At 35.4% G+C, this 144179-nt stretch overlaps 2 long non-coding RNA genes across 9 annotated transcripts; one reads left to right on the forward strand and one right to left on the reverse strand.

Moving 5' to 3' along the window:
- The first annotated feature begins 2728 nt into the window (after positions 1 to 2728).
- On the forward strand, positions 2729 to 57594 carry LOC106558642. Of its 5 annotated transcripts, XR_005357312.1 has the most exons (5): positions 2945 to 3056; positions 25707 to 25890; positions 28067 to 28152; positions 29659 to 29758; positions 33881 to 35497. It is a non-coding gene; the product is annotated as an uncharacterized LOC106558642 (long non-coding RNA). The 5 variants fall into 5 exon arrangements; XR_005357311.1 differs by lacking the exons at positions 2945 to 3056; positions 28067 to 28152 and adding an exon at positions 2729 to 2793; XR_005357309.1 differs by lacking the exons at positions 28067 to 28152; positions 33881 to 35497 and adding an exon at positions 57409 to 57594.
- On the reverse strand, positions 45458 to 94780 carry LOC102152399. 4 transcript variants are annotated; one of them, XR_005357305.1, is made up of 6 exons: positions 94550 to 94780; positions 93249 to 93316; positions 66018 to 66072; positions 53828 to 53986; positions 49610 to 49749; positions 45458 to 45841 (listed from the first exon to the last, which is right to left on the reverse strand). It is a non-coding gene; the product is annotated as an uncharacterized LOC102152399 (long non-coding RNA). The 4 variants fall into 4 exon arrangements; XR_005357304.1 differs by having other exon boundaries at positions 93190 to 93316; XR_005357306.1 differs by lacking the exon at positions 53828 to 53986.
- Positions 94781 to 144179: the final 49399 nt, after the last annotated feature.

Raw genomic sequence — 144179 nt, forward strand, 5'->3', positions numbered from 1 at the left:
CTCTACGAAGCCCATAAGACACACACCCTAAATGCAAAGACTTAAATAGATTGAAAGTAAAAGAATGCAAAAAAATATATATCCTGTAAACAGTAACTGAAAGAGCTGGAGTGGCTATTTTAATACCTGACAAAATAGACTTTCAGACAAGAAATACCACTAGATGAGTTAAAGAAGAAAAGAGATGGGAAATTGGAAAATAATTTGAACTCAATGAAGGTGAAAACACAACATATAAAAATTTATGGGATGTGACTAGAATATTAATTAGAGGGAAATTTATAGATTTCAACACCAATATCAGAAAATAAGTAGTCTCCAATCAATAACCTAAACTTCCATATTAAGAAACCAGAAAAAAGGAGAAAAAAAAATCCAAAGTAAGAAGGAAGAATGAAATAGTAATGATTACAGAAGAAATTGATGAAAGAGAAAATAGAAAACTATAGAAAATCAATAAAATTTAGAGTTAATTTCTCGGAAAGATCAACAAAAATGATAAACCTTTAATCATACTGACAAATAAAAAAGAAAGCAGTCACAAAATACCAAATTAAAGTGAAAGAGGAAACAGTACTAGACTCTATTGAAATGAAAAGGATTATAAGGATGTATTATAAACAATTTAAAATCAACAAAATAAACAGTTCAAGTAAAATGGAAAAATTCTAGAAAGAAGCAAATTGTCAAAATTGACTAAAGAAAAAAATAGAGAATCTGAATAGATATAAAATGAGTAAAGGAATTAAAATTTAAATTCTTCCCCTAAAGAAAGCCCAGACCAGTTGACATTTATGGTAAATTCTAGAAAACATTTGAAGAACCAACACCATTCATTCCTTTATGAAACTCTTTCAGAAAAGAATGTTATGTGGGGGGGGGGGGGAGTGATTTTTCACCTCCATTTATAATGCCAGTAACAAAGCCAAAGACAATATAAGAAAATAAAACTATAAAGCAATACTTATATCTCTCATGATCATAGGTGCAAATATCCTTAACAAAATGCTAGCAAATCAAATCCAGAAAAGAATTAAACACTGGGATTTATCCCAGAAATGCAAGATTGCTTTAGTATATAAAAATCAATTAATGAAATGACTACTTTAATAGATTAAAGAACAAAAACCACATGATTCAGTCATTAGATACAACACAAGTATTTGACAAACCTCACCACCCTTTTCCAATAAAAACTCTGACCAAACTAGGAATAGTAGGGAACTTCTACAACCTGATAAAGGTTATATGTCAGAAATTAAACCAAAACCAAATCATAACAAGCAAACAAAAAAACACAGTTAGCATTATACTTAATGGTGAAAAAATAAGTTCCTTCCCTTTAAGATGGGGAACAAGGCAAGGGTGTCTGCTCTAGCTACTTCTATGGCACAAAGCAATAGGTACAAAAGATGTATCTAGGTGTGGATTTTACACTGAGGGGAGGTATCCCCTATTTGATTTCATATCTTATGAATGCCTTGGGTTTGTATAAATTAAGAATACAATGAGATGATATTCCACATACAACAGATTGACAACAATGAAAAAGTTGCAATGACAATTGCAAGTGTTAATTGCAATGACTATTTTGAATTCTGGTGGGAAGCAATGTGCTAATGGTTTTATATATTGGAACAACCAATTTAGAAACCAGTTTGTCCTTCTCTAGTAAAATTAAAGAAATACATTTTCTATGATACCAGCAATTACAACTCCTACATATATACCCTGAAGAAACTCTTGCATATGTGTACCAAGCTATAAACATAATGTTTATAGAAGCATTGCAGGCTAAATACTGGGAATAATCCAAATGTCCATTAACACTAAAATGAATAAACAAATTGTGGTGCGGTTACACTTCAATGAAAATGAGAAAACCAAAACAAAACTGTAACACAAAGATAAATCTCACAAATATTAAGATGAGACAAGGAATCAAAACTCAAGAGTATACATGATACATGTTCAATTTACAGGTTTTAAAATAAATCATCTTGCTTTGAGATGAATACATGGATGGTGAAACTGTTACCAGTGGGAGAGTCTGCGTGTGTGAATCCAAGTGTCGGTTCTTGAATTTCCCATGAAAAGATGTACAGTGAGGATCTGAGCTCAAATAAAGACAGCCAGGAGGGAAGTAGCAAGCACAAAGCAGTGTAAACACTTAAGGTGGGACAGTGGGAAAGTTCTGTGAGGTGGAACTGACCTGAGGTTGTTTTGGGATTGGATATTTGTTGGGTCTTTATGGACTGGGGGTCCATTGGGTGGTCTCTAATGGTGACCACTTTGAATCCTTTGGGGGACTCCTCCCACAGATTGGGAGGGGGACTTGTTGACCCTATAAGACCTATATCAGAACCATCATGGCAGCCTTTTTCCATGGGTTGCCGGCTATAATCCTAATGGAAATGCATTATAATGACTCTAGGGGCTACCCTGCGGCAGAGGTGGAAGAGCAGAGTGCATCCTCTGCACTTGTGGCTCTTCCAGGATTTTGGAAGCCACAAGGTCAGGAGGTTGAGCCCTGCATACCCCTCACCCCCAGGCTTCTAATATGTAACATATTTATCACTGTCATTGCCTCCCGTTCTTGTCTAACTGCCTAGTTTTTCATTCCTCCCTAAAGAATTTTGGACTCTGCTTCAGGCCACTGTCATATCTAGCTTCCACCTAGCAACTATTTAAAGGCAAGGAATCAATTATCACAACATTCTAGAGAGTAGTTGCCTTTAAGGGGATTGCAGGATCTTCAGATCTTGAACAAGCACATGCAGGATCTTGGGAAGGGTTGGTAACATCTTACTTCTTAATTTATATTATATTATCATTTTGCTGGTGAAAATCTGTGAGTTCATGAAATTGTGTTATATGGGTATTAGCTTTATGTTAAGGCAAACACATGCATTTTTTTTGTGTTTTTAAGAATGCGAAAATGTCTGATGTAATAATGGAGCAGCACTTAAAAAAAAAAAAAGGCAGTTCTAGCAGGTGAATTTTTAAAATGATTTGAGCAAATCTCACCATCATTGAAGTTATATCTAGAACAAAAGGTAAAATATTAATAATAATGTTAAAGCTGTTGTCTTATATAATTAAGAAAATATGATCACAAACTTTAATAAGTAGAATGATACTCATTTAGTGGTATAAATTCTGTTAGGTTCAGGAAAAAAATGAAGCTTCATTTTACAGTCATACCTTATTCATGTTGACTTGATTTAAAAGGATTTTCTAGGATATGAGAAATCAGTCGTGATATTCACTCTAATGTTTCTATTGTGCTTCTATACAACGTGATCAAGATTGAAATTATCCAAACATAGGTCACTTTCATGGTATTAACTAATGTGTTAGAGAGTATATAATAAATCTGGTCTTTTGGTAAATCAACTTGTAAAGTCACCCACACACGTGTGTTCTGATGATGTTAGCATTTGAGTAAAATCTTCAGAGATTATTGAAGTTTTGAGGTTGAATACCTCCATTTTTTTTTTCTTGGAGTTAAAATGAAAAAGTCATAGTGATTTGGACACCATAATATAAATTATGTACTGGCTCCAAAAACCACATGCTTCTTTAGGAAGCTCAATGAAAAGACTCTGGCCTGGATTCTGTAAGCAACAAAAAAAGGGAGAATCCAATAAAATATAAATATTTTTCCAGATTAAAAAGAGAGGCTATCTGACAATGTTAATGGAGAAGAGCAAATAATGGGAGTAGTAACTCATTTGTCTTTTATTTTAGAATTCAAAATGAGTTTTTATGTATACCACCCACACAATAACTCTGGATAGACACATGGCTTATATCATGTCCATTTTACAGATGAGAATGTGGAAGTTCATGGAGTGTAAGCATTTAAAACAAGATTGCTCAATTACTTACCCTGTTTGTACACAAAATCAAGAATGAAGGACCAAGAGGCATATGAAAAGTCTCTGGTGTGAGGGAACTTGAAGTGTGTGTGAAGAACTTTTTATCTTATTCACTTACACAAAGATTGATATTCATAATCCATATACATATAAGTGCTAAATATCATATTCAGATTAAGTACTGAGAGAATGTTCAGAGAGAAAAAAGAACAGTTCTTCATCACCTTCCCTACTTTTGTCCTTGACATAGTTCTGTACAATAAAAATTGCTCAACATGATACTGATATTGTACTAATAACTTTCATCCAGGAATGTAATTAAACAATGGGTAGTCATATTAAAGAAATCAATCTTGACTTTTCAAGGCTGTTTTTATTATTTTCTTTTTCAAAAATTGCTGAGGATTTGGTATGATTAAATTTTAGAATGTGTTATTCTTTTGATATCTTTTCCATAATAAAGTCTAATAATAAAATTGAGCTCTATTTCATTTGCTGAAAATTAATAAGATTTGCACAGAATCCAATTGTGTTTTATATCTCTTTTTGTTGTTTCAATTGATTATAGTGATTATTTTTTATATAAAAAAATGAATTTAATTCATTTTATTATAAATTAAGGTACTAAACCATCAGTACAAAGTAAATGTTCTAGGAGATAGAAAGAGAATGCTTAAGCATGCATCAAACTTTCTGCTTCCTGGCAATGTATAGTACACTATTTTGTTGGGGAAAAAAAAGAGGAATTACTTTACTCATTGTGTTTAGACAAATTATTTCAATTAAGGGTGGGAAGATCATTAACCACAGTTAATTTTAATGCAAACTGATTATTTATAAAATAATCATAGAACCATAAAAAAGTATATATGCTTATTTGTATAGATGGATTTTTGTTAAGACTAGTAACTTTGATAATTGCTATGCTTTGAATTTCAGTTCAATAAATATTTCCCAAAGGGGATGCCTGGGTGGCTCAGCAGTTTAGTGCCTGCCTCCAGCCCAGGGCACGATCCTGGAGTCCTGGGATCAAGTGCCACGTTGGGCTCCCTGCATGGAGCCTGCTTCTCCCTCTGTCTGTGTCTCTGCCTCTCTCTCTCTCTCTCTCTCTCTCTGTGTCTCTCATGAATAAATAAATAAAATCTTGAAAAAAAATTTCCCCCCAAAACATACATATGCCCAGTTATTGTCTAGGAACAGAAGCTGAGACAGGGATTCTTGTTCAATTGTTCTTAGGGGAAAGAAATGAGGTATGAGGATAGAACAGAGAAAGAAAATTAAGACAGGAAGTAGTTTTGAAAGAGTTTAGTTTTGTTCTGATCATAGGGAAGCCCTAGAGCACCACTTGTAGCATAGACTTTGCCCCACCTTGAAGCAAGGAGGATGCTGTTTGAACCTCCGTGCCAGTCAGTCAGACTGAGGTCAGCTTTATGTGGGTGTAGAAGGTTCCTTTTGCATGATTTACTGGAAGGGGACTTGGGGCAGCTATGAGCCATCATTTACTTGGCCCTGGGTTTTATGAAAGGTATTTTAGTGTGACACCAACAACATCCACTATGTAATATGAGATAGTGCCCTCTTGATATTTACAATCTTAAAAAGATTGCCACATGTTTATATGCTGAAGATTTCACACCAAGATTATCTGACAATAAATTCAAGAAAATCTTCACAGAATTGTAGACTTAACAGAGATCATGGTTAGACTTCTCTGAGGTGAAAACATCACATAGAAAGCAGAGAAAACTAATTCAAAACTAATAATTGATAATCTGATTTATAGAATGATCACCGTTTCTTATTTGGGGTTAGAGAGCATATTTTCCAAAGGGGACTTGTTTCATCGTGGCTTTGTGCTTTGGAGTCTGGGGAGGTGGCCTCAGAAGAGAGAGTGACATTCCATCACAGTTCTTTCATATTAACCACTTAATCAACAAAAGCCATCGTAATTAAGCCTTATCCATGGGATATACCCTCATGGTTTGATGGGTATGCTCATGCTCCAGGCTTGCCTAGAACGTTCTTCCCTGCATTCTCCTGTGGACAAACTCCTACTCATTCTCTAAGACCCACCTCACATGTCACTTTTCCAGTGAACAATGCTTTTCTACATCTTCCGGAAAGAACAATCTATTGCTCAGTCTTTCATACCCCTGCACTACTTTGATCACATCTTTGTCATTACACAAAGTTCAGGTTTGAGTTTTGCTTATCAGATAAAGTCTTTCTAAGCAAAAATTGTATCTTTTTTCTTTTTATTTATTTATTTTTAATTGAAGTATAATTAACATAGTGTTATATTAGTTTCAGGTGTACAAGATAATGATTCAACAATTCTATACATTTCTCAGTGCTCATCAAAATAAGTGTTCTATTAATCCCCTTTATTTTACCCATCTCCTACCCACCTCCTCTCTGGCAACCACAAGCTTGTTTTCTATATTTGAGATTCTGGGTTTTTGTTTATTTGTTTGTTCTTTTGTTTCTTAAATTCCACATATAAGTGAAATCATATGGTATTAACCTTTCCCTGACTGCCCCTTCCTTCCTTCCTTCCTTCCTTCCTTCCTTCCTTCCTTCCTTCCTTCCTTCCTTCCTTCCTTCCTTCCTTTTTCCTTTCAGTTTAATTGTGTCCCCACAATTAATACTTTGAAATCCTAACCCCTGGGACCTCAGAATGCAACCCTGTTTGGAAATATGTTTGCAGATGTAATTAGTTAAGAAGAGGTCCTGATGGAGTATTGTGGGGCCCTCAACCGATATGACTAATATCCTCATAAAATGGGGAAATTTGGACACAGGCATTGTTTTGTGCCAGTCTCAGCCTATTTTTTACCAATGTTATGGCTGGATTGGCCTTTGTGGTTCTTATTATGACTATAAGACATCCTCAGCAATAACCATCAGAACACTTTTAAAAAAGAAAAGTTTATTATTTATAATTCCTGGAAATTACATGACTCACCTGGGGTTATACAATGAGGTCTGGGGTAGGAAAAGAGAGAGAGAGAGAGAGAGAGAGCACAAGCCTGGGGTTCTGCTTTTATTATGGTCAAGGGAGGACACTTAGAAGTGAGCTCACTCTTTATTGGTGAATCTAATACTAAAAGCAGGAATTTAAAGTGCATGGACAGTTCTCAAAATCAACCAAGATCTCTAAGATAAAGGAGTCTGGGAGCAGGGGCAGCCTGGTTCTTTCTCTAATGTATGTCTGGCAGTATGTTTATTGGAGATAGCCATCTTTGCAGTGGATGTCTCAAAAATCAAAGCTTAAGTCAGGAACTTGCATTACAAACAGAAAAACCAACTTAGACCTGCATAGAGAAAAGACAGTGAGAAAAGGCACAAGAAGACTGCCATCTATAAGCCAAAGAGAGAGGCCTGGAATAGATTCTCTTGTCATAGCCCTCAGAAGGAACCAATCCTGTTAAACCTTGATTATAGACTTGTAGCTTCCAGAACTGTGAGGCAATAAAGTTTTGTTCTTAAAGCCACCCAGTTTGTAGTATTCTGTTAAGGCAAATGAATTCTATCTATCTATCTATCTATCTATCTATCTATCTATCTAATCTATCAATCATTTATCTATTTATAGCACAGTGCCTGGAATGTCGTTAATGTTTGAGAGCTACAATAATGCCAACAACACAGGAACATAATAAGAGGGTCTCTGCACAGAATACAGTGGTTGATAAGTTATAGTCACTCTTAAGCCAAGACTTTTATTCAATTATATTGTGATGGAGAGTTTTTCCTCTTTTCCTCTTATTTGTATTTTATAATTTAATTTCTTACTGTTTTCTTATAGATAATTGATTAAAATTTGTCAGTATTTTACATGAGTTTATTTTGATGAAAATTGATTCATGATATTTTATATCCCTGATGCATATATATGGACAGAAAGGTTTAACAATTAGCCATGTATAATGACAATATCACTCCAGATGGCTTGACAACAAACATCTCATATTGAATGCTTGTGCCTTAAAATGAACATTCCAAATTTAGAGGATGATCAGCTAATGGTCTTTCTTCTTCTCCTTCTTCTTCTTCTTCTTCTTCTTCTTCTTCTTCTTCTTCTTCTTCCTTCTCCTTTTCTTTTTTTTTGGTAATTCAGTTGTGCCTTTCTCCCATACTCCCTCTCATATACATATACTTCAACACCTCTTACACATACACCACACATACACAAATAATATGAATGGCATGGGAAGAACATTGGTCATCTATTGCCATCATGACTCAGTATTCACCAATGCATTATAATAATACCACAAAACTAGAACAATATTGGAACCATATTTAGATCTTCCAGACATAAAGATTGGTTAACATTGAAACCTATTTCTTAGTTTAAGTAAAATGTGAAAAATACATCTGCTTCTCATACAACTTATGTTAAAAATGCTCTTTTGCCGTGAATGTTCTTTTCTTTTAGGTGAGATAAAGCAAAGTTGTGCAATCATATGTGTCTACCAGAATAGCTTGTGTTATGCCTAACTGTAGGAAAAGAAAATATGATGGAGGGGGCACAATGAAATTGGCCTTATGTATGTATCATTCTATAATATGCAAAAGTTCATTTAATAGTCCTTCTTCCTTGGATTCTAGAAGTGAGAAGTTAGTGATAGGAAAGAATAAAAAAATTGGTGTCAGGGAGTAAGCTCACTTTGATAATTATCCAGATCCTAAGGTAGGAACTAGGATTTGGGCAGTGAGGCAAAATGAAAATGTGGGGCTCTTTGTTTAAATAGTATTAAGAATTTTAAGGCAGCAATAGTGGAGCATTAAACTAAGCATGGTCCTTCAGAGCATGGGTACAGTTCACACACCTGTGAAACTGGCCCTGAGAACAGCCCTCAGATAAGAGCTAACACTTAGTTTTTCCCTAGAACATGATGAATAGTGCTCTAAGTAATTTATAAGAATCAACTCATTTAGTCCTCACATAATCCATGAAGCGTGGTCTTTACATATCCACATTTTAAGATTAAAAAAAAAAAAAAAACCCTGAGGCATAGAAACATTACAATAACTTGCCCAAAGTTACACAACTTTGTGCCACAGCAGTAAAATCCTGGCATTTTATTTTCAGAGTCATATTTTTAACAACTAGCTATTGTGTCCTTCTAGATAAAAACCTTTCTAAAAAAAACAGTGTCAAATAAATATATTATTTCACGCTGAAGATTCAGCACATAAAAATATTCCCTAGTCTCTATCCTTGTACTGATAACTCTACATAATGGCAGTTTGTGCTTAGAGTAGGCATATTGCCTTCTCCTAATTGGTTGTAGGTCATTAGAACCGCCATTTAAAAAGTGTTTTATGTGTACCACTGATTTTATAAAGCACTGGATCCTATTATGATTGTTTAAATGAACTGAGTTAATTTGGTTTTCTTTGATATTACTTATAATGATTCTGTACACATTTGATCTTTCTATTTTTTTAAAAGCAAAGCCGCAATTAATTTTTTTAGGTGTTATGCAATTAGTTGATTAATTTTCTATCAGTTTCTGTGCACTTACACAGTAATCCTGATCACAGCAGGTTATCATCATACAATCTGGACGTGTTATTAATCAAAAGTAGCACAGCTGGAACCCGAAGCAACAAGGGACTCAATAGCACACCCAAAGACCAATTTTAATTACAAAAGAGAATGAGCACCTCAAGTAGAGGCAGTCACAGTTCAGGCAGGCTTGAGTGCAAAGCATTCCAGCTCCTAGGCAACAAGTATTAAGTTTGACATTCTTAAGATGAGGTGACTGATGGAGGAAACTGACCTTGTTAGTGTGGCTCCAGAGAGAAAAGCCAGACAGACTAACCACATGGCCAAAGAGGTTTTCTCATTTCTGTTTTGATTTCTGAGAGTGGTAGGGGCCAAAATATCTAACCTGACAGACTCGCAGTACCTGGTGTCTGGTAGATGGTGTAGAACATTGTTCTCCTCTTGGAGAGCTGGGGTGATGGGAATGACCAAATGAGAAGGAGAGCAGCAGAAGAAGCAGCCCTAGTTTTAAATTCTGTTCTAAATTTATTTGGTAAACATTGATTTGAAATATTTATTTAAATTGTAATCCAATCAGATAAGTAATGCCCACAATTTTTAAAATGATGTATTGCTCTTTCGAGTAGAAAATATTTCTTTCTTACAAGGATGTTGTGATTAGACAGCAAACTTTATCATCAGTTGCCAACAGGATACCTCATACTATAGTGGTCATGTTGTTATTTGTTGAATGAACGCATAAATAAATGAATGACAAATCGAACGATGATTTGTTTGGGGAGGTGGGTAGGAAGGAGAAAATTTCAGGCTTATTTTGGAAAATAATAGTCTTTCCTTATGACAAAATCTGTAACTTATTTCTCAGCTAAAGTACTCTGATCATCTTCTGAACATATATTCCTGCTGTTCAACTTTCCAAATATGAAACAGCCTCTGCCTTTTATGTCTTATGCTGAAGCTTTTCCCTATCATTTTATTGAGAAATATAGATTAGTGGCCTCATAGACCTATAAAAAAGTAGATTATCAATTTGTTTTGAATAAAAGTTGCCTTTAAAAATGTCTTATTTGAGGTCAGTCTAAGAGAAGGCTTACTTCTCGCAGTTGTTTTTTTTTTTTCTATTAATCTCCTATATCTCAATCTTTACACAACTGCCTCCATAAGTTTTGTGTAAATATTAGATGTTTTGCCTTTGAACACCTATGAGAAAACATTTAGTTTGCATATTTTATAAAATCATAACTAGAGGGCTACACTTTGCTCTCATTAAATGTTCTCCAAACAATAGACCTCATGACAAATTTCTGCAAGAAAAAAAATGTTGGTGTAAATAAATATCCATACTTTTTGCTGTTGACTGCCTTGCTTCATTTTAATATAATCATTTAGTTTTGTCTATAGATGCCTTTTATTTTTTTTATTTTATTTTTTTTTTAATTTTTATTTATTTATGATAGTCACAGAGAGAGAGAGAGAGAGAGAGAGGCAGAGACATAGGCAGAGGGAGAAGCAGGCTCCACGCACTGGGAGCCCGATGTGGGATTCAATCCCAGGTCTCCAGGATCACGCCCTGGGCCAAAGGCAGGCGCCAAACCGCTGCGCCACCCAGGGATCCCTATTTTTTTAAAGATATATTTTAATCTGTATATACTTCAAATTATTTTATGAATAGGCAAGAGATCTACAATAAGGCAATTTTGATGAAAACTTGCTATTGTTTGGAATAAAGGGAGTCATGGTATAAAAAATTTATTGCACAGAATGGGATAGCTTGAGCTCCATGCTAGCTGTGTGATTTTGAGAAAGTTCCTCAGTCTGTCTTGGCTCCTGTTTTTCTTTGATAAAATGGGCATATAAATCCCAATATTCAGTAATGTGCTGAAGCTGATTGACTGCAAGAGCTGACCGGTAAATATTCATGAATTTTACAAGCCCACTTCTAAATCATTGGTAGGTTGAAATTGGCCATGGTTGGAATGTCTATGCCACAGAAATTGTCATGTACTATAAATCAGGACTTTAACAAAAAATAAAGCAGCTTATTAGTATACATACCATTGCTCACTATTATAAAGAGCAAATGAGCAAATAAGATAATGTATATAAAAGTGTTTTCCAATCTTCAATATTCTATGCTTAAAAATCAAAGTAGTGAGGCAAAGAGACTTATCATTGAATAGTGTCACATGTTTCTCAATTATTGCTTAATCCATAATTCAAAATGTCTGATTTTACTTTTAAAAAGTCTTATAAAAAACTGTTTGAAATAAAAAAAATGTTTATCTCTGAAGGAATATCAGTGGAAAGATAAGAAAGTAAAGTAATACATTTTTCTCTCTTGGAAGATATGAAACAATTCAAACAAACCCACATAAGATAAGAAAGGTAAGTGGATTGAGGTTAGCACAGAAGAAAGCATAGAGTAGTAAATCCTAAACAGAAAGGAAATTGATCAGGAAACTAATTATTGGAAAAACAGTTTATGTACAAAACCTTTTAAATTATGTAAAGACATATTTTTCAGCTTTTATTGAGGTATAATTGACAAATAAAAAATTGTATATGTTTAAGGCATACAATTTGATGTTTTCTTATACGTTGTAAAATACCACCATAATCAAGCAAATTAACATATCCATCACCACACATAGTTATCATCTCCTTGTGTGTCTGTGTGTGTGTATGGTGAGAACACTAAAGATCTATCCTTTTAGCAAATTTCAAATATACAATATGATATTCTTAATTATGGTCATATTACTGTACCTTAGATCGCCAAAACTTATTGATCTTGAGTAGTTGAAACTTTGTACTTTTTATTAATTAATTTTTTTAAGATTTTATTTATTTATTCATGAGAGACACACACAGAGAGAGAGAGAGAGAGAGAGAGAGGCAGAGACACAGGCAGAGGGAGAAGCAGGCTACATGCAGAGAGCCCAATATGAGACTCGATCCAGGGACTCAATCCAGGGACTCCAGGATCACGCCCTGAGCTAAAGGCAGACACTTAACCCCTGAGCCACCCAGGCATCCCAAAACTTTGTACTTTCTAATCAATAGCTTTCCAGATCCCCTTCCCCCAGCACCTGGCAACCACCATTCTACTCTCTGCCTCTATCATTTGGACTATTTTAGATTTCATATATAAATGAGATCATGCAGTTTGTCTTTCTGTGTCTGGCTTATTTCACTTAGCATAAGGACTTCCAGGTTCATTCATGTTGTTGAAAAGGTACAATTTTCTTATTTTTTAAGATTGAATTATCTGTTGACAAACATTTACATTTCTGTACATAAACAACAAACTACTTGAAAAGGAAGTTAAGGGCAACCCGGGTGGCTCAGCGGTTTAGCGCCCCTAATCCCACCTCAGGCTCCCTGCATGGAGCCTGCTTCTCCCTCTGCCTGTATCTTTGCCTCATTCTCTCTCTCTGTGTCTCATGAATAAATAAATAAAATCTTAAAAAAATAAATAAAAGGAAATTAAGAATCACATTTACAATAACAACGAAAATAATAAAATACTTAGGAGTAAATGTAACCAAATAGGTAGAAGACTGTACACTGAAAATGATAAAACATTGATAGAAGAAATTAAAGAAGATACAGATAAAAGGAAAGACATTTTGTGTTCATGAATTAGAAGAATTAATATTATACAATCTCCATATTACTTAAAACGATCTAAGGAGTAAATGCAATCTCTATCAAAATCTCAATGGCATTCTTTTAAGAAATGGAATAAACAATCCTGAAATTCATATTGTACCACAAAACCTCAAATAATGAAAGCAATCTTGAGCAAGAAGAATAAAACTGGAGGCATCACACTTTCTGATTTTAAAATTGCATAAAAACTTAAAACAAGATTAATCTATTTCTTATGTTATTAGAGTACGCTTGCATGCAAATGGAGTGGTTGGCTGTTCCCTATCAAAAATATTCTCCCTCTCATGTCTGTGCTTCAGAGGGACACGAGTGATGAGGAATCGCATTCTCTAGGTCTCATGCTCCTCAGCCAATAGAGTATTTTTCATTATTCTGGTGCATTTCTTCTCCAATGGCTTCCATGCTGGGTTTTGTTTCTTTTCTTTTCCTTTCTTTTATTTAAGATATAAATTTATTTATTTATTTATTTATTTATTTATTTATTTATTTATTTATGACACAGAGAGAGAAGGTCAGAGACATAGGCAGAGGAAGAAGCAGGCTCCCCGTGGAGCAGGGAGCCCCATATAGGACTCAATCCCAGGACCCCGGCATCATGACCTAAGCCAAAGGCAGACACTCAACCACTGAGCAACCCAGGTGTCCCTATCCTGAGTTTCAACCTTTCTGTTCCTTTCACAATTCTTTTTCTTTTTCTTCCCATACTTCCATCTCCATTTTCTTTTGCTCTCTTCTACTTCCCCACATCATTCATTTATTATTCTAGGATGTTAAAAAAAAACTCACTTCCTCTTTCTTTCAGACATTCCCAATTCCAAGTCTTTACTCAAGTATTCCCTCTGCAAGGGATGCCATACATCTTGGTCTGTAATAGGCTCTGAATGTCCAGACACAATCCATCCTTCATGATCCAACTCATATGTCATCTCTGTGATGGTATTATATTCATTTTCTAGGGCTATTATAACAAATTACTCTAAGCTTCAGAGCTTAAAATAACAGAAATTGTCTCTAACAATTTTGGAGGCCAGAATACAAAATTAAAATGTTGTCAGGGCGCCACTCTCTCTCTGAAGGCTCTAAGGGAGAATTCTCATTTATCCCTTCTAGTTTCTGGGACTCCAGTCTTTCTTGGTTTATGGCAGCGTAATTTAATCTTTGTTTTCTCCCTTGTGTCTCTGGGTCTCAAATCTTTCTTTTTTCTTATAAGGACACCAGTCATTGGATTAGGGCCCAAGTTAACTTTAAAATTATCTAATCTAGAGATTTTTTTTTCTTTTTTTTGCTTAATTACATCTGTAAAGGCTATAAATTCCCAAATTAAGCCACATTCACAGGTACTGAGAGTTAGGACTTGGACATATTCTTTCCAACACAGAATTCAACCTGCTGTAAAATTGAGTTCCTTCATTCTTCAGCCAAAAGTTTTATTTTTATCACCTGAATTCCCCTATGGCCTCATCTGTATTTCACCTAAGTGATTGTAAAGTTCTGTCCTGAGTTGAAATTATTTGCAAACCTATCTGATTTTCCTAATAAACTATAAATTCTTTAAGGATTGGGTTTCATTCATTTTTATCCAATCAAAGTCTGAAACAGACTTACATGAAGGAGTATCTGACTCATTGTTTGGATGCTTATAACCAAACACATTGAACTATCATTTGCATGTATTCCTTTAGTCCTAAGGGAGCTATAATTCCAAATCTTTTTGTTCATAAAATATACAATCCAAAAGCATAACCTTGGCCAGGATAATGCATAGTAAAACTATTGTAGATGAATCTACTGTGTTATTGAGCAATATTTGGAACCAAGTAGAATTTGTATCAAGGAAGAACATTCTAATTTAAAGAATTTCTCAGTGTTCATTTTTTTTTGTCAAAGTAAACTTATCCAGTGAATAAAAGCTTGTTTAAAAAAAATCCACAGCACTAAGATCTAAATTTCACGTAAATTTTTACAGTCACATGTCAAAAGCTGGTAGAAAGGCTCATTTCTGAAGACAACTGTCATCAGAAGTGACAAGCCTGTCATATAAATTTAGTGGAGATGGAATTTAGTACATTACAACTTTAAGCTGGAATTTAGTTTGACATGAACAAGAAGTCAGAGTAAGTACCCAAGTAAGGAACACGTTCCCATCCATGATAATTTAACATGCCTGCTGTACAATTTCCATAACCTTTAACAAAACGTCTCCCCCCGCCCCCCGCAGGATTTACTGATATGCAATCAAATGTAATTTTTCCCCTTCTCAATGTTTCAAGTTTATTGGTTAATATTGCTTAGTCGAATTCGATAACTGCCATTTATCATTTTGCAAATGTGCAATTTATTCACTTATTGCAGGATTTACATTTATTTCAGATCAGATTGATTGGAATTTCAAATCTCTAAAGCTTTAATTTCATCTAGTTGCAATTATGTAAAAAGCATGAGTCAATTTCCAAATAAAATCAGTCTATATTTATACTTTTACTACATCTAGTGGGAGTTGGCTTTTTTGGAACAGCTTCTGGCAAATGTTCTTGTCACTAGACATAAAGATTGTAAGAGAAAGACATTCTGCACTCTCGCCTTATGGTTAGAAAGCTTCCCAACCATTGTTCCACATTTTAAAAAAAGAAAGTCAAATGTTACAAGCTTCCGTAAGTCATAGCCAGACCAAAGTGCTGTTGTGACAGCATGTATTAAGTTGGGAAAAGACAAATTAGTGGTAATTCTTCTGTACGTGAAAGTAGAAATTTACCACTTGAAAGATTGTCATGCAAATGTCACTTGTGACAAAATACCTCTGGCATATTTGCATAAACTTCTCTTGGGGACCTTATGAATTTAAAGTAATAAAGAAAAAGCTGCAGGTAAGTTTGTCCATATGGGACCTGGCATCCTACATTCACATCTCTCTCTATGAAAAGGAAAAGTCCAGGAAGATTACTCATGACAGAAGTGTCTGGGGTCAGTGAAGGACTATGATTTGTGGCACAAGTCCTCCTACAGCTCACACAACAGCTGTTTCTCAGTTTCCACATGCCTCAATTTCACAAGCAGTTGTCTGTTCTTTAGGGTTTAGAAACATATTTTATGCTTTTTGTGTTTCCTGTACTGTTGGAGATAGGAGGCAGTGTAACTTAATGGATATTTGGAGTCATCCCAGAACTCAACAATTATTCTGGCAACAGGTAGATGGGCCATGATCCAAAGAAGCAATTGGAATTATCACTGCAGTATGGTTGGAAGTTGAAAAAGGTTTTTTTGCCCTCATGGAACTCACTTGTAAAAACAATTAAGCAAATATCATAAAGCCAGTTAAATGTTCTGACAGTAAAGTACATGTACTAGGAAAGCTCATGGCATAGGCACACAACAGGGAGGAAGAGCTATGTCAAAGAAGGTTTGGCAGACAAAGTACCTATTAATCTTTGAAGCATTGAGGAAATATGTCAAAGAAGGCTTCACAGATGAAGTATCTATTAATCTTTGAGGCACAGAGGAAGAAGGAAGAGATTAAATTCCCATGTCCAAAGGCCTAGATACAAGTGTGAACAGATATTCCCACAAATATGTGGGGAAATGTTCATTTTGTTAAGAAATAGCCATATTAATTCCACTTTACTGATGACAGATCAATAAGGGAAGGTCAACAGTCTAAAAAATGGCACCATTAAATCAATACTCACCTTTTCACTTCAAATTTAACTTTGTATAAGTGTGATTAGGACTTCTCTTTGTCAGATAATATATATTAGACACAAAACTCTTTGCCTTCATTGGCAAGTCAGTCCCAGTACTGTGTTCCAACTACTCCACTACTCCTAGTCTTAAATGTCTATGAATTAAGACCAAATATATTAGGAATAAAGAAATCACTGTAGGAATATCAATCAGAGGGAATTAAAAGCAAGGAGTTGTCTATAAAGGTATTTAAAGGAGTGAAATTGTAAAAGAGAAAGGAAAGGTGACTGCAGAAGAAAAAACTTGAGGGGCACCTGGGTGGCTCAGTGGTTGAGTGTCTGCCTTCAGCCCAGACCCCCTTCTGGGGTCCCAGAATCAAGTCCCACATTAGGCTCCCCGCAGAGAGCCTGCTTCTCCCTCTGCCTATGTCTCTGCCTCTCTCTGTGTCTCATGAGTAAATAAATAATTTTTTTTTAAAATGGATAATGTAAATTCCAAAGTTGATTATAACTATGGACTAGAGTCTAAGCACCTGCAGCCAAGTTGCCAGATACACCATCATGACCAGTTCTGGATCTGCTAAATGGGAATTACTTTGACCATGGCTGGAACTTCTCAATAGGTACTACCTCCATCCACGCTGCTGAACCAAAAATCATCCTACCTGTGCTGTAGACACTGCAATTTCCAACAACCACCACCAAGTGCCATACTATTGGATTCAAAACAAAAAGCTTTCTCTCAATCTTTTGACCTTTCACAAGTCTTCCTATTGGCAGAACATAGACTTAATAGAAATCCAGCTAGCAACAGATCATAGGAAACATAGTTGGCAGATGCCCACCCCATCAGTGCTGAGTACAGAAGAGTGGGCATGGGGCCTAAAACTCAGCTAAATCACCTCCTCAACCTATGTTCAAGACTGGAGTGAGATTCAACATGAAATCAACTAAGAGCCAAGATGGAATTTTTGCCCTGTTTTAAAAATAAGATTTAGCTGAGTAAAAGTTATACTAGAATCACACTGAGGTTTTAGTTCAATTATACAATTAATAAATATGACTTTCAACCAAATTAAGGGTAGCAAAATACCATAAGGCATTATTCAGGTGTATCTCTGAATGATATTCAAAGCTGAGAGGGAGATACTCTAACAAAACCACACTGAGCCTGTGCTTCAAAATTCTCTTACCACCTTCTCTTTTTCCACCCAACAATAGACACCTGGTGAGGGGTGGGAGGAGGAAAGTGAAGAGGTTTGTTTTCCTGGATCCTCAATCTTGGTATGTACTGGGGTTGGGATCTTTTTAATGATTCTTCCCTCCTCAGTGGTAGGGAAGGTCTAGACCCAGTACATTTTCCTGCCTCTGTCCCAGGGGTAGAGGGTATTATCGCCTACCTTCCCCCAGCTATACTGGCTCTTTACTGGTGCCCTGAAGGCAGTAGAGTTTGCTGCTCTAGCCACAGAGGTTTAAAGCTTTTGTTCTATAGGAGGGAGCAGGAAAAAGGATCCTGGGTGGCACTTAATGACTTGTTCATATCCACTGCTATCCCCTCCCCTGCATGCTCCAGGGTAGAAGCTTTCTCCTGTCTTGTACCAGCCCAAATCTTTCTTTGTAAACACTCAATGAAGTCCACTGAAGAAGTTTCTGTAAATTGCTAATTTCCCTGTATCTGTGGTTTCTAGTCTTCTATACTATCATGCTAACCAATGCTTGGCCTGTGGCAATTCATTAAAAAAGAAATTTTAGTGAATTTTTCTTACTTGCTTGTATGTCACTCAGTGTCTGTCCCAGGGAAGCAAGTACTCATATCCTTCTCTCCTTGGAAGTATCTGTCTTTACTTAGATTTTAGGTTAGTTGGTTGCTCTGCAACTTTCACCCTTGTAGGGGTTCAAGAAAAGTTGTGAATTTTTAGGTTATCCAATTTTTTTCTTGTAAATTTGTAGTGATGCTCTTTCACACTCTACATCTAAGCAGAGGCGAGAAACCCACTATATTCTTTTTTTTTTTTTACCCACTATATTCTTGATTCACACTTCATTTCTGTGATTGAAGATATTCTGCACGTTTCTCCTCCTTTTTTTTTTTTTTTAAATCTGTGTGGGAAATATCAGAAAGGGAGACAGAACATAAAGACTCCTAACTCTGGGAAACGAGAGGTGGAAGGGGAGGAGGTGGTGGAAGGGGAGGAGGGAAGGGGGTGGGGGTGAATGGGTGACGGGCACTTGACGGGATGAGCACTGGGTGTTATTCTGTATGTTGGCAAATTGAACTCCAATTAAAAATAAATTTATTATAAAAAAAAAACTGTTTCTTCATGGATAGTCTTCCTAGTTCAGTGATCCACACATCTTATTTCAATTTACTTTTCTGGTGTTTCCCCCTCCTGCAATGCAATCAATTCTCCCTCTCGCCAATACTGCTGATTAAACTTTCTTAAAGTCTTTCATGATTCATGAACAACTTCCTAAGTTTGTTGTTGGGTTTTTTTTTGGTAGTAATTTTTTTTTATTTTAATAAAGCACTACTATTCTTCATAGAACAATTTTGAATGTGTTGTGGTATCTTCTTCAATTAAATACATAATTGTGCTTAGGAACCTATTCTGGTGATCTTTTCTTTAATTATCAAATATATATATGTATATATATATATATATTTGTGTATATATATGTATACACATAAATAAACATATAAACATATACTTATATACACAGAGTCTTAAAAAACCTGAGCCCCCAAGTTGGAGGCCTGACCTGGGGTAACTCACTCAAGCTGTCTGAGCTTCACTTAGCTTCCTCAGATTTAAAATGGGGGACAATTATACTATGTACCTCCCCAGAATCCTTCCAACACGACTCTTGCTTGCCTTTCCACATCAGCCATCATCACTTTCCTTTGAGTGGCCTTTGCTCCAGACATGCCAGCCTCCCTGCCCTTCCCAAATCACAGCAATTATGTTCGTTCGTGCCTCCATGCATCTGTGCGTACTGGTGTTTTCTGCCTGAAATGGTTTTGCTTTCAATGCCCACCTGGCGAGCTCCTACCATTCTTTACGTCTCGGTTCAAGAGTTCTGTTCCTTAGGCTTTTCTTGGGTTTCCCAGGCAAAGTTAGGGATTATCTTCTTTACTGTCTCACGATACTGTCCTACTATAGTCTATTCTATTTTTAATATCTTTATGCTTTCCTTTTATATTTTCTATGGTTTCCTCCGTCTGATTTTCTAATTTACCATTTCATTTTTCTTCAAATTTATCTTGCCATTTATCTCATTATTTACTTCAGTTATATTTTTTATAGTTACATTTCCACTTGGTATCTCTTGTTCTTGCTTCATATTCCTACTATGTCATCCCATGTCTCCTGGAGGGTCTTTGGCATGGTTATTTCACATTTTTGGATTATTTGTTTCAATAAATCTGCTTTCAGTGTTAAAAAAACTATATTAATACTTTCATAAAACTATGAGACAAACATGTGCATTTATACAACTGCATGTCAGTCATGCCAGATCCCTGGGGAGGGAATTCCCAGCACGACCTCTTTCATCTGTGAAGGCACAGAGCAATCCTTATTTGGGCATACACATTCAATTACTTGTCCAGTAGGTCAGCACTCTACTTCTTGATGGTTTCCTTCTGTTATTAATGCGCATGTCCAGTTGTCTGCTTCTTAGAGCAGACATTTACCTTCCTCATCCACCAGCCATTGGAGGAGGACTAGGGCCACATAGATGATTAATTCGACCCATTCTTCTGGGAGGGTTTCCTGGTGGCCCTCTTCTATCATCATATCTGGAATCAGAGGAGTTTCCATAGCCTCTTCTCTTTTTCACATCTTGCTGAAGCAGAGTCTTAAAAAAAAGAAAGAATATTCCTCTCATGGTTTTAATTATATTTTTTTCACAAATATATAATTCAGACATTATTATTTGTGTGATGGCTACTAAAAAATGTCTATAATCTTATAATTTCAAAAACAAATGTCTTTCTTTGCCTCCCTTTAAAAAAACTATAAATACTTTTGTGCCAAACCTTCATATACTCTTACAATATACTTAATACCCTTCCATATTTAGTGTTTTATTTTTCTTAAATACTATATACTATACAGATATTTTATGACATTCTGATTGATCTTAAAATTACACTTCAATCTCATATGCTATGTTATCCATCACTAACATTGTGGTAAAAGCCTTGTTTCCAAAGCCATAGGTGACCCTAAAAAACAGCTTAGGTAAAAAGTTGAGGAATAGTTGGGAATATTGGAATTATGTGTTTTTCCTGGTTTCAGAGTATCTGAGAGCCAGATATGATCCATCTTTATAGTGATAGAAGGTCATTTAGAAGAGTAAAGACCACAGACTTTAGAATTAGGCAGACATAAATTTGAATACTGGCTCTACCTTTGGTAACTATATGACTTCAGACATGTCAATTAGCATTTTGAGCCTGTTTCCTTACCTGAAAAAGGATATAATAACGGCAACTAACTCTTAGGACTACTGTAATGATTAAATTTTAAAAATCCATATGTATATATACACACACATACAGACATGCATAGATATATGTATACATATACATATACATACACACAAAGGTCTTAGCCAAGACCCTGTATAGTAGGAGCCACTTCATGGAGGGTATAAGTGTGATATTAATGACTGGAGGCAAAAAGAAATCATGGAAAGAAGTAAAGTATTACTTAGAAGGCCTACTATGAGACAGGTACAATGCTAAGAACTTCTTTTGCATAACTTTATCTTATCCTCACAATAATCCTAGAGTGTAGGGCACTTGGGTGGCTCAGTGGTTGAGCATCTGCCTTTGGCTCAGGTCATTACCCTGGGTCTTGAGATCAAGTCTCACATGGGGCTCCCCGCAGGGAGCCTGCTATTCCCTTTGCTTATGTCTCTGCCTCTCTCTCTGTGTTTCTCATGAATAAATAAATAAAATCTTTTAAAAAAATAATCCTAGAATGTAGATGTTAGAATTTTCATTTTATATATTGGCAAATGAATAGAAGGAGGAATTAATGGGAACTGGAGGCATATAATGCTTACATCTTTCTCCCAATCTCAGATAGCCCAAAGGACAGACCAATATTCTAAGAACTTAAAATATGTATAGATTCTTCTACATTACTCTGTGTCTTTTCTGTATCAGTATCCAGCCAGTAAAAAAAGGAAACCTACTTCTTTAAAACAGATGGATTTATTACAGGGCATTGAGTATAGTCTTGTAAAAACTGAAATGCTAATTAGAGATACTGAAGCAGCAGAGACACATCAGGAAGGAGCCACTGTTTTTAGACTAGAAGATCTAGGTGAAGGGATAGCGTTGTGGCACCCAGGCACTTGGAGTCACCTGGTAAGAGCTGGAATTACAATAGAACCATCTAGAAGGATCTGGAACAAGGAAGACATCCCAGCAAATGAAAGACACTACTGTAAGCAAAGGGAAAGCAAGAAAGGTATTTGTTTTCCCTTTCCTCCCTCTGGTTTTCTGATCATCTACTGTTTCCTCCCATTGGCTAAACTAGTATAAGCTGCCTAATTAAAAACAAAAACAAAAACAAAAACAAACCAACCAACCAACAAAAAACAAGGAAAACACAACTTAGAGGATTCCGTGGTGCTGTGATACAAAAAAAGAAGCAAAAGCATGAAAAATGGACCTGAGAACAAACTGCCAAAGACAAGCACCATTCCCCCCCCCCGCCCGCCCCACTACTCCCTTCCAAAGTGACCCTGCTTTCTATAGCCTATTTTGTGAATGCCTTTGTCAAACACATTCTTTCTTTTTCCACTTGGTCAATTTTCTGTTACGTATTTGACATAGCTGTTAATTTTCTTTGTTTTTCATGTAATTTGTGTAAATCTCTTGGGACTGGGATCCTATCACTCCAATCTAATGGAAACACAGCCTGTCCTCATATTGAGAGAGGTGTTTACTAGATACTGAATGATAATGAAGATGGGTTTTGAAATGTGACAGATGAACACATCTTTGGTGTGCCATATACTTCCTGAAGTGAGTTGCAGACCAATTGTTTACATTGACTCCATGTTTAGCTGCTCCTGATAACTATGATGTTATTTATTCTCAAAATGCCTAAGTAGGACTACCGTACTTTGTTTACTAGCAAAGTTTGTGTTGGTTTTTGTACTTACGAATTCACAACTCTTATTCGTCTTAGTAGTTTTTGATGCTTTGCTGTTTAATTTTTTTGACTGGTTCCCCTGCCTAAGACATAGGTTCCATAAGGATAGAAACTTAGCATACATTTTGCAAGGCTACATGACTCAGAGTGAATACTCAATGTTTGGGATTCAGTAAATGCCTACTGTGTCTAACCAATGCTTCATCTATTATTGTATTTTTGTGATTATAAATTGTCTTCTATTATGCATTAAATGAATCTTGACAGTTAACTTTATTAGAACTTGTTGTCTTCTTAGATGTATTAGTATCTTTGCTACTATAGCAACCCTATTATGAATGTGTAGCTTTTAAGAAGAAATGAGGTAAAATTTATCTTTGCATTTTCTCTAACATTGATTTAATCTATTTAATCAATATCAGATATTTCATGTTTGCAAGTTTATGTAATACAGTATTGAAGAGAATTCTGTTTTCCCCAGTTTGAAACAATACTTTATCATGAAATAATTTAAACCTTCTTTTATTAAAAGGATCTCATGTGAATCTGATTAATTTACATAGCCCAATATTGATTTTCATAAGAATGTTGAAATATAGTCATATATTCATTGCTTAAATTATTTATGTCTGCCCTAACAAAACTCCCGGTAGTTTTTATGATGCCTATGTAACTAGCTATGTGCAATCTGAGATGAGTTGCTTATCTTCTTACAGTGTCATTATAAATATCATATAACAATCTTTCATGTCTCCTTAAATTGTACAATTCTATGATTTTAGTAGCTACGTATAATATGTTGCCATAACTACAAATAAGTATGCTATTTCCACTGATTCTAGCACACAAGATATTTGCTGAACATCCCTGCTTAGGGGTTTGGACAAAACCTACAAACTAATGCAACATAGTAAAATACAGAACAAAGATTCTGAACTAAATCGCCTAGGTTTGAATCTCAGTTCTGCTACTTACTAGTTTTGCAATCTTGGGCAAGATATTTAATCTCACAGTAAATATTCCATTCTATAAAATTGAATGATAATAATACCTACTTCAAGAGTTGCCATGAGGATTAAATGAGTTAATAACAGATGTAAAGGCATTTGGAATAATTCTTGGTAAGTGCCATATACATGTAGGCTATTATCCAGTTGTAAAAGTAATCATGTGACTTCACTGCTTTGGACCTCTCAGGAGTATCCTAATACCCTTAGAATATACCATCCCAATTCCTTATAGGTCATAACCCTATATCACCTAGCCCCTGCCTACCCTCAACTCACCTCATGCTATTCTTTCTTAGTTTATTCTAATCAGTAACTCCAGTCGTCTTCATGTTCCCAGACATGCTAACTTATCTCCCATCTCCAAGTCCTATATCTGTCAACCTGCCCCCCTGGAAGGTTCTTCACATGAATGACACATTCTCATTTCTGGGTATCAACTGAAAAATGCTTTCTCCTCAGAAAGGCTTCTCTTGCTCTCATCCTATGTAATTATTTTATCACCCTGCACTGTTCTATTTTCTATCATAGAATTCTTTATTTTCTTCCATGTCCTTATGGTAATCTTTTCATTTTGCTTTATTTTTTATTGTATCTTCCTCAGTAGAATATAAATTCCTCATGGTCAGGAAACTTCAGTGTATTGCACACTATTTTATTTCCGGTGTCTGGAATAGGGCCTAGCATAAAAGAGACATTCGATAACTATTTGTTCAATACATACGTGAGAATATTAAAGAATGAATATAATGGACTGAATGTTGTGTGTTTCAAGCTTAGAAGAGATAAAACCTTGGAAATATTGATAAATAATTATATAGCAAGAGCAATTGGGCTAGATTCTCCAGACTAGTCTTACATGTGTAGATAAATAGAGAAGGTTTCTGAGGATCCACTAATTACTTTGGCACTATTTGAGTCATGTGAAAACTTGAAAAAAAAAAAAAAGAGTCTATGAAAACTTTAGGACTTAGTGTATAATCAAGAGCTGAGCTATCAAAAAAAGACTTTCTAAGGAAAAGGAAGTTTCCCAAGTTAAGAAGCTAACTAAAGAGACTTGGTTATGGCTCATGAATGCACTTCCCAATATACTAGGACTGAGTTCTGTCTGTAATTTCCACATCATTGAAAATCCATGAGGGCTGGGATCAAATGTGCTTCAGTCCCATGTATCAAGCACATTTGGGCTCAGTCCATAGTTTTTAAATGAAGCGGGAAAAGAATTCCTATCTATTGTCCTTATCTTTGGGAAAAGAATCCAAATTATAAATTTACTCAGCAGGAATAAAATATATGGTTATTTAAAAATATGTGGTTAGAGAGGCTTTTATTAGAAATCGTTGCCATGGAAAAATGCATTACTTTATTTAAAGCTGCAAAATTCTATGAAACAGATACTCTTAATATTCCATGTTACAAATGAGATGGGTTTAGATACTCACTGAGCTACAAAATTAAGGAGCTATCGTTGAAACCCAAATTGTACTGATTCTAGAACCAAAAGTCTCAAGCCCTCACTATAATAACCTATTTCCTGTTTGTTTTAAGGATCCAAAATATTCAGGATACAGATTTTTGTGTGGAGCACAGAGCAATAATGCAAACTTTATCTAAATAAGGGTGATTGACTACTAACCGTAGGTGGGAATTGTCATATTTATTAGGGCTATGGCACGGGCATCAGAGATTTTGAGTTTTAGCCCTTTACATACCAATTGTTTCTTTAATCAATAGGAACAAATATTTACAGTAGACCCCCCTCCCCACCTTATTTGCAGTTTCACTTTCCATGGTTTCAGTTACTTGTGGTCAACTGTGGTCTGGAAACATATGATTTCCCTTCTGATGAATCCACAGGTCAATAGTAGCCTAACTGTGCATCACAGCGCCTACATCATCACCCACCGCCCTTCATCTCATCACATAGGCATTTTATCACCTCATATCATCACAAGAAGAAAGGTGAGTAAAGTACAGTAAGACATTTTGAGAAAGAGAAACCACATTCACCTAACTTTCATTACAGCATTTTGTTATAATTGTTCTATTTTATGTTATTGTTGTTAAACTCTTACTGTACCTAATTTATAAATTAAACTCTATCACAGGTATGTATGCATAGGTAAAGACCAAGTACCTATAGGGTTTGGCACTATCTGTAGTTTCTGGAATCCACTGGGGGCCTTTTCCCTCATGGACAGGTGGGGATTACTGTAATTGCAAATTCTTTCCTGAGAGGGACTGGAGTCATAACTACACCTTAACTGTGTTAAGGTTGAAGGGATGTTTCTCTGTGTCTATGTGTAAAACCTCAGGTGTTCTCACTCCAATTGTCTCTTAAATGTTAAGTTTCTCTTTTAGCTAAAAATAATCAATGTTGACCTTTCTCATCAGCCCCAATTAATTAAAATGGGGCTTATCTTATTTATTTAAATAAAATAGAACACATAAATTTTACAGCTGCATACCAGAGTTAAAGAATTGGAATTTCTCCTAAGGCTTTTGAAATTATATGGAAAACAAACTTTAACAATTAATATAACTGATATTTCTCTCAAAAAAGGTAATGACTATTTATTTACAATAATTTTTGTAGCTACACTGTAATACACACACACACACACACATAAAATCAATCAAGGAACATTAAAAGAGGTAACTCTTGTAAAGTCAGGTGAATGGCTGAAATGCAGCATCTCTTAATAACTCTAATTAAGGCATTTCTCTGCCACAAAGATTTTCTTTCTTCCACATGTCACTTAGGATTACCACAATGCCTTCCCTCCAGCTACTGTCATTTAAACATATCTATTGACTGACAGACACAGAATGATGCTAATAAAACCCCTCTCATATGAACCCCTCTCCTCAAACACTATTCAGAGACTACAGGACAGAGAATAATCAATCACTCAGGTTAGATTTCTCACCTTTGCAAATCGGGCAACAGCCTTTCTTTCTGTATATATGTACCATCACTCCCTCTCATGATGTTCTAGTCAAGATAAAATTATCTATTTCTATCCCTCTACTTTTAAGAAGAAAGTCAAGTAACTGGCAAAGTTCTTGTCCAACTGCTTTTTTGTCTCTTTATCAATTCTTGTCTCCAGGAGTAACATCACCAGGCATGTGATGCATAGAATTATTAGTTAAGACTCTACATCGATTTTCCCATTTATTGGGGTGTAGCTTTGGGCTTATGTTAAATTTAACCTTGTGGTAGACTATAAATCTTTCTGCCTGCAACAATGTGACTTTGCCATGTTTTCCCTGTATGTGGAGTATATTTCTCTTATTGTCAAGATTAACCATAAGATTTGTTTTGCCAATAGCATGAGAGTTCAATAGAAGTTTAAGAAAAACAGTGGTTCATGTCTCTCTCTCTTTCTCAGTCTCCCTTTCCCTCCCATCTTCTCTCCCTCCCTCCCTCTCTCTCACTCTCTCCCTCCCATTCTCTCTCTCTCACTTTCCAATTACCATAAGAATGACATGTTCCAAATGGATTCTGAGCTTCAACATTTTTGTTAGGAGAAAATACATAGTGTAGAATTTTAGCAGCCATTGTAAACAGAAAAATGCTTTGTTGTTTATTATTGAAAAACATCAAAATTCAGGTGTTGTCACTGTAATGCTTTTAAATAAACATTGAGACAGCAAAAGTACCTCCCTCTTACATTTTGTAAAGATTAAATGAGAGACTCCAAATGTCACATTCAGGTCAGGGCTTGGCATATACAACCTCCTACATATGAAATCAACTAAAGTTAACAACATTATTAGAATAAAGCTCTTTTTCCTACAATCAGACACTAAGTATTTTGAGTACAAAAGTGGTAAGTGCACCTTAATTTATGTGAGTACATAGAGGAAGAAAGGAACAAATATTTTTGGCAGACTTACTTTATTCCTGGCCAGGCTTTCTACATAGATTAAATTATTTCATTCCCACAACACTGAATAGTAAATGCTATTATAACCCTTAGCAAATAATAAAATTAAGCTACATAAACTTAAGAAAATTTCCTTAAGTCACATATGTAAATAAGTACTGAGCCTAAGATTTGGATATGGCCCCTAAATACATGCTTTTCTCATTGTATAAAACTATCCATGTAGTATCTTATGTGTATTCTTATAGGATTGTGCGGAGCTGATTGAAAGACTTCACAGCTTCCACAGAATCTCATAACTGACCTTGCTATAATGCTGCAGCTTTTAGATCAGGTAAATCCTTGTAGGAAATTTGTTAGCCTGAGAAGACTTAAGATGATAAAAAAGAGCTGACACATCAGAATGTACCTTACTTTGAATTCGTATTATATATTGCATATCTCTAAAATAGATGAGAAGGCCTGGCCCAGGTGAGCTGGTCCCCAACATATTTAGACTAACCTGTGTTCAGAAATGCTCCCACCTTATATATGTAGATATGGACTCAGAAGGGCCACTGAGCAACCAGTGGTTCTGAGATCACTCTTAACTCACAAATATATGTGTCCATTATTGGACACAATAATGTGTCTCTCTTTCGGGAGAGACCTGAATGCTTATATTCCACTTGAGGATGGAAAGTATCTACTGTGTACACTAATTGCACTGACTTCCCTACATAACTATTAAGTAACTAACATTTAATACATTCACTGGGCTGGAATCTATGTCTGGTTTCAATGTCAGCCTCAATATACTATTGACAATTGTCGACATTGTGGTTGTGAAATTCTCAATAAGTGAATACTGATTAATGCTTAAATTTTGAAATAGGCCTGAAAAGGAATAAAAGATCTTTTTATTCATCATTATTTCCTGTATATTTTGTTTTAAAATGAAGATCCATTTACACCTTTAACCATTCGATTTCCTGCAATATAAAGAATGTGCATATGTATACATATCTGGTTTTTTATACAACTAAGGAGATCATCTTAGGGGTACCTCTTGTATATTCTTAATTTTGAGTACATTTAAATACTTCATATAAGTATACTTTAAAGGGGAAAATACTTGTATTTAAAATTGGTCATTTTTACATTTGAAATCTCAAACTCAGCATACCTCGGTCAGCTAATTTTCCAGGAGGATGTGATAGAGGAGAGGCAGTCAAGTAGTATATGATATAGAAGTGGTCAATAAAAAGATTTCTACAGTTGAAAGAGCGAATGAAGCACCTTACTGATGCAATAAAATGATAGGGAAGAAAATTTCTCTTGTGAGCATTGCTTGTGATAGGTCAGGCATCAAAAATTCATTTGTGCTTTATCAAAACAATTTCCAAAAGTAGGCTCAAGGTCTTGAGAATAATGACCCATGTTTGAATGTCACTCTTGAGTTTTTTTTGGAAATCACCTTAAAACAGTGAAGCTTCTTCACCCTTATTCCAATTTCGTTTTTATTGGAAAACATAACAAGAGCAATAAAAAGAATGCTACAATTTCTTTTATACTCTCTCCACCCTTTGCAACACGGAAAGCAAATTCCCGTTCGTTCAAGGAATCCTAAAGGCTTTATTAGCATTCCTGTGCTCCATTTTAAGGGTGAAAAGTAACCCCCTCTTCACAGAGAATACCATGTGATTTAGTTATTGACAACCTATTTCCCATATGTGAAATGGAGATTCTATTTTCCAGCTGTGATTATTTGGTAGTCTGGAGAAATCTACTCTGCTTTGATTTTCCTTTCTCCATGTTGCTTGCTTCTCTTCTCTCACTGTTTCATTCCTCTTGTCTTTAGCAGGAGACTAGTAGCAGACAAAAGACCTGACCATTAATCCACAAAGTTGACTCATTAAGTTCCTGGCCTGGTGGGACAGGCCACAATCAACTCAGCTAAGGTATGTTGAATTATAATGCTTTCAGAACTATGAAAAGCTCTTTTCCCCCAGAGATCTTCATTCTCTTGTTAATGACACTTTCAGGCTGAAGTTTCTGATACTACTGATCTTAATTCAGGGGATATGGTGTGTGCTTTTATGTGTGTAGGCGTGTACAAATGTATGGAAGTGCTTATATTTAGAGGTGAAATTTGTAGAGCAAGAAATATTTCACAAGTTTTGTATTATAAAAGGCTGTCTTAAGGAAAAAATTTTCTACTTTTTAAAAATTTATTTAGGCATAGTCTAACATTTAAATATGTGTTAAGAGATTTCTCTAGCAAAGTTTAAAGAAGAGAGATACTGATCTTTAGAAACTCCTTTGGAAACATATGCATTCCCTGTAATTAGAAAGAGGATATCAAGTAACATTTCAAAATGGTGGCAGCTCCCAAAATGTGCATTCTTTATTCAAATTATATGGTAAATTAATATGAATACCTACTCTAAGAAAAAGGCATGATACATATTTTGCAAATAGTGTAGCTATATTGTTTATTTGTGTATAAATATAAGATAGACATGTCTGTTTATCTCTATCTATGATCTTATATTTCTAATTGCATGAGAAAATTCTCCACCTTTTCCTGAGAACCAAACATGTATATTTAGGCACAGAACCATGAAATCTTACACTGAAAGCCAAAATATAAATCACAGATCCACTTGTATCTGTTCTAGTTGAAGCAGGGAATGGAACATTTATTGGAAATCTTCACCCCGATGCCACAGAGGCAGGTCCATCTTAACATATTCATAACATGATTCATTATTCCACCCTTCCTTCCAGACATAAACATCTCTCACTTGATGAATGGCATTATCTTCATCCCTGTCCTCTAAGCGAAAATCCTCAGGCTCATTTTCCATTCCCTCATCTCCCTTTACTGACAGAATCCATCAGTCACCTAGTCTTGTTATTTCGATTTCCTCAAAAACCCTAAAATCATTCTTCTCTTCTCCACACCAAATGAAGCTGTCTTAGATTAGGATCTGTATTAGGATACTAGATAAGATTTGGTAAAAAGGGACCTCCAAATAAATGCAAGGAGGGCTGGTGGTCCAGGGAAGACAAGTTACTTTGCTTCCTGATATCATTCAAGAACCAGATTCCTCTCAACTGTTTCATTTTCACCATGCATGTGATCAGAGTGGGCTTACCCATAGTTTCCAAGTCCTAGCTGGCAGGAGGAGAAAAAGAGAGGTGAGGTAAGGCCAATAAGTATATCCAATTTAAACTTGTAAAAGTTAGTGAATTTGCAAATATCTTTTCACAGGAGCCTTTGGAAGAGGTGAATCTTTCCATTATAATGCAAAATAAGTTCATTCAATAGGTCCTTTGTCTGCATATATCAGTTCAATGACATGGGTTTATTATAATTATTTTAGAATTTCTTTTGTGTGTGTGCACATACTCAGATCCATTCCTTCCCTTCAGTGATAATAAGGTTTGGACGTCTCCTACGTTTTTAACAATTAATTCTGGTAGACAGGGCATGAGCACATTCATACTCAGGAGCAATACTAGATTCAACTCACGGCTCTGCCAATTTACTGGCTGCCTGATGTTAAGCAAGTTACTTAAGCCCTTAATTTGTTCATCAGCCAATTGAGGATAATAATAGTACCTACCTCAAAGGATTTGTATGAGGATTGTTAAAAGATAAAATGAGCCATATTAAATTTTCAAGAGTTTATTTGAGCAAAAATCAATTTGAATCAGGCAGCACACAGGAACCAGAGGATAGACTGCAATACAGAAAGTTTGGAAGCAAAGAAAGGAAATTATTTGATTGGCCATAGCTTACAGCTTATGATTATGATTGGCTGTTTTTGATTGGTTGTCTTCAGTGTTTCGACTTCATAATTTTGAGGCATTTACAGGCTTGGATTTCAATTTGTTTACATACGTTGCCAAAACATTAGAGCTATATCAACCTAATTGTCTCCCTGTTTGATTAATTTGACAGGATTAACTGAATTCAAATAATGTTTGACAAATGATAAACTCACCATAAATGTTAGTTATCTGACAGGAAGACAAGATTCATTTGGAGTTGAATATCCTCAAAACACTTTTGTCACTATTAATACATATACTCTATTATTCTATCTTTTATACCCATGATGATTCAGGACAGTCTCAAATATTTCACTAACTCCTCATACGTAATCATTTCTGGATACTCCCCTCTGCCTCTCCCCACCTGAATGGGAGGAACTTTGATAGAGTGCAATAGGAGGAGGCTATTCCTAGGGAAACTTAAGCAAGATGGTCTTCAGTTAATGGCCAAACTCTAGGCTTCCTGGCAGTCAGGAATCTTTAAGTGGCCCCCTCTAATTTCTAGACAGAATAGGTGGTATACATTTCAGATTTTGGTTACAAGCGACAGAAGCCCAACTCAAAATAACCTAAGGAAAAAAAAATATTTTGGATAATGTAACTGAAAACTCCAGTGGCCTATTTCACTTCTGACATGGTTGATCAGATGCTTAAGTGATGTCAGACACTTGACCTTTTTTAATTTTTGGCTCTGATTTTCCTTCCTGTGCCCTTTGCTCTAAGTAAGTTACATTTTTCCTCAGATGGTGGTAAGAGGGCCACCAGGAACTCTAGGTCTATATCTTGGTGGGCAGGGTCTATTTCCCAGAAGATTTGGCAAAACTGCCAGTCTGTGATTGCATCATCCTTTTCTGGCTTAAATCATTTGTCTATCCTTGAACCACATACTGTGGCAAGCAAGAAAATATTCTAATTGATTAGTTTGGGTTGGGAGCAGGCAAACGCAACAGCTGTGGAGAATGCCAATAATGCCCTGCTTCTCTTCTACAAGACCCCTATCATCTAAGAAAATATATATTCATAAATACTCTCTCCTTAGAGAAGCCTTAGGAGGGACAAGGTCTTGCAGAAAGCCTTACCATGTAAGAACTTCAAATCATCACTAGTCAGCTGATAACTGATAAGCCAAATTTGGTATAGTAGAGCCTATTCTTATGGGTCAATAAATAACTTGGAAAGAATGAGTAGCCAACAATTAGGTGCTGGTTGTTCTATTCACTCTACCCGCCCCCCCCCCCAAATCTTTTTGATATTCACAGAAGAATTTGAGGCTAGAGACATAAAAGCATAAACAGTAGGATTGAGGGTTCTAACTAAAGTGTTGAATTGTCATAAAAATATAAGGACATTCTGAATATATAAAATTATATTTTTGACACAAGAATTTTCAGGATTTCCTGCACATATGCATTCATACTTCAGTTCTATTGGACAAAGTACAAAGGGCAAAAAAGAAAAGTACATCTTACCTTGAGACACATAGGCAAAAATTTTAAATCTAGTACATTTCCCATGTATTGCCAAGCTCAGAACCCCCTTAGGGGAAGAAGTTTGAAAAAATGACATGTTTACTCACTTGCCTATTCTTATGTGTTACCATTGACTATCTTGAGACAGAAAGAGGTGAGATAGATTCCAGTATAAATACTCTATTGAATACATTAATCCTGCCTGAAGAGGGGGAGTATTTTCTTAGGCAGTAAACACAGACCTGTGATAGCTAACATTTTGGGTTTGATTTCCCAATGATTTTTTTGTGTAAAATAAATACATGAATAAATAGGATGAAATATAAAAAGTTGATACTATGTGACAAGTTCTTAACTTTATCTGTACATTGTTTGGCTCCTGTTTTCCACTATACAATCTCTACATTAGAGTCAAGCAATGTCTCATTGGACTGTACACCCATATCATATGTCTTTCCACCCAACCACCATCCCACCCTCCCTGAATATTTCATTCTTTAGTTACCTGAAGGATAAACAGGAATTAGATCATCTATATTAAAATACTATGTGGTGGCAAAAATGTAAATAAATGGTGGAAATAAAAACCCATGGTTTTCTTCATTATATGCAGTAGTCATAAAAAGAAGAATAAAATTGTGTTAATCATAATTGAAAAACCAATTTAGTTTTCAATATATTGCATTGTCAGGATAGTACACTTTTCTTCTTGTTCAACAGATTATGTATAATTAAAATCAGTTTATTGAGAAGTATACTTTCTTCTTACAGGTACTTATGGACAAAAGATCACATGTAGAAAAGCTTCATCAAATGCATTTGCGATGTCTTGAAGAAAGTAATTATTGACTAAAACCAAGGAAACATATAAAAAGCACACAAAATTTCCAAAAATCTATACTATAATCCATTTAAAAGCATATAAACTCATCCCTAGGTTCTTCCTCTGAAATTTAGTTAAAGATTTGGACGTAGAAACTTTTACTTTCATTCTTTTATCAGGTGCAATTGAGTTCACAACTATTTATTTACTCCATCCACACTGAAAAAAAAATCAAAACATCAGTCTCCACACCAAGCATTGAGAAAAATGAATGTACTTTTCCTGCCATAGTTCTTTTTTTTTCTTTTTTTTTTTTTTTCTGCCATAGTTCTTGTGGGAGTGAATATCCTGAAATACTACATCAGAGGATGTGCTTCTGTTCATCTAACTTTGACCTTGGAACAGTCACAGGCATATAAATGTCACCAAACAGGTTCTGAAGGGTCCTAGAATAGCTACCTGTGGTCTGAGAATAGCTATCTGTGGTCTGAGAAGTTCCTGCTAGATTTAGGAATTCAGGGTTTGGGAAGAATCAGCTTATATCACTTGAACTCTAGGATTTTGATCCTTGTGAATGTATTTGCCTGGTGCGAGGTGGGGCAGATGCTTTTCACTAGACTAAATATCCTACTACTTTTCCTATTATTTCTATCTTCAGCTTAAATGAATCTAAAGACAACCTAGAAGGACATGAAATATTCAAAGGATAAAACTCATATTATGGTAAATCTGAATGTCCATTTTTAAAACTCATCCTTCCATATTTTTAAAATGCTCCCTATAAATATATAATTTTTGGTTCATTCATTCTTCCAAGAAAATTTCAAGGAGCACCTAACCCCTGTATTTTGTGCCATGGGTTCAATATTACATAGAATTGACATGCCCACATGCTGGGGGATTATACTGAAATAGGACTACTGGAAGCAGCTTTCCAAGAATGTACAAACCACAACTTCGAAATACCACAGAAAAGTGGAAATAAACACAAAGTAATATGGATTAGATTCATAATTTAACACATGACTGGAATTATTATAAAAAGGGGGATCACAGAGGTCAGCCCACAGGTGGATGAAGAAGGTTTAGCAGGATTTAAATATGTTAGGTGGGATGAACTGTTTGGCACCAGAGAATGTTTAATTAAGACATAGGATGTGTTGGGCATTAGCATGAGCCTGGGTAGACTAGTGGCTAAAAGCACCATTGTTGATGTAGGTCAGTAAGTGCCAGCTATTAGTAGCAATAGAAATAGGAGGAGAAAAGAAACACAGTTTAACAATTTTCATAGACATACATTGGAGAGCAAAACAGATCAAAGTGGATTTATATTTCATCCCATAGTTCTATAGTCCTGTTGTCTCCAAAATAGAATGGGAGATGTTTCTCCTCGGCATGTTCAGGATAAGATTACTTGAACTTCCTTACACAAAGATAGAAAGAAATTAATCTTAGAGTACTTGGATGTCTCAATTGGTTAAGCATCTGACTTTAGCTAAGTCATGACCTCAGGGTCCTGGGATCAAGCCCCACATCAGCCTTTCACTCAGCAGGGAGTCTGCTTGTCCGTTAGCCCCTCTCATCACTCATATTCTCTCTTTCAAAGAAATAAAATCTTTAAAGAAGAGAAAGAAATTAATATTTTTCTGACATTTAATACAAATTGTATTAGCAGAAATTAATACAATAGTATCTGTATATAGATTATAAATAAATGAATAAATATATAATAAGCAAATAATTAAGCAAATTCATAAATGGGTATAATGGAGTGGGTGTTTATGTCTCCTTCACCCCCAAATTCATATGTTGAAATTTTAATCCCCAAGATGACAGTATTTGAAGGTGGGACCTTTGGGAAGTGATAAGGTCATGATGGTGGACCCCTCATGAATGGGATTAGTGCCCTTATAAAAAAGACCCTAAAGAGATCCCAAATCCTTTTGGACATGTGAAGACTCAGTAATAAGATGTCATCTATGAACCAGGAAGCAGGTTTTGCCAGAGACTGCTTGGTCTGCTACCCCCTTGGTCTCAGACTTCCTAGGCTACAGAACTGTGAGAAATAAATTTCTGTTCTTTATAAACTTCTCTTAAACTATGGTATTTTGTAGAAGTCCCAGGTATAAAGTCTCAGGAAGTATTGATATTTAGTTTACTGTTTAAATGATGAAGTGCACAAAGTTTAAAAAAATGAAAATGATTACCTTAATTAATAGCATAATGAATAGCATAGAAGAGTGGGGATAGAATTAAAATCTTATTTGATAATTCCCTAAGTTGAACCTAGGTAGTAGTTATTTGGTTATATACACTATTACATTAGCCTTCTTGTGTGTGTGTGTTTGTGTGTCTGTATGTCTGTGTGTCTGTGTGTAATTATATGGTGGACAGGCAGGGCTGGGCAGGGCTGGACACAATTTTTCCCAATTAATACAAAGATTAATTGCACCTATAGTCTAATATTAGCATTGTCTCAGTAACATAAATTTACTAACATACAAGATGCCTTCTTCCAAGGAAATTAATGAGAATTATCCATAGCACTGATATAGCAATTCATATTTTGAGACAAAAAGTCATTTTTAAAAATTTGAGTATAACTGACACACAATATTATATTAGTTTCAGATGTACAACTTACTGATTTGAAAAATTTATATATTATACTATGTTCACAGTTACTATCTGTCCCATTACATCACTATTACAATTTCATTGGGTGTATTCCCTATGCTCTGCTTTTTATTCTTGTGACCTACTCATTCCATAACTGGAGGCCGGTATCTTCCATTCCCTTTCTCCTATTTTGTCAACTCTCCACTCTCTTGCCCTCTGGCAACCATCAGTTTGTTCTTTGTATTTATAGTTTTGGTCAAAAATTCAATTTTGAGATACTATTCTAAGAATAAAAATAATTATGAGATAAAGAGATCCCTAGATGAGCCCATGACTTCATTCATGTACTATCATTGGTGCTTATATTTTCCCAATGTATCTTACTTCTGAAAGACATTTAAAAGACAGAGCATAATATATAAAGTAATTAAAGCCCATGTAACTACTCTCCAGAATTAGTTCTTGCTAATATTATGTTTTATTTGATTTGTCTTCCTTAAAATAAAAGAATCAAAACATTACAAATAAAGACGGTGTTTCTCATCTCAGTAACATTCCTATTCCCTTTCTCTATCAATCCAGAGTGTCCTCTTCTACCATGAATTTAATATTTGTTTAGATACATATTAAATGTATCTCTTCATCATAAATATATATTATATATATCTGTTCATCATCTATGCACACACATACAGAGGAAGTATTGCTTTGTAAAGTTTTTTAAAACCTGCATGTAATTTTATATAGCATACATATCCTGCAACTCGCTTTGTTCATTTAACATTATATTTTTGACATCTACTAATATGGACACTTAAATAGACCTGTGTCAGAAGTCTAGCATAAAAAATATTTATATGTATTTTGTTTCTCTGTTGACAGAACTTAGATTATTTACTTTAACCATTAAACATAGTTCCACAGTAAATAAGCTTCTTTACAACTCTGGGTTATAAAGTTATAAGCCTTCTTTATAACTCCAAGTTTTCTCCAGAGAGTTTATAAATACAATTTCTAGGATGAGGGTATAGATACCAGTTCTTCCAAACTTTCCATTGTGTTTGAGTCCATTGCTATTCCCAGTAGCAGTTTTGGGAAATCCAGTTTGTCTGCAGTTTTACCAGGACTTGCTATTAAACTTTTTTTTTTTTTTTTTTTTTACCAATATTATCAGTTAAATGATTCCAATTTTATTTTTTCTCAAAGATTTTATTTATTTATTCATAGAGATGCAGAGAGAGAGAGAGAGGGGTGCAGAGACACAGGCAGAGGGAGAAGCAGGCTCCACGCAGAGAGCCAGATGCGGGACTCGATCCCGGGTCTCCAGGATCATGCCCTTGGCTGCAGGCGGCACTAAACTGCTGCGCCACCAGGGCTGCCGTGATTCCAAATTTAATTGAATTTTTGATGAAATTGAAACTCCTATTTTTGATTATTAATAGTGTTCACCATCTTCTCTATTCAGTTTTTTGGTTGTATTTTTTTTCTTTTTCGTGAATTATCTGTTCCTTTAGCCTTCCTTTATTGAAATATTGTTTTATTGGATTTAGACCTTTCAGTCTTATATATTTTAGTAAAGTTATTTAATATATACAGTATAACATTATATGTTACATATACTTACTAACATATGATGTATTATATATAAATATGTATGCACAGCAAATAATACCTGCATATGTATACACAAAACAAAAGTGTATATACACATGTGGATATACATGCATATAAATACACAAACTCTCAGGATCACTCTTAATTTTGTTTGTGGCTTAACTTAATATATCCATGTACTGTTCTCTCTTTGTTCTTTCATAAGGCTTAGTTATATCATAGAGTTAGCTTTCATGTATCATGCACTCTGCATCTTGTGAATTGCTCTCTTGGGGTAAGCTGTCATATGAACACTTCCCATGGCTGATTTTATATTAGAACAAGTGTCTTGAGCCTTTTTTTATTACATTCTTACCTTGAGACCACATCTCTTTTATGTGAACATTCCATCAGGCATGACAGATAAGTGCAGGAGCCTTCCAAAGACAGTTTGGGTTAATGTCATATTCTTTTATCATAAACCCTCTTTGTTCCTGTATGTATCAGAAGCACACCCTAGCTAAGTTTCCTTGACCAAGGCAGAACTTGTTAATCTAAAATTAGGTCTAAATGTGCAAGTTTACTATTTGCCATGATACATGAAACTTCAAAATGGACCCCTTTTACATCGTAGGTCATGCCATGATACATGAAACTTCACAATGGACCCCTTAAAGGACCTCTTTCAGTGATATGTGTTGGCTCTTGGAAAAGGAAAAAGAACAACTAATTCAAATCAGAAAATTGCAATTCCATTCAAGTCTTGTAGAAAAAATTCATTCTCCAAAATTAACTGTATTTTTTCTTAAAAAATCACATTTTTCTTTGCATAATTTCAAAGAAAATTCCGGTATCCAGAGTATCATCTTCCAATAAAATAAGAATATCCTTATAGCAAATTTAATTCTAACACAAACAAGAAATCCCAGAAACTAAAATAATTTAAATTTATGGTGGATTGTAAAAGGCTTGTTAGAAGCTTTTGAAATACTCTTCCAAGAGGTGACTAATGCAGTGGACATAAATAGAATAAAGCAGTCCTATTAAGAATTTTAACAGATATAGAATTAGAAATCTAGCTCCCACAGCTGTGTGGATTATTTTTTCCTAAGTAGCACAGCTGAAATTTTAGAAATGGTCTCTAGGTGAGAGGAAGTGTCTATTAATTAATTAATTCATCCAAATATGCTTCCAATCATATCATAGCCAAGCTGGGTTAGAGGTTTAGATCATTAGCTTATCTTTTAGGGGTAGAGCAAAAAAAAAAATTGGCAATGGCCTATGGACTTGTGAATTATACTACTTTCACTGCATACCACAATTTTGATGTTATATTTTCATTTTCATTTCGTTCAAATATTTTTTCATTCCTCTTGAGGTTTCTTATTTGCTGCATGTGTTATTTGGAAGTGTGCTCTTTAATGTCCAACTATTTGGGGGGATTTTCCAGCTATATTTCTGTTATTTATTTCTAGTTTAAGTCTAATATTGTCTAAAAGCATACATTAGTGTAATTGTCTTATAGTCTGAAAGCATATGTTTCCTATTCTTTTAAATTTGTTAAGGTGTTTTCATGGCCCGGAATATGGTCTGTGTTGGTGCATGTCCAGAATTGTATTTTGGAAAATACTGCTAGATTGTTCTCATCATAACAATTTATGTCCTATACCAAGATGACTACTCTGAAACAGCATCTTTGTTTTTCAAGGAGATGTAATCTTTTTTTCCACATATATGATTTCTCTTTCCACAGATATGTGATAAGGACACATACTGCCAAGGTATTCCCCCCAAACACCAATAAAACATATTTTAACGTTAAGTTTTCTTCGGTACCCCCCTCTGTTTAAGTTTCCAACAGAGCTGTAACTGCAGTATGAAGTGCCTAAGGCAAAGCCTGTATCCTAGTCTTTATTAGAAAATCAATACCAAAGACCATGAGTAGAGAGGAGTGGAATGAGGGAAGGGAGAAGGAAGAGTCAATGTAAAGATGCGTCATCAGGCTCCTTCTTTGTATTAAGCAGGAGAGTTGGTACAATCAGATTAACCTGGATAAAACTGATTATAGAGTATTTGCTTGCCATAGTGGAGCCTCAGAGAGCTGGATCCCTTGACTTCAGGAGTTTGAGATTGGAGTATGCTTATGCCAGTGGGAAATCCACATTAGTTTCAGCATGAATGTGATAAAGCTTCAGGGCAGATCATTATTAAGTAACATTATCTAGCATGACAGCTAAGGCTTGGATTAGATATTTGACATTTACAACAAATATTTACTACTTTTTACCACATTTGTTATTTTCCATTTTATATCCTTAAAGCACAGCTCTTTATAAATTTAATTTTTTTTCTTAATATAGGAAACTTTAAAAAATGCAAAAAAAAAATCAACAGAATAATGAATTCTTACATAACTATCACCAAGTTTCAACATTGACACATGGCCAATTGTTTACAAAATTATTGTATCCCTTTCTAAGGAATAAAGAGCCAGAGCCAAAATGTAGCCAGAGGCATAATGGTTTTGATCAGGTTGACATTCAAATCAAGGCCATCAATTCAACAAGCTTATCATGATAGTTAACTATGATAGTTAACTATTTACTTGGTGTCTTATCTTACTTATTCAATCAATCACTGCATCAATCCTAAGGGAAGAATCTGCCTCTATAAGTTGTTTTTTGGAGAAATGCCTTAGTTTAGCTTTTCAGTATATTTGCTAAGTATATAAATGGTGACTAAATGGCTTTGAATAAAATCCAGTTTATAAATCTAAGCTAATGGTGACTCACAAGTAAATAACATTCAACGTCTCTGATAAATTAGTGTTTCACACCCCTAGCATTACTTAATTGAAGAGAATAAAAATCTAAATCTAGATAAGGCAATTTATTATTAAGGATACTCTGAATTTAATATCTGTGTTTTAGACCTGACCTGTGCAGGCTAGTTGTTGAATAATTAAGAAGAATGATATTCACCAGTCCAGACTCCAGGATGCTGGCTTTCACTAACCATCTGCTAATGAAACCCCTGAGAATTCCCACAGAGCAGAGAAAACAAACGTTATACAATTATGCCAAGCATTTCTCACTTCCTTTATAGTAATACACCGTCCAATTAACAACCTGGTGGGCCTAGGGATTCATAAAATTTTGAATAGAACCTTTAGGCTTTCTCAAACCAACTGCTAGAATTAAATATAAAAAGAAACAAGATCATTAGATGAAAAACTTATCTATAAATATTTAATTCCTTGTCTTGGAATAGAACACCAAGTTTTAGTTCATGGCATCAGGTTACAGATTTGGGAGGGACCTTGAAAGGTCATGCAGACCAGACCTCTGCCTCTGGGAAGGACTGTGTCCAGGACACGCTGGCAAATAGCTGGATCTCATTTCCCCAAAATCAATAGGAAGAAACAGGCATCCCATTCTTTAGCAATGTTCAAAAGACTCAGGATACAACAGCATCCAGTAGTCTCACTTATTCACAATTGACTTCAAGTCTCAGAGAAAGTCTTTGTTTCTTCTCCACTCCATGGCATACCAGTACTACTTCCCTAAGATTACCTGTTATGTGCGCTGGGAAGGAATAAACTTCAAAATGAAAGTTTAGCCAAACACAACACATGCTCTATTCATAAACAGTGTAGAGTATTGCCAGGTAGCACGATTTTATAGGCAACATATCCTTGAAATGTTTTTTCTTAAGGCCCTTTCATATTATATGGAATCTCACCAGAGAGTATAGGTAATTAACTATCTATGATATTAACAAAAGTCAGTTTACTTGATTCAAATCTATTTTGCCTCCATGAAAGCTTGGAGTAGCTAAGGGTAGTATTCCCCATCAGTTCACTAAATTCATTGTCAATTTTACAATGAAGAGGTTGATACGGAAAGAAATATCTTCAGTCATGTGTTTGTATATAGTATACTCTCAGCTAATGTTCAGATGAACAAATGATGAAGGAAGAAATGAATGTACAAAAGATTGGCGAATCAATCTTGAATAACCTGCAAGTTTAGGAACTGAATTGACTTTGCTTGATGATGTGTATTTTTCCATTCTGTTGCTTCTTTATCTTCTACCTGATTTTTTAATACTACAATTGTAATTTGCCATTTTATCTTCTGAATTTCTCTAATGGTATCTCATATATCATTTTGCTAATCTTATGCCTGCACAATGCAAAAACATAAGGCAAAGTGAGCCTCCTTTCTGACCTCCCTGCCTCTGACCTCCCTGCCTTGCTTACTCAATCTCTGTTCTTCCATTTACACGAATGTCAGTATAATCTCTTCATGAGATTGTAATGTGGGAAATATTAATGAGGACATTTCTTTCAGCATCAGTCCTTTCATTGTAAAACCGAGGATGAATTTGATGAATTGATGGGGAATGTTTAACATAGTCTCAAATAAATTTATTTAGAGGTAATTTAGCACTTTTCTTGTTATTGAAAAGCAATCAGCAAAAATACAAGCTAAAGAATTAGTGAGTTAGAAGTGAATATGATCAGCGATCTTATTAAACAATGTGTAGAAGAGAGAATTGCAAAAATCAGCATATAAGAGGTAAGAATTTTAAAATCTATTATATTTAACACTGGGAAAGAGGGGACTTTATGGAGTGATTAGATATGTCTGAGTGTTACAATAAATCAATCCATTTAGAATACTATATGAGCGTGACAAAAACCAATGAAAAGGAGTTTTTAATAACTTCGAATCTTTGTGAACAAACTCACATCATTTTGGAATTAAATTCTATCAACTCACACAATATCATGTTATTTTTCAACTTCTACAGAACAATTTCAGAGTTGAATGGAGGTGTTAATTATTTTTGTTGGAGCATCATGTCCTAACTTGTTAATATTCCTAAAAGGCTGTCCTTGAAATGAAGTATTGCTTCTCTGTAGAAATGCTTCCTGCTGAAGATGTAAGGGAGGCTACAGCAGAAAATGTGTTTGGTACACATGTCTTCCTTGCTATATGAAGTAGATGTTTTCATAGAAAGAATCTAATCAAAGTTTATAAACCAATATTTTTAAGTGATAAAGATTTTTACTTATCTATCTACCATCTATTTACCTATCTATCTATCTCATATGCTAAAAGAAATTACCTATCAGCCCTCCCTCACCTATAAGACTGGAAGGTAAAGGCCTTTGGCAATAAATCTCAGCAAGCTGCTGATAAAACTATGAATGCCTAACCTACAGACAAATGTCCTCTCTAGACACCTAGAAAGGCAACAGAAAGAATTGACAGATGGCCTGGAGCCATTTAATTGAAGCAATTACTAGAAATCAACTAATTCAACTACAAAATGAAAAATAAATGGGATAAGGTTGGATTTTGTTATAGTACGAAATCTGTATTAGTTACTAGAAAATGAAACAGTGTGACTATATGAATTTCATTTGCTAAAATGAAGGGAAATCAATATAGCATTTAAGAAAAATACTAGAATTCCCAGAGAGAAACATAGAATGTGCTTGGCCTGCCACTTATTATTTTTTATTATTATTATTATTTATTATTATTTTTTTTAGACAACCATTCAGCACCTTGTTTATGTCAAATTCAAGGCAAACTGCAGAGCTGGGTACTTACTGTCCAAAGAAATCTTCTCAGAGGAAAGGTCAGCATCACACTTGGCAGATGGATGCTTTATTTTCCCCTCAGCATTTAAGAATGCAGCTTATATCTGATGAAACAGTGAGGCTGTCATCAAAGGGACCTGAAGCTGACCTCTTCTATTTGGAAAGATCCAGGACATGATCGCAAAGAAAGATGATTTCCCTTATGCTGTCACCTCTGTGAACTGGTTCCCTAATGATGGGTGTATTTAAAACAATTCTGCAAATGATACCCAAGGGCATGGCTTCTGAGCAGATTTTGTCATCTGCTAGGAACAGGCAAATTTTGAGAACACATAATCTTCCTTTTCATTGCTGAGCCAGCCTGCTACTCTCTCTGAATGCTATCTTTCCAACATTCAATAGTATCCTTCATCTCAAGAGCATTCTCCTATATTTATATCAGTCTTGGAGATAGTCATACATACACCTGGCTTCTCTTCTTTGAAATTTTTAACACCTTTACAAATTGATCTTGAGAAATTTAAAATACAAAGAGCATAAATAAAATAAAATACAAATAATTTTATTATTCACCTGTATTCTAAATTAGGAAGTGTTAACATTTTGTTAACATAATTGTTGAATAACTGTTGACATTAGCAACAGTTGACATTCTTTTAGTTGTTGTTTGTCTAAAGCATCTATTATTAAAAATGAAAAAAAAGTCCTTTTTGACTTCTACCTCTCATCTCATTGGTCTCTTCTCAACATTGAGCAGTATCTTCCAATCACTAATTTATACTTTGTTTCCATAAATGTGTTATCTCTGGAAATTTGAGTTAGGTTGTATATAAATCACTCAAAATTTCATGCATTGATCTGCCTTAGGTTGTATTGTTCATTTCATATTACCTATGGTTACCACCTGGCAATGGCTGAACATTGCCCCAGAACTTTAAGCAACCTCTCTGTGCAATGATTTTTAAACAAAACTTATCTGCTCTTTAGGAATGAATTTCTTGTTGAAAAAAGAAGTCTGTTTGTAATAATAATATTACTAATAATAACATTAATAGCAGCAACCATTTATTGAGTATCTGCTCTTTACCAGACACTGTTATAAACACTTTATATCCATTATCCCACTAAATTCTTACAAAATCCTGTAATCAGGGGCACCTAAGTGGTTCAGTGGTTGAGCATCTGCCTTTGGCTCAGGTGGTGATACCGGGGTCCTGGGATTGAGTCCTTCATTGGGCTCCCCATGGGGAGCTTGCTTCTCCCTCTGCCTATGTCTCTGCTTCTCTCTGTGTGTCTCTCATGAATAAATAAATAAAATATTTTTTTAAAATCCTGGAATCATGAAATTATTATGCCAAATTTACTATTGAAAAATAAAATTTTTACCAAAGTGAAATCTTCTTTTGTAAGGCAAAGTAATTATTTTATAATATCTATTTTCCAAAAGGTTCATTTCTTTCTTCTTTGTCAAATATACTTGTTACCAGTTGTTGATTACTTACATGTGTCAAATATATGCCTTAATTCTGGTCCTCACTGCAGTATTGCAGTATTATTAAAGGTAAATGTTATTAAACCTATTTATAGAAGAAGAAAATCAAAATTCAAAGAGGTACATGCAACTTGCTCAAGGTCACAGAGGTAATAATGAGGAGAGGAAGGATATAAGCTTCATTTTTTTTTTTCTAAATCCCATTTATTCTCATTAACCATATTATAAAATGAGAGCCTTAGAGCTAGGCTTTCCAAACAAGAGAATTATTGTGGCAAGAAAAAAATTCTGTTTTATTATTTGCCTTTCCTCTGACACTATTACAAATGTTGTAAATAGATCTTATTAATTTTAATAAATGCTTTTACATGTACAGGGATTTTCCACTCAAGATCCCGTTTCAAACATATTTAAGTGAAGAAAAAATTTCCCCAACACAGTTCAGCAGGCAGTTTTGTAATGTGTTAGTAAACCTCTGATCCCAGACAGATGTCCTAAAAGTTCATCATAGGAGAAACACACTTAGATGAACATTTCTTTCTCAGGATTAAAATAGGAAATGGCAAATGTGCTTGGCCATCTAGCCTGAAACTGAGAAAAAAAAAAATCTCATAAGAGAACAAATTTAAAACATTTATTTTTAACATCTTAAAGTAAACATATATTATGCATTCCTTATGATTTTTCCCCTCTGCCCTCAACATCCAAAAAGTCATGGTAAATAATTTTGAAGTAATAGAATTTTAAGTATTCAGGCCAATTTTATGCCCAGAGACATATTCTGAGTACCTAATAACACATAAATGGCTGAGTGGGCCCCAGATCATCCTAATGTCTGACTTAGACTATTTGGAACAATAATTAAATGTCAATGCTTCATTAAGGCTGACTCCAGAGAAAATGGAATATATTTTATATCCTTCTTTAAGACCATAAGAATAATACATCAAAATCTATAGCTGATAATAACCATAGTGTGTTTCATTTTATCTTATGTGGAATCTTATTTGAACTGAAGAAGAAACTCATGTTTATGTTTTGTTTGTTTTTAGAAAAGCTATTATGAAAGGTTTCAAGTAATTCACTTATTTATTTTGAGAGAGAGAGAAAAGGGAGAGAGACAGACAGAGAATCTTGAACAGGCTCCATGCTCAGTATGAAGCCCCATGCAGGGCTTGTTCTTATATCCCTGAGATCATGACCTGAGCTGAAATCAAGGGAATCAGACATTTAACTGATTGAGCCACCTGGGTGTCCCTGAAAGGTTTAAAATAGTTTAAAATGTGTTTTGGTTACAAGTTGGGTAGGAAAAACTTTACTGAGCTCCTGAGAAGAACTACAAAGATTCGATGTCTATATGGGATATAGGAGGGAGATTCTAGTGAGGCAGGGTGAGGAAAGCATCCAGGTTAAATTACGAAGGGATTATATATAAAGGGTAAGAATGCAGAAGGGTGGGAAGATGAAATGTCTCTCATGGAAATCTTTAACTCTCCACTCTCACTTCCAGTCATTTTACAAAGGTTGTCTTTACACAAGTAAATGAAGTATGTTCATCAGGATAGATGCAGAAAAAGTTTGATATAAGTCACAATTCATTTATGATTGAATGAATTCTAATTCTCGCATATAGAAGTATGAGTGGAGAAAGGAATTCTTTTAACCAGATAGAGTCTACAAAAACATACAGCAAACATCCCACTCACAGTGAAATGTTAGAACATTGTATTTGAGATCTGAAACAAGGGAGCCTGATAATATAAATTCTTCCCGGTATCGTACTGGCGTTTATAGCTACTGCTCTAAGAGAGAAAGAAAAGAAACTGAAGATATGAAGATTGAAAATGAAAAAAAGCTATTATTTATAGATTTTGTACATAGAGAATGCCAAAGGGAATCCACTACAATATTAGAATTCGTAAGAGAGTTCAGCAAGGTAACTAGATAAAAAGTACAAGATATATTGTTTCCTGTATAGCAATAAAAAGTTAGACAATAAAATCTTCAAAGTATCTTGAAAAAAAAACATGTTTATAGTTTTGAATACTCAACATTAGGATATCAATATTCCCTGAATTCATTTATGGATTTGATGTAATGCCAAACATGTCTCTACATTTTTGATAGACTTAAAAATATGATTGTAAAATGTTTACTGAAGAATTATGTCATTAATAGCTAATGTACTCTTGAGAAAGAATAAATTAAGTAGTTATATTAATGTCAAGAATTAATTTTTTAAGGAGATTTGGTGGTAAAGATAGAGAATAATAACTTAATCAGTAAATAGTGTTAGGATAATTAGTTGTCTATAAGGATAGAATAAAATTGGACCCCTATATCAGCTCATACTATAAAATCAGTCACAGATGATCTAAAAAAATTAAAGTCCAACTCTAAAGCTTAAAAAATATAATACAGAAAAGTATTATCTTTCATCACTTTGGAAAAGGAAGGAAGTCTTAAACAAGACATAACAGAGATGCCGAGGTGGCTCAGTCAGTTAAGTATCTGCTTTTGGTTCAGGTCATGATCTCAGGGTTTTGGGATCAAGCTTTGCATCTGGGCTCCCTGCTCAATGGGGAGTCTGCTTGTCCCTTTCCGTCTCTCTCTGCTCCTCCCCACCCCTTCCACTTCTACTCTCTCACTCTCTCAAATCAATAAAATCTTTAAAAAAGACAGAACATAAAGTTGGTAAACTTGACTATTTAAAATTACAAACCCTGTTTACTTAAGAGTTATTTTAAAGATAGTAAAAAGATAATTTTATGAAGTATGAGAAGATCTTTGCTACATATATAGCTGACAAAGGACTATTCTCTAGAACACGTATATATGTATGTGTGTTTAATTTATATTGTGTTTGTATTTGCTATACAAACAAGAGAAAATTTGCTATAGAAAGAGAAAATTTATGTCTTTCTTCAATTCATATATTAAATCCTAACCCCCAATGTGATGGTATTAGGAGACGGGGGTCTTTCAGACGTGATTAGGTCATTGGAGTGGACACCTTGAAATTTCCCTCCTCCTCTATCAAGTGACTCTAAAAGTTCATGGTATGTTCCATGGTAGTTCTACAAAAGACACTATGAAATAATAAAATGAATAATAATATCTCATGTTTACTGAGTCTTTGTCCTGTCTTTTTTGCTATAGTATATATACACTCAATAGAGGACCAAATCAATCCTTTAAAAGTATACTTTGAATCATGTTACTTTTGTGCTCAACACTTACCAATGGTTACTCATTTTTACATAGGATTCAACCTAAGATCATTACCCTGGTCCAAAGATCCTACATGCTCAGATATATGCTACCTTTCTGACTTAATTGCTTACTATTCTCCTTTTTCTTGGTCTCCTTCAATCTTGGCTTTTTTGGCTATTTTTCAAATATTTCAGACCTAAGGTGATGAAGGTTTCCTAAGAATCCCTTCTCAAAGGGAAATATTTTACTTTTGAGAGAAAATATAATATCTGTAAAGTATAACAGCAAATAAATGTTAAAGACAAAGTAAGTGTCCATATGAATTTAATTATTTCCCTCTTCCTGAAACATTAGTTTTAGGGTTTCCTATGTTTTTTTCACCACTTCCTGATCTCCCCTACTTTTTTCAAACTATTATTTCCAAACTTATAACTACTCTTGTAAGAGTCACTAATGACCTCCATGTTGCTTAATTCATTGTTCTATTGGGTCTGAATTTTTCTTAAACTCAATAGTATTCAACAGAACTACTCTGTCTTGGGATCCCTGGGTGGCGCAGCGGTTTAGCGCCTGCCTTTGGCCCAGGGCGCGATCCTGGAGATCCGGGATCGAATCCCACGTCGGGCTCCCGGTGCATGGAGCCTGCTTCTCCCTCTGCCTGTGTCTCTGCCTCTCTCTCTCACTGTGTGCCTATCATAAATAAATAAAAATTAAAAAAAAAAAAAGAACTACTCTGTCTTATAAGATTTCTTATCTTTGTTCCTATGAGATAACATTCTACTGATATCCCTCTATCTCCTTGGTCACTCCATTTCAGGTTCACTTGTTGAGGTTCCCATCCTTTGTTTGACCTCTAGGGTTAACTACTTTGTTTTCTTCTCTTTGTTCTCTGTGCCATCTTCCTAGTGACTTCAGAGAGTAAAAGTATAATGAGAATAAGAGTCCTAATACTAAAAACTCTCAATTTCTCCAGCCTTGAATTTTCATCTAAATTTATGACTAGAAGACAATCATGTGCTAGATATGTCTATTTGGATGTAACAGACATTCAGAAATAATGTGTCTAAATTAGAACAATTGATTTTTTCCACAAATCTGTTCTCTGAGATTTCCCCATCTTATAAATGAACATGGATATTTACCTACCTACTTAAGTGAAATTTAGGATCTATCCTTGATTCCTCTTGCTTTCTTCCACCACATGTAATCCAGCAGTAATTCCTAGATCCTTCTTCTAAAACTTACTGAAGTAGCTCTAGAGTAGATTTTCTGGCCCACAGTAGGTGCTAAATAAATATTTATTAAATTTGTCAAATGTGAATTTTTTTTGTTTTACATTTACATCATGAGATTTGAAAACTTAAGTTTTATGAAAGAAAGTCAACTATGTCCCTGGGAAACAATTTCTAAATTACAGAATTTTATTTCCTTAAAATTTATATAAGAGGAAATAAAGGAAGAGATTGATGTCTAGTTGGGCCTACATTCTTTTTTAACTGAAGATCAATATATAGTGTAGCTATATCATCAGTCTAAAATTGTGACAGCATTGTAAGAAGTCAGGCAAATTCATGTCATTGTTTAAAACAAAATATATGACAAAACTGTTATGTTGAGATTTCCTTGGAAGTGTTCTGGACAGACACAAACAATATATTCTACAGAGTAACAGAACTGCTCTCCAGATTGAAAGTGGATAAATTTAAGATCTGTTTTATCCAACTTTTATAGTATAGATAGTAAATAATAAGAGCTAAAAAAAAGTATCCAAATAATTTATAACTTGTTTTAAAAAGAGAGACAAAAATAAATGTAGACAGGAATGCCATTACTATCTCTTTCCGATTTTATTTTTATACATTTTTTTATAAAATAGGTTTTACTATAAACTTTATATCATAAATACCTTACAAATAATTTTCTGTTTCTACTCTCTTTTATAGGATGACTCTATTTTAGTTATTAAAAAATGCCCCAATAGGACTTAATATGTCACATGATTTTTGTCCTTTGCCATTTATATTTTCAGAAGGACAAAGAATAAGCTACCTACTTTATTTGTAGGTATTCTTTTAGTTTTCTCATGCATCTTATCTTTAATGTTAAAATTATCACCAACTTTAAATGATATTATAGAAAAATGTAAAGCTTAAAAAGTTCTGAGGGAGTTTCATTCATAAAAATGGGGTAAAAAAGTTACTTTAAGAATGAGGACTCAGGGCAGCCCGGGTGGCTCAGCGGTTTAGCACTGCCTTTAGCCCAGGGCCTCATCCTGGAGTCCTGGGATTGAGTCCCACATCAGGCTACCTGCATGTAGCCTTCTTCTCCATCTGCCTGTGTCTCTGCCTCTCTCTCTCTCTCTGTCTCTCATGAATAAATAAATAAAACCTTAAAAAAAAAAAAAAAGAATGAGGACTCAGAGTATGATGAAATGTACATAACTGACCTAATAGTGTTTTGGGAGATTAAATTCAAATATGAACTAAATCTCTTTCTCTCTCCTTCTCTCTTGTCATCACTGTAATTTTCAAGTTTGCTACTATCAGTAGAATCTATGGTGACCTCCTGCTATCTCATCTGATTACTATGGGAAATAGCTAAATTTTTTTTTAAATTTATTTTTTATTGGTGTTCAATTTACTAACATACAGAATAACCCCCAGTGCCCGTCACCCATTCACTCCCACCCCCCGCCCTCCTCCCCTTCTACCACCCCTAGTTCGTTTCCCAGAGTTAGCAGTCTTTACGTTCTGTCTCCCTTTCTGATAGGGAAATAGCTAAATTGTAATGTTTATTACTTTTTTTTTAGTTATAGAATTTGATACTAAACAATAATCTGAAAAAAATTCTACTGTATGAGGTTCTCATCTCAGCACTAGTTATATAAAGATATAAATAATCTAAATACACCAAAATGAGACTGCTTAAATCATGGTGAGCTACACTTTGAGATGCAGTAGAGTATAGTGCTAAGGCCTTTGGCATCAGACCAGGTTTAAATCTTAGATAAATCTGGTGAAAACATTGCCAAAGTGTTTTCCAAAATGGGCAGTTTGGGAGTCATCCATGTTGCTTCTTAAATATATAGATCCTGGAAATGACTCCACACATTCTAATTCAATCGGTCTCGGCTAGGGTTGAACATTGGTATATTTAACACACCTAAGCGTACAAATTAGTTGGCCTCTAAAAGTCTGTTCCCTCCATTTATAAAGTGGATGACATATAATATCCATACTATAGTGCCTTTAGAACATTAAAATGATACATATAGAGTACTTTTGGGATTTGCTCTGCATACAATAAGTATGTAATATATTTGGATTTGTTGACAACTACTGCTTTTATTGCTACTATTGTTCCTTCTATGACCACAACTGCCACTTATAACATTATTATAATTATAATAATAATTATTATTATTATGAATTTATGAACTAATATGCAGCCATGATGTTAAATTCATGGTTTAGAGAAAGACTAAATGGCTAATAAATGGTCACAATATATTTAGTGAAAATGAATGTATTTACTGTTTTTTGCAATTCCCCGAGCTATCAAAAAACGTAAAATTATACAAGTGCATAGAAAAAAAAAAAGCTAAAAAAAGAAGAATTGCACTGAAAATTAAACTTACCTACTACATAGAAATGTTAAAGTGTGAGTTTCTTTTTCTTCTTTAGGCATTTTTGTATTTCCAAAATTTTCTATTCTTGCTAAACTAGACTTAAGATTCAATCCCATACATATTCAATACTCATTCTATGAGGGACACTTTGTTATGCAGTGATGAAGACTGACATCCCCTCACCTCAAGAAGGCCACAGTGAGGAGGACAATGTCTAGTAACACAAAGTGGCTTTAATAATGACCATCCTGGAATTCCCTCACCCTCATATACAGAAAATTATACACCCACATTTCATGTTTGTGTCAGCAAAGATCATATTTTTCCTTCTTTTAGAAAATAGTCTGAGCTGGATTTGAAGCCATGTATTCTTTGCCTGTGGTTCTATCATAAGTTCTCCTTAGTTGAGCCACTACACGAGGCTCTTTTTCTGGGCTCCTTCCTCACATCCTTAGTTGACTTTTCCTCCCTTTTCTGGCATTATCTCCTGGTAGCAGGCATCTGCCTTACTCTTGCTCAACAGCAGACTGCAAACATTCCTCATTTGTCTCAAGACCCTAGTTATGATCGTTCCCCATCCCTCATTTCAAGCTACCCATCTTTTTCACCCATTTTCTCATCACTGTAGATAATCAAGCATTCTCTGCTTCTTGAATCCCTATTTTCATTCCCTTGCTCTCTTCACTGCTAATGAAGACTTTTTCAAACAAGATACTGTGTCAGAGCCTTTGGATCACCATTTATCTCTGTTGCATGGAATGCAAAGGATGAAACATATTTTGATGCATATATCCCATTTTCAGTTTATATGCAGGAACCAAAACTATAACAAAAGTAAATTTGATTCAGTCTACTAAAGTATCTTTATATATTAAAACCCAAATATGATGTTCTACTTAGACTGTATTTATTTAAGAGAAGGTATGGGTAGATTATACTGTCTCATAAAACTGATCTATATGAAGCCTAAAGTGGATTGAGTAGGTAATTACCAGTTATAATAAAAGGTTGAATAGCAAATGGTTTCTCAGGTGTGAAAAAAACCCAAAACAACTAATGTCATAGACAGGCAATATCCTTAAATTGATAAATTACCTAATTACAATAGAGACAAAAAATATGTGTAACTAGCACTGGAATGTGGCTGTAAAACAGAGAGATTTTTGGTAATAAAACTACCAGCATTAAATTATTGGGGAAAATATTTTAAATATAAGGCACCACATGAAGTGATAAAATACATTTCCAAAGACTATTTAGGATTTACCTCCAGCTATAGAAATACTAAGAGCTCCTGCTACTAATGTTCAGCACCCTTTTTCTTGTTCCAAAGTTCATTCTAAACTTTTTTGTCTGAAGATCATCGATTTAAGCATGAATAGAGAAGATGATAAAAACAAAATTTGAGAAGCTTCTCATTTTGTCATCCATCATGTTACATCATCTGTGCTAAGCAATGGCTGTAACTCTTCCTTTTCTTACATCTCCAAACATAAGGGAAAAATACCATTTTCTTGCCTTTACCTTTTTTCACAAGCCTCAGGTTATTCTAGGATTTCTATTTCTAGAAACTATTCTGAGACATCTGTGCCTTTCTTATATTCATCCTAAATTATGTGCCTTTTTCTCCATTTACTTTTTTTTAACTTTTATTAAATTTTGTCCTGCTAGAGCCACCCTACTGATGATTTTTAAGATATCATATTCACTCTTTTTTCTTCATTGGCATCACTTACCAACATTTATTAGATTTATGCTTTAGAGATCTTTTCATCCTCTTCTATTTTCAAATCCTGGAAACACGTTTACTTTTGATTGGAACACTTAGAAAACATTCTTCTCAAAATTTAGTGACAAATTTAATGTCCCTTTTCCTCTGCCAGCTATCATGTACCCTGAAACATATGGCCAACACTTTTGATCACTCTTTTTTGGTTGATATTTTACATGGTGATTTAATCTTTTAATACTATGACCTAAGGAAGGTTATGTCTGGATTTTAAAAAGCAGAAACAGAAAACAAAACAAAAAGCAAGCAACTCCCACTCCCCTATCTAAAAAAAATTAGACTTCTTTACAGAACATCACTATTGTTTTGGTACAAAAATAGTGTTTGTTGTTGTATACCTAAGGCATATTTTTTTTCTTCTGCTTTACTTGGTTTTGTAGAATTTCTATTACTTCTTAACTATTTACTTCTCATACAAAAAGAAAAAGAAAATCCAATAGTTACAAAGTGTAGGTTCATTCCCATTACAATCTAAGAAATTTAACATTTATAATAAATTTAATAAAAAATACATTTATAATGACTGACCACCTATAAAATGATTGAGTCATAGATCCAATTCACTTTTATTACCAAGACAAGTAGCAAGAATCATGTATGATTTTCTGATTGATTGCTCGACAATATCTTTTAAAAAATGTCGAACACAATTTAATGAAATTAAAATGACTAAATCAGAGGTGTCATCAAACAATGGCACTGTTATACTTTCTTTAATTATCTATACGCCTAAAGATAGTGAGCTCAATTTATATTCAACCCACCATTAATAAAAGCTGGCTGCCTTGCAGCAATGTAAGTACTTTGTTATGCCAACTTTTATTTCTTTACATATGACTAATCTAAAGCTCAGAAAAATTTAATTATAGGTATGGAATTCAGTTTAATAGCATTTAGTTTTTTTATGCAAGTTTTACATTTAAAAATATCCCGGAACTACAAAGGAGGTAACATACCTCTATAAATGCTAAACTTTCTATCATGGATTGACTTAAAGATTGGGAATATTAGACTCCAATGTAACTATTTCCTGCTTAGTCAGGGGCTAAGGTCACATAGGTAGAGTGCTTTTGGAGAAAATAGGCCAAAATTACAGTGGTAGAACAATACTGTGGTGATTTCCTAGGGAAATATATTTCAATTCTTGTTGGCAATCAGTACTGTGTTCAGTGTTACCCATGTGCACTTGGAAATAGGAGTAATTGAACAGGTAAGAATCAAAAGAGAATGAGGCTAGTGTTTTTCACTCTGGTTATAGTATTGGCTTAATGGCTGTTCAGAACCAGATGACCCGTCATCAGAAATCTCATGTGCCTACAGCAAGTGAAATAGAACACTACTATCTTTATTTTATTTTCATAAATCAAGTTTTGAAAAAAATAATAAAAGAAACAAAGACCATTATATAATCGCAAACAAATACTTCCTAAATAGTACATAATGGTTAATTTATATCACTTTTAAGATGAGTGACTGAAAAGACCAATGCCCTATAGCCAAAGACCAGCTGTCTTTGGCTATAGGGCAGCTGTAGTTAAAGAAAGTTAATTTTATGAATTGTCATCATGAGAGTGAAAGGGACACATGGACAGTGTCTCCATTAGAGTATGTTAGAAAGGGCTTATTGCAAGAGTTGGGCTCGGGTTAAGTGATTTTGAGGAGGTTTCGAGGTAGTAAGGCTTTGCTGTGGGTTGGATGCTCTTAGGGACTTAGGATAGTTCTATCATTGGGTATCTTAATAACTCTCATTTAGAAAATGAGAAGACAAAGAAAGAGTAATGCTATAGCTGGTAATGAAGTCACAGTCTACTCATAATCAGTCAGAATAAGGATATGAGTGGTCATTTTTGTCATTTGGACAGTGGTCTTTTTTTGTTTGACTTCATTAGTCACTGAATGGTCTTAAATGATGATGTCCTGTGAAATGTTTACATTTAATGAAAGAACACTGCGGGCTAGCTCTGAGTCCCAGGTGATGTCATGGTGACACCAAGGCCTATTTGGTAATACCAGATTAGCTCCCAGATTGCAGGAGCAGATTTCCTGCTTTTTAGAATATATGAAATAACTTAAAAATCTTTTAAAGTAAATACAATAATCCAAACAAAGACACTAATTCAAAGGGATACATGCACCTCTATGTTCATAGAAGCATTATTATAATGGCCAAACTATGGAAGCAGCCCAAGTGTCTATTGATAGATGAATGAATAAAGAAGAAGTAATGTATATATATATATGAATATTATTTATATAATGGAATACTATTCAGCCATAAAAAAGAATGATATATTGCCATTTGTAATAATGTTGATGGAGCTAGAGAATACTATGCTAAATGAAATAAGTCAGAGAAAGGAAAATACCATACAATTTCAATCAAATGTAGAATTTAAGAAACAAAACAAATGAGCAAAAGAAAAAGAGAGAGAGAAAAGAGAGAGAGAAAAAAACAAGAAACAGACCCTTAACTACAGAGAATAAACTGATGGTTACCAGAGGAGAGATGGGTAGGGGAATGGGGAAAATAAGGGATGGGGATTAAAGAGTACACTTATGATGATGAAAAAAAAAAGACAAAAAAAGAAAAAAAAGCTTTCAAATAAATAGTAAAATAATGAAACTCCAAGTCCATCCATTTACCAATAGGTACAATGTTCCTTTTTGCCAGGCATGATGATATATGTTGGATTAGAAAAAGAAGAGAAAGGGGGCAGAGGGGGAGAAGGAGGAAGTGAAGTAGACAGAAAAGAACTAGGGATAGCTTTCTAAAGAGTGTAAGAGGGAGTTGGTGAGAAGACTTCTGAGATGACCCTAATGATCCCTGATGCCTGATAGTCACATTCTTCTGCAATCCCCTTTCCTCGAGTGAGTGCTGGCCCCCACAACTGTGTAATAAGAAATATCGGTTGTTTTAAACCATTAAGATTTGGGATAATTTGTTACACAGTGACAGATAACTATTACAGAAGATTGGGGCAGGATAAGAGGTGAGGTAACTGAGGAATCCAGGACATAGCTTCTAAGGAGGCACTTGTGCTCCAGGCTATGCAAATTCCTCACTTATCCTGGTCCAACTTTACAGGAGATACAATGCTTGAAAATGAGGCATAAAAGTAATACTGCAGAAAGAACAGGAACTTTGGTTATAAATTTACTAAACTATTATACATATATATTTGTGATAGTCTAATTCCACTGATACCCAATGCCAAAATTACAAGTATTCTAGGAGCTTCACTGAAAATAATAGCTAGTTAAATAAAACAGGAAATATGAAGTTTTACATAGCACTATACACACCTGTTTTTAGGGAAATTAAAAAAAAATTAAGTTCTTAAGGTAGGCGGTGGAAGGCAGATGAGAGATAATTCTTTTTTTTTTTTTTTTTTTTTTTTTTTTATTTTTTTTTTTTTTTTGAGATAATTCTTTGTTGACTCAATGTTGTAAAATATTTGCTGTAGGAGGACTTCTTGGTAATATCTTATATATACTAATTTTATGAACTAATCTCCCTAAACACCCCAGCAGGAAGTAGACGGAGAAAGGATAAAAGAGCCAACATAAAATATGAATGCACGAATGCACTGTAAGACACAGCGGGAACTACGTGAATGAATGAGTCATTTAAGCAGAACCTTGAGTGTGCCAAGAGCCAAGTTGTGAAAGAAACCACTTCTAAGAACCTCAAGATAAAACTAAATTATGTTCAAATATCAGATCAGGAAATGGTGGTGGTTAAATAAAAGTTAAAAAAAAAAAAGGAAATATTTACTAATATTTTAATAGAAGTTAATTTTGATTTTAAGTGCTTTAAAAAATAAAGCTAATTATTGCTTTTGTAGTATATTGATAAAATATATGTCATTGATATGAGCAGGCCAACAGCTCATTATGAAAATTCAAATCATAGAAATTTCAAGAAAACTTAGACAAGTTCTTCTCAAATTTTATTATGCATATGAATCACTTGGGGATTTTGTTAAAAAGAAAAGTAGGTTACAATTTAGTTGTTCTGGAGTACAGCCTATGATTCTGCATTTTTTAAAAGATTTTATTTATTTATTCATGAGAGACAGAGAGGCAGAGACACAGGCAGAGGGAGAAGCAGGCTCCAGGCAGGGAGCCCGACATGGGACTCGATCCAGGGACTCCAGGATCACAACCTGGGCCAAAGGCAGGCGCTAAACTGCTGAGCCACCCAGGGATCCCCTGATTCTGCATTTTAACAATCTCCTAGATAAGATTTTCTAACAAGTTGCCAGGTTACCACACTTTGAGTTACAAGATCTCAGAACAATGCTTTGGAAGTGTGGTTCCAGGAAAAGCAGTATCACTATTACCTGGGAACTTATTGGGAATGAAAATTCTTGGACCGTAGTCCAGACCACAGAATCAGAAACTTGAGATGTCCAGCAGTTTTCAACCTATCAAAACCTCCAGGTGATTAAAACGTGAAGTTTGAGTATCATTGTCTTAGAATATAGTCATTATGAACCAGTTGTACAAATCAGAAACCCCTCAGAATTTTTAGGGAATGTACTTGCCCAGACATTAGCTCTAAAGAGTCTGATTAAGGTGGTGGGAGGTGGAGACTGGAAAGTTTTTTTGAAAAATCTCTTGTGGGTGGGTAGGGGGTGATAATTTAAAACTGAGAAACAGTTTCATAGCAACTGCTTGATGTTCAATGACTTGCCCAAAGTTTGAGAAGCAGAAGTAAGACTACTGTTATTCTCATATCAGTTCTTTTCCTGGCATTTCAAGATGATACCAGGAGGATGGACATGGTCTGTCTCTCATGGAATGAAAATGATCCCAGCGTGCTGTTGTCTTTCCCTTTGGGGTAAAGAAACAATCACTCATTTTGACTTGCTGTCTGTGACATAGCCAACTCAGAAGCCTGCATCAGTCACTTAATTATATTTTCTTCCAGGAGTTTCACATTGAAATTACAACATAGAAATTGAAGAATTGCTTGAGGCAGAGCTGTGATAGCCACTCAGGCAAAACTTTGAAAGCATGATCTATATAATACATATGCTATTACAAGTAATACTTAAATTTTTCATTACTTTCTAAAAGGTGTTTTAAATATAGGTCATTTTTATTTTTTATTTATTTTATTTTTTAAATTGTATTTATTTGAGAGAGAGAGAGAGAGAGAGAGCACACAGAGGGAGAGGGAGAGGGAGAGGGAGAAACAGACTCCTGGCTGAGCAAAGAGCCCAACATGGGACTTAATCCCCAGACCCTGAGATCATGACCTTAGGCAAAGGCAGACACTTAACCAACTGAGCCCCCCAAATGTGCCCCCCGCCAAATAGGTTATTTTTAGAATATGTGGTTTATTTCCTTCTAATTTCTATGTTTAATAACTTTTTCAGTTTATAACATTCTTGTTTGGCCTACATATTTTTATTACTATGTAATAAAGATTTATACATAAAGTGAATTCCTTTGAGGAAGCTCTTATTGTTAGAACAGAAAGCATGTTGGCAAGTGTTTATCACTTGCCTATATCTTATTCATGTGCTATTAGAGTATTTAAATAGCAGTTCCAATAGGTTGTCTTGTGCCCTTTAGGATAATAGGACGGGGATTTTAGGGACTGTCTGAGTCCCTTAGATTCATGGAAAATGGTTCTGAATTTGAGTGATGCTGCTCCACTAAATAACTTTAAAAATAGTTGGAAATCAGGCAGCCCGGGTGGCTCAGCAGTTTAGCTCTGCCTTCGGCCCTGATCCTGGAGACCTGGGATTGAGTCCCACGTCGGGTTCATAGAGCCCTGCATAGAGCCTCCTTCTCCCTCTGCCTGTGTCTCTGCCTCTATGTCTCTCATGAATAAATAAATAAAATCTTAAAAAAAAATAGTTGGAAATGTTTTTATTTTTACATTGGCAAATGACACTTAATGGATGAAGACAGGAAAGGCAAATTTCTGATTTGTACTCCTGGTTAAGAATGACTACATTCTAAGACAGTGGTACTCCAACTTCACATGTCTCAGAATTAGGCTTTGATAAGTTGAAAATTGCTGGATATCTCAAGTTTTTGGTTCTGTGGTCTGGACTAGGGTCCAAGAACTTCCCATTCCTAATAAGTTCCCAGGTAATATTGATACTGCTAGTCCTGAGACCACACTTGTTCTGAGACTTTGTAACCCATGCTACACTGAGAGAGTCTAGCATAATGAAGAAGGGTTCCACATCAAATGGCACTACTTTAGCAAACATTTAAGGAAGGAATCATGGATTCCACTCTACAATCTCAAGGAATGGGGTGGAAGAAGAAAATGCCCTGTGGACATATGGATCTCACTATGAAGTGACACAGGTCGTTCTATCTAGGGAACAGCAACAGATGGAGGCAGTTAGAAGCAAGCCAATCCCAGGCTTTGAAAATACTCAATGAAAGTTCTGTTTCAAAAAATGCATCCTTCTTAGAATGCTCAGCAGGAAAGATCAACATGCATTTTGGTAATGATGCTGAAAGTATCTCTAACTGAAGAACAGAGGAAAGCAGACTGGAAATTAAGCACATAAGGAAGGGACAGGAAAGAGTTGACCCAGACAAAGCCAATGGCATAATTTGTGGTTAGGTAATATGGGGAGGAAAGACAGCTACAAAGAATATAGTTCCATACGCTTCTGACTAATGGTCTGGTTTTATTTCACGGGTGAATTTCATGCTTTGAAGAAGAGTGGTTTCCAGCCAGAGGTAAACATAGTGATCTCAGTGGGTAGATTTTTCCAAATTAAGCATAGCTTTTCCTTGACTTCAGACCTCAGTTTATAAACAAAAGTCCAGGTATTATGCTTGGGCATATATCATGTGTACTTTAAACAATTTCTCAGAGAAATCTGATACCATCCTCAGCTAAGAAGCACCATTCTTAAAGAATTTATAAATAGCATTTCTTCTCCTTCTCCTTTCCCTCGCCTCCTCCCCCTTCTTTTCATCCTCCCCTCCTTTTCCTCCTCCTCCTTCTTCTATTTTACTTAGTAAGAACATTTAACATGAGATCTATCCTCCACGTATTTTTAAGTGTATAATGCAGTATTGTTAACTTATGGCATAATGTTGCATAGCAGATCTCCAGAACTTACCCAGGTCTGCAAAAAAACACTAGTTTTCTCTGCCATATTGTGGTGCCATGGGGTGGTAAATTCCTGGCTACACACTCAGAAAGAGCTTGGAATATAGTTACATAGAGGGGTGGTTTATAGAAATTTAGAATGAAATAGTAAATGAGTATAATTTTTCGGCTATTTTGTTTGCTGAGGAGCAAGAAAAACAAGAAATTTCCCCTTCAATCTTATGAAAAATTTTGGGCATCCAGAAAAAGTCTTGAATGTTAAAGATTCAACAAAGCAATTTTCTGACTGGGAGGGAGACAGAAAGAGAGAAAGAATTGCCAGAGAGAGAATTTAGTGTATCTTAAGCAACAATAACAGTAATAGAAAGTCTAATCAGTTCTCTTTAAGCACCTTTTGCCCTTCATCTATACTTTGATGACCAGCTTAAGGAAGATTATGATGCGTTGCTTATGAGTTTAGGAAACTCTAAGTTTTGGTCTTTGAAATGGAGCTTCAAATGCTTACAGCATCTTGTCTGTTCAGCATATAGATGTTCAGTAACTCAGAGTAGAGAGCATCTTTCCCATCTTATTAGGGCTTCATGTATTTTTAAATTTGTAAAGCATTGTGCTTATTATTTAGTGTGATTTTTAAAATATCCATTTGAAATGAGTTGGGGGCCCTAGGAGGTCAATTTCATACTAATTACTTTGTCTTGCACTTCCTTCTTCCCAGGGTGGATGATTTTCACTTCTAAATGGAATTTATAAATTACTAAACATTTGAAAGGCATAGTACCTGGAATAATTTATACTTGCTCTGAATGACTACAGCTAGATTTTATATTCAGCAAATGGGGGCTTGAAGTCCATGAAATCAAGGCACAAAATCTTTACTTATTTCCCTCCACACACATCTTTCTAGTTAGTATGTTTAATATTTGGACATAATGGCTGTACATCTGAAAAATGAGTGTGGTACACAAAATCATCCATGCACTATTTTTAGGACTAGAGAGTTTCTTATGACAAAGAGATGATAGATAGAGATTTCTAGATACTTGGATTTCTAGATATAGAGATGTATCTGTAGCTACATAGATATGTACATGGATAGATGGATAGATGACTGGCTAAAAATATTACTGAATTATCTCAATGGGACATAAGTTAGTAACTTCTCTTCATCTAGAATCAGTGATGATAAATATTCCAACCAATTGGGCTCCTCTTTAATGAGTTGTCTCCTGATGGAAGGAGCTCTTGATAATTTTATCAGTGGGTAATGGGAAATGTCATTGTCAGCAGGTGGTGCAGGGATCTTCTGTTTTTTTTTTTTTTTTTCCTTGTAAACCCCATGTATAAACTTTCTTTGCAGGCTTTTTGGAGGAAGGTTGAGGGTGTTCATGTCCAGCAACTTCCCAGGACTGGATGAATAATTTCAAGTAAAATAATAGGAGTAGAGAGGCCATTTTCCACCACAGGTTGAATTTATTATGTGTAACTCAGTTTCACTGGCAATACAGCTGGGAGTTTGATCCTTATCTTTTTCTAATGTCTGTCTTTAACTAATTGTTTTAATACTTGGAAGGAGTGGAAGGTAGAGAATTACTCCCCTCCCCCCATCTCTCATTAGAACAAATCTCTTAACAGATTATGCTCCTATTTCAAATTAGGAATCAACAAGATTTTGATACAGCCAAGGTCAGCAGTGATGGCTTATCATTCCAATATCTCAAATTGAAATACAATTTATGAATAGTATGTGTTATAGTGTTATATGGTTTCTTGAGCTTTTCCTACTAGTCATTTGTTTCAATACTTTTTTTTTATAGTATCTTCCTTCTTTCATACTATCTTGAGTCAGTTCTTACTTCTTTATTAACTGGTTATAGAGTTATTAAATGGACTTAAATTAATGTAGAGCTTGAAAATTATTTAATTTTTTATTTGAAGAGCATTTTGAATTTTTAGGCAAATGAAAGGAAAGCTCTTAAAATTGTCACAGCTCTTAAAATTGTGTATTGTCATTCTGGGCCACAAAGGAAGATTATTAAAATTTTCTTATAAATGCTCCATATTTAATGCCCCTTTTCCATGTCTCGCAAGTCAATTTTTAGCCATCCAAAAAGGATGGATTACAGTGTAGTAGAGAAAGCATGGACTTTGGAATCAATATGAATAAGGGATAGGTGGGGCTAGGTAGGGAGAGATATGTAGGGGGCTACTTGACTAGGCTCATGCAGGGGGCTGTGTGTTCAGGCTCATAGAAATCCCAGATGTGGAAAAATGATGAAGTATACAAAACCAGAGATAAGGGAATAAAATGAGACTAATGAGACTACCTCATTTGTGTTAAATGCCAGAGGCCAGATATCTCTATAACAGCTATGGCTGGACCACTGAAAATCAAAGAAAAAGTAAACATAATGCTATCAGTGGGAGAGATGTCAAGAAAATTTAAGTTCCCTAGTCAATTTACAATAACAGACTACCAGTGGCAAGCCACAGTGGCAACCCGTTCGGGATCCTTCCCACTCTAGAGAGCTTTTTCCTTTCCTTTCTGTTCTCACTTTCACTTAATAAACTTTCACTTCACCCTTTTGTGTCTCTGAGATCCATTCTTCGACTCCATGAGACAAGAACCCTGCAAGCCTACAAAAAATAAATGTGTATAAAAGCCTGGCTTTGTTATTTATTAGCTCTTTAGCTATGGGTATGAATTAACCTACTTGCTCTCAGTTTTCTCACCTACAAAATGGATGTTGTAATATGTAGCAGTTAAGGTTGTCACACATATTAACCAGAATTTATTTTTCTCCTGTGCTTATTAATGTTCCTATTTGTCTAAATCCATAACTACATCCCTATTTCAAACATTATATATTAAATAATTCTTGGAGCTTACAATAATTATCTTTTATCTCAGAAAGGCTTCATACCACAAGAATTAACCCTGAAGCGCCATGTCTATATTTCATGTCCCTAAGCCAATGGCCTCTGTTTATTAATGCAGGGCAGATATCTAAGCCAATTATTTCTTTTTCCTAAGAATTTGAAACTGACAGTCACTACAATGAGTCATCTCCATGTCAGGGCCCTAGAAATAACATGAGATCCCTGGAGCTACTTAAGTACATGACCTTCCTGAAGCCTGGACATGCACTATTTATGAGCATCTGGGATGCAGCATGGCAGAGTGGATAAGAGCACAGGGCCAAGAGTCAGGCTGTCTAGGTTTGAATCCCAGATCTGTCACTTACTGATGTGTGACCTTGGGAGGCTTATATAACAGTTTATTGATCTATAAAAGGCATGTTATAGCTGTAAATACCTTACACAGACTATGGAAGAATGCAATAAGGTAATTACATAAAGAACTTAGAATGGTGTCTGGAACATAATGGACACCTACAAGTGGTAGCTATTATTAGGATTCTGGGAGATATTCCAGTCTCCTCCAATGAACAGCCTACACTCTTTTATCTTTATTCTTAGATAAACCATCATAGGTTTTTTGTTATTGCTTATAACCAAATGAACCTCAACTAACACTTGGGGACGGCTGTCTTTGGTATTTTGTTTGACCCAGTTCCATTTATGCCCCTTAGATATGTTTACTGCTAAAATGAAAATACCATACAGGTAAAAAAAGGAAAATCAGTCTGGAAAAAATTCAATTATCTAAAAGTTGATAGCTTTTATTTATTTTTTTATTCTTCATCAATTCAAAATAATGAAATGTTTAAGGTGAAAGTTTTAAATGAATGAACAAACATTTTGTGATTGTAAAATATAAGCCAACATTTTTACAAATTTGACTTTAATATCAATTAATTATGAACATTTATTGCGTGGTTATTATGTACCAGGTCATTTGTTAGGTACTAAGCATATAATAGGGAGGAAAAATATCTCTCCCCACATTTGGCTTGCATTTGAGACAGAGAATAATGAAACGAATATTGCTTATTTAATGTAGTATCAGGTATTAGCTAAGGGTCAGGTAATGAAGGAAAAGCTAAAGCAGGGTAGAGTAAAGCTCAAGGGCTATATTCATCAAGGGAATCAGAAAGGCTTTTTGAAGAAATGTCATTTAAACAGCTAAGTCCTATTGCAGTAGATATCATGAAACCTTATTTTATAGGAAAGGACAGTCTCCCCCAGACCCCACAGGTCACACAGCTAGAAAGTGAAGGGATCAGGCACTGAACTCAGCCAGTCTGGCTCTAGTTGACCATTGTTCATGAAGGAAGGGTCTAGGCAAAGGATCTCCTAAGGCCATGGAATCGTAGGAGACAGAAGAAAAAGGCTGGCAAGTCCAGCTTGACAAGAAATAGTTTAAGAGGACTTATGGACAGAAGGGTGTCTTGGGCAGCTTCCAGAGGAGTAAATGTCCACAACCCTACTTCCCTAATACCTGTCTTTATAGTCCTAGAGTGGAGGTACTGGTACCACCAGGGGGAATCAATGATAGCCTGAGGGCAGATCAAGGATGCTACTATGCCCCAAGGGGATACTTAAGGGTGTGGTCAAACAAAGAAACATGGGGACAGGGGAAGGTTTCAAGTCACAAGGTAGTCATCAGGGAGGATTTGATCAAGATGGTATTAGTCTGGTTCACACAACCCCATTAAAAATGACCCTATAAAAAAAGAAAAAAAAAAAATGACCCTATATTTTCCAGTGACAAAAGAAAAAGATCACAGTAAATTTGTTTTGTTTTCCTTTGCAGTATAGTTTTTTGGCACCACTGACTTTTCCTATTTTTCTGCCTCCATTTCCCATTCTGCTTTTTATATGCTTACATATCCTAGAACAAAATACCAGTATTCAACTGAGCTTGCTAGCTCGGCTGGCAATTAATTTTACCATGTAGTCTACTTTCTATTTTTTGTCCTTTTAATGCATTATAAATGTGAACAGCATGTCTAAAGGGCAGCTAAACAAACTGACAAACAATTTTGGACACTTGCTGAGTCCTATATATTGCATCCTTTGACTTCAGAAGTTTTTAATGTATAATACATTAAATAAGTCAAAACTCAAAAAAGTCACCCACCTTATAGTCCTTTATCTAACTCAATGGGAATAGTCCTGGCATTTCCAAATGTATGCTACAGAACAAAAAGAGAAATATGTTAATTCATCAAACAGTTGTTTATTTTTGGTAAGTACCAATTCACTGTAAATATGGCTTATATTACTTTTTATGAACTACATCCTTCTGTAAAATGGCACTGTGGATCATTATGATTGAGGGTTAAGGTGAGAAGGGATTGAGCTGAAGGAGCATGTTGCTTGCTGGAATGTTTTCGGGTTATAAAAAGCAGCTGAGTCTGCTTATTGCATTGCTTTTGCTTTCTTATGTTACTGCAGATAAAAATGAGCAATTATCAAGAGCTCCCCCTGAAAGTTCTCTCATTTGGCTGGATTTCTCATCACATTAGTACTCTCATATCATATCTTTTCACTCCATGGCCTTTAACTTTGACTTGAAGGTACAGCTGTTTACTATGATATTAATAATAAGAAATAACAAAAATAGTTTTTCCCAATTCAGCCTCTATTACAAGTGATTAATCTCTACAAAAACTCCCAAGCAGGTATGTGTTATTAGCCCTTGTTGAAAAATTTAAGACAGGTTAAATAATTTGTCCACACCCACACTGCTGGTGCCTAAGTTAGGACTGGGAAGGAGGCTTGTTGTGTGTCAGAGTTCGTGCTCCTTCAACTGAACTCAGGTATGGTTACAAAGACGTCATGTTTTCTCAGCCAACATTTACATGTTGGAGTAGTTAAGAACTGAGTCTGTGAAATCAAAGTTGAGTCTAGCTAGTGGCTCTTCCTTAAGTGAACTTCTATAAATCTTTTTTCTACCTGTAAAATAAGGACAGTAGTATGACTTCATAATATGACTGTAAAAATTAATGCAATAATGCCTGTCATAGTGAGTATCCAATACATTTCTGTAAACATTATGATTATAATTAATTTTGTTTTATTTTTATTTATTTTTAAAGATTTTATTTATTTATCCATGAGAGACACATAAAGAGAGTGAGAGAGAGAGAGAGTCAGACCTAGACAGAGGGAAAAGCAGGCTCCATGTAAGGAGCCAGATATGGGACTCGATCCTGGATCCCAGGATCATGCCCTGAGTCAAAGACAGCCACTCAACCCCTGAGCCACCCAGGTGTCCCTATAATTATTATTTAAAAAATTATTATGATCTCATGTTATTCAATTAAAAGAACACGTTGGATGTTTGCAGATCTCTTCGGGCTGATAACTATTCTGTAGTACATAGATCAATCATAAAATGTTATCAATAACCTACCCACTATGATAGGGCCAATTGTAAAGCAGAGTTTGAAAGTTCATGATCCATATGTTGTGGTTGTGTTATTTGCCCTTCACAGTTGTTATTGTTTTTGTTTTTTTTAATTTTTTGTTTAAATTCAATTTGCCAGCATATAGTGTAACACCCAGTGTCCTTCACAGAGTTTTAATAAAATGGCATTTGAAGATGTTTGTGTTGCCCCATTAATACTCTTAGTTTGACTGCCTGGTCCCTATCTTAGAACTTGCCATTCATTTTAAATAGATTCAATCACTTATAGAAATTTAAATGATATTGGTCAATTCATTCCACATCATTCAAAAATTGCTCTGAAGGGGCCTACTCTTTGCCAAACTCTAAAGTGAGGATATTAAAGTAAGTCACTTTCCTTTTTTTCTTTAAGCAGTGCTTTTCATATTCTAATGGCATTTTAATTATCTAAGGAATCTGATTAAAATTCAAATTTTAACTCAGTTATAGGCTAGAGTGTGAGATTCTGCATTTCTGACAAGTTTGCAGCTGCTGCTACTGCTCTGTGGACCATACTTGGAGTTGTCAGATATTAAGGAGCTTACAGTTGTGTTTATAATCGGAGGTGAATTCTGATGCACAATGTTACATAAAGGAATGCATGATCAGTACTGGATGGAATGGAGATAATTAGGAATACATCGTTTAAAAAGTTTAAGTTGAATTTGGCCTTGAATATCAAGTCATCTTTTACCAATGTAACCATGTAACTGCCAAGTAACAATGTCCAATTTATTTTTTGATCCATTTGTAACAGTATCTCCATTACTCCTGAAGAATGCTTAGTTTTGGATGAGTTAACACTATAAATCTTTGTCCTTATAGGTGTTCCTGGCCTGCCTACTTGTGTTTGCCGTCTTTCAATAAAAAATTCCTATATCAGGGAATACCTTCTAGAAACTAAGAAGTACAGATCTATACTAACAGCTACCATTGAGAGATTCTGTGATACTGCTTCCAGTTTCAAAGACCTTGAATTGCTGTTTTTCAAAAAGATGTGCAAGTTTATAGCAATACTTGTCTAGATGGTAATGAACCATAGTCACCAGAAATTGACTGTAATTCTAAACTGGCCCCAAATCCTCACTAGCCCAAAGTAATCTAAAAAGATTGAATTAGTGAGTAGACCAAAGTTTCTTAGACTTCAGCATACATCAGAATATTTTGGAGGATTTGTTAAAAATGCAGAATGTAAGATCTACCTCCAGAGTCTCTGATGTAGGTCTACTGTAGTGCCTGAGAATTTGCATTTCTAACTAATTTGAAACTACTAGCGTGCATGAGTGGCTCAGTCAGTTAAGTCTGACTCTTAATTCTGGCTCGGGTCATTATCTCAGGAGTGAAATGGAGCCGCTTGGGGAATCTGCTCAAGACTCTCTCCCTCCTTTCCCTTTGCCCCTCCTCCCTATGTGCCCTCTCTCTCTCAAATAAATAAAAGAATTTTTTTTGAAATTACTTTATATGTTTACTAGGGTTGATAAAATAAATAAATATATTTTAGAAAATAAGAATAATATATTCATTAGAGAAAGAAGCTACAAATAATGAAAGAAGGAAGACTAGAATGATGTTGAATTACAGTAGGAGATGCCAGTATGAACTACTTATAATTATAAACATAGATGAATCTATGTGCATGGATATATATATATATATATAGTTCTGTTTACTAAGAGAGGCTAGAAGTAGTGATACCTCTACTTAGCAATAAGCACCCCTACTGGTCAAATATTGGTTGCTATATACCATTATCTAATAAAAGGAATCAGGGCTCCTTGGAGGAGAGGTGGATTCCAGGGCCAGGGCATAAAAAATACAAGATGAACCTACAACATATTGTTGTAGTTGCACTAATGAAGAAAGAAAAAAAAAAGAAAGAAAGAAAACATATCAAAGGGTACAGCAGCCAGACTGGCATAGTTTGAGCAGATAATAATAATGATAATAATAATAGATATGAACGCAAATAATAAGTCTTTGAGTTTATATGATATAAATGCATACATCTCATTCTAAATAAAAGCATACATACATACATTCATACATGAGGGAAAAAGGATAACTCTTCCTTATAGAGAAATAATTCCAGTTAATAAGTATAGAAAGACTGAAGGAAATAGAAAATCATCATTAGAACATCACAGTAATAACTTTTGCAAGCAAGATCCACCAATGAAAGCTAAGATTAGTGGGTAGTTGAGTTGCATAATCTCAAAGAAATTGTCAAGAAAAAATATTTATTAATTTCAAAGGACAATATGGTAACTTAGTAGTTGAGAAACTTGGCAAACTGCACTTGACAAAGGGATCAAGGTTAAAATTTCCAATAATAAGAGATATTAATATCAGTGCTCTTTGATAAGATGTACTGAGAAGGAAACATCATATCTGTGACATTCTTCCCAATTATACATAACTTGTGTCTAATCATGAGAAACATTAGACGAATTTAAATTGAAGGACAGTCTATAAAATAAGTGACCTATACTTCTCAAGGTCAAGGTCACTGAAGACAAACTGAAAAACCATCCAGTTTGGGGGTGATTATGGTGACGTGACAACTAAATACAATCTGGGATCCTGGATTAGATCCTGGAACAGGGGATGCCTGGGTGGCTTAGCGGTTGAGCATCTGCCTTTGGCTCAGGGCATGATCCCGATCCGGGGTTTGCGTCCCGCATCAGGCTCCCTGTGAGGAGCCTGCTTCTCTCTCTGCCTATGTCTCTGCCTCTCTCTCTCTGTGTCTCTCATGAATAAATAAATAAAATCTTAAAAAAAAAAAAAAAAGATCCTGGAACAGAACTAGCCAAAAAAAAAAAAAAAAAAGTGAAATCTAAATAAAGTCTGCAGTTCATCTAATTGCTAGTATTATAGTAATGTTATCTTAGTTTTGATAATTGTGATATAGTCACATGAGATATTAACATTACAGGAAGCTGAATGACGAACATTCAGGAACTCTCCATACCCTACTGTAAGTCTAAATTAACTCAAAATTAAAAATTAAACACAAAAAAATACAGAAAAAGTGAAGACAATCTCCATTCTAGTTCCATTGCTAGAGGTTCCCACAACTTTCATTCAGGGCATGTCTTTATAGGCAGTGTGATAACTCCTCTAATAATAAAGATTAAGGAGATAGTGAAAAAATGGTGTCTGATATCAAGCATCTTAGTTAGTTTAAAAAACATACCTACATATCCTCTAGAAGTTACTAGAAGATATTTAGAAGTTACTAGAGGATAATTACTAGATAAAGTTTCAAAACTCCTACAGTGACAAAAATAGATTTATTATAAACTAAGTGTTTCATAAACCTCCTTCTTCAGTGTCCAGTCCTTTGCCTGGTGAATTGCAACCATGGGAGAGACTTCTGCTAGATCCCCCTTGTGGTGCTTCTTTACTTTGCCCTCTCAGTTCAGTGCTTCATGGCTTCCAACTCCCACGACCTTCTTCCTGAAGCAGAGCTGAATTACGTGAACTAATTTACGTGAAATCCTTCTGGGATAGATGATAAAATGCTTATTAGGAATATTTTATGTACAGAAATTTCATTATACAAATTACTTAAATTAATTAAAATAGAGAAACCTAATGACTAATGTTCAAAATCCATTAACTAATTGGGAGAGACAAATGAATTCCCATGCCTTTCTACATGCTCTCCTTAACGCTCCTAGCAGTCAGTAACTTTGTTTATAAGAGTTTAATTTATCTTGAAAAAAAAAAAATGACCTTTCTTTTTCAGTCTTAGGCAGAGCCCAATTTGACTACCTTTTTCAGCGTCTCCAAGTTTAAATGATTCAGATTTTGAAAACCTGCCATCTGTTAACAAATAATGTTCTCATCATGAAGGCAGTGATTATGTTTGTTGCAATTTCACAAGACAAGAAACTAAGAAAAATGTAAGAATAGAAACCAGAGAAGAAGAAAATTCTAAAGGAAAAAAAAAAAAAACTATATGAAATGAACAAGCATGAACAAACCGTATCTGCTGCCAGGAGATTAAGGGTAAAAGAATGTGAAGCAAAAATATGGTTAGTTGAAGTTGTAAGAGTGAAGAAGAGAGGGAAATGTTACAAAGGTGAGCTTTTATTTTCAATGGGAATTACTGGTGCACTTCACTCAATACAATGTTAAATATAAATCTTTTGAGGCTCTAGAAATAAGATTTTGGGCAAGATTTGACTGATCCTTAGTGTTATAGACATAAAGATGATCCCTTAAGAACATAAGCAAAGAACTACAAAATACTATAGATGAAAGGAAATTCAATAGACTATGTATATCCAACTGTATATAGCCTATTAAGTAAAGCTTAGATACGATGATGATGATGATGATGATGATAATTTTTACCAGTATCAGAGTTTGTTTTTTTATTGACTTATTCTCTTTTATTTCTGACACCATCTCTCTTACATCAATAGAAAACCAAAACTTTTGTATTGTCTTTATCACTGTAAAGGCTTCTCACATGTATCTCCCAAAAAATAGGCCCACCGTAGTCTTTTCCCAGCATCCAGCTTGTTTCTTTTTGCTAAATGTATTCAAATTCAACTAGGCCCTTGAAAATTGGCAAAGTTTGTAATCCTTACATTGTTCATTCAGCAACAATAAATGTTTCTAGGTGTCTACTCTGTGCAAAGCCCTCTTCTAGGCCCCAGGGATAGAGTAGTGAGAGAAGAAAAGAACCCAACTATTGCAGGGCTTACAGTTTAGTGTGGGGAACATAAAACAAACAAGCACATTTGTAAGATGAAATAAGGTGATATGAAACAAATTTTTTGGGAGGAGTGCCTTTAGAAAGTGTGTGCATAGAAGACCTCTTTGAAGTTGAAATTGGCAACTGAAGATAGGAAGGAATAAGTAAAACAAAGATCACAAGAAGGGTACTCCAATCAGAAGGACAAGATGTGCAAAAATGTTGTAGTATAAATGAGGCTAGAGTGTCTGAAAACAGACAGAAAGCCAGTGTGGCTGGAAGATGGGAAATGGTAGTGGGAATAGTAAAATATTTAGTTGAAATACTAGGCAAGGGCCTTGAGACCATATTAGAAATTTATTGTATTGTAAGAATAATGGAAATTTTTTAGAGGATCATAATAGAGGAATGGTGTAATTTTATTTTCATTTCAAAAGATTGCTTTGTCTAAGGATTAGGAATAGATTAGAGGATCAGAGGGTAAGCAGGGAAAACAAGGGACTATTGAGATGACCAATCCAAGGGATGACACAGTTTGGTAAAAATTTTAGTAGAGATGGAAAAACATGCATGGACTTGGGGTATATTTTGGAGGCAATCTAATAGGACTCATTAAGACGTTGAATATGGGAATGAAGGGAAGAGAGAAATGGAAGTTGATCCTCAGGTGTTTTTGTCTTGAGCATCAGGGTAGAAAGAAAATATTTATGGGGATGGGGGAAACTGTGAGAATTAAAGAGAGATAGCAAATCAAGGCCTGAGAAAAACAACCTCCTGCTATTCTACTTCCTCTCCCTCAACCACTCATCCTTCAGTGCCAACTCGTTAGTCAATGCTGACACACTTCCTCCACCACTCAGAACAAGACCAACTGGCATAGGCTCCCTCATGTCCATTTGCTTCCATGAAGTCTCATGATAAATCTCCTAAAGCTAATTGTTCATCTTTAAAATAGATCTCAGCATTACCAAACTTCATGGAATATTTTTTTCCACCAATTATATCTTTTCCTTGTCTAATATTTTTCATTTTGCTTTTTTAGTGAATTGTTCCCTTTTACATTCAAGAGTTTATAAGTCTGTGTTAATGTGAAAAAAATCTCTGGATTCTCCTCTTTGGTTATTATTCTCTTTACTAATATTTAAAACATGGGTGTAAGGTCCTCTATCTTGCTTCCATTTGTGACTTTGCTGTTGCTCTTATTCGTAGTTGCAAGAAGTTGTGTTAAATATAAGGCACAGTTCTCAGTACACAATTATCAATGGTCTGATTTATTGGTTTGTTTGTTCTGGATTCCTGTTTTCCCCATTCCCTACTCCCATTCCTCCTTCTCATGGATATTCTAATGTGTTTGACCACTGCATTTTTTAAGGATTTTAGTGTTTTTACAAAATATGTAATGATGCTTTGTGTATATTGAAAGTATAATTCATGCAGTTGTATTATGCCTTAAATTTCATTTTTTTTCTAAAATGCACTATGTTTTAATGTATTCATGTTGCTACATGAGCATATCATCAAGTTTTTCTAATTATACCACATTAGGTGGACACAGATAGATTGGTTTCTACTTCACATTGCAGCAAACAATGCTACCATGTATACATGTGTATACATTTCACATGTGGCCTCATATAAGCCCATATGAGAATTTCTTTGAGCTATATACCCAGGAGGGGATATGCTGGGTCACCATATATAGGTATACTTAATTTGAATGAATTCCACCAGTTTCTTTGACAGAATGGCCTCCAGTCCACACATCTGTAAGCCGTGCAGGGGTTCCTATGCAGCCATATCTCTACTAACTTTGTCATTATCCAACTTTATCTAGTTTTCTGTCATATTGGTGGATATATCATTTTTGTTTATTATTTATTTCATTATTTATGTATGAGCGTCTCTTTGTATGCTTCCTACCTTTCTGGAAATTCCCTTTTTTGAAACTGCCTGTTTATAGCCTTTGCTTAATTTTCTATTGGTTTCCTGTCTTATTGCTTATTAATGTGAAGAAATTTTTTTATATTCTAATATTATTTCCTTATATTTAGACATAAATTCTACTAATCTTGATTTTTTTATATCATTGAATTTTAATAGTTAATATTCTTTTATTATTTAATATTTTAATTTTATAAATTTTAATATTTACATCTATGCTCACAAACAAAATAAAATTATAATTTTCCTGTCTTGCAATAACTTATCAAGTTTTAGAATCAAGATTGTTTGGCCTTAAAAAATGCATGTGTTTTTTATAGGTTTAATGCAGTCCCTATCAAAATTCCAGTAACATTTTTTTGTTGTTGTATGGAAATAGTAAAATGTATCCTAAAATTCATATAGAATCTCAAAGGATTCCAAATAGCAAAATCATCCCAATCTTGAAAAAGATTGAAAAGAGGGATGTCTGAGTGGCTCAGCTGGTGAAGCATCTGACTTTTGGTTTCATCTCAGGTCATGATCTTACGGTCGTGTGACCAAGTCCTGAGTCAGGCTCTGCACTTAGCAGGGAATCTGCTTGAGTTTCTCTCTCTCCCTCTCCCCAGGTCCCTCCCCCCTACTCTCTTTCTCAAATGAATTAATAAATATCTTTTAAAAAGGAAAAAGAAAAAGAGGAACAGAGATAGAGGTCTAAAACTCTGATTTCAAAAATTACTACAAAGCTACAGGTAATCTTTCCTTTTTAAGGCTAAATAATATTCCATTGTTTGTATGTACAACATTTTGTTTATCTATTCATCATCCATTGATGGATTCTAGTTGCTTTCCACTTTTTGGCTATTGTGAATAATGCTGCTGTAAACATAGGTGTATAAATATCTTTTCAAGACCCTACCTTCCTGAGCTTAGACTACAAAGGGCTTTTTTATGCCATTGCTTTCTCTCTTGCAAAACTGTCCAGCATTCAATGTGAACAACTTGGGCTTATCTGCTGGTTGAGACACATGGAGCAGACATGAATCTTCACAGCTGAGACCGTTCTAGACCAATGATGCCCAGCAATGAGGCAGTTCTCCACGACCACATAATTGAACCTAGCTGAACCAGAAGAATCACCAGCTAAGACCAACACAAATTGCCAACTCGCTGAATTATGAAGTAAGCAAATGGTAACTGTTTAAAGCTACCAAGCTTACGGTGGTTTATTACACAACAGAAGCTAACCAGTCCACATCCTTTCTCATTCCATTGGCCTGAGAGGCAGTAGCTTTGAGAACAGATGGGCGTAAGTGATGAAGAGGGACAGGGTTAGAAAGAGAATGGCTTGTTAGGAGAAAAAGAGGAAGGATATTGGTAGGGAAACAATTGTGTCCTTTTTAGTAACTCATGCCTTGAAAATTAAAATAGTACTTCTAGGTCAGAGGAGCATTGCACGCAGTGATGCGTTTTAACTAAAGAGCCATTGCTTACAGCTCTTTATGAACAAGGAGGAAATAATTGAATTTTGGTTGGTGGTATTTGTTCAATTTAATTCTGACTCACTCATTAGGGAAAAAATGTGCTTTGGGCTATTTTGCAAAACCTAGAACTGGGGATTATAATTTCCTTTACTTTGTTTATGAAGATTTAACTTACATAATTACATGAAAAAATTACCCAGCAGATGTGTGTTTTCAACAGCATTCCATAGGGCTTCCTAATATAAGGCACTTTTCAAATTGATTTTAAATTAAAGTCATTTAAAAGAGGAACAAAACTTGTATGCATATTCCTCCTGCCAGAATTATCAATAGAGTGTGGGGAGACATAAAGAATAAAAGGAAATAAAAGATTACTCTTCATTCCATAGGAAACCTATAATTTAAGGTATCATGTCATTCATTTGCTTTCAGAAGATGTGATTATGATGGATTGTGCTTTAAAGCAATCATAAAGCTTCCATCAGCTGCATTTACATGGCTTATTATATGAATCTTGTCAACCTTCTGGCCTGCTACATTGTAGCTGGAAAAAATCTGGTGAGTATTCATATACAGAACATTTTTTTTTTTAAGGGCATGATTATGTAGTAAAGAGGCTCCTATTTTCAGCCTAGGTCTGTTAGGATGTTTCAGCTGGACAATAGTGTCTAAAGCAAGATTGATGCCTCTTCATAGCACAGAACAATAGAAAGTCACAGGGCTCTACACTTTGTTATTATATAAATTCAAGCCTTGAGTGAGGATTAGATATTTTCTGTGTCTGTTTTTTCCCTTGAGGGTTTTCTTTTCAGATAGGGAAAAAAATACATCAGAAAAGTGTTTTCCTTTAAATTCTCACAAACAAAAAGATATATCAACAAATAGTTTAGGTACGGTTTTCCACTGATAATCATCTACGTTCCTTGAAAATCACACATAGCATTTATCACTTTAAACCATCCAGGGATCCCTGGGTGGCGCAGCGGTTTGGCGCCTGCCTTTGGCCCAGGGCGCGATCCTGGAGACCCAGGATCGAATCCCACATCGGGCTCCCGGTGCATGGAGCCTGCTTCTCCCTCTGCCTGTGTCTCTGCGCCTCTCTCTCTCTCTGTGACTATCATAAATAAATAAAAATTAAAAAAAAAATTAAAAAAATAAAAAATAAAAAAAAATAAACCATCCAGGGGTTACAATAAACTTAAATAAAATACAGGATAAGGGTGAATCTGTGTCTGTCCAATGTCTGGGACAGAAAACCATGGGATCATCAGGATGCAGACATTTGTGATGGAAGAAGGTCAAGTAAGGAGCTGGGGCCCCTTTACCAGAAGCCAAGTGAGAGATATAATAAAGAAACAGGCGAGACAAACCACAAGGAGCTTGTACCAGTGAAGAGGAGCAGGGTGTGATGTGGGGTTAATTCCCGGCACAAAACTAAGAGCCAGGATGTTACAAATTCCCTGGGAACAAACTGTATTTGTTGTTTGCTGTGTCTTGGGAAGACTCTGTCTTGGGGCGTGGGGAGTGTTGGGGGGCAGGGAGAACAGAAATTCAAACAAACAGGAATTACTTGGTCATTAGAAATTGGCATGGCTGCTGGTCAACTGAGAAGAAACACAGGGCATCAACAGCAAAAATGATTTTAATAACAAACTTCCTTGCTTCATCTTAGAGAGGCTCATATTCTTTCTGTGAAGATAAGATTCAACACCAAACAAGGTGAGTGGGCTACCACTAGGTAATAGTAAATCAGGATGTAGACAAACAGGGCACTGAATAAGTAAAGAATAGGCAGTTTCCGGTTTAGGAGAAATCAAAGGCTATGTTTCTTTCAGCTTCTCTCCCATTTTCTCTTCATTTTTTTGAACCTCCCTAAGCAGTGGTATCTTTCAGTTTTTCCTCGATGGGTGTGCCTAGTTTAATAATGGGCTTTCTACTCTTCCTATACCCTCAGAGCCATCAGAAGTTGCTAGAGATAGAAGGGAGCAATCCTGCAGGGAAACATGTACTTGGTACCAGTGTAGCATCATAGGCTGCTGCACTGACTGTTTAAAACCTCTGTGGCTTGTTCTAGCTTTTTCACGTTGACATTTCATCATCACTGAATCAAAAGGGAAAACAAGTCTCGGGTGCAAGAGAGGTACATGAGGTCTTCACAAGGCACTGCACAGCCAGCCACCTACTCCACTTATGCATAATGTTCAATTGAATTCAACAAATGCAATTCAGTCGAGTCAGGCAAATTGTGTGTGTGTGTGTGTGTGTGTGTGTGTTTATCATATAGATCAGGGTTTATAAATAAACTCAAATGCCTTTGGTAGCCAGGCAAAAAAACAAATGTGTGAGGTCACCAGGTATGATAATACCTTCACTTCTTATAGATAGGTGGGCTTAGGATAGATATTTTAGATAGATATTAATATCTATATGACACACATAAATACATGTGGGTATGACCATATATATAATATGTATTATATGTAATCACCTAATGTAGATAAAGATAATAGTTCAGTAGGTACAGGAGTGAACTGGAGAATAAAGTTCCTCTGAAAGCCACTCAGATATAATTTTGTTAAAACTCTCTGTTGGTCAAATTTGATCCATGGGCTTCTAGTTTGACAAACCAAAATTCTGATAGGTACTGGAATTTCTAGCATATTTTAGTGACACACCGATGTAGCATGTTTCATTTTTTAATGGAAAAGTCAGGAGGAAATAAAGTATAAAGATACAGATTAGCAAAGAATTTGCCCAATTGTATTCCATGGAATTCTGATTAGCAGGATGATTATAGAGACTACAAGTCAATGAGAGCTGAGTTTCTAGAATGGTGGAGACATGCAATACACCTCTACAAACAAATACACAATACAATCAATGTGAGATGGTGAAAAGCGCTGTGAAGAAGAATGAAGCATGGAAAGGGAATATTGTATGTAAAGGGTGGTGCTAAGGTAATATTTTTGATAGGATGTTCAAGGCTCTCATGAGGTGAGCTTGGAAGCCGAGCAAAAACTTAGAAGAACTGTGCCTGAGGCCGGAGCAAGCTTGGTTTATTGGCAGGATAACAAGAAGGCTAACATAACAACAGCTGAGTGAGCAGAGGCAACATCAGAGCATGGGCGGGCTACATTCCAGAGGGCCTTGTAGGCCAGGGTAATGATGTTAAGCTGTAGGACTCTATGAAGCTATTTTGGTCTAGAGATGGTTCTTTACTTACTTGGGTTAAACAACAACAACAACAACAACAACAAAAACACATCATGTAACTGCTTTGTGTATTTGAGACTCAAAACAGTCAAATATTGGAGCACTGAAACCAGTCACTGTGGATGACTGGTATTTGAACCCTCCAGTCTCAGAGCCTATTGTACCCATGCTTCTTCAGCCTTATCTAGGCAAATATTAGATGTTTTTACAACATATGCAATAAACACATAGGTGATTAATGATGGATGAGCTGCTATACATTTCTTATTAAGAAAAGCATTAAATATAATCAAAGGAATGAATCTGCAATTGTGGAGATGAGTAAAGGAAGAATTTTAGTATAGGAAAATCTCTTCAGTATTTCAGAGAATCCTATTATGCACATTGACAGTTTCTAAGACCTGTTTTGGCATTGCTAGTGTCTATTTTAAGCTTTTCAACTCCATGAAGTTGAAGGAAGTGCAAAGATCAATGTATTAGATCAGAGTTTTTCAACTAGGGTACCACTGACATTTTGGCTAAACTATTTGACATCTTTTGCTGTGGGGAACTGCCCTGTGTATTTGTTGGATGTTTTAGGAGCATATCTGGCCCCTACTTATTAAATGCCAGTAGAATTCTTTCTCCTTGCGACCTCGCTCCCCTGCCACAGCCCAGTCAAGACAATAGAAAATGTCTGTCAGCATTGCTAAATATCCCTGTTGTGCCCAAAATTGCGAATCCGAGAAACCACTGAGGAGCCAACACCGATGCAAACACACGAGGGTTTATTTACAAGCTCGAGCTTGGGTCCGAGTGTACCCGGCACAGCGGAGCAGGGACTTGGACCCTGAAGTGGGTTACAGCTGGGTTTTTTATAGGCTGGTCTAGGGGATTTCCAGAAGGGATGGAAGAATTAGGCTGGTCTAGGGGATTTTCTACCATGGGCGTGGGCTCTGTTGTCTTTCTGATATGGGATTACCTGCCGAGGATATTGAGGATATTCTGCAGTTTTTCCCTTTAAACTAAGGGGAAAGATGGCTGTACTTGTGCTAATGCTAAACTTTAGGTGGGATGGCCTTAATTTTTCTCGGCCTCCACAATCCCCAGGAAGGAAAGTTGCCCCTGAGAGAACCACTGTGTTAGATGATAGGAGCAGTCTGTACGGAGTCTTTGCAAACAACTTAAAAATATATATGAACATGACCAACAGCATGTGGAAAGCAAACCTGTACTGGAAAGCCTCTGAAACTAAAGCACTGCTGGGAACCCAAGGCAGATTGCCAAGCCTTCACATCAAGGTCACACCCATCTCGTTGAATCTTGACAAAATCTGTTTGAACTATTTTTTTAGCCTAATTTAAGTGATTCCTATGGTTCAAAGATAACTCAAGCAGGGAGATGACAAATCTGATGTCTTCACTCAACTAGTAACTAGAGGGGTGGAAACCAGACTCAGATCTGCCTGACTCCAAAACCTATATTTTTTAAGTACATTATGCTATGTTCTGCCAAGAAAACCAAAAATGTTTTTTATGTAGTATGATTTGGATTTGGTAGTTTGAAAAATTAGATCACAATTAGCCATCTCTTTAACAATGAATTTCTTTTTTTTCCCAAATGATTGTGATTATTATTAACAATTGTTACAATAATACAATTTTAATAGCAATAAGTGCCATATGTCAAGGACTTACCATGTGTAAGGCTCTCTGACAAATATTTCATGGGTATGATTTGAGTAAATCTTCATAATAGACTGATGAGCTAGATTCTATTATCCACATTTTACAGATAAAAATTATAATTAGGCAGAAATATTTCCTAAATGAAATATTTACTAGATAAAGGAAATATTTCCTAAATGCCTAGCCCTTCGTTAAATCCTTTATATGCATTTAGTTTTCATAACACTTTTATGAGGCAGAAAGGATTTTCCTTTTCATTTTTCAGATGAGCAAACTAACCCTTAGAAAAAAGAAGTAACTATTCAAAATTTTGAAGTTACATAGTTGGCATGCAAACCTATCTTTGTGTGACACCAAATCTAGTGTCTAACATCATAAACATTTGTTATCCTTTCCTGGTATTAGTGGTGGGCTAAAAAATTAAGACAATTATGAGTGGATATAAATGCCTTTCCTCTTACAAAAAGCTAGTAGTAAATGCTCTCCAAGTGATATTTTTCTTTTTCATATTAAATCTCTTCGTAGAGATAGAAACATCTTCCTTAGAAAGGAGTTCTATCTTTGTGTGATTTCTCCCCTTTCCCCCATACTCTCCTACTTCCTCCCCGCCCCCCCCCCCCCAGGGGCTCAGAGTAGAGTGCAGAAAGTGAGAGGACACAGAATAAAAGGAAATGTCAACCAGTAAGAGTTAGACTTCACTTCCTGTCAGCAAGTACAAAAGGTGAAAAGTGACATTTGCTTTGGCAAGCCAGAAATGCTTATGTTTCTAGTCACACTCTATCTTTATCCCCTTTTCCAGTCTTCGTCTGAAAGTGTCCCCATTAGAAGCACAAGGGAGCCAAAGAACACATTCTCCCTTTAAATATGGGGTGCTGGAACAGATGTTAATTTATTAAACCAAAATTGCAGCTCGATCCTTTCTGTCTCTGTGAAATATTTTGACAATGATAAAAATACATGCATTTGATTTGTCACTTATCATTCAGGGTCCCTTCTGTCAATGCCTAATAGAAACAACAAACATAGGTACTACAACAGGAAATATAAGAGGAGTTTATCTTTTCCATTCTAGAGGCATTCTATTTAAATGGCAGCCTAAAAATTTGCATATATATATATATATATATATATATATATATATATATAGCTATGACACATGCCCTCATGTTCTGATATCAGAAAGATGGCTATATCAGCCAGGGATAAACCATGATTGATAAGAATTCAGAGTGCATTTATTAAATCATTAATTGTAAAATGAAACAACAACAGAAGGCAGATGTGTAACTGAAATGGGTAAATTGCGACACCATAAATGATGGTCGAGAGTGGTGGGGAGTGTGGTCTAAGTCAGCATATGTACTTTCTCTGAAATCAGGTGTTCATGACTTGATTCTAGCAGGATTTTGCTTGCAAGAATGTGGGCTCTGTGTTGCCAGATTTTATGATTTATAAGAGGAACCGGAAATCCATATTTTCAAGTTAAATCTTCAGACTTTAAAATGTTGTCAAATTTCTTTCTCCTTTAAAGAAAATACTATTCACGCTGCTCATATGTTACTTCACTTATAATGGATGGATATTGATTTTAGAATGTAGGAAGCTTTGTGGTAATTTGCACCCTACTCTATTTAGGGAAGCTTTTATAGAGGTTTGATAAACCTCAGTATTTAAATACACTTGACTGGGCATCACTTAGGGAGTAGAGCCTGTTACAAATGCATAACCAAAGAAATTCCAATTGGTAGGTCGGAGGTAAGGCCCAGGAACTCTGCTGTGGATGACACAGTAAATATACTTTGAGCATTTTATCTTAGAAAGTGAGAGGATGGAATCCATTAGATCAGGGATTGGCAATCTATTGTCTATGGGATAAATCCAGTCTGCAGCCTGTTTTTATATAAGTAAAATATATAAAATATATAAAAAATAAATAAAGATTTACAGGGATACAGCCACATCCAATTCATTCACATATTGTTTAGAACTGTATCATGCAACAAGGGCAGTGGTGTAGTTTTGATAGAGACTGTATGGACCTCAAAGCCTAAAATATTTATCATCTGGCCCTTTTATATAAAAGTTTGCTGACTTCTGCATTAGACAAAGTGGGTCCTATGTCCCTACATCTCAATAAAGTATGACTCTTCAGTATTAGCTGAGTTCATAAAAATAGTGTAAAAAGAGTCATATTACTGATGATGTTGATTTATAATTCGGTTTTGTCCAAACCATTTCTCCTAAGCAAAGACTATCTTGTTGCTATGACAACAGTTACAGAAAGCTATATAGAGAAGAAAAAAAAAGGCAGCAAAAACATATTAAATGTTAGACTAGAGAAAAGGACAGTAAAAGGCTTGCAATTTGGCTTTGACTTGCAGGGGTGTAAACACAAGCAAGCTCACATTCTCCCCCATAGGTGAGATAGTCCCATATGACTCGGAGGATCCCTGCTCCTCCAACAGGCCGTCCCCTATCACCGTCTCCACAAACACCATCTGTATGTACTGAGGAAGTGATTTCACAAATAAGTGAGTCATATGCCAGAACTTTTCACTTGTCAGTAGTGAGGATAATGGGTTTATGGAGGATTAAAAAATAGATCAATGTTGAATTTCAGTTATCTTATCCTAAATATATACCAATCTTATTATGACTAAATAGTTCCACATAGAATCTGAATAGCTTTTATATTTGTCACTTCATTAACAGTCATGTAAGTCAGTTACTCCGTCTCTACCATTTCAGCAAATGGTATAACCGTATACCATTTTCCTCAGGCCCCAAGCCCCTGAGTCAAAATTAATTTGACTTTTTCCCTCTCAAATCAAATCCATACAGCCACATCTCAGCCCCTTCATGCTACTGACCTCTCTGATCCAAGCCACTATCGTCTTGTGTCTGGCCAGCTGTGGTCATCTCCTTACAGACCTGCCTACATGCCTGCCTGCCCAGAATAGAGTCTCTACTCAGCAACATCTGGTATATATATCAGATGTCATGGCTCCCAACTCTTTCCTTGATATCTTCATATCACAGTTTAAGACCCAAAATCCTTCCCATGGCCTACCAGACCCCATGGAATTGTTTTCTGAGGATATCTCTTTCCTATTGTTCAGCCAGTGCCACATTCACCATCTTCTTGATTTTCAGATGCCTAGGCACACTGAGGTCCTTCCTGCCTCAGAGCCTTTGGACTCGTTATTTCCCTCCATTAGGAAATCTCTTCTTTCAATCCTTTGCTTGGTGCTCTCTTTTAGTCATGTCTCCTCCCTAGGGAGGCCTTCCCTAAGCATCTATCAATCTCTATCTACTTTTCCTGCATTATTTTTCTTGATGGCATTTACCATCACATGAAACTCTTATTATACAATAACTTGTTTACCAATATTCAGTGTATCCTGCTCAGTTGTAACTTTCATGAAGGTAGAGAACTTGTCTGTGTTGTTTCCTATTTTATCCATAGCACCTAGAAAAACCATGGTAGAGTATGCATTAAATTGTTACTAAATGAATAAATGAAGGAATGAATGAATATAAATAAAGAATGAATGAGATTGCATTTTGATTGATTTTACCCTTTTTTTGCAAGATTTGAAGACGTCAGTATATTGTATCTTGGGCCTCCCAGGATGGTAAATGCTTTTCATCCAGAAAAACATACTCTGGGTTAGACATCTAAAATGCAGTGAGAGAATTACATAGAATGGAAATACTTAACATAAAAAAGTCCACTCCAGATTATACAGGCTAATTCTAAAAAAAGGGAAAAAAGACACAACTAAGGAAGTAAAATCTGAGTGGTCTGATCAGAAAAACCAGGTGGTGTACCAGTCCTTGTGGGTACTGTAGGTAAAAGGCCATGGTTGGCCATGCATTTCAACCTTCTCCTGCCTCAACCGTTGCCTGTTCTGTCCTTTGCTAACTAACCCCTAATGGCTTTAGTTTCTGGATTTATCCATACGTAGCTGGTCATCTCACAAACACGTGAGGGGCACCAGGCAGAATGAGGTGAAGAAAGGTGACTGCATGCACACACACACACACATACACACACACACAAGGTGCAGGAGTCAGTTCATACAGCAATAGCACATTGCACCAGTTAGACAAGAGGAGTTTGGTATAAACATGATCCAGAATGATCCATAAGGCTTAAGGATTTCATACAGTCTTGAACTCTACTTTATCCTTCCCACTCTAAAAGGTATAGGATATGCAGATGACTGTGTAAAAATTCCTTGAAATAATCAAATGGTCATGATTATCCTTAGACAATGATCACTTGCATATTAATGATATTGGGATATCATGGAAATTGAGATATACTATAGCAAACTTCACATTGCCTTTAGCAAGGGATTTTTAAGGAAGCTTCCCCCTCCCCGCGTGAATTTTTGCGTTGTAAAATTTATAATTGATTTCCTTTAAAAATATATATGTACACATATATTTGTTATATCTGTATCTATATTTTATATATGTATGTATATATACAGTTCCTCTCACAATTAAAAAAAATGTAAATAAACTTTTATCATGTCTTTTCTACAGTACTAAATAATTATAAAATATGGGTTAACACTTCTGAAATGATTGCAAAAACTAATGCAGTAGTCATAATGTCCATATATTATGGACATCATTAAAAGTCAAAAATATGCTATTTAGTTTTAGGCATTTACAAATATTTTATAAGAATTGTCTTTACAACATTTTTAATGGTTGCATAAGATTGTATGAAATATTTAGCATTTATATAACTAATCTTTTGCTATTTTAATATTTAATATTTCCAATGTTTTTAAATAATTCATGGAACAGACAAAATTTGTTGAAAATAAATTAGAAATTTAAAGATAGAAGTCCCTGAAGCCCATATTCTAAAAAACAAGTAGACATGGTTTAAAAAAATGGTTTCCAAAATGCCTATGGTATATCACTCTCAACGTTAGGAAGAAAAAAAAAAAACAGATTCATAGACTTTTCATAGACTTACACATTTAGTTTTTAACCAGTATGTGATTCTTAACACAATTAATTTCAATACCAAGGAGCAGCTTCCTGGGTAGGACAGGGACATGCAGGAGCATAGCATGAGGAAGGAAAGAGGTGGTCCTACCATCACCTGAAGTCCTATTTTACTAGGACTACTATTGAAACTGCATTTCTGATTCTTTTTTGGTCTCTGTGTCTGTCCTTAGTTAGTTTAACTAACTGGGGAAGGAAAAGTGTGAAGAACATTCCCAAATTGCTTTTACTTAAATTATTCAAAGACTAAGAGACCCTGCCTGTCTCAGGCCCCAGATTGCTCCCAAAGAATGAGTCTAGCTGGGAACATGGAGCTGTAAACACCTACTAGATTTCTATGCATACTGATCATATTCTCCAAACAAAGCTACAACACATGTTTTATCCATGACATGAGAGACTTGAAATCTGTACTTTTTTGGAGAATCTAGGAAATTTGGCCCAAATTCAGGCATTTAATTTTTGGACTTGAGTATTTGACTACAGGGTGAGATTTATATAAATTTAAGGTTTCTTTGTGTTGCTAGAATTTTGTAGTTGGAGAATCTTCATGCAATTTATTATTCATTAATGCAATTCTTCATCTAATTTATTATTCATTAATATTTTAATTTAATCTTTTTTGCATATGGAAAATGCAGTTTTGATATGATCTGGGATGGGAAGTAGTTTTGAGTAATGCTCTATTCTGATCCCTTCCTGGGCATCTGGAGACAAAATCTGCACTGCCCACCAGCAGTCATGGGAAAATACCCATTGGAGAATGGTGGGGGTTGATGGAGTGACCTCAAGAAGATAGGAGTCTCTCCAAGGGACTAGATATATTCCTACATGAACATAATATGAAAGGTTAATCCCAATGGTCTATAGAAATAAAAAGGTAGGGAATATTAGTGGTGGATTTCCATGAGAAGTGATTTTTACTAAATATTTTTACCTCTTGACTCCCTAGTCTTTCCATGAAAGTGGGATGACTTATCTGGTCATTAGGCTATAGCCACTGGTCCATGTACTCAAAAATATATAGCTTGTCTTTCAAAATTCCTAAAAGGAGATTTGATTTCTGATGTTTTGTCTCTTTATGAGTCAGTAGGATGAAGCAATTATTTTTAAGTGAGACTGTTCTTGAGACTTAATTTCCTCTCCAATGCCCTATTCAAAGATCTAGCTGGAGTGGACAGGCAGGAACAATTTAATGTCATCTCTCACCTTTAACTGATTTTTCCTACTGAGGCTTTATGATATTTAGGTTCTCTGCTGATTCTTCCACTTATTTCTCAGTCGGTTCAGAACATAGGTGGGGAAGGGAGATGCTACTTGTTAGATTTTTCCTTCTCAAAGATGCTAAAAGTAGGTATTATTATTAATCTCAATTTTATAGTTGAGAGAACCGAGCAGAAAAAGACTATGGAATATGTCCAGATTTGTCCACATTAATCTGGGTTCAAATTGATTTTGTCTTTCATGTTCTTAACCAGGGCAAGATGCTACCTTTCAATTACAAGATGCTACCTTTCAATTATTATCAAAGAGCTTAATAGTTATCCATATGATGATCTATTTAATTCCATTTTACAAAGCAATTAGCTAGAGATGTGAATTATTACTACTTGGATCTTTACTACATGGTTCTATAAATCTTCATCTTGACACATGAGAGTCTCTGTTAAATGAAACGCTAGGTAGTTACTCCTAACAAAAATCAAATGAAATTTATAACATCAGTCTTATTAACTTTATTTAGGAAAAAAATTAGAAAAATAACACATATTTGTACAGATTCAGTCTTACCCGCAGGGAATTGACATGTCAGGAGATGTTATTAGCTACCAATTCAAATAGCAGCTGCCAAAAGCTTAATTGCCTACACACAATTTTTCACTCCCTGGGATGCATTTTTCACTCTTCTTCAATTTGCTATTTTGAGTTCTGATTTATATTTGTGTAAGTGACTGTGATAGAAATGTATTTACATTAGGACTCTAATGTTCTCAAGTACTTTGTCCTTCTGGCCCAATTTCTTTTGTGGCCCTGAACACCAGAGAATGAGTTTCTGCTGAGGGACAAGCCAGATAAACAGGTATTGTCTAGTCTATAAATAGCCAGAGGATGTTTCTGCTATACTCTTTTGCAACTGACTTCCCAGTTGTTGAATGTAGCAACCACTTCTCCATCTCCCTTTTACTACCAATTGCCCACCAGTACCGAGAGATATTTTTTTTCCTTTTTGTAGTAGCAAACACAAATTCCATATAGACGTCTTTAATCCAAATCAATAATTGCAGAAATGATCCTGATACAGTCTTGATCACCTTGACAATGTCCTTCTGAAGAGGAAAATGATCCTTGATCATCCACAGAATCGTTGGACCAGAGAAAGCCATCACCAAAAACAATGTGTGAAGATCATTACCATAAAAAAACAACATGCATAATCTCTCCTCCAAATATATGGTTTCTTTGCAAAGCAATCCATTTCATTTCTTGGTAATTACATTGTACATGTGTTTATGCTGTCAAAAATCAGAATGATGAGCTATTAGATGTTCTTGTTTCATGGACCCTTTTCCCTTTCATCTGAAAACATTGATTCTTAGTTATCCTGCCTGTGTTGTTTTCATTACAAATCTATCAAAAACAAATGTTCTGACTATGTTAGCTGAAAATTTTAATGAAAGCCTATTAGACTTGGCATAATTTCATGCTGAATCTGCAGGAAAGAGCTCTTTCAGAGACAAGCAGAGTGAGGTGGATGTACCCTTTAACACAGCAGTGCTTCTCATTTCCCTTTGCACATTTTCATCCCAGCAAATGCCTTCATTAATGTCTATGGTTATTGGGACTGAACAGTGAGGCACATGTTTAATATTAGCCCTCAGATGATTCATTTGGGTTCAAGGAGGTCCTATATTCCTCCAGGAGACTGGATCAGCATTTCTAGTATTTGCCTCACAAGCAAAAGGCTGAAAAACAGGGAGCAAGAAAAAGAAAAGAGCATGGCAGAAAGGGATTAACTGGATGGGGCCATTAGGAGGATACAAAATTACAGTAAGGGGAACTCACAAAAAGAATGTCAAGCAATATTACTAGAGGGACAGAGGTCAAAAGTCCCCAAAGGGAATATTGACATTAGGGGTCCTAATAAAACTCTATGTTTCTGTTTCTACATTTCACTTCTTTGTTTATACTATCATCATATGACATATTGTTATTGAATTCTTACCAGGTCCTGGGCACTGAACTTGGCTCTGAGAATAAAGGAGAAAATAAGACAAGAGAAGGTTCTTGCCCTTATGGTATTATATATAATTTAATAGATGATTCTGTAATTGCATCTTCAAGAAAATTACTATCTCAAATAGAGCTCTAGCAACACTAACAAACGCTTCTACAAAGCTGAAGATTATATAGATTTCTTATGGAAATGAACAACCTATACATACTCAGAATTGGCCCCAAGAAAATCATCTCACATTGGACACTAAGCTCTGGACACCTGATCAATCTACAAATATCTAAAATGACACTTTTTTTTTTTTCCTAAAAATTTTATTTATTTACCCATGAGAGACACAGAGAGAGAGAGGCAGAGACACAGGCAGAGGGAGAAGCAGGCTCCATGCAGGGAGCCCGATGCGGGACTCGATCCTGGGACCCCAGGATCATGCCCTGGGCTGAAGGCAGCACTAAACCACTGAGCCACCCGGGTTGCCTTAAAATGACACGTTAGTCCATTACTCTCATTAGAAAAAGACAAGAAGTTTATTAAATCTCTCCATAATTGTTTTAACTATTACAACTCTTTCTTGGGTACCAAGGTGAAATAGCCCTTTAATTTAGGACCTGGCACTAGGGCATTTTTATTATGGTTGTTATTTTTTGTCTTTTTGTTGTTGTTGTTGTTATTTGGGGGCTTTTTTTTTTTAAGCCAGGTGCTATTTGATGAACATCAGGATACAACATGAAACCCTAAAGGCTTGTGTTTCAATTAGAGTCAAAGCAATAAAAAGAAAATTAAGCTTCTCTTTATAATAAAAAGATAGAAATTTTGTATTTGTTTCTTGAGCTCCTGAAGGAAAAGAACAAATAGAGGAGAAGGAACAGCAGCAAGATGATTGGATGCTTGAGTAGAGGAAACAAAAGTCAGTAAGAAACCTCTAGTGGTGATGGGGCTAATGTGACAGTGAACTGACATATCTTATATATGATTTAAGCTGTGGGACTCAAAATCTCCTGTAAAAATTGATTAAATGTCTTTCTGTGTGTGAGGTTTTTGTTTTTGTCTATTTGTTTGTGGAAAAACCATGAAGAAGGAGCCATTTCACATCCGAAGTACTCAGTAAGGGGCATCTGGGTAGCTCAGTTAGTTAAGCATCTGCCTGCAGCTCAGGTCATGATCCTAGGGTTCTAGGATTGAGTTCCTCATCAGGCTCCCTGTTCTGCAGAGAGTCTGCTTTTCCATCTGACCCCCCCCCCCCTTGCTTGTGTGCTCTCTTTCTCATGCTTCTCTCTTTAATAAATAAATAAAATCTTAAATTAGAAAAAAAGTACTCAGTGAGAAATAGGGAAAGCACAGGGAGAAGGAGGCATAAGAAGAGATAACCAGGAGAATGTAAGTTTACCACCCATCTGCAAAAGTCTTTAAAGGACTTTCAGTTCCCTCCAGGCATGAATTAGAGTTGAAGTCAATCTCTTGAGGATAGACCCTAGATTTCACCTACAAGAGTTTCACAGCAAAATCAAGATGAGATATACTTGTAGTTCAAGGGTGTTTCGTGTGACACCCAATAATCAATGACCAGAGCAAAATATTTTCACTACTTTGAAATTTAAAACCCATTTGCAAATGTAATGCCACCTGCGCTAATTCTCCTGAGAAGGACATGTAATAATAGTAAAACAGGTAACATTTATCCTAATTTTACAGGTGAGAAATGGAGGTCTAGAAAGATTAAGAGATTTGGCAAAGGCCACATGCCTAGAGAATGGAGTTGTTTATGAACCCAGACTCACTGGGTCTCAATACTAAATGTTGTCTATTGTTGTCTATTGGGTAAATTTTAATAACAATTATCATGACTATAATTACAGGGGAAAGAAACTAATTTACATCTTAACTATGAAAGAAATAATTAACAGATTCCTAAATTCAAAAGTAGAATTTTAATAAAAGTTTCTAGTGTGAAAACTAGGTCATTTGCATATTTTTCTTTGACTTACATACCTAATTGCCAGGGTATTTGCATTTTTCTATCTGATTTTGCCAGCATACCCAATTCATCTACATATTCCTCTTAGTTTAGTTGCTGAAAATGGGTGGCCTTTCCTACCCATAATTAGAATTAACTTCAGCTTCAGCACACTTCAAGGAAGGGAATTTTACAGAGCATAAAGAAGAAATACTTTCAGGATCAAATTTAGTCAATGCTTTTAAACAATGAGTAGTTATTGTGATATTCTTCTCAGCATGCCTGAGGCTATATGAAGGAGGGTTAATATTAAAGGTATTTTAATAACACATTCATACAAAAACTTAGAGGTGAATAAATAAGATTTATTTTTGAATATACTAATATTTTAACCCAGGTATGTGGCACTAATGGGTTATATATCCTCTCTCATTTCTCATAATATATATCCCCTTTAGCTCACTTTGATATTAAATCTCTAAATTTAATATCTAAATTTAGAATTAAATCTCTAAATCTAGAAATTAAAAAGAATAGAAATATGATTTATTGAAGAAGCTTTCCACCTATATAATTAACACTCCACAAGTGCTCACAAGACCTTTATTCTGCACGTTTTGTGCTTAAATTCCACTAATCTCTATCTGAAAGAAAATAAATGTGAAATGCACATAATTTTACTTTAATTCATTGTCTCTACGGTCCATGTACATTTGCAGTTACTTTTACCTTTCTCTGGAATATCATGAACAAGAGGCCTTCCTGTTCCCCTCAGCATGACTCAACTTCCCATAGGCTTCTTCCTCACTCTAGGCTGTTGACCTCTCTTTTCTTAGAACATTTACTCTAGGGCACTTTTAGTGTAAATTCTTTTTCTGCTCCTTTGAGATATAAATCTTCTCTTAGCCTCTGGCAGTCTTTAGCCAAGATTGTCTTTCTCAAGGCCCTGAGAGCCATGCCTTTCAAATGCAATCATCAAAGGAGATATCACTCCTATCTCCCAGCCTCTGTGGGAGGGTAGGACCTTAGCTTCTGCCAATTAACAAACATCCCTGGTTCAATCACATTGACCAGCTATTCCTCCAACATTCTTTTTATTTATTTATTTTTTTTAATTTTTTATTTATTTATGATAGTCACACAGAGAGAGAGAGAGGCAGAGACATAGGCAGAGGGAGAAGCAGGCTCCATGCACCGGGAGCCCGATGTGGGATTCGATCCCGGGTCTCCAGGATCACGCCCTGGGCCAAAGGCAGGCGCCAAACCGCTGCGCCACCCAGGGATCCCTCCTCCAACATTCTTTAGTACTTCACCACTAGCTCACTCCAGGGCTGAAAAACCACTCCTGCTTTTTGATTCAGTGGAGCTGAGTTCAATCTTCCTCTATCATTGCAGTAGTGCTGAATAAAGTCTTTCTTCCTTAACTGTCTCTGGTGCCATTTTTTTCTTTGACAAGCTCCACCATTGTTATTGCTATCATTTTTGGATGCATTACCATGTGCTAAATACTTTGTTAAATGCATCGCTATAGGGTGTCTTATTTAATCCTCACAATAACCAAGAGCTTATCCTTGGGACCATTTTATGGATGGGGAAACAAAAGCATGCAAGAGTTAAGTAACAGTATTCTCTCTGTAAAGGGGCATCTAGCGGTTTTCAGAGAGGACAGGAGGGGAGTGAAGGAAAGGAGAGGAAGCCGAAAAAGTGGGGAAGATAGACGAGAGACAGAGAGAGAGAGACCTGAGACAGAAAGGCAGAAACATACAGAGAAAATATGTAACTAGGCAAATAGTTACCTTCCCTGGAAATTCTGGGGTCTAGGGTCAAATCACATTGCCTCTACCTACTGGTCATCTCCACATAAAGTTTTCATGGAAACAATAATCATGAAGGAAAAGCTTAGGCCTCAAAATTAGTTAAAATTTCAAATCAAGCCTTATCAGAGTTCTACTATGAGAAATTATACAGGAAACTCCAATATAATAAGGGGTAGATTTACTTCTCATTCTTTATATATCTGTGGTGTATAGTTCCACTGGGCACTTCATGATTTGGAGAGAAGAGAGGCAACACAAGATCCAATTCAACTCTTCCTTGGTCTCTGGATATGAGTGGCATATATTAAAAGCAACAGCAACAACTATCTGCATAGCAACAACTCATTTTAAGCTCTAATGCACTGTGTCTTGCCTGCCCATTTTTCTCTATTCAAATCATTGAATCTTCTATACATACAATTTTAGTAGTCTAGTGTACACACCTGGATGGGGTACACAAACCTGAGTGACACACAGATCTGTTAGAGCGCAAATCCCAATTTTACCATATTCCACAGTTATCCCCATCGTTGTTGTAGACCCAGTTTTAACAATGTTACATGTAATGTCATACTATATTCCTTTTTCCAGACACCTCTTTGTGTGTGTTTATGTGTTTGAGTGTGAACAAGATCTGCTTTTCCTTGGACTTCTAAGCACCTGGGTATTCACTTTCAGACACTTGTTTATATCATAATTTTAGATGGTTATAATCTATACCTTTTATATTCTTTCCTACATTTCTTTGGGACCATGTCTACATGTCTCCCTGACTGTAGTCTAATGAAATTGCATTATTTGCATGACAGAAGAGTACTTTTACTGTACTTCTTACCACAGCATAACTGGCCCACTTTTCTCTTCATAGCGGAACTTGCCTATAACAATACGTACTGCTCTTCCAAGTGAAATATGTTCTTCCACATCAGCTTCCATCTGTTTTATACCTAATGGGCCAGTATCTGAAAAAAAAAAAACAAAACATAGAACACATGAAAGAGCTTCCAGAAACAATGAAACTTAAGGGAGAAATTCTGAGTGGGATATGAAGTTTGGATTTGCCTTAGGATATAGAGACAATATGTCTAAGCTGGAAGACAGAGAATCCTATGTGAGGACATCTGAGTTGTGGAGTTTTTAGCACTGGGGGCTGCCGACTCTGGCATCCATTTCATGGTTCACAACTTCAGGCTATGTGTCACTCATCGAGATCCCCATGTCCTACCTTGTGCCAGAGCAACCTGTCTCGGTCCTCAGGACAAGAACTTATGTATGACACAGAGGAAGCACTGACATTTCAATAGTTTCCCAGCCAGTGGTAGTGTCTGGTTTACAGAAAGAGGATAGCTGAGAGGAGGAGTCATGGGGAATGTTTTTTGGCCTCAGTTCTTACTTGCATGTGTTAGAGGCTTCCACTCAGATACTTCAGGGAAATACTGACCTCACCCTATTTGAGGAGAGGATTAAGAAGAGGGGGTAGTATTGACTCTGTAAAGATCTGTGTGTCCCATATTTTTGTGATAGCCCAGACCACTATATGTTTTGGTTCTCCCTTGCTCTAGAAACTATTTGGACCTCAGTATATTTCCATTTCCATTATGGTTTTGCAAAAATATAGTGACCCATCTTCTAACTGCTTATTTTTAGGATTCCCTTGGCTTCCAGGTCCCATACCAGTGAAGAAAAGACAAATAATGTTGGTCGTATTAGTTCCCTATTACTGCTGTCTAATTACCACAAACTTCATGGCTTAAAACAATACAAATTTGTTATCTTAAACTGCTGGAGATCAGAAGCCCATATTGGCTCTCACTGGGCTAAAAGTAAGGTGCTGGGAAGTCTGCATTTCTTTCTGGAGAGTCTAGAGTAGAATTTGTTTTCTTACCTCTTCAAGCTTCTTAGAGGTCACTAACCTTCCCAAGCCCTTAGACCACTTCCCCCATCTTCAAAGCCAGCAATGTTGCATGTCTCTTTGGCTGTCCATTTGTAGTCCTAGTTCTCTCTGACTCCTCTACCTCCATCTGACACTGTAGGGATCCTTGAGATTATCTGGGCACACCCAGATAATTCAGGATCATTTTATTTTAAAATCAGCTGGTCAGAAACCTTAATTCCCCTTTTTCATGTTACCTAACATATTCACATGTTCTAAGAATTAGCCATCTTGGGGGTGGGGTGGGCATGATTCTGCATACCACATCAATCAAGCCAGTCACCCCCACAGCTTGTCTCCAGTCCTGCCTATTACAGGCAGGTAAATCTGCTGTCAATTTTCATTACTTGCTTCTTGCAGTATCGTTAGGATACAAACATCGATGTCAGGCCTGTCACTTTTCTAGTTTTCACTGTTTTTGGTATTCACTTGATCAACATCTCAATTTCCATCTGTTTTTCATATACTGTGTTTAGTCCTCCTAGAATTCTGTTGCCTGGGAGACACTTACAGGATTGGAAACATGTCAACAAACCTGAAGAGATGTTGGACTTTACTTGGAAATGTGAAACCTATGTTTGGTGTCAGGTACATAGTTTGGAGAAAAAGCTACAAGTATGTAAAGCGGCTGCCCTTCCGAGAAGTAGTTAAGGGAAGTGAGATGTTTTTTACATGTGGTAGTTAAAAGATTTATCTTTGTGATTGAGTAGTACGACCGAAAACAGGTACTTTGTAAGCTGTCATCTTTATTCTTTTTAATGAAGTAAAGTTATGATGGCTTTAAAGAAGGTATAGAATTGTAAATTGAACTATTTAATTATTATATTCAAAAGCAGCAGGTGCATGGTACAAATAAAACTGTGGACTAACAAGAAATCACTGGTTGTCACTTCTGTAAAAACAAAGGGAGAGCACTAAGCAATTACATAGTTTGGTGCTGCCTATCCAAGCACAACGATTCTTGTTGATTGTCTCTCACAATTAGCATTTTCCATTTCACAAAGCAATTATTTATATTTTTTGTCCTGATGGGTTTTATTAATCACATCCATCAACCATACAAACAGCATTTATTAACTCCAGCAGTAAAACATTCAAAAGGTTGCATTTATTTCTTAATCAGAGAGGCAAATGCTAATTGAAGAAATCTCTGGAAACTAAGTCTTTCTGTGTGGATTAGGTGATATTGGCAGCCCAGAAAGGGAGTAATGAAACAAGCTCTGCAGAAATCAGTTCTGGTTCTCTGCTGAACTTCCCATCTGGATCTCTCTGTTAAGTGCCCCAACCTCCTTCAAAAGCATGCATTAAGGATCTGTGTGATGGATGGCTGCAATTAAAAAAAAAAAAATTACCATCTGCTATTTATAAGTCAGTATCCTAGATGTTAGAAGGATACGTGTAGATGGATAAGAAATACTAAATGTCCTCAAAAATATTGAGGATGAGAAAAATCCTTGCCCCTAAAACAAAATGAAAGTAAACTGTCTGAAAGATGACAGAGTGGTACAAAAATGTTCTAGGTATGAATGGATCAATTGAAAGTAAGGGGGATTAATTCCTGGAGGCTAATATGATCTCTCAGAATCTTCTTGAGTTTAATTGATGGTTAAGTTTGGGACACCCTGGTGGCTCAGTGGTTGGGTGTCTGCCTTCGGCTCAGGTCGTGATCCTGGGATCTGGGATTGAGTCCCACATTGGGCTCCCTGCGAGGAGCCTGCTTCTCCCTTTGGCTAGGTCTCTGCCTCTCTCTCTCAGTCTGTGTCTCTCATGAATAAATAAATAAATCTGTGAAAAAAATTGATGGTTAAATTTATGAAGGAGTAGCATTGTGGCTGGACAATAAAGGACATGTGGAATTTTGATACATTGAGATAGGAACAGAGGTTGGCAGAGGCAACATATTTCAAAAAGAAGAAAGCAAGAGCAGGAATGCAGGGTTGAGAAGTCTCAAGGTACATTCAGGAAATGGTAAATGGGAGCAACAGTCTCCATCTGTTCTTTCTTTATCCACACATGTCTCTGGATACCATACTTCACACTGTAGCCATGACGATCTTTCAAAAAATGCAAATATGATCCTGTCCTCCCTATCTTAGAAAACTTCAGTGGTTTCTAATTGCTCTCAATAAAGTTTGATAAAGATTCAATAAAGCCTTGGGATGGCTGGCTGGCTAAGCGGTTAAGTGGCTGCCTTCAGCCCAGAGCGTGATCCTGGAGTCTCGGGATCGAGTCCCACATCAGGCTCCCTGCATGGAGCCTGCTTCTCCCTCTGCCTATGTCTCTACCTCTCTCTCCCTCTGTGTCTCTCATGAATAAATCTTTGATTCAATAAAGCCTTAAACTTCCCTCACACTACATAACCTGGCCCCTATCAAAACTTCCAGCCTCATTTCTTACTTCCACTTACATTAGGAGCCCTAGTAACAAGCTTTAAACCACTGCATATATTGACTTTCATTGGTACAGAACTCATGTAGTCTCACCACTAATCTCAATTTTTCACCTACTTCTACACAGGTATGAAGACTTGGCTTTCTATAGTTGTCGTTAGTCCTGACTTGGCAATGGAGGATTCTTTAGAGCTCTAGCTGCCTTGCAGTTTTTATATTCTAACATTTTATATTTTCAAGGGGCCATGCCTACTCCTTACTACCTGAGGACTCACTTGTGTTTCCCTTCTAATTAGAATGATCTCACTCCCCCTTTTGCCTCCTCATCTTTATAGCCGGAGCCTAACCCTCATTTCCTCAGGGCACTTCTTTGACACTGAAGACTTGATTAAGTCCTTTGGTTAATATGACTTTGAGGCAGTTGTGTGTCTCCTTTACTCATTAAAATTTCAACTAAAAACAAACTTTGAAAATTGTCTGCAATATTTAACTTACCATCAAGATGGTGAATCTATGTTGCAGGAGAACTGCATATGTCTTGTTAAAATTGTATTCCGTGTAGTACCATAGTGCCTGGCAACTGTTAAGTGTCAAATAAATGTTATTAAATAAATGAATTATAAACAAACGAGGAGATGCGATTAGGAGGACAGGCTAGATCCTGATTGAGAAGGGCCTTAAATTTGCTGCTAAGGATTTTGTATAGTAAATAAGAGGATATTTGCATTTCCAATAATATCAAGTAGGCTGAAACTAATGTTTGGATGTGAAAGGGTAGGGCTATTTGATAAATTATAATTCCCTTTTCATCCAGGGATGAATCCTAAATCATTTCAAGATAGATACAGAAATTTGGCACAAATTCTTTTTTGTTTTCTCTTTGTATAGATATTGAAGTTCCTGTTTTCCACATCATCTCTGGTCTGTTCTCTATGTCAACACTTTTTCTTATGGAAATCTCTCTTTTTCCAGCTCCATCAGCCTATCTTCTTTTATTGTACTTACATTCTTCTATTGCTCCTATTCTTTTTTTTTTTTTCAGATTTTATTTATTCATTTATTCATAGAGATACACAGAGAGGGAGAGAGGCAGAGACACAGGCAGAAGGAGAAGCAGGATCCATGCAGGCAGCCCGATGTAGAACTTGATCCAGGGTCTCCCGGATCACACTCTGCGCCACCGGGGCTGCCCTATTGATCCTATTCTAACCATAACAAGGAAGTATATTTTCCCCAAACTCCAGCGCCTACTTGTTTCTCTGGACAGGTATCTGATGCCTAAAGACACTAGCCTTTTAAATTATCTTTCTTAACTTTTTTATTTGCAACTTTTAAATTTTTATTTGGCATTTTTCGAAAGAAATTATTGTGAAAAATCACTTACCATGAGATCTACCCACTTAACAGATTAAATATAACAACACAATATTAACATCTATGTGCAATGTTGTACACTAGATCTCTAGAACTTATACATCTTGCTTAACTGAAATTTTATACCTGTTGATTAGCAGCTCCCTATTACTCCTATTTGCAACCCCTGGCAAATACAATTCTATGGTTCACTTCTATGAGTTTGACTATTTAGATACCTTGAAAGTAGAATCTTATGGTATTTGTTCCTCTCTGACTGGCATATTTCCCTTAGAATAATGTCCTCCGGGTTTATCCTTTTTTTTTTTTTTTGATATTGCAGGAATTCCTTCTTTTTAAGACTGAATAATATTTAATCATATGTATATGTCACATTTTTTAAACCCATTTATGTTTCAGTGAACATTTAGGTTATTTCCAGATGTTGGCTTTTGTGAATAGTGCTTCAGCGAACATGAGAGTGTTAATCTCTCTTTGAGATGCTGATTTCAGTTCTTCTGCATAAATAGCCAGGAGGGGGACTGCTGAATCATATGTAATTCTGTTTTTAATTTTTTGAGGGACTTTCATACTATTTTCAATAGCAGCAGAATTATTTTGCATTGTTACCAACAGAGTTCAATTTTCTCTACATCTTCACCAACATATGTTGTTCTTCTTTAATTGATAATAGCCTTGCTAATAGATGTGAGGTGCTATCTTGTTGTGATTTTGATTTGCATTTCTCTAATGACTAATGACTTTGAACATCTTTTCATCTACCTGCTGGATATTTGTGTGTCTTCTTTGAAGAAATGTCTATTCAAGTCCTTAGTACACTTTGTAATTGTATTATTTGTATTTTGCTATTGATTTATAGTTGTTATTTATATATTTTGAAAATTAGCCTCTTTTCAGATATATGTTTGCAAATATTTCCTCGTATCCTGTAAGTTGTCCTTTTACTCTATTGATTGGTTTCCCTTATGGTGCAAAAAGCTTTTTAATTTGATGTAGGCATATCTATTTTTGATTTTGTTGCCTATACTTTTGATGTCACAATCATAAAATCATTGTCAAGGCCAATATCATGAAGATTTTCCCCTTTGTTTTCTACTAGGAATTTTATAATTCTTAGTCTTACATTTATATCTTTAATCTATTTTGATGTGATTCTTCTGTATGATGTAAGATAAAGGTCCAATTTTATACTTCTGAATGTGATAATTCAATTTTTCCAACACCATTGTTGATCCTTTCCCCACTGTGTATTCTTGACATGTTTGTCAAAGATCAGTTGATTATAGATTTATTTCTGAGCTCTCGATTCTGTTCCAATAGTCTATATATCTGAGTTTATGCAAGTAAAATAGTGTTTTAATTATGGTAGCTTTGTGATATATATTGACATCAGGAACAGTGATGCCATTAGTTTTGCTCTTCCTTTTTAAGATTGTTTTGGCTATTCAGAGTTTTTTTGTGGTTCTAAATGAATTCAAAGGTTGTTTTTTTGGTGTCTAAAAATGCCAATTGAACTTTTGTAGAGATTGCATGGAAATCAGCAGATCTCTGAGCAGTATAGACATTTTAACAATATTAAGTTCCTATACATGGATATGGGATATCTATTTAGTTATATCTTCTTTAATTTCTTTCATCAATGTTTAAGGATTTTACATGTATAAGGTTACTTAAATTTATTCTTTTCGATACCATTATGAATAGGATTACTTTCCTTTTTCAGATGGTTCATTGTTAGTGTTTAGAAACATAACTAATTTATATGCATCCCTATGTTTATTACAGCATTATATAAAATAGCTAAGATATGAAAATAACCTAAGTGTCCAGCAATAGACAAATGATAATGGAAATGTAGTCTGTGCACACACACACACACACACACACACACAGGAATATTACGCAGCCACAAAAAAAGATGATATTGTGCCATGTGGGACAACATGCATGGACCTAAAGGGTACTATGTTAAGTGAGATAAGTTGGACTGAGAAAGACAAATATATTATTATTATACTCATAAGTGGAATCTAAAAACATAGCAAAAAACCCCAGATGAATAAACAAACCAAAACCAGAATCAGATCTATAAGTACAGAGAACAACCTGTGGTTTCCAGAGAGGAGTTTGGGTGGAAGGTTGGAAAAAAATGGATAAAGCGGAGTGGGAAATATAGGTTTCCAGTTATAGAATTAATAGGTCACCAGAATAAAAGGTACAGCATAAAGAATGCCATCAGTAATATTGTACTAGAGACATAATGAGACAGATGGTAGCTACACTTGTGATAAATATAGCATAATGTATAAACTTGTCAAATCACTAATTTGTATACCTGAAACTAATGTAACCTTGTGTGTCAACTATACTCAAATTAAAAAAAAACCCTAAGTTTTTGTATGTTGTTTTTTCTATACTGAATGTTACTGAATTCTTATATCAGTTCTAATAGTTTTTTGTGGCATCCTTAGGGTTTACTGCCTATAAGATCATGTCATCTGGAAGCAAACAATTTTATGTCTTCCTTTTTGTTGAGTAAGCTTTTATTTCTTTTTCTTGCTTAATTCCTCTGGCTAGAACTTCCAGTATTATGTTGAATAGAAGTGGTGAGAGTAGATATCCTTCCTTGTCTTGTTCTAGATGTTAGTGGAAAAGATTTCAGCCTTTATTGTTGAGTATGTTATCAATAGGCTTTCATATATGCCTTTATTATGTTGACTTAATTTCTCCTCTACTAAAATGTTGGGAATTTTTATCACAAAACAATATTTTATCAGGTGCTTTTTTTTTTTTTTTGCATCCAATGTGATTTTTATTCTACAGTCTGTTAATATGGCATATTACATTAATTTGCATATGTTTAACCATCCTTGCATCCAAAGGATAAGTCCCACTTGATCATGCTGAATGATCTTTTAACTGTGTCATTGAATTTAATTTACTAGTATTTTGTTGAGGATTTTTGCATTTGTATTTATCAGGGATATTGGCCGATAGTTTTCTTTTCTTGTAGTGTCTTTGTCTGGCTTTGGCATCAAGGTAATGTTGGCCTCATAAAATGGAAGTATTTGAAAGTGTTCTTTCCTCCTCAATTTTTTTGAAAGAGTTTGAGAAGCATCAGCCTTAATTCTTCTTTAAATGTTTGATTGAATTTACCAGTGAAACCATCTGATTCTGGGTTTTTCTTTGTCAGGAGATTTTTTTTCATTGCTCATATAATCTCCATTCTAGTCATAGAACTGTTCAGAGTTTCTATTTCTTCATGATTCAATCTTTGTAGGTTGTAGGCTTCTAGGAATGCATCCATTTCTTCTAGGTTATTTTCTGGCATGTAATTGTTCATAGTAGACTCTTATCTTTTTCATTTTTGTGCGGCATTTGTTGTGATGTCTCCGATTTATTTCTCATTTTATTTGAGTATTCCTTTTTTTTTCTTACTAAAGTTTTGTCAATTTATCTTTTCAAAAAAGAACTCTTAGTTGTATCTTTAAAAAATTGTTTTTGTGTTCCCTAATTTTTTTCTGCTCTAGTCTTTATGCAGAAAGACTAGATTTTACAGATCTAGTAAAATTCTAGATTTTTCTTCTGCAGATTTTACATGTATTTATTCTTGCTTTTTTTTTTTTTTTAGTTCTTTGGCTTGTAAAATTAGGTTATTTACTTGAGATCGATCTTATTTTTTAATGTAGACATTTAGTGCTATAAACTTCCGTTTTAGGACTGCTTTTGCCAAAATCTAAGTTTCAGTATGTTGTATTTTCATTTATATGAAGATCTTCTCCAATTTCTTTTTTTTATATCTTTTGTGATCCACTTTTTATTCAAAATTGCATTTTTTAATTTCCATATACTAGTGAATTTTCTTCTTTTCCTTCTGGTCTTGATTTCTAGTTTCATTTCCTTCTGGCTAGAGAAGATACTGGTGTAATTTCAGTCCTTTAAATTTTGCTAAGATTTGTTTTGTGAATTAATGTGATTTATCCTGCAAAACATTGTTTGTGTGCTTGTGAAGAATGTAACTTCTACTGCTTTTGGGTAGAATGTTCTGTATGTTTGTTAGGTCCATTTTATCTACACTATTAAAACCCATTGTTTATTTTCTGTCTGGTTGTCTTATCCATTATTGATATTGGAGTATTCAAGTCTCCTAACATTATCATATTGCTGCTTGTTTCTTCTTTTGGTTCTGTTAATGTTTGCTTTATATATTTAGGAGCTGTGATGGTGGGTGCATCTATATTTATAATTAATATATTTTCCTGGCAGATTGACTCTTTTATAATTATTTAATATTCTTCTTCATCTCCTATGACTTAAAGCCAATATCTATGATGCTTATATGAAATATCTTATAATTTTAGCAGTCTATTTTAAACGGATAACAACTTCTATTGCATACAAAATCTCTATATCCTTACTCCCATCAATAACCTTGTTATTGATTTCATAATTTACATATATTTATATTGTATATCTCTTAACATATATTTTGTTTATATTTTTAATACTTTTCTTTTAATTTTTATGCCAGAAGTAAAAGTAATTTACCCACTACTATTACAGTCATATTTTGTATTTGTCAATATATTTACCTTTACCAATGAGTTTTATATACATATATATATATTTTTTAAAGAAATTTTATTTATTTATGAGAGACGAGAGAGAGGGGGGCAGAAACACAGGCAGAGGGAGAAGCAGGCTTCATGCAGGGAGCCTGATGTGAGACTTGATCCCGGGACTCCAAGATCACACCGTGGGCCAGAGGCAGGTGCTAAACTGCTGAGCCACCCAGGGATCCCGAGTTTTATATTTTTAATGCTATCATCTTTCCATTTCAAATTGAAGAACTCCTTTTAGTGTTTTTTATAAGACAGTTTTGGTGATGATGAACTCTTTTAGCTTTTGTTTGGGGAAGTCTTTATCTTTCCTTCATTTTTGAAGAGCAATTTTGCCAGGTAGAGTATTCTTGGTTGAGAGTCCCCCTGCCCCCAACCCCAGCACATTGAATATATCACATTTCCTTCTATCCTGGAAAATGTCAGAAAATCCACTGGTGGTTGTGTAGGGTTTTCTTATATGTGACAAATCACTTTTCTTTTGCTGCTTTAAAGTGATCAGTCTTTGACTTTTCACAATTTTAATATAATGGTCCTCAATGTGGTTTTCTTTGCTTTATCTTATTTGTAATCTTTGGAGTTTTCTGAATTTACATGTATATTTTCTCTTCCAGATTTTGGAATTTTTCAGCCATCAATTCCTTGAACACACTTTATAGTCCTTTCTCTCTCTTTTTTTCTGAGACTCCCATAGTGTGTTAATGATCTACTTCATGGAGTCTGAAAAATCCCTTAAAACTATCTTAAATCTTTTTTATTTTGTTTTTCTTTTTGTTTCTCTGACTGGATTTTTTCAAATGACCTATTTGTTAGTCCACTGGTTCTTTCTTCTGTTTCTCTAGTCTATTAAACTCCTCTATTAATTTTTCTAGTTAATTTGTGTTCTTTAGTTCTAAAATTTCTCTTTGGTTCTTTTCAAAAATTCCTCTCCATCAAAATCTCCCTTTGCTCGTGTATAGCTCTCTTGAAGTCATTAATCATTTTGATCTAATTTGAATGCTCTACCCAGTAAAATATATTCAAAAGTCATTAGCATTTGTTTCTTTGTTTTATCTTGTTCATTTTTGGGGGAAAACGTATCTTCATTTTTCTTGACTCTTTGTTGCTATCTATACATTCAAGAAACTGCCACTTCTCTCAGTCTTCCCAAATTGGCCTTATATAGGAAAAGGTCATTAATTAATGTGGCCTGAGCTTTTGTAAGCCTCTCAAGCCTTTGTGCTAGTTCAAATTGCCATCTTTGTTCTTTGCTGCCCTCAGGCATCTTACCATTGCTCTGAGAGGAGCAAGACAAAAGCCCATATTTTAATTAGCTCTCAGAGAAATTGGAATCTGGGTGTGTAGTCCAACTCTTTCTCTCCTCAAAGAGAAGCCAGGTGATGGACTTTTTGCCTATCTACTATTGTGCCACACTGAAGATGAGAAGAACTGAGGCAAATGCCTGCCTACTAATTCAAATCACACTAGTTCAAATTCATTTCTCTGTAGCTCCCAGGGAACTAGCATAAGCATAACTCTCTGAGACAAGCAAGATAGAAGATAGTCCTCAGGTTCTACCTGAAAAAGTTGGGGCATTATAAGCATAGTTCAACTCCTTTGCTTCTCATGGAGAATCTGGGAACTGGAGTATATTACCACTCACTCTATCCTGACCCAGAAAGAAGAGCTGTAGTGAGTGCTAACATGCTAGTTTTAACTGACACTTTGTTCTTTGTAGTCCCCCAGGGAACTAGTATAAACCAGGCTCCATCAGCTCTCCAAGAGGCAAGATAGAAGTCAGTCCTGTAGGTAGCACCCAAAGTTGGGATGCTAGATATGCAGTCTAACTCATTCACTCTTGAGGGAGAAGTTAGGAACTGGGAGCTTCCTCCCCAGTCATGGGGCACTGTGATAGATGTGGGGATTTTGTTAAGAGGGTGTCTGCTTTTAGTACTTGTTTCTATATTACCAATTTAACACTTGTCTGGGGAGCAGGAGCCTTTTAGCTAGTTTCTGGATTTTTCACAAAAAGGAATGTTCCATTTGTTGCTATCAAATTGGTGTGCCTCTGGGGAGAAGGAGAGTAGGACTTCCTATTAACCATATTGGTGATATCACTCACCTGAAACATTTTTATTGAATTATTTCTCTGCCAATCTTCTGTTGGTAAAAGCTTTAATTTCTATTCCCTTAAATATAAAAGCATGGCAAGTTCTGAGTTTAATTAACACATTTGAGGCTGTCTGGTTCAACATTACCCTTAAGAACCTGGAGAAAAAAAAAAAAAGAACCTGGAGAAACAGCAATTCATTCTTTTGGCCTTGAAGGTAATTAAAAACAACATTAAAGAGGAACAGAATTCAAAGTAGGACATCTAACATTACTTATCTCTATCAGAGAATAATAATTTAAGTCTCAACTTCTAACGTTCTATGACACATGTAGATTTTAGACATCTTCTCAATTTAAAGTCCTAGTCTCCTAATGCATATCTGACCAAAACCTCCAATAAAATAGTAATTGAGAATTTACTTTTTGCAAAGTGAGCTTTACTTGGGACTAAAAGAGTCTCTTTGTTAATAACCCTTGTAGCCACTCTGTGGATGGCATAGGTGCCTGAAGAAGCCACGGTCAAACTGTGGGGACTGCGTATCAACACCCCTGCATCTCAGGCCTGAGGAGTTCTATGCCATGGCCTGAACTTGTTGGGGCCCGTTCCAGATATAAACCAGTAGTCTGTGATCCACACTGTCAAAGCTGTAGGACTTTGCCAACTTCAAAATTGCACACAAATTATATTTACCAGAGTCAAATTCCTACATTTCTGTCCAGTTTGTACAAGCAGGAAATCATCTCCACAACTGTAAAATTCAGCCACCTCAGACAACAGAGCCACTGCAAATTACTAAGGTTAAAATCACTCAATACTGATCTCATTTGAGGTAATGCCTAAAGACGCTGTCCCAGGTTGTACCAGTTATTTGATTCTCAAGTTCTACTCCTTTCTTTCCCAAAAGCTGCCAGCCAGTATTCTAATGTTTATATCTTAGAAGGTCTACTAAATAAAATTTGTTCTGTGTCTGAATTGAGGCATAAGAGTTTAGCAGATAAAGATAAAAATGTGAAATTGTTGCTGATATTAGCCATATTGAGGAATATTTACATATTCCACTCCTCTCCCCCTGCCCACACTCCAAGAGAAAAGAGATCCAAGACTTTCTCACACAGGCAGAGCCCGTTCCAATAAAGTTAACCTAGTTTGGAGAGAGCTGACTAGACTGTACCTTGACACAGGCAACTGTGTTTTTTCGCTCTCTCATTCTCTCTCTCTCTCTCTCTCACACTCACACACACACAAACACACACACGCACGCACGCACACAAGCAGGAAGGAGAGTGGAACCATACAAGTAAAATATTTTTCCAATTAGAAAATTGCTCCTCCTCCTCTAAGGAGCAATGAATAAAACATGGATCAAAGTACAAGTAATGTTCCATGTAACAACATGTAGGATGGGAAAATGATGTTCCCTTCTTATGATGGGAACAGAGAGTCATACTGTGGCTCTAAAATAAAAGGTCTTAGATACCTGATGCATCTATTCTGATAGTACTGTCTAGGTTGAAGTAAAAATATTGCTTATTGACTAGATCATAGAGTGGAGACAAACATTAGGGGATTGATGTGGGAAACGTTCTCATCTGAGATGAAAATTGTGAGATTAATCTGCTATAGTTTACTGGGGAAGCCAAGCCCTAAAGAGCAACTGACCCTAGAAAGATAAATTGTACTAAGCATCCTTTTGTAACTAGCGGGAATTATCACTGGCAACACATTCTTTGACTATGATTGACAAACCAGGGTTTTATGTTGAACTTAGAGCTGAAGCCAGATAGCTCATACTCTGAGGACTGAACTCGTAACTTGAGATCATTGCTGCCTTTCAGAGTCTGTCCACTAATTTAAAGATATCCTAAAGCTTTGAAATAGGAAAACTACAAATCTATTACCTAAAATTGAGAACTCACCCCTATTTTAATATTCCCTTTCTTTAGGCAGCTTAAGTCTTTTTTAAAAGCACTGGACAGTGAATAATTATACATTTGGTATAAATGTTTCAGATCTTTCGATAAAGCCTTTACATGCTACCCCTTTTTTATAAATCTTCCTTTGTGTAGTTCTAATTGAGTCTTCATACAATTGTTCTATTTATAAGTGGTATTACCAGAGAAAGATTATCTTTCACTGTTGGAAATAACTTACTGTTTTCTTGACACTTGTATACACATACAACAGCACATTTGTTGGCTTTGAGATCATATTTTGTATTAAAAGCAATAGTTCTCACTTTAAATTCCAAAAACAAACATCACCTTTATAAAACAAAGGAAACATAAACAGCAATTTGTCAAGACAGAAACATTGCTAATGTGTGACAGACTCCTTTGTCCCTCCAGAAGGAAAATATTCAAAATTTCACAGGATAGAATGTGGGTTTATAACATTTCACTGAATTCAGGATGTAAGAAGATACCTATTAGGAGTTGTATTATCTTTGAAGATCAAGAATTCCTTTCTTCAGTAACAAAAACTTTTCCTGCTTTGTTTAGATAAATCAGATGAAGTCTTCAGAAGAAAAAAAATGTTTCTGATAATCATAATCCACTTCAACCTCACCCGTTGCAGGGGTAGGTTGAATGACTTCCCGGCGATGTGACTCTTATTTAGGAGCTGCTCTGGAAGAATCAAAAAGTGTGGGTGGGTGTTTAGCATGAATGAAATTGTGCTTTAAGATGATTACTCTGACTCCATTACTCTAAATTAGACTGATTTCAAAAGTAAAGAGTTTAGAAGCAATTGTTACTCTTATTTTTGTTGACCTGGGACTCTTCTAACACAACCTACATTCTACTGACAGAACCCGATGTCTTTGCCCTTACTCTAGTCACATGGTAGGTATGTAACCCAGGAAGGCCAAGCATTTTTTCTACCTGGAACTGGCACAGAAAGCATCCTAAATCTTGAATACCTCACCAGAAGGATGTACATCAGAAACTATCAATTCTGGTACCCGATCTTCTGGGTCACACTGATAGATTGAACACATGGCACAAGAAAAGCACCATGAATCTTTTCTAAGAGTTTTTATAACTGGACCTAGAGAAAAACAATCTCTTGCATTTTATTTTAGATCTTGTGTGTCAATAGTATATCAGTCTAACACAATGAGACCTTGTTCCTATTCTCCTCACCATGGGCAAAAGTTACTGTGCAGTAGAGAATAAAGTGAATATTCTGAGGTGAAGCAGGAGAGAGAAAGATGAGAGTGAGAGCAGATGCATGCAAACATGAGGCTTAATGGTGTCTAAATTTCTGCCCTTTATTTACATGGTTCAGTTTTGTACAGTAATAAGTTTCTGTCATTATTTATTTGTTTTTAACAACATTATATAGAAAGGGCTAAATTAAAAGCAGTACAGCCTCAAGATCTTATAATTCTTTTCAAGACCTCAAATATTTGCCCAACAGGAATGAGGAGTGTTGAAATGATTCCTGAGTCCTCAAAATATAAATTTTCCAAAAGGGAAAGGGAAGGGAGTAGTTATGTAGATAATGAAGCACTCTGTATGAATTCAGGGCCCTGCAAGGGCACATACTGCATATACAAAAAATAGCAACTCGTTTTTGTGGCAAGATGGTGGAGGGGTTGCATAGAGGGAGAAGATCATAAAATAAATAATTTGTTGCACTTACCTTATTCTGAAAATAATGATGCACCACTGGAGACTTCCAAATGGAAGAGGGTCATGTTTTGATCCACATTTGAGATAAATGAATAAATGATCCCATCTTATAACATGGAGGATAAGCAGAAGAGGCTGATGTGAAGGGATGGAAGCCACTTAGGAGTGATTAAAATAGCTGAGGTAATAAATAATACAATAATAGTACAAGCATGTACAAAGATTGTCAGTGAAGCTGGAGAAGAAAATACAGACTCAAGGAACTATGAATACTCAAAGATTCTGCCGCTGATTGAGAAAATGGTCATACATAGGAAAGATGGGAATAGAGGGTTATTTGGAAACAAGTGGGAGTAGGGAAACAAGGTAATACATTTGGTTTTAGTCTTTTTGTACCACTTGTTCTTATGGTAAATTCCAGATGGATAGTTCTAAAAAGTGGGAGGGAATGTAGACCTTATATTTAGGGTAGAGGTTACACATAAGAGAAATATTAGCCAAAAAAAATTTAGTTGTCTCTATGAGATACAAATTTCTTTTTTTTTTTTTTTTGAGATACAAATTTTGAAACAGATTATTGAGTAGAAAGGGAAGAAGTAAAAAAATATTGTAATCAATTCTTTAAAATTACCTAGGTGATATGAGTGCTATAAAAAGAGGTATTGAGAGGAGATTTTACAGGATCCTACAAGGATAGACCATAACCTGACTATTTTTCTTTCCTCCCCACCCATAGTGTGGACTTAAATTCATTTCAAAGAGAGCCATGCAGGTATTAACATTTCTTTATGTGGCAATGAATAGATGGGTAATCTAAGTTCTTCTGTTAAGGTGGTGTAAGCATGAGAAACACAGAGTTGGTCCCAGCATGATCTGAATTTCTCCAACTTGTATAGTCACATGCAGCTGTATGATGCCCTGAGCTGGGCATTTCAGTTGTCTGCTCCTGCTTCTTGTGTGGGCATGTGTGGTTTGCATAAGTGTGCTTATGTGTATAGGCATGTGTGGTTTGTGTGTTCACAATATATGTATGCATATGTGTACACATGTACGTGTGTGATCTGTTTCTTCCAAACTAAAGTTACCCGAAATGAAATGCAAAAATCAGTTAATCTAGTTCAAGTTATTAGATGAATTAACTTGGCTAAGATCTAAAATTCTTAAATTGCAAGGTAATCATAAAGATGTGATTCCAATATGAGATATTTTTTGAAACTATGTTGAAGACTCAGTAGCTGTTTTATAATGTAACTGAGTAGTGAGTGCCTAACAAAGTAAAATTATGATATGTTTCAAGTAGATATTTAACAAGCCAAATATATTAGCTTCAGTACCCTTGAAAAGGCTCATATAATTAGAACAGATATTTTTCCCACTTACTAATAATTATCACTGAAATTTTTTAAGGGTCTTATTTAATTTTTACCACTTTTAATGATTAATCAAGCTATTCTCTAAATACAAGTTTATATCTTCTTGTTCTAGCTGGTTGCTCAAAATGTTGAGGTTCTAATTTTCAGAAATTGCTGCTTTCTTTTTGATCATTACTATATGGTAAATAAAAGGCTGCTGTTCAGTTCTAGTAGCTTACACAATTAATACTTAAATTTTTAAAAGTACATTTTTCATGTTCTCCATTATACACAAATATTTCCCTGTATTCCTTTGTAGCAAGAGAGAAATGATGTTCTTGAATACAAAACAATGTGTGAGAGTGTGGCTGTGTGTGCGTGCCATTACAATATATCCTATGAAGTCTGTGTTCATTATTTAATAAATCAAGTGTCAAGGATAATTTCCAAAGATCTATGAGCACATGGCATGCATAAGTAAGTTCATTATGGTAATACAAAAGGCTAGTGGATAAATATTTATAATTCCATAAAGACTGCTTTTTCCTTAAGCCAATCTAATCAGTATTTTAATCACATTATCTAAATCAGGTACACGATAGATTGAAGAGCTCTGTCTGTAAATCTATCATACCATTCCTGATTTTCTTTGTTATTAATTTTAAATTCCCAGGATAATTATTAATTTCATTGTCCATGACATATATAAAATACAGTACATTCTACTTATATAGATGTTATTGTTAATAAACATCACTACACATACAAAACAAGTTTTGAGATAAATTAATTAACTGATTTACTAGAATACAAAGTGGGAAATATTTCTGTTTCGGAGTGTGAGATATAATCTGAATATTAAGAATTTATAAATCTGTATATTATAAATATGTTATTTATAATACTGCAGTCATCACCAAGTGCTACATTGTCTTTAGTATGCTATTAGGGATAAGGGACTTAAGACCTAGAGCATATCAAAAATATATTATTTCTTTTATCCTCTGCTTTTATTTCTGGGAGTTTATTTTCACTGGTACCTGAGCATGAGCATGCAGCAAGCACATCAGACCAGAATTTTTTCACCCAAAGAAAAAAAATCAAGAGAATGATATGCTACATGCTTTATAAATAAGAAACTGAATTACGTACTTGGTGAGAAATAGAAAATAGTATTAATCATATAAATGTTTTTAAGATTAAAGAAATAGAATTATGATTACAAAAATTATTCAATATCAAGTTTTAATTTCTAGCCAATGTCTGTTTTGTCTTTCTGTCTTTATATGCCTGTTGTATTAGTTATCCACTCTGGTGTAACAAATTACTTCAAAATTTAATGACTTAGAACAACAAATGTGTGTTATGTCCCAGATTCTGTGGATATGAAATCCAGGTGTAGCTTAGCTGGGTGACTCTGGCTCAGGATCTCCCACAGGGTTGCAATCAAGCTGTTGATCAGAGCTTCAGTCATCTCAAACTTCATTTCCATGACTATGAAGACATTGTTGGTGGAAGCCAAAAATCCACTAAACTGACTTTTGTGGCTTCTGGCAGGCCTCAGAAGATCCACTGCCTATCTCACTCCTGTGGTCTCTCTAGAGGGCTAGTCCTATTTCTCAGAGAAAATAAAGTTCATCAGACATTTAATCATTAATATTCTCCACTTTCTACCATACCCCAACACACAGATTGATATGAACATGTATTCTTTCTTACTTCTTTCTCTTTGCATTTCAAAGGGAGATTATTTCTCTTCCTGTAACTTTAACAAGTCTTTTGGGGGTTGATGGAAGCAGTTTAGCTGTTTTCCGTAATGAATTAGAGTTCCCCAAGCCTCCCTAAAGAGATGAACCATTTACGGTGCTCTCTCCTCCCTGGACATTTGGATTCATTGAATTGGGTTGGGACCTAGGAATTTTCATCTTAGCCAGACAGCAGATGATTCTTATCCTCAGATAAGTTTTAAAAAGCACTGAGTAGCATCCTTTAAGAGTAAGACAATTTATTAAATACTTCTCTTGGAGAATGCATTTCCTAACTGCTATGAGGAATACAAAATTACATATTAGTAGGACCTGACCCAAAATTAGTTTCTAAAACATTTCCTGAGTGAAAATAACTAGGATGACAAAACTGAACACATTTTAGTTACAAACAAGGTCTTGGAGTCATTAAATGAGTTAAGTGATTGCAATCTGGTAGGCTTTCTTGGGATAGATGTTCACAGAAAATTGCCTGATACTGAGCAATACTTTTAGTAACTTGAGCATTTTTGTTTTCTTTTCTTTTTCAGGGAAGAGATGGAAAAGCATTGTGATAGTATGTTTTGTTAAATTTGAGAAATGGTAGAGTTCAAGGCATTACATGGGTGTATTTGAAGTGGACTGAGAACATGAATGTTATGACATCATTTAGGAAAGATGCAGTTGGGAGAGGGCCTCTGAAAACTTGATTTGAGCTATTACGATAACACTTGGATTCTTTGTAGAAGAAGGCAGATTTGTGTCCCAATTATGCTTGAAGAAAACTACCATATTATTATCTATGTATCTGTTTCCAGGCTAAGGATTTTATAACCATTATAAATTAAACTCACAGGCACACTGCCAGGAAAGTAGTATTACACTCCTTAATAGATGAATAAATGAAGACTCGGGTGTGATCAAATCATAGTGCAAGAAAGTGGTAGAGCTGCAAAGCCAATCCAGCTCTAAGCCAAATTCATTTCATTTCCTATTACTGTAATATTACAATATAACCACATTTTTGAACTGTGTATCCAGGGTAGTTTGGATCCAAGATCATTCTTAATATCACATTGAGAAGGGGGTAGGGGGAAACTAAATCTGCAAGCACATTAAATAATACCTAAAAAAATATAGTATTCCATTTGAGTTAATGATGGGCAATCAAAATACTAGTGTTCTTCCTTTACAACTTGAAAAAAGCCTGACATTTTAAAATTATAGACTAGTTTCACAGGTATAATTTAACCCCTTTTATTTCTGACTTTAATTAATTAATTAATTTTTTTATTTCTTTTTTTAGGAAATAAAATTGAATTTAATAGAAATGAAATCTTTTGAATGCTTTTAATCAATATTAAAACATATTTTTGCTTAAAATTTCTAAATCAAATTGATAAAACATACCATAGAATTATCTCTAAATGTCAGGGAGGGACATTGTAGAAGGAGACCAAATAGTGTTTGATGTTAATTACAGCTCACTGGTAACATGATAAACTCTTGGTTAGCATCTCTGAGTCTCCTTTCAAGATAAAGCAATCACCTCCTATTACATCTATTAGAAGCAACTTCTAAAGCTAGCTTTAGGACTTATAAAAATTTAGGTGGGGGGCAACCTGGGTGGCTCAGTGGTTTAGTGCTGCCTTCAGCCCAGGGTGTGATCCTGGAGACCCAGGATGGAGTCCCACGTCATATTCCCTGCAGGGAGCCTGCTTCTCCCTCTGCCTGGGTCTCTGCCTCTGTTGTGTGTGTGTGTGTGTCTCATGAACAAATAAACAAAAATCTTAAAAAAAAATCTAGGTGGGGAATCTGAATCTGAGCTTGTTTCTTCATCATCAACACCTCCCTGGGTCCATCACTCGTTCTCCCTTTCCAGAAACCCTCTGTGTATGACAGCTCATATCAAAAGCCTACACTAACTTCTTTTGGTATAGTTGTTGCTTTAGCACAACTATCCCACAACCTATGACTGCAATGCACTTCCCAGGGCACAATTCTCCAGGAGGTACTGTTAATAAATCTTTGGCTCCAATTCTGACATCTGCTCTCAGACCCTCTCTGGTTGGCTCTTCAGATCTAGGAGAGTTATAAGGATCTGATCAACTGAAAGGACATTATTTAAAAACACTTTAAAAAGTATAAAGTGCTCTAGACCTGTAAGAGATTCTTAGTAATTTTTTTTTTTCTCTTGAAAGGTTTTTGTAGATTCCATTAGAATGGGTCCTCATTAAAGTGATGGCAAGATACTAAAAGGAAAACCTCATTTTTCCAAATCCCAAAGAGATATAGAAGAATATATTTAGGGATGAAAATTATCTTGGGAAATATTGCTATTTAAAGAGCAATAACATTCTTTTTTATTTCAATATGATCATTCAGATAAGAATAAAATGAAGAAAAAGTTATGCATTTGAGACAGGGCTCATAGTGGGGCCAGAGCTTGATGAAGTTAGGTAATAAAACATTAATTTCATTTCTACCATGCATTTTCATTTTATCCTTTTATATGCATGTTCCATGTGAACACTGAAATCCAGATGCATACTAATTAGTAATTAATATTCATCAACTTGTATAACAGTCCTCAACATAATGGTGATTAGCTTTAGATATTTATAGTATCATGATTAACTAGTTAGAGAATTACATCATTTTCATTAGAATTACATTATGTTCCATAGGAGAATTTGTGTCTTGATACTGGGAAAGTGCAATGATGTTTTAAGACTCTATATTTCAAGGTCACTGAACATATTTGTTCATATACTTGGTAAGTAGTCACTTCAGTAAAATTGAATGGATGTTTTTATGGAATTTCTGGAAGGGACTCCGATAACCTTGTACTTTGTTTTAATGATGACTGTTATCATCATTATCATAATAAAAATAATCTTTCTCTTTGAAGCAAAGCCCCACCCTTTCCTAGCTATATGACTGGGATAAATTATATGATTTCACTATGTCTGTTTCCTCTCTGTAAAATAGATAAAATAACAGTACCTTCCTTGCAGGGCACATAGTAAATCTCAATTAAAGAAAAAAAAAATGAATGGATAAAGAATTATTTTCCAGATAGTTCTTTTTCTGGTTTCATTTTTGGTTTGCAACACTCTCAGGAGCTTCTGAAGTAAGATCTGAAACTGGCCCCCATATGTGAAAGGCAGGGAGAGACCAAAAAAATAGGCCACCACTCCAAGTTGGTAGGTGGCAGTTTTAATAATCAAAGGGAACTTACATATGAGACTTGTCTTCGATGGCAGCTAGATGAGTAGATTCCCACATCTGCCACCAAATCTTAAGTTTACACAGAGCTTTTAACTAGGGTCAGTCACATATACTGCAGGTGTTCTCATCTCATCATCTCAAGGCTATGTCTTTGGAGTAGCCAGCACCTGGGAGGAGGAAAGGCAATCAGAACCCGTATTTTAAGGACAGGGGTGGGGATGGTCTCCCAGGTCCAGCTCTGGGTCATCTGGCAGTCACATCTTGATGACCTTCCCCAACATTTCCTTTCTTGTGACCAGTTTTGCAGTTTCATATGCCTCCCCTCCCTCATATATGCTGACTTGAGCAATCAGCAAGAGGATTCATTAGCACTGAGGTGAACTCCTTTGGAGGCTTTCTGGCTGCATTGGAGGCAAATGCCACAACAATACAGACACATGTAAGAGAAAATAAAGATTGTGACAATAGTTTCCAAAATTAGTGACACCTTTTTTTTTTTTTTTTTTTTTTTTTTTTTTTTTTGAGAGCCTGTGATCTGAACCATTGATTTATTAAGTCTCCTAAGCTGAGAGTTGCCTCACTCAGGGCATTTACTTGTGTTCTTATGTGATTCAGTAAAAATGATACATGAGCAGACTTACCAGGAATGAACATATAACATTCTCTTTGGATAAGCATAGGTGGCTCCTTGCAAGGCAGTAATAATACCTAAGATCTAAGGTCATTTTATTTTGGAGGACAGTTTTTCTCAGAGTCATTTCAGTGTTCAGTAAGGATAAGCTTTGTTGATTATCATTTAAGGTCTATGAGTAAATTTAGTAAGGGCTTCTATGTGTACTATAATGTCTGTCCTCTAGGCCATTTTATTTTGGAGGACAGCTTTTCTCATTAGAATCATTTCAGTGTTCAGTATGGACAAGGTTTGTTGGCTACCATGTAAGGTTTGCTGGGTGAATTTTAGTAAGGCCTTCTATGTGTCCTTCTATAATGTCCTCTAGACCAATGGAGGAAACAAAGATGGTAGTCAAATAATCATAGCAGTGGAAAACAGTGCCTATTTGGTTTTGAGGAGAGGGAAGTTAATAGCTTTTGGAATTTGACCTACCATATAGTTGGCCAGGGGAGGCAGCATTAACAGGCATAGGGAGATGGACTGGAGATGGGATATGCTAGACCAGGATCCCTTTTTTCCCCCCCTCTTTCAATGGGGCATGTTCTATTTCTGGTATAATGTGATTTAACAAGGCCAGCTTGTAGCAATGGAGAATGAATAGTTTCCCCTCACCCAGGGGTGTGAAGTAACTCACTTATTCTGGTCAGATGTCCCATTATAAATTCTAGCAGATAATTCCTTTCCCAGGTGTGTTGGGGTCTGGTGTTCTCAGCAGCATAGTACATTGATCCAGGTGAGATTTAAGGCAATGGCTGCTGTCTCCCATAATTCCCATACCTTTACAGTTTGGGGTGCCTCAGCAGGGATCTCCAGTCTGGCATATGGGGTAATACACCCTACTGGTTGGTTATTTAAATGTATTAAAGCCTGGAACAGTATTTTAGTCTATCTGGCTGAGGATAATTTAATTGGCTGTTTTAATATATATATTAATATATATTTTAATATATGTATATATTTTCTATAAACCCTTCTGTTTGTGAGTTAGAGGGAAGATGGAACCTCCATTCAATTTTTAGAGATGGTGGGCTGGTGGACAGGATGCTCCTCTTCTGCAAATAGGCATGCCATTCAGTCAAAGTGGGAGTTTGAACCAAGACAAAGGTGAGTCAATGGAACATATTTTTTACGCACTCATTGATAGAAAAGGAAGTTCTTACTACAATGAGCTACTCCTTAGTGAGAGGCTCTACCTAGAGGAGTACTATATACACTGTGAGAAACTATTGCTATATGGGGGTATATTGGATTTCTGCCCCCTTCCAGAACTGGGACTACTATTATCTCTCCCACATAAAGGCACATTGATCTTAGTTATCAGAAACCTGTATTTGTCAAGTCTTTTTCACAAATCTCCTTGAAGACAAAGCACATTTGTAGGAATACTTTCTTTTTTTTTTTTTTTGTCTCTCAAAGCATCCGCAGAAAACAAAAACTGTCTGCAAATGACAACAAACTAAAAGATGGCCATGGTCAAAGATCTGATGAAAGTTCATTACAATACAATTGACAGGGGAATTTGGTTATTTTGTGACATACATTTTAAAACTATGACTGGTAGCATTATATAAGGACATATTAGATTTTTAGCAATTTTATGTAAATTTACCCTAAAGAAAGTTTAGCATTATTTCTTATTTGACAATGCTTTCTATGAAATTTAGCATATATAAAAAGTTACACAGTTATAAAACACTTAGTTCTTTCCACAAAGAAGGCTCAGCTTTTAACTGACCAAAGACCAAGTAAATACAAAACACACAATCTTTTGTTTTCTAGGTAAATTATATTAAAGGTAAAGGCAAAGCTTTGTATATATATATATATATATATATATATATATATATTCCTTTATATATATAATATATATTCCTTTATATATATATTATATATATATATTCCTTCTATTAAGAGCAAACGAATTATCTAAGAAAATTTTGTCTTTTTAACAGAGAGAAAACCAAATTCTAATTTTGCACCAATATAGTTTTTTTTTTTTTAATTAAAATTCTAAAACCATTTTAATCTTAGCTTGGCTATATAAATTTTTCTCTCAATATTCTTTTCTTTATAAACTTTCTACATCTCCCTAAATCTATTTAGGTTTTATTTCAAAACTTAGCCATGGATCAGGTATCCATTCATATAGTTAAAGTTTTTCGGTGATAACTGTGATCTTATGGAGACTATGGACTGGATTTTGAGGCAAGGAAACCGCCACACATTCTCTATTTGTCAGCCTCCTCAATTCCCTTTTTAAAAATTCAATCTTTGTGGGCATTGTTTTGGTTAACTTCTGGGTGTTTTTATATTTGAAATACATGATAAGATTTATAGCTTCATGGGACTTAAAAAGAATGTAAGGTTTTTCCTGAAAGTCTTGGGTTACTTGCTATTTAGAATTTTTCTTTGTATTAGAAACCTTTGCAGAGATTCCTTCTCTTAGTGTCTTAATCAATCTTTGTCATGAACACTCAGATCTAAACCTGTGGCAGCTTGCATCCTTCTAGCTTTGCAGAGCTACACACAAAAATTTCTAACTTTTTATTCTGCTCTCCTGTGTCTGTCAGCCCTGCAGCTAGCAGATTAGTGGACATTCCAATATCCTTCTCTAATAGTAGCTCTTCTTCTGACTTCGTAATTTGATCTTTAGTCTCTAGTTGGTCATTGGTGGCTAACAGAACTGCCCACAAGGGAGGCCGGTCCACTACAGCAGCTCATCCATTTTTCTTTCTTGTTGCAGTGTGCCATGTAGGTTTTCTGCTTAGAAAAACTTACAGCAGCCTGAATTTCCAGGTGCCCCCATACTCATGTGGTGGTCCACAAGCATCTGACATACATGTCACCTTTCTTCATGTATAGGTAGATGGCCAACATGGGACTTCCCCCACAGATGCCTTTTCCCCAAGGCCCACTTCTTAAGTCTGCTGGCTGATTCACCAATTGTTGGTTCATGACCCTCTTGGGAGCTTCCTGAGTGAAATCTGAAACTAGCCCCTGTATATGGAGGGCAGGGCAGGGAGAGATCGAGGAAAGAGGCAGGCTACTCCAGATGGGTAGGTGGCAGTTTTAATAAGCAAAGGGAATGTACATATGAGGCTTGTTTGAGTGGCAGCAAGATGAGGGAATGCCCGTACCCACTTGCTGAGTCTTAAAAATAGAGAGAGAGGCCTTAACTGGATTTAGTCAAGTTTACTGTGCAGGAGTTCGCAACACCACATCACTATCTCAACACTAAGTCCTTGGTGTGGAGTGAAGCCTTTGATCATCCAGGTTCAGCCTATGGGTCAACTGGCATTCAGGTCTTCTCAGTGACTTTCCAGAACAATCATCTTCCTGATTTTTTGAATGCATGGGAGAAATTGATTGTCAACCTGTATTTTGAACTCCAATTAGCCTTGTTCTAGGCCATGGAATGCAGGCAACCGGCAGTAGCTCTCAAGGCTCCATCCCTTCTTATCAAGGACATAGCCCTAGCAGTTATCCTTTGCTTCTGTATCCCATTTGTTCTTTTTACTAAATATTTTTCATCAGTTTACAAATTTTCTCTTATTGTACAAGTATTAAACCATTTCAGAATGTCCTATTTTTTAAAAAAGATTCCATTTATTTATTTGAGACAGAGTTTTTTTTTTTTTTTTTTAAATTTTTTTAAAATTTTTATTTATTTATGATAGTCACAGAGAGAGAGAGAGGCAGAGACACAGGCAGAGGGAGAAGCAGGCTCCATGCACCGGGAGCCCGACGTGGGATTCGATCTCGGGTCTCCAGGATCGCGCCCTGGGCCAAAGGCAGGCGCCAAACCGCTGCGCCACCCAGGGATCCCGAGAGAGACAGAGTTAATGAGAGAGAGCACCAACAGGGAGGAGAGAAAGAAGGAGGCTCCCCTCTGAGCAGGGAGCTGATGTGGGACATGATCCCAGGACCCAGAGATCATGACCTGAGCCTAAGGCAGACACTTAACTGACTGAGTCACCCAGATGCCCTAGAATGTCCTCTTCCTATGTGCCTATGTGACTATGTACCTATGTGCTCAGCATTATTTTTCTCTAAAACACCTTTCATCTCACGGCCACTGTCCCTTTTCACTTTGGTCTGTCAGCAGTATTTGACCCAGTTGATCATTGCCTGATTCTCGGCTTTAGAATACCACATCCTACCAGTTTTTTCTCTTACTTCACAGACATCTCCTTCTTAGTCTTCCTTATTGGTTATTTCTAATCTCCCTGACTTCTGAAATGTGGGCTTCCCAGGGCTTTGTCTTAAGACATTTTCTTTTTTCTACTTCAATTATATATCTGGTGATCTCATCCAGTCTCATGTCCTAAATTCTGCTAACATGTCAACAACTTCCAAATTTATGTCTGTAGCACAGATCTCTTCTCTGAATTCTAGACTAATAAATTTGACTGAATACATCCCCACTCAGAGATAAGTATCTTAAACATAATATGTCTAAAATTAAATTCCTGCTACTCTGCAGGAAAGCAGTTCATTCCACAGTCTTCTCTAGATCAACAGGCGACTTTATATTTCCAGCCACTATGGCCAGACACATTAAACTAATTCTTAACTCTTACTTTCTCATATGTAACATTCAATTATTGATCAAATCCTGTTGTCTCTACTCTCAGAATACACTCAACACCGACCACTTTTCATCTCCTTTATTGCTACTACCTTGGTTCAAGCCACTCTCATTCATCTCTTGAATTATAGCCTCTAAACTGTGCTTGCACTTCTATAGTCTGTTATCAATATAGAGCCTTTAGAATGTAAGTTAGATCACAACACCCCCGCCCCGTTCCTAGAACCCTCCAATGGTTCTTCTTCTAACTCAGAGTAAAGATCCAAGTCTACCCAGTCCCCATGCAATCTAGCTCCTGTTCACTCTGACACAATGTCTAATTTCTCCCTTGTGTTACACTAGTCATGCTGGTGTCATGACTGTTTCTTGAACTATTGACTATGATCCCACTTCTCTTCACACTTGCTGTTCTCCCACCTGGCATGCTTTCTTCTCAGATCGCCTTATGTTCTGCTCCCTTAATTTTTTCAGGAAATAACAACATTTTAGTGAGGGCTTCCTCTACTTAAAATTATGCCCCTTTAGAATGTCCCCTTCCTTGTGCTGCTTTATTTTTCTCTATAATATCTATCACTTTACATATCATGTAATTTACTCATTGATTTTGTTTCTTAATTATCCTACTGCACTTTATTTTGTTTTTTTCCTTTGTAGCCGTCTTTGTTTTTCTCCTTTGCAGCCTCTAGCCTTCATTTTCTTTTTATTCTTTTTTTTTTTTAACTTTTATTTATTTATGATAGTCACAGAGAGAGAGAGAGAGGCAGAGACATAGGCAGAGGGAGAAGCAGGCTCCATGCACCGGGAGCCCGATGTGGGATTCGATCCCGGGTCTCCAGGATCGCGCCCTGGGCCAAAGGCAGGCGCCAAACCGCTGCGCCACCCAGGGATCCCTATTCTGTCTTTTTATAACCATTTGTTGTTCCTCACACAGTCTGTTATTATTCCTTTAGTGATTCTCCTAGACATTACAACTTACATATCTTATAGTCTCACACAAATTTTACTTTTTATTACTTCTTAGACAATGCTCTGATCTCAGAAGACTCCATCTCTGCTTACTACCATTTTAATTATTTGTGCTATTGATGTTAGTCATTTTAATTCCACATGTATTTTACAACTAACAAAACATTGCTATTATCACTATGTTCAGTCAATACTCATTTATTATTCACTCACACATATCATCTTAGCTTTGCCTTCTATTCTTTCCTACATGTCTATGATTCTACCTGAGATCACTTTTATTTTACCTGAAGAACTCTTTGTAGTATTTTTTCTACTGCAGATCTGCTGGCAACAAATTTTCTCAGTTTTTGAATAGGAATGTCCCTTTCAAATTTATTTCAAAAGACATTTTTGTGAAAATAGAATATTCTGGGTTGACATTTCTTTTCTTTTAGCAGTTTAAAAATAGTATTCATCAGGGCACCTAGGGGGTTGAGTTGGTTGAGTGTTCTATTCTTGATTTTGGCTCAGTCATGATCTCAGGGTCATGAGATCAAGCTCTGTTTCGGATTATGTGCTCAGTAGGGAGTCTGCCTGAGATTCTCTCTCTCTCTCTCTCTCTCTCTCTCTCTCTCCTTCCCCTACGTGTGCTAGAGCTCTCAAATAAATAAGTACATCTTTAAAAAAAATTAAAAAAATAAAAATAGTATTCATTATCTTCTCATTTTTATTTCTATTGATGGGTTATCAGTGCTATCATTTCTCCTTTGAAAGAAATGTGTCTCTTCATCTTCTCCCCCACCTTGGTGGCTTATTTTTGTATTTTGCTTGCTTATTTTTGAATTCAATTTATTCAAACTAAAACAAAACAAATCAAGACAAGACCAGCTCGCTCATTTCTCTACCCCTCCCCCTGTTATTGCTTCTGGCAACTACAAATCTGTTTATTTTTAAATTTTTTTTATCTATTTATTTATTTTAGATTCCACATATCAGAGAGAGCATATGGTATTTGTCTTCCTCTGTTTGACTTATTTCACTTAGCATAATGCCCTGAGGTCCATCCATGTTGTCACAGATAGCAAAATTTAATCTTTCCAATGACTGAATAATTTCATGTGCATGTGTGTGTGTGTGTGTGTGTGTGTGTGTGTGTGTGTGAACCTTTGGAAAGTGAAATGTCTAAAAAGTGAATAATTTTGCATATATATAGGAAATTATTCATATATATTAACATATTAAATATATGATATATATTAATATATATTCACAAATATAATATATATATCACATCTTTTTTAACCATCCATCCACTGCTGGATAATTAGATTATTTCCATATCTTTGCTATTCAAAATAATGCTTCAATGAACATGACGGTGCATACATCTTTTCAAGTTAGTGTTTTCTTTGGATAAATACCTAGAAATGGAAATGTGAATTATATGGTAATTCTATTTTTAATTTTTTGAGGAACCTTCATAATCTTTTCCATACTGGTTGAAACTATTTATATTTATCCAAACAGTACACCAACAATTGCCTTTTCTCTGCATTCTGGTCTTTTTGTTAACAGCCATTCTGACAGGTGTGAGGTGATATCTCATTCTGATTTTGATTTGTATTTTTCCAATGATTAATTATGTAGAATATCTTTTCACATACATTGTAGCCTTCTGTATGTCTTCTTTGGAAAAATTTCTTTTGAGATCTTCTGCCCATTTTTAAATTGGATTTTTTGTTGTTGTTATCAAGTTGTATGAGTTCTTTATATATTTTGGGTATTGGCCCCTTTTTTAATATATGACTTGCAAATATTTTCATTCATACAGTAGGTTGTTTTTTTTCATTTTGTTGATGGTTTCCTTTTTTGTTTAGAAGCTTTTTAGTTTGATGTAGTCCCACTTGATTATTTTTGCTTTTGTTGCTTTTGCTTTTGGTGTCAAATCCAAAAAATCATTGCTAAGACCTATGTCAAGGAGCTTATCGCCTTTGTCTTCCAGGACTTTTATGGTTTTAGGTCTTATATTTAAGTCTTTAATCCATTTTGAGCTAATTTTTGTGTATGGTATAAGACCATGTGTATGGTTAATTCTTTTGCATCTGGCTATCCAATTTTCCTTGTACCATTTGCTGAAGATATTGTCCTTTCTCCATTTTCTATTGTTGCCTCCTTTATTGTAAAGCAATTAACCATGTATGTGTGGGTTTATTTCTGGGCTCTGTATTCTGTTCTATTGATCTATGTATCTGTTTTTATACCAACACTCCACTCTTAATTACTATAGCTTTGTAATATAGTTTGAAGCCAGGAAATACGTGGCTCTAGCTTTGTTCTTTTGCAATATTGCTTTTTCTGTTTGAGGGTCTTTTATAGTTCTACATAATTTTGGATTATTCTAGTTCTAGTAAAAAATGTCAATGGAATATTTGTGGGGATTACATTGAATCTGTGGATTACTTTGGTTAGAATGGACGTTTTACCAATATTAATTCTTCCAATTCATGAGTACGGAATATCTTTCCATTTATTTATGCCTTCTTCAATTTATTTCATTAATGTCATATAATTTTTAATATACACTTCATTAGATAATTTTTTCAATTTTTTATGACATTGTAAATGGATTTTTTTCTCTTAATTTCTCTTTCTGATACTTCATTATTAGCGTATAGGAATGTAGTAGATTTCACATATTTATTTTGTATCCTATAACTTCACTAAATTTGTTTATTAATGCTAACAGTTTTTGATGGAATCTTTAGAATTTTCTATATATAATGTCACCTGTTAATAGTGACAGTTTTACTTCTTTGTTTCCTATTTGGATGATTTGTATTTCTTTTTCTTGCCTAAAGCCACTTGCTAGGATTTCTAATACTATGTTATATAAAAATTGCTAAAGTGAATATCCATGTCCTATTCCTTATTTGAGAGGAAAAGCTTTTAACTTCACCAGCCAATATTATGGGTATGGTCTTTTCATATATAATCATTATTATGTTGAAGTAAATTCTCAATATAGGGAACAACGTGTTGAGAGTTTTTATCATACATGATGTTGAATTTTATCAACTGTTTTTTCTACATCTATTGAGATAAACATGTGATTTTTATCCTTTATTCTGTTAATGTGGTGTATAGCACTGATTTTCCAGTATTAGACCACTTTTGCATCCCTGGAAGAAATATCACTTGATCACGGTTTAGGAGTTTTGTTGAATTTGTTTCACTAATATTTTGTTGAGAATTTATGCATCCATTGTCATCTGGGATCTTGGCCTATAATTTTTTCTTGTGGAATCTTTATCTGGTTTTAATACCAAGGTAATGCTAGTCTCATAAAATGAGTTTGGAAAAGTTTTATCTTCTTCTATTTTTGGTGAGGGAACATGGGGAAGTTTGAGAAGACTGATAATAATTGTTCTTTGAATATTTGGTAGAATTCACCAGTAAAGCCATCTGGTCCTGAACTGTCTTTTGTTGGGTAGTTTTTTTTTATTATGGATTCAATCTTCAGTAACCAATCTGTTCAGGTTTTCTTTTTTCTTTTCTTTTCTTTTCTTTTCTTTTCTTTTTTTTCTTTTCTTTTCTTTCTTTTCTTTTCTTTTCTTTCTTTCTTTTTTTTTTTTTTTTGTTCAGGTTTTCTATGTCTTCATGGTTTGGTCTTGGTAGGTTGTATTTTTCTAGAAATTTATCTATTTATTCGAAGTTGCTCAATATGTTGGGATATAATTGTTCTTAGTAGCTCTTATCCTTCGTATTTTCATTGTATCAATTATAACACCTTCCCTTTCATTTCTAATTTTATATATTTGAGTCCTCTTTTATTCCTGGTAAGTGTAGTTAAAAGTTTGTCAATTTTATCTTATCAAAAAAATCAGCTCTTAGTTTTATTCGTATTTTCTATTATCTTTTTAGTTTCTATTTCATTTATTTCTGCTCTAATCTTTTTTTTTATTTCCCACCTCCCACTAACATTAATCTTCATTTGTTCTTTTTCTACTTCCTTGAGATGTAAAGTTAGATTGTTTATTTGAGATATTTCTTATTCCTTGAAATAGGCATTTCACTATGAAATTTTCTCTTAAAACTGCTTTTGTTGCATTCCATAAATTTTAGTATATTACATTTACATTTTAATTTGTCTCAAGATATTTTTTTTTAATTTTTTAAAAAATTTATTTATGATAGTCACACAGTGAGAGAGAGAGAGGCGGAGACATAGGCAGAGGGAGAAGCAGGCTCCATGCACCAGGAGCCCGACGTGGGATTCGATCCTGGGTCTCCAGGATCGCGCCCTGGGCCAAAGGCAGGCGCTAAACCACTGCGCCACCCAGGGATCCCCTCAAGATATTTTTTTAATTTCTATTCTGATTTCTTATTTGACTAACTGGTCAGTAGCCTGTTGTTTAATGTTCACATAGTTGTGAATTTTTCCATTTTCTTCATGTAATTAATTTCTAGTTTTGTACTGTTGTAGTCTGAAAAACTGTTTGATGATTTCAATCCTCTTAAATTTATTAAGATTTGTTTGGAGGTCTTATTTTTTTTTTTTAAGATTTTATTTATTTATTCATGAGAGACATGGAGAGAGAGAGAGGCAGAGACACAGAGGGAAAGGTGGACTCCCTGCAGGAAGCCTGTTGCAGGAGTCCATCCTGGGACTCCAGGATCATGCTCTAGGTGAAGGCAGGCACTAAACCACTGAGCCACCCAGAGATCCCCTGTAGGTCTTATTTATGATTATTTATGGAAAATGTTCCATGTGTAATTGAGAAAAATGTGTTCTGCTGTTTTGATGGAATGTTCCACAAATATCTGTTAAGTTCATGTCATTTATCAGCAATGTTTCCTTATTTATTGTCTATTTGGACAACTTAACCATTGATATAAATGATGGGTTGAAGTCCCCTACTATTATTGTATTACTATCTATTTCTCCCTGTAGGTCTGTTAATATTTGCTTTATATATTTAAGTGCTACTATGTTGGATGTATAAATACCTACAAATTTATGTCTTCTTGTTGGATTGATCCTTTCATTATTACTATTTGCTTTTCTTTGTTTCTTATTATGGTCTCTGTTCTAAAGTCTATTTTGTCTAATATAAGTACAGCTACTCCAGCTTTATTTTTTAATTTACATACAATATCTTTTTTCATCCCTTCACTCTTAATCTGTGTGTGTTCTTACATCCAAAATGTATTTATTTATAGACAGCATATAGATAGGTCTTATGTTTTTACCCATCAATCACTCAGCATCTTTTGATTGAAGAATTTACATTTAAAGTAATTATTGATAGGTAGGTATTTATTGGCATTTTGTTAATTTTTTTGTTTGTGTTTATAATTCCTCTCTGTTCTTCTTTTCTTGCTCTCTTCCTTTGTGGTTTGATGACTTTCCTTAATAGTACATTTATATTCCTATTTATATTTTGCGTATTGATTTGATTTTAATTTTTTGCTTTATGGTTACATGTGAGCCTCTTATGGCAATTTAATATAAGGTCTTTGAGATAACTAAACTGTTTAGTTAATTGCTATATCACCAATGCCTGGCATATAGTAAGTGCCATTATTATAATGAATGAATACAACAATTAATAAGTGAAACAAAGTTAAAACCTAGTGGTAAAAACAAGGTTAACACTTAAGAAATAGAATACAAATGACAGAAGATTGTATGGAAATTAAATTTAGGAGAAAGAAATATTTAAAGATCTAGAAGACTCAATGAGTATCTTGGGGGAGATACCTATGACACAAAGGAAAATTAGCATTTGATTATTGAATTCTAAGATCCTGAACCCTCTACTGTATAGTCTAGCAGAGACATCTGCTTCCTCCTTTCTCAGATCATTCCATCCACTCCTGGATACAAGTTGTCTATTTTGCTTGAGTTGTCATTCCTTCATCTTTGCCAATGGGGAAAAAAATGTTTATCCTCTTTATCCAGGCTCAAACATTATCTCTTCTTTTCATTTACTAGGTGAAATACCTGTAAAGATAGGTATTGAATCTGTTTTGCAAACCACTGTTTATCCAATACCCAGCATGTATTAGACATAATATAAACATTGGTTGAATAAATGAACAAATCTTCCCTGACCTCCACATTATCACTACTTTTCTATCTTTAATTTTGTAGTGTATTTTTTACATTTTATTTGGTGTCATATGACAGTAGTCAATTTATTTTCTGTAACCACAAAAACCTTTAAGCTTCTTGAGAGTCAGGATATATCTATGCCATATTTATACTTTTTACTTTTCCTTTCCTAGGAGTGTATTACCACACAATACACAATCACTAAGTATTTAATTGCATATTGTATTAGTTGACTATTGCTGCCTTAACAAATAACTACAAAATTTCTGGGGCACACGACAACAAACATTTATTTTGCTCACGATTTTGCAGTTTAGTAGCGGCTCACCTAATCCAGTCTGGACTTGACTAAGAAGTTTTCACCTGCAGGTTCAGTTTGGAAATGTTTCACACTCCTCTCATCCACCTTGGATCAAGGGGGCAGTTATGTCATGTTCTCACGGTAATGACTGAGGGCAAAAGAACAAGCTGTAACATGCAACACCTCTTAAGGTCTAGGCTTAATTAGAATACTGCCATTTTTACCCGTTTTCCACTGGTCAACACCAGTTCCATGCCCAAGCCAGAAATCAAGGGGGTTAGAATATATACTCTGTTAGTGGTTTAGAGAACTGCAGGGTCACATGACAAAGGGTAAGGAAAAGGGCAGGCTGATGGACATAGGCTAATAATCCAATCAGTCACATTCAATGATTTAAAATACACAATAATAATACTAGTTCATGAAGCTTTATAGGGTTTCACAGAACTTAAATTCATTTCTCAAAAATTTTGACTGCTCATCATGTTCCAGGCACTGTTCTAGCTCCTGAAGATACAAAAACAAATAAGAGACATAACATAACAGCATTGTGAAATGAACAAGGACATAGTGACTCATTTTACAAAAGAGTTAAGTGATGGCTTAGTTCACATACAAGGTGAATAAGAGAGCCTGGAATTGTATAGAGGCTGGTCTCTTTTTTACAAACACTTCAAATTTACCTACACATTTTGATAGGATTAAAATGACAGAACCCATAATTTACATGCAGACAAGAACAGAGATGATGTAATTCCATTCTATATTAATGTCATTGGATAAATGAGGCTAATTTGCTTCATTTACTGACTATTCCAGGCCTTATATGTGTAACATGTTGCTCTTAGCTAAAACAACCTCCTGAAACTCATCTTCTCACTTTCAAAGAGCTCTTATCCACATCATTTAAAGGTGGTAAAACTTTGAATTACAAAGGAAAGGTCTTTGAAAAGAGACATTACAAGAATATGAGAATACACCTTGAAACTTTATCAGTAAAACAAAATCCTGCATTGTTCTGTTGTTGTCCTGTGCATTTTCACATTGCCTTCCCCCAACAAGCTGTTCTTCATAGGCACATATTGATTTAATCAAATCTTACAGCTGTGGCTGGGAAGCGCCCTGAATAACAATAAGGCTTTTTTTACATGGAATATGACTTAATTTAGAGAAGAACTGCTGATGCAGGGTGGCAGATTCATTAAACTGCCTGGCTGATCAATGTACTACCATTTGGAAAAGCTAGACTAGGAACTAAATAGCTTTTCATATTGGTTGTCAGACATTCTTTTAAATATCTTGTTATATGTTATGACAGATGGATGAGAAACAGCTTTCAGTAATCAGAAGATCAAGCCAGCAATTTGAATCTACCAGGAGGGGAAAATCACCTATGTACAACAGGTGCTGTTCTCAGCTTCAGATTTTTCAAGGAGAGCTCTATATCACATCAGAAATAAAATGTAGTTCATGTTCTCTGTGGTAAAAATGACCATAGAATACAAATCCTTTATTATAAAGTAACTGCTTCCCCTGTTTTCCCAATTTACAGTGAATAGAGAGCTCCCTAAATTCAAGTGGGAACATTGTTCTTCTATAATCTGTGCCAGTGAAGGTATTATTTATAAGGAAGTTACTGAAGCAGAGTCTTTATCTAAGAATTTGCAGGCCTTCTGCTTCTTATTCTAGGAGCAGCCACATCCCTGAGACATCCTGGCCATAAGCACCAGACCTCAATTGCACAGTTCATCGCTTGGTTCCAAATCCTCAGGGAGTTGTCTTAATCAGTAGCAGCCTGCCCTGCTCTAACTAGCCCAATTAGGATTAAGAAACAAGGAAAGATTTCTTGCCTCAAAGAACAGTCATGCAACCTTCGGTGGTTTGGCAAGGCATCTGAAGTGCAGCCCACCAATGGGGAGCCACAGCTATGGACCTGAGAATTTTTAATTTTAGCTCTTTTTCTGTGGGAGTTCTACAGCTGTGGCTATGATATTTTAAATGCTTTAATTTGACATAACAGTGATTATGCTTTAATCGCTTTCCTGCTTGATGAAGTCCTAGCCTCCTGTGAAAAGATGTGTGTATTGGAGTCTTATTCAGAATTCTGTTCTTATTACTTTTAAAAAAATAAAGGCCATAACATGTCAATGGTAAAAAAAAAACAACAACTATATTTTTCCCTTCCTAAATACCATTTCCAAACAAGGAAATAAAGCACCATGAAAATATATTGGAAATGGTATTTGTTATTGGGAGAAAAAAGAATGAATAACTCCACTTCCCTAAGTAAACCCATCTGTGATGTCATTGTCCCATTTGTAGGATGCCAACACATTTTATCTCACCTTCCCGTTGAGTTGATTAGAACGAGTGGACTAGCGAGAGATAACATGGCATTGCTTCCTTGAAACGTACATAAGGCTTTGCAATAGCCCAGATGCAATGACCATGACACAGAGTATAGAAAAATGAAGGAGATTATTATGGAAGGTTTAATCATAAAGTTTGAAGAGGAGGGCCAGCATGAAGGACTCTCAACTAGCAGGCAAAAAAACCCAGTAAATCTCATTCTGGTGAATGGAAAACTGCACCAGAGGAATCCAACTAGTTTGGATCAATAGTTTAGTTGATCAAGGGCTGCCAAACTTTTTGTTTTTAGGTAGTAAATAATTAGGCTTTATAGTACACATAGCTTCTTTTGCATCTACTCACCTCTGTCGTTATAGCATGTAATTGAATGACATGGCTCTGTGTCAGTAAAACTTTATTTACAAAAACAGGTGGTAAGCCAGATTTGACCCACTGGCCTTAGTTTGCTGACCTAGTCCCTGAAAGAGTCAGGCAGAGTGGGGAGAAGCATAGATCTTGTCAAGGACAAAGCAGAGTGGCTAGCAAGGACTTACGTTTGGAGCCACAGGAAATTGGGTCCATTACTGCAATCACAATATAATTTCAGAATAGAATCAGTATAAGACACATAAGCAGAGCATATTTGACAGATTAACAGTTTCTTAGAAATACCCCTGCTCTGATTGAAAGAACTGTTACCCAAATCTAGGTGACACTGGAGATATCAATAGGGGTCATCTCACGTCCAAAAGTAACTGTAAGTAACTGTAATTAGGGCAACCCTGGAGGAATGCCAGAACTGGGCATTTTATTACTTATAAAATGACAAACATTTTATAAGTAATAGAATGAGAAAATTACAACTTTAGCCTGGGTACATTAAAACAAAATACATATTCAAATAATAGTTATATTATTTTGGAAATTAATTATTGTCTGTGAGCTGAGACTCACGCAGTTTGATCTTTTGTGTAAAGGGGTAAGAAGAGTACTTAAGTCATAAAGTACTGTAAAGGCAAACATGAGATCCAAAATACCTCTTTTTTTTTTTTTAAGATTTTATTTATTCATGAGAGACACAGAGAGAGAGAGAGAGGCAGAGACACAGGCAGAGGGAGAAGCAGGGAAGTAGAAGCAGGAGCAGGGCTCCCATGCAGGGAGCCCGATGTGGGACTCGGTCCTGGGTCTACAGGATCACGCCCAGGGCTGAAGGCAGTGCTAAACTGCTGAGCCACCCTGGCTGCCCCAAAATACTTTTAATCCAGTCTTTGAACTCATCGAATTCCCCAATAAAAATCAAAAGCCATTATTATTATTATTTTTGTGTGTGAATCAACTTTTATTGCACTTAAAAAGACACTGTCATGTTCGATTTAATATTTCGAAACTATTGTGTTATATCAAATGATCTTCTGAAAGAGTTCTTTCAAGAAAAGGAGAAAGGAAAAGAAAGTCATTAGATGTAGATTCAGTGTAAATTCTCTTGGATTTAAATTCAGAGCAAATACCAAATTCTTTTCTAATTAGAATTATGACATTTTATGACTATTTGATTGCTTTTTCCTCTTCTTTTTGTTCCTTTCCTCATTTTCTTTTTGCATGGTTAGAGGAAAGGATAGAGTAGGGAACTTCATGGGGCAAAATAAGTGCTTCAGTTTTAAATTAAATATAGAATAATCTCTAATAATATAGTGCAGATTAGGGAAAGGTAAACAAACCACAAAAAAATAAAATCTCTTCTGACACTGTGCAAAATTAATAGAAGAACTAAATTTTCGATGGTGGTAAAGACTTAAAGTACTTTAGGACATATGTTCTATTGAAGGCTTGTAGGCAGTCCAGTCCTGAAATGTCCTTTAAATTGCATGTCATTGATTTAGTGATAGCAACTAGAAACTCAGTCATTACAATAACAGCAAGAGCCAATAAAATTGAGTCTTTGCATTATATTCAAGCTACACAGATTTTAACTAATTTGCTTGAATCATATCTAAGTAATAGACATCATTATTATTCGCATTTTACAGTGGAGAAAACTGGCATACAAACAGGTTAAGTAATTTGAGAAAAGTGACACATTAAACAGCAGAGTCAAATTTTTTACCCAGAGGATCTGGTTCCAGAGCCCAAGTACTTACCTTAAAGATACAGAGGTGCCTCCCATTTTCATGCAGCTACTTCTAGAACCAGTGTGACAAACTTGTCCCAGGTTGCCTGCGATTTTGTTTTGTTTTAGCACTGAAAACCCTGCCCCTTGATCTTAAGCAAACCAGGACATTGATCACACTAACAAACCTTGTGTATGTGACATGTGCCCTGTACAAGAAAGCAAAAAGACTCCACGCTATCAAAATAGCTGTCACAAGATGTATTTAGGAATGCTCAGGCATTCTGATCAAAAAAGAACTGTCCATACCCTCACAAAGTGTATTTAAACTTAATTTCAATGCAATTAGAAATCTTAGTTTAGCTGCAATTAGAAACCCTAGTTTAGATGTAATTTTGGCAGAATTGGTTAATTGACTTCCCAACTAGACAGGAAAGTGCTAAAAAAGAGCAAGAGTTAAAACTGACAGGGAGAAAAGAAACTAAAAAACTATAAGGACAAAGTCTGAGGAAATTTAAGGACACTAATGACACTTAATTGTGCATTAGTTAGGACATTTTATTTGTCAGTGACAGAAGACCAACTTGAACCATCTGCAGTAATGAAAGAATTTTATCTGAAGTACTGCAATAGGGGGATAGGAGCCATTAGAGCTTGCTTCCTCTCTTCATTGTTTCTTTTTGTGGGGCCTTATCTCTCAGGCTGCCTCTCTCTTTGTGGTTCAAAACATGAAAACAATAGTTCTTAAATATGATGTCTTCAGCCATAGGGGAAAAACGATTATTTTAATACAAAATTTAAAAACACCAGGAATTTTACCAGGAATTTTACCTATTTGCCTAGTTTTGGTCATGCAAACATATATCTCAACAGATAATCTGTGGCCAGAGTTGGGGTCATATAAGAATATGGCAGCCTTGTAGGATCCAGGTTGCTGGGGTAAGAAAGCAATTTTTCAGGAGGAGAACAGTCTTCTGTTTGACTGGATAGCATACTCCCACATCTACTTTCAACCAATTCGCTACACACATTCTTTCTTGCTTTTCTTTCTGTACATAGATTAGATTATCAAAATGTCACTATTAATGTATTTTAAATATCCCACATATAAGCACAAAAATCTCTTCCTCCTCTATAATCAGGGAAAAACATTAGACACTAGTCCAGCTCACTGTGATTTTTATAGAATTGTTATTTATAAAAATGTATTAAGCCTGACAAACAGGAGAGTGGGAGTGGGATATCATGGGGTTATTCTTCTCCGAGTTCAGACTTGTAACTTAAGTCAAGGCCTCCTCAAGTTACTCTGCATCATTCCAGATCATACCTCAAACAGTACTTCTGTCAGTGTTAATAAATTTAACAAGCCAAGATTCCCAATGTGCAACATTAGAGCAAAACTTAGAACAAAGTCCCACTTCAAAAAAGAGAAGGAAGTTTAACAAAAGGGTCAATATGTCTCGAGTCATTAGAATATAAACTATCAGGACAGGGTTTTTTGTTTGTTTAATCATTATTTTTTTAAACATTTTATTTATTTATTTAGTTATGAGAAACACACAGAGAGAAGCAGAGACACAGGCAGAAGGAGAAGCAGGCTCCTCAAGGGGAGCCTGGTGTGAGACTCCATCCCAGGACCCCAGGACCATGCCCTTGAGCTGAAGGCAGATGCTCAATCACTGAGCCACCCAGGCGTCCCTTGTTTGTTTAATTAATCTATTCCCAGAATGCAACACACAATAGGCACCAGTATGTAACTGTTAAATAGATGGGCATCCTTTTCTTGTTTTTTTCTCTGCAAGTATTGTGTGTTCCTTGATCAACTGATATGACTGCCTGAGATCCTATTCACTGTTCTGGCTATTGTCTCTAGAAAGAAAAGAAATATATTGAATTCATTATGATACTGAGTGGTGGAATGCCCTTTGGGTTGACTGTAAAATGGATAATCATTATTCAAAAGTTGAATATCCACAATCAGTTTTCCATTATATGTGTCTTCATTTCCTAATTGAAGTCTTCAGTTCCTGAAAGTATAGTTATGACCAACTATAGCAGCAACCAACTCTCTGAGTTACAAAGTTCATGCAAGGTTTCCTTCTATTCTCCTCTTAACTTTAGATAGTAGATAGAAAATGCTACCTCTGAAATTCAGGCGTTTGGCAGGATTCAGAGAATCTGGTAAGGAGTACAGATTCCAACAATGCTGTAAATGTCATAATATGGCTCTTGTTAGGTGTGCCGATGGGTTTATTGAATGTCTCAGGGATATCACATTTTCTTTTTAAAATCTCTGAAAGCAGAGATGAAGATGAAGCTATAAATGTCATTGCTGGCTATATAAGGCTGAGTTAATATGCTCCTGTACTACTTTGCTTTAAGAAATCACGACTTTACCCCTCTCTGTTAGTGTGGCTTTGATAGGGCTGACTCCTCCTTCTGGCTTCAAGGCAAGACATGTGGCCCAAACCCAGTCCAGCAAAGCAGTTCACAACCTGCCCACAAACTATTCATTCAAGAATGAGTCTGTGACCTAGTTGAGCCAGTAAGAGTTATCCCTGGAACTTTTTTTCTGGTCTTAAAAGAAAAATAGGACTCATTTCTCTGTAAATATTAGTAACCCTAGTGCTTGCAGGTATCATATGTGACAACAAAGGAAAAACATTCCTGAGGATGGAGATCATCCAGGTATGAAGACAGAGAACTGATGACATAATTTGTACCCTGAATATGACATGTTTTTTTTTTTTTAAAGATTTATTTATTTATTTATTTATTTATGATATACAGAGAGAGAGAGAGAGAGAGGCAGAGACACAGGAGGAGGGAGGAGCAGGCTCCATGCCGGGAGCCCGACGTGGGACTCGACCCTGGGACCCCACCCTGGGACTCCACCCTGGGACTCCAGGATTGCGCCCTGGGCCAAAGGCAGGCGCCAAACCGCTGAGCCACCCAGGGATCCCCTTCTGTTAACTTTATCCTGGAATTATCAGTTGTAGATGTCTCCAAATTTCATTTTGACATAAACTAGACATTGTTGGGGATCCCTGGGTGGCTCAGTGGTTTAGTGCCTGCCTTTGGCCCAGGGAGTGATCCTGGAGTCCGGGGATCGAGTCCCACGTCGGGCTCCCTGCATGGAGGCTGCTTCTCCCTCTGCCTTTGCCTCTGCCTCTGTCTCTCTCTCTCTCATGAATAAATAAACAAAATCTTAAAAAACAAAACAAAACAAAACAAAAAACTAGACATTGTTGGGTGGAACTTATGTTTTTCAACCAAAATGTTCCAAAAAAGTTTCTCATTATAGTAATTTGAGATAAGAATATATAGTGAAATATTCATAAAGCTCTTTGAATACTTCATGAGAAAGGTTATATTGTTGGTATAAGAACTCTGAAATATAAACATCCGTAAGGTGTAGATATTATACAGAAGAAATGTTAAAGAACAAGTCATAGATACAGAATGATGTACTAAAAACATTACAGTTCTCAACTGAAACAGATTCCACTTAGAATAATAGCTTTAAAATCTCTCTAGAATTCCAGCAATATTATCAGATCAATGAGTTTTCATAAATCATATGTAGTACTTACATTTATTATTTATGTAAATATTCTTAAAATTAACTTTGAATTATGATTTTCAGAAATCATAGATACAATTTCTTGATGACTTTCAAGTCATGATCAGTATGCTACAGTTTCCTTAATAATAAGAGAAATTTCTTATTTCAGAAGTGTGAAAATGGAATATCGAGTCTGGCAATAATTTCAATATAGCAATAGAGAAAGTAGCTATTTTCATCAAAAGATATAGAAAGATGATTTACTCTCAAGCCTATGTTAAGAATGAAGGACAGTTAAGTTTATATATCTTTTGTTAATATTAACAGTTTGTGAATCTCTGTGTGCAGGATCATGCTCATTTACTAAAGCTAAGAAATCAGTTGAGTAGCTTAACCAGTAAGGCCTATTAGAATGCACCCTAAGTATATAGTTCTCAGGATGATAGCTTTTATCAGGCATGCCTAATAATAAAAACTTTTTTTTTTAATTAAATAGACACTTATAAGTAAAAGAAATTTGCGGGGGATTCACTGACTCTGTTGATTCCTTTTCTTCTCTTTTTTAAACTAAGCCTAATGGGCATCTTGAAATGGCTACCAAAATCTATAGTTAGTTAATAGAACTGACAATATAATGGCGAGGTAGAGAATAAATTAATGGAAAACAAGATAAATTTATTCTGTGGCTTCTATAGATCTGAAGGCCATAAGAAATTATTTGAATAAATCTTTCTTGTCAGTAAAAAGCAAAACCACACTAGTAGATAATAAAAATGACAAGGATATATTTAGCACAGGACAAATACATTTGCTAATATTGCCTTGTGAATAGCACCAATTTCAGTATTCCTCAAGCATGGTTTGTGAAATGAGATTTACACGAGATTTGGCAGTGCATAAATTACTCTGAAGGCATAAGGTATGAATTTGTGGAGCTATATTAACAGTTTCAGGACAACCACACATTTTTAATAAAGTGCTGTGGTGCTCCACTGAATTCTGTTCTGTTCTGGCCAAAAGAAGTCTAGCCATTATTTTACAGGCATCTCTTGTAAACATCTCCTGAAGGTTAGCATTTTACTTGGCCCGGAATGAAATGCAGATTTGAGTTTAAGAAAGGAGACATTCTACAGACCAAATCTTGACTTGGGATTAGGGCTGGAGACATGGGGCATATCTTTGCTTCTCTTCCCCACTAAATATGTGTCCCCAAATTGAACATATCCTAAACTATCTGAGACCTGTTTTGTTTCATTTAAGTTTGCTTTAAATCAACTGCAATATTGGACTAAAGCTCTTTTAAGCTCATTCCTTTCTTTAAAATTCTATAACTTTATTATATTTTATCTTCCCTGGGAAACAAAAAATCTAATGGATAGAAAATAGGCTCATGCATGTATCAACTACAAATATACACAAAGGCAGCTGTTTCATTATGAATATTGAATCCATATGTTATATTAGAAGAAACTGTGCAGAGTCCTAAAAATTCTTTAACTTCTCCTCTCAGCCCTTTTCCATAATAAACTGTTCTCTTTGTTCTTTTTGTTAATGGCACTTCAAGTGTGCCCTTATTATAGCAATCATCTCTTTCTCTTAGGGCCAGATCTACAGTTCTCTGGCATATCTACCTGGCCTCCCCATCTGAATTCCTTGAGGGCAAGATCTACCTTACTTTCTTATCCCTAGTGCCTGCTTGACATAGATTTGGCACTTTAGAGATGTTTGAATAAATAAATGAATGGGTAAACAAACACTTTAAAAGAAGAATAGTTAGAAAAAGAAGTTATTACTCTAGAGAATAAAAATCTTACTTTTTAACAATACAAAACACAAAATAAATAAAACATTATCAAGGTGGCATTACCTGCTAAGCCATTTTCCTATTTATCGTGTCCATTGATCCTTAACAATCTACAATTCAATTCTATTTTTTCAGAGGTAGATTTTGTTTTTTAATGTAACATGATTTTGGAATAGTTGGCTGATAATTGCTATTTTCCTTATCATAAGATGGCCAGTATGAGTGCTTAAAGTTATATGAAAGTAAAAAATAAAATATTTCAAAATGGAAGTTTCTGAATAAAGTCATAAACCTACCACATACCTTCAGGGTTGTCTCCCTTCTGTAATACAGTTTAAGGCAAGGATGGCAATGATGGTGGCTGTGGTGGTGGTGGTGATGATACCAAACTTGATGCAAATGACGCCCACTACTGTTAATTATGTCTATTGAATGCTTACTGTGTGAGAGGCATTTTGAATATAACAACACATTTAATTCTTGTAATATTTTATTGAATTGGTTATTATTCATTTGCTCCATTCTTGAATAAAGAATTAGCTTTAAGGAAGTAAGAACATTGACTATTATCCCACAATTCACAATTGGAAGAGCTAGTCTAGGACCCAGATTTTTTAGGGAGCACACATAACACTTTATTGGCAATCAAACCAACCAAGCCAAGTACAAAATTGAATCATAAACAGAATCAAACTGCTAGATGTTGATAAACATCAACATGTTTATATTTCATTAATTCTCTTTCTCTTTTTTTGAATTTTATTTTACTTAAATGCAATTAATTAACATATAGTGTATCAGTTTCAGAGGTAGAGTTCAGTTATTCATCAGTTGCGTATAACACCAGTGCTCATCATATCACTTGCCCTCCTTAATGCCCATCAGCCAGTTACTCTATAACCCCATGCACCTCCCCTCCAGCCATGCTCAGTTTGTTTCCTAGAATTAAAAGTCTCTCATGGTTTGTCTCCCTCTTGATTTCATCTTATTTTATTCACTTTTAAAAATTTATTTTACCAGGGCACCTGGCTGGCTCAGTCAGAAGAACATGTGACTCTTGTATGTTCAAGCCCCATATTGAGTGTAGAGATTACTGAAAAACAAAATCTTCAAAACCTACACATACTTTTTGCTGCAAACTCAGAAACAATAAGAAGTACATAGTGCTACTTTTCCAGTGAGGTGAATGACATCACCTTTCTTACTAGTTGAACTTATTTCAGCATCTGAAAATACAACCTTAAAATGTCTATGAGCCAGGAGTTAGGATGTGAGAAGCTATATTTATAACAGAATGTCTGAAGGATAAGAGATTCCTTCATCTCTCTAGGTATTCTCAAGTTTGTTTTTGGATCAATCTGACAGCCAGAAAGTGGCACAATTTCACTACATTTTTTACCATTTATATCATTTCTTTTATTGCAGCATTCATGTAGGAATTTTTAAAAACTGTCTTACTGTAATCTCTATTTATTGTAGGGATATATTTGAGGTCACTCACCCAAATAAACATACATGGAATATTTGTTCCAGACCATTTTCAGGAAGTTTATTTGTCCTAAATAACCAGTATATTTTTGTCTCATGGACCATACTAACCTTGTAAAAGATACTTCTCTTTTGCTTAGGGAACTAGTATACTTTGTCAAATTTCTTACCCACTTTGAATTATTATGCATAAAATTTGCCTCTAAGGCTTGTCTTTCTGTGCACAGCACACTTTGATACCATTTTACTATTTTTCCATCATTCTCTTTTCACACCAATTTCTTCTTACCATTATGCTGTTGTAATTTCATGTCTTTTAGTAAGTCTTCATCTCTTAAAGGAAGCAATTTTAACATAAAAATGCTTCACAATATTTGGAGGCTTGTTTATAAAAAATCCTATACACAGGCAAAGTTTAAAAGTCCAAGAATGGCCATGAAGATGTAAGACTGATAAGTTTTGGTGGAGGTCAAGAAAAGAGGACAGATACAGAAAATGAGAGTCTCCTTTATCAGGCTATTAATAAATTGTTTTCTTTCATGTTCTTTGGTGAGGAAGGGAGGAGCATGACACTCAGAGAAGTGAAATGAAAGGAGGCCCAAAATAAGCTACACCCAACCATTTTCCCGGACTTTATTCTGTCTCTTCAAAACTCAGTATTGTAGGACATCTTGGCTTTTCCCCACAACAAAATTTTCTCATTACCTCCACTTTAGGAAGATTTTCGTAAATATATGGTTGCCTAAAATGATGTAGGAATTTGAAGCATGTGTTAAAAAATAATTGCACATAATGACGTGGATGGAACTAGAGGGTATTTATGCTAAGTGAAATAAGTCAGTCAGAGAGAAACAAATACTGTATGATGTCATTCATATGTAGAATTTAAGAAACAAAACAGATAAACATAGGGTAAGGGGAGGAAAAATAAAATAAGACAGAAATAGAGAGGGAGGCAAGTCTTAAGAGACTCTTAGCTATAGGAAACAAACAGGGTTGCTGAGGGGAGGTGGGAGGGCTGGGGTAACTGGGTGATGGGCATTAAGGAGGGCACTTAATATAAGACCACTGGGCGTTGTATACAACTGATGAATCACTAAATTCTACCTCTGAAACTAATAATACAGTGTATGTTAATTAAATTGAATTTATGTAAAAATTTTCAAAAAAATAATCGCACATATAGCTGCTCTCTTCAAACATTAGAACTTTGTAAAGATCTGATTGTGTTGAGGGCCACTTAAGAGAACTGTTTTGAAATACAAGAGACATTTCTTGTCTGAATAATTTGAACATTTTCTTGTGGATTTGATTTCTTGGTATCCTAAAGTCATTTTAAGGAAATTAAATGAAACTTAGATATCTTGAATGTTCATATTTAATCATCAGTTCACTATCATATACTTATTGTACTGATTATCTATTGCCACATGAATGCTACATAACAGACAACTCATTAGAGACATTGATTAACTCATCTGGTAACATGGTTTAGCTAATTTGGCCCAGGGTCACGCATGCATCCACATTCAGGCAGCTCTGCTGCCACCATCTGGACTCATAGATAGATGTATGTGGGAGTAGTCTGGCTGGCTGCCGGCTGATCAGGGATGGCCTTGGCTGGGATGATGGCGGTGAGTTGGCACTGCTCCATGTATCTTTTATCCAGCCCTGGCATTCTTATAACGATGGCAGAGGTGCAAAAGTAGGCAAGACCAACTGAAAAAGAATGCTTCAAAACTCACTTTGGTCACATTTATTGACTTCCTGCTAACCAAAACAAGTCACGTGGCTGAGGCTAGAGTTGGAGGAGAGGGACACTACAAAGTAATGTGACAACAAGGATGGATACAGGGAAAGGTGAAAGATTAGGGCCATTTCGCAATGTCGCAAAAGAGACTTGTATTTTAGCTACTTTATAGCACTGGAAGGTGATATAGTCGATGCTTTCATAGGATTCCTGGATCTTGTAACACATAATTTGCTTATTAGTATTCCCCGTGGGAGAAGAATTTCTCAATCTTAGTGCTTTCAAAATGAATATTGCCTATACTCTTCTCCCTATCTGTCCATGCAGGAATTTGGAGGGAGGTGAGTTTCATTTGGCTCTTTTCTTCATGGCTTGAAGTATTAACTGACATTATTTAACGACAAGTATAGAGTAATGTTCTCTTGCACCCAGGAATGTTATAAGGAGATAAAAGTGAAAATGAAATGACAAAGGAAATGAGCCAGAAAATAAGACCTCTGGGTAATTAAAATTCAGCACCCAAGCTAAACAAGTGAGAATCTTTTAGGTAGATTGTATAAATTCAGCTTATTATAGATTTTAAAAGAAAACAATTTTGAGGTTTCTTATCGCCATGAACAGCTGCTAGACCTCCAAATGGAATTTCCTAATGAGTGTAGAAACAAAATCTGTTTCTTTATTTCCCAGATACCCTGCATTCGCCTGGCTACCAACCAACACTGATCAGCTGCTGCTCGCTATTCTACAGCCACCTGGTCTTATCGCTGACATTTGAATTTGGAAGGAGTACTTGCTTCTTTCTAAATATTCCAGATATTATCCCCTATTTATACTGTATCTGGCTTCAGCATTGACTGTAACAGAAATGTCAAAAGCTCCCTGGTTTTTCTATGAAATACAATAAAGTGCTTGGAGGGTCTTGAGGGGTCTATGGCAGCCACTCTCCTTTCCTTCTTCTGTATTTGTCAGTAGTGTGGAGATTGAGAAGCTTAAATCTACATTTCCAAAACCCTTTTGCAGTGAGGGTTCTTGATTTCATGTAGTTTATCTGATTAGGTTGGAACATGGGATGAAGCAGAGCCATGCTTTTGCAACTGCTGCTAGGACTGCTGGAAAAGTTTGGTCAGGAAAGCTGACTGATTTTTTGCTACCGACAAACGCTCCAGCTAAAGCTGGAGATCAATTTCAGGAGCCATTGTGAACTATCAGGTATTGGAAGTTTCTTTCTTTCTTTTTTCTTTTTTTTTTTTTAAGATTTTATTTATTTATTCATGAGAGACATAGAAAGAGAGGCAGAGACACAGGCAGAGGGAGGAGAAGCAGGCTCCATTCAAGGAGCCCGATGTGGAACTCAATCCCAGGAATCCAGGATCATGCCCTGAGCCAAAGGCAGATGCTCAACCACTGAGCCACCCAGGCATCCCATGGTATTGGAAATTTCAATGAACACTCATCAGGTGTTGGAAATGTTCATTTAGGTGTCTTAGTCTCCACACGACCGACAAACACAGAAGGAAGGGAGCATGGCTGTCATAGTCTCCTCCATGAGACCCTTCAAGAGCCTCATTGTACCTCATCTGGTGTGGGAATTAGAAGTCAGGGTGTGGTAGTTAAATATTGACTTCTGATGCCTGGAGGGAAGCTAAGGCTGCATATTTGTGGAGCTTGTAGTTCCGGGGGTGAGTTCCCACTTTCATATTTCTTTGTTATATATAGTCAAGATAGCAGCTCTTGTTGTGGTGAGCTAGTTTTGTAATGTTCCTATGGACCTCATTCCTAGAGTATTAGCTTCTCAGCCTTTCAGTGGTTTTGTAAGCATTTAATTCTCTTTATTAAATGTCATTCTGTTTAAAATACAGTCAGCTCTTGAACAACCTGAGTTTGGATTGTGCAGGTCCACTCTTACATGGACTTTTCACAGTACACTACTGTAAATGTATTTTCTCTTATAAATTTCTTAATAACACTTTCTTTTCTCTGGCTTACTTTACTGTAAAAATATATACAAAATATGTATTAATCGACTGTTTATGTTACCAATAAGGCTCCCAGTCAAAAGTAAGCTATTAGTAGTTAAGTTTTTGGAGAATCAAAAGTTTTATGAGGATTTTCAACTACGTGGGAGTGGAGGGGATCCATGCCCCTAACCCTGCATTATTCAAGGGTCAACTATGGCTAGGTAGCTGTCTGTTATTTGCAACTGAATCCTGACATAATCTAATCATTCTGAAACCAGAGACCTTGAATTAATTACCTCCTTGCCTGACCATCTACAGTAAAATGTAAAATATAGACTCATGATATTACCTCATTAATTTTTATTGCTTTTTAAATTTTTTTGTTTACCACTTTTTAAAATTATGAAATATTACAAGGTCATAAAGAATGAAAAATAATGTAATAGATTTGGGGTATACACACTAAGGTTGATCAAATGTTAACATTTGGGTATATTTGCTTCAAATCTTGTCTTTTAATTGAAATATTGCAGATATATTTAAATACCTTCCTAATCCTACTTCCTTTTAATCTGTCATTAGAGATAACCAATGAGCTATAAAATATAAACGTATTCCATGCCTCTTTTATGCTTTTACTATATATAGACATGAACTCATAAAAATATGTAGTACTATTTTGTATTTGTATACTTCATATAAATCAATTCATATTGTCTAAATCATATTTCAAAATTTGCTCTTTCAATTAATATTGTGTCCTGATTTAAAAAATTTTTTTACATATAAATCCAGTTAATTTATTTTAATTTACATCTGTTTTTCCATTGGCAGATTATATCATTTCCGTACTGAGATTGTTTCCAAGGAGTGATTTTCTAATAACATCTCAAAATCAATATGCTAATAATTGAATTTGTAATGTCTTCTGACCTTTTGCAATGGCTCCTATAATTGATTGCCTTGATGTAGCCAATGGCATTTATATCCCCAATTCTTTCAGCTCCAAAACTTTGGGATCATTATTTTCATTATTGATCAATTCATTGAACACTTGATTTTTTGTCAACTTCTATGTCTGTGCTAAAATGTCATCTCCAAAGAGAGAGATTTCTGAAGTAGCTTCCCCACCTGCTTGCTCAACTTACTATAGCAATGAACTCTTCCTTTCAGAACATTTATCACAATGTATAATAGTATTTATTTATATTCTAGCTTATTTATTGTTTTTTTTTTTTTTCAATCAATTGCAAGATCTGCAAAATTTGGGACCAGGTATAAGGTCCTTATATACAGTACGAGCATTAGAACATGTTAGGGCTCAGTAGTTATTATTTATTTATTATTTATTTATTTATTTATTTATTTATTTATTTATTTATTTTGTCAGTAGATCTTTAAATGAATGTATGCATGCATTGTACAGCCCAATGCATTGTAAATGCAACCAGTTACATTCTGAAGAGTTTTACTCTTCAAAACATCAATAATATCAATGTAAGCATGGACATTTACAAAGAAAAGAAACATTTTAAAGAAATGTTTTTAAAGCTTAGTACATTGCCCAGTTATATGTTTAAAATCAGAACCATTAGAAATGGTAAATATTTTATGCAGGCAATGTTCCTTTTATTTTTACCTTAGGAAAAATGACCCAAGATAAAGTCATCTTGTCAAATATGTGACCTATTAATTATAACAGTAGCTTAAAACTTTCCCATGAATAAATTGTTTCCTATTAATAGTGTGATTTAAAATATAAGTATAATTTCAAATGCATAAAATAGTGCAAAAATAATACAGATGTCTAT

This window comes from Canis lupus, chromosome 3 (genome assembly GCF_011100685.1).
Source record: "Canis lupus familiaris isolate Mischka breed German Shepherd chromosome 3, alternate assembly UU_Cfam_GSD_1.0, whole genome shotgun sequence".
Lineage (NCBI taxonomy): Eukaryota > Metazoa > Chordata > Mammalia > Carnivora > Canidae > Canis > Canis lupus.